Consider the following 144179-nt stretch of genomic DNA (forward strand, 5'->3'; position numbering starts at 1 on the left):
TGTCTGTTCGCAGGTGGTTATTTCAAATTTTTCATATTATATCTGTGCATGGAAGTTTAAAAGTAATTATAATGAAATACCTTTCCAGACATTATGCTAATTACACTGTGCTAACAATTCATACCTGTAATTAGGAGACAGGGAACCCAGTGTTTCTGTTGCTTGAAAGGGAGGGTACTAATATTTATTCTCCTTGTGGAAACCACACACACACACACACACACACACACACACACACACACACACACGTTCCAAAAGTTAAAACAGCATGCCAGCCCTGGCCGGTTGGCTCAGTGGTAGAGCGTTTGCCTGGCGTGTGTAAGTCCCGGGTTTGATTCCTGGCCAGGGCACACAGGAGAAGCACCCATCTGCTTCTCCACCCCTCCCCCCTCCTTCCTCTCTGTCTCTCTCTTCCTCTCCCGCAGCCAAGGCTCCACTGGAGCAGAGTTGGCTGGGAAGCTGAGGATGGCTCCATGGCCTCCGCCTCAGGCTCCAGCCGCAGTGGAGTAACGTCCCAGATGGGTAGAGCATCGCCCCCTGGTGAGCAAGCCGGATGGATCCCAGTTGGGCGCATGCAGGAGTCTTGTCTGACTGCCTCCCTGCTACTAACTTCAGAAAATATGCATGCACACATGTGCACGCGTGCGTGCGCGCGCACACACACACACACACACACACCCCATGCCAACAGGCTCTGGCCCCCTCAGTGAAGGAGGGTGAGAAGAGAAGTCTTTCCTGCCATTCTCTTACGTTCTCTGGCTGGGACCCCGTAAATTGGACTGACAAAATTCAGATTAACAAGAGAAAAGCATACAAACTTATTTAATTAATGTAAATTTTATGTGACACGGGAGCCATCATAAGGAAGTGCAGACCCCAAGAAAGGGGAAACCTAAGGGGTTTTATATGAAGTTTGATAAAGAGTGAGAAGTGCAGAGAACCCTGATGAGACGAAAGGGAGTAAGCTGATTGTAGTGAACCTGGGGAACGGAGCAGGGCCTGTTCATCCATGCTCTTTCCGTGGCCCCTCAGTCTGCGGATCTAAGCATTCAGAGCTCCTTTTTTTCTGGGTGTAGGGAGGGCCCCTCTCACATGAGGACCCTATGATCTGCTTGAGGGGAGATGGAGGAGGTAAGAGAGACCTTTCTGCATATGCCATTCCTCAAATTCTGTCAGCTAAAAATGGTCAATATACCAAGTGGCCATATTTGGGGCTGTGTGTTCTAAACCCCCCACAAGCAAACAATGAAACTTTAAAGCTGTTGGCATGTTACAGCTAAGATATTCAGCACAACATGGGTCTCAAATTTCCTAGATAACTTATTTCGTATATCTTTTGTCTTTTCAAAGAAATGAATATACTCATTTGGTTCCAATATTTTTAAATATTTGAAAACCTCTACATAAATTAGTGCCTTAATATCTGCCCTTAACCTTGGCCATGGAAACCTGAGGGAATACTTTGGAGCACTTGCCAAAGATCCACTCTGAACTTCCCTCTGGAAATTTCTAATTCATAGCTGAACTCAGTGGGTGTTTGCATTCTTTCTACATACTGTCTTCAGCAAAGATAACCACTGCACATGAAGAATGATAACAGAACGTGTCCACTTTCCAAGCTTCCTCTCCCAGACCTGGGATTGTGAATGCTCTGAAACTTGGCCGGGGACAGGCTAGAGGCAAGACCTGGCTTCTCTCTTAGAGTGATTTACAGAAAATAAGGCTTTGGACCTGGTTCCCAGCCAGATGCCATGCTCCGTTCCCTGCCTCACACAGGCTTTCGGGACTGTACCAATGATGTGATGGTGACCCTTCAACTAAGCCTGAAAGGAATCAGATTAAGAGATTTGCCTAGGACTTCCTCATTTCTTCATTTCTTTCTGTGGGATGTCATATTTGTGGGTGTGGTCACTGACCGTGGCTGGTGTAGCTGTGTCAGACACGGGAATCCTGGTTCTCACAGCAATCATTTTGTAACTAACATGTATGAGAGAGAGCATTAGGGTTATTCTGTAAATGTTTTAAACTCACCACCAATGTTTATGTAGCTAGCAAACATGATTCTGGGTTTTGCTGTTGCTAAATTTTGTGCTATTCCTTAAAGCCAGCCAGGATGGGTTCCATATCATTACTCCTGCGTGGGGCTCTGAAGCCCATTTCAGATCATTCTTAGCTGACTTTTTATTTTTATTGTCTTATTAGCAAGGGAAAAAAACAACAGCATAAAGGAAATTTCATCATATTCGACAGTTAATTTTTCCCTGTCATCCTAATCCTCAAAGGAGTAAATAATTGCATACAAAAGATACAAGTCATGTTTTCTGTTCTGTAGTAGTCGAAGGAGCCAGCCTAGTTGTCTCTCTTTCTGTCTCACTCTCCTATTTATATGAATAAAATGAGATTAAATTTTTTTTCTGGAAGGCTAAATTAATGAAATCACACAGCCAGAAAATTGTGTATACAAGGTAATGACTATCAATGATTCAGCAAATAAATGACTTGATAATTCAGACATGAGCACATTCATCTGAGTTTTTTACAGTTATTCTAAAAGTAAAGACTATGGAATCAAAAGAAAAGAGTCACTAACTCAGATTTTTCAAAGCTAGGAACCTATAAATAAACTAATTGGACTATCACTTGATTTGTATGTCAGATATGTAAGTACTTAAAGAGAACATTGTTTGTTTCAGCTGTTCTCATCACTATGATTAATGACTACTTAAAAGTGTTTGATTCCATTTGTATGCCAGCTGTTCTTATGTAAAACAAATGAGGACTTTCTCAAGATAATCAGAGCCGGACTGTGGGCAGGATTGGGGGCTGATACCTATGAGCTGCAAGAGGATATTGATGGCTCATAGCTTACTGGTCTGAGATCAGAACATTTTTCAGGTGACTGAAAGATAGTTGACTTGGGACAACCTGGGTATGAACTGCATGGGTTCATTTTTACATGAATGTTTTTCAATAAGTACTGTAAATGTATTTTCTATTCCTTATTATTTTCTTAACATTTTCTTTTCTCCAGCTAACTTTATTATAAGAATACTATATAGAATATATATAACATATAAAATATTCATTATTGACTGTGCAAGTTATCAGTAAGGCTCGTCAAGAGTAGGCTATTAGTACTTAAGTTCTGGAGGAGTCAAAAGTTGTACACAGATTTTCAACTGCACAGGAGGTCAGCACCCCTAACTTCCGTGCTGTTCAAGGGTCAGCTATAGACCCACAGTAATTGCTGATCACTGGGACATTTAAAAACAACAACCTGCTCTTTTGCAGGTTTTGGTTGGTGCAAAGATCTTAGCCAATGTGGAGTCTTATGCATTGTTAGCAAGTTACAAGAACCTAGGTAGTTTTAAGCACACATACACTAATAGTGCTTTAGAAGGTAAATAGGCAAGATGAGTCATTTGGATCACAGACAAGTTGGGCCAAGCATCAGTACAAAATCATCACACCATGGAAGTAATGCTCTGTCCTGTCATGACAGAGCAGGTACCATGTTACATCCCACAGGAGGGCAAGGTGTTGGTGATGGGGAGCTGAACACATGCACATGTGGGATGATTTCAGACATAAGCCCCAAGACAGTGCGTGTTTCTGCAGTTTCACTGCCTCTTGCACAAGTTTGGAAGTAGTTTCGCAATGGATGGGAGTGATTTTCTTTACTGCAAGACTACTTTCAAAAGAATCCAAATAAAAAATAATACAAATCTTGTTGTTGTCGTTATGGTCAGTTAATTTAAGGCATAAAGCCAGCCAGCAAATACGGCTCAAGTTACCCTGCACAGGTCACTCGGCCAGTGAGGTATGTACCAGCCCTGAGACAGCTTTCTGGTCTTGTTGAATTTTCTTTCCTACCCTTATGTCTGTTTTTCATTTATTTTTATTTTGTTACCTCTTTTATATCTTTGTAACCCACTTTAAATGCTTCTGGATCAAAACAGACTTGGAAGTGCTTAGATGAGTTTATATCTTCTAATCTTGCTCTAGTTTCTGATATTGCATGATAAATATAATTACCACACTATTTGATATTCAGAACTTTATTTTGAAATAAAATATTATACATTCTTTGAAATTACAGATTTGTCCATACAGAATAATCTTGGCTTTACTTTCTAAAATCAAACTCACTTTTAAAACCCTTCTAGTAAAATGATTACATAGGTAAACTTTAGTTTTTGGTGTTTTTTTTCTTTTAGAGAGAGAGGGAGGCAGGAAGAGAGAGACAGGATCATCGAGCTGCTCCTGTATGTGCCCTGACTGGGGAATCGGACCAGCAACTTCCGTGCTCCAGGACAATGCTCCAACCAACTGAGCTATCCAGCCAGGGCTGATAATTATTATTTTTTAACTTTATTAATTTTTAGAGAGACAGAGGGAGGAAGAGAGAAAAAGGGGTGGGTAAGGGAAGCATTCGTTTGTTGTTTCACTCAGTCGTGCATTCATTGTTTGTGTCCCGTTTGTGCCCTGACTGGGGATTGAACTCACAACCTTGTCATTTTGGAACAATGCTCTTAACCAACTGAGTGAACCAGCCAGGGCAACTTTAAAAGCCTGACTAGGAAATAAATACTTCACAAGGCCAATTTTATTTTTCTCTTTTACCATTTAAAATGTGTTTGCTCCTTTTGTGCTTAATACTGAAAACACAATTCGTCATAAAAGATTGATTCTACTTTTATATTTCAAAGTTTTCCCAGAAAAGAAGAATTTTTAAGTTTTATACATTTAAAATAATATTTTTGTCTCCCAGAATTAAAATGTGTAAAAAGCAAGACAGAATTGTTTTTCACTGAAGGTGTATTTCCAAGTCAATATAGATAGGACAAACACAACTTATGAAACACTTTTCAGAAATATTTATAGTTTAGTGATGTATATTAAACAGTGTTCTTAACAAGTTTTAAAAATGTGAACAAAAAATTTTAGAAAGAAATTTGTAATACTAGAATAAATCTATAAATTATCAAACTATAAACAATCTTGCTCTATGCAAGTGAAGAAGATGACTGAAGACATTGAAAACCATTGAATTTATTTAACCAAGTGCTCCTGACAGGTGCAGGGCATGAAGAATGACAGTGATAAAGCCACACGATTGCCCAGGATCAGCAGCTGTGTTTCAGGTGGTCCTTAGGAAACAGTGGGTGGATCAATTGTGACAATACTAAGCTTTTCTGAGGGACAGTAAGTGTAAATGATCTAATCAGACAAAATGTAGGCCAGAAGCACGGTCATGTCAATCCGTGTTTCCTCATTTCAGCAGAGAGAGAAGCTTTCTAATACTTTTATTTAAAGAAATACAATTAATGGTGAACTTCATAGAAAGTGTATAGAATACATGTCTTGTTTGAAACTCTTTTGTGTGTCTTTGACAGTTTAGAGAAATCTGTAAAGATCTGCTTCTTTACTTTTCAGCTTCATCAGTCCACCTGGATGGCACATGAGGTCAACAATGTATACTTCAGGAGGAGAGAGACCCCAAATCCCTCCCTTTTGAGATTCATTCATCAGCTTAACTTCATTCCAAGCTCTGCCATACTCCCCTCGAACCAGAGAGCAGCCGATACCAATTTTATCAGCCAGAGCCTGTGAGAGAAAACACAAGATCAACCAAGAGTGAGGAGGGAGAAGGGTGGAGGAAAATCCTTAGTCGTAAGACACACCTTGGTTGAAGGTGAAATATTCAACTCTTTGCAAAGAAATGCTTAGAAAGGAGGCTGGAAAAAAAATGGGATATTGTGCTAGGAGCCAATGAAACATGTTTAAGTCCCCTTGTTCCTCAAGATCCTGTAGATTTAAAGTCTCTGTGTAGGTCCTGCTAGGAAGTGACATTTTTCAGGCACTTACAGTGCATTGTATCAGCACGAGATTGATAATGTCATTGGAGGAAAACTATTCCACGGGCTTTCAGCGCTAGTGCATCTATCAATCTTTCCATGCTCCCAGGAAAGCTGCTCTGGGTGTGATACACCATGGGACTGAATGCAGGGACCCGATGGGTAGGGACCTGTTTCAAGCCAATTGATTCTGTATGATGTAGGTAGACAGATGCTGTGGGAGGAGAGTGCTGAGTGGTGGGCCCTGCTGCCACCTCCTCAGGGCTTGCTTATGTTTTGAGGGAGTTTTCTCTTCAATCTGTCTTGATGTTGAGGTTATTTAAAAATTACACTTCAAATACTCTGGAAACTTCTTAGCCACAATATAGTGGATAAGAGAGCTGGTTCAGACCTTCTGGGTTTGAATTGCAGCTCAAGTTGTTGTCACCTCGATCAAGCAAGGGCCTAGGCCTCTGTGCACTTCAATTTCTTCATCTGTGAAATGAGAACAGTCCAAACACCCTCCTCACAGGGTGGTTATAGAGACGAAGAGAATGAATACATTCCCAGCACTTAGAGCTGTGAATGCAGTCACAAAAGTGAGTACTCCATAAATGTTCCCAGTGCTGGAAGGCAAGACTTGTTGTTTTAGTAATCTCTATGTTCATTTATTAATGTGGTTGACCTGAATGTGCAGCACTCTGTGAAACTGGGATTTCTTTTTTTTTTTTTTTTTTGTATTTTTCTGAAGCTGGAAACGGGGAGAGACAGTCAGACAGACTCCTGCATGCGCCCGACCGGGATCCACCCGGCACGCCCACCAGGGGCGATGCTCTGCCCACCAGGGGGCGATGCTCTGCCCCTCCGGGGGGGGGGGGGGTCGCTCTGCTGCGACCAGAGCCACTGTAGCGCCTGGGGCAGAGGCCAAGGAGCCATCCCCAGCGCCCGGGCCATCTTTGCTCCAATGGAGCCTTGACTGCGGGAGGGGAAGAGAGAGACAGAGAGGAAGGGGGGGGGGTGGAGAAGCAAATGGGTGCTTCTCCTATGTGCCCTGGCCGGGAATCGAACCGGGGTCCCCCACACGCCAGGCCGACGCTCTACCGCTGAGCCAACCGGCCAGGGCGAAACTGGGATTTCTAATAAAAAATATATTTTGGTCTTCATCTGGGTTTCTGCCACAGAGCTCCTAAAACCCTTGGAATTTCCTAAGTGCTAAAAGCCATCAGGGTGTCTTTGTTAGGATAATAAGGTGACTTCTGGCGCCTGAGGATGGGCAGGACTGGCTGCCCAGAGAGTCAGCCACTTGATCCGAGGTTTGGAGCTTGTGGTCCTACTCCCTCCCCTGCCTCTGAGGAGAGAAGCGGGGCTGGCAGTTGAATCAGTTGTTGGCCAATGATTTAATCAACCATGCCTATGTAACGAAGCCTCCCAAACCCCAAAAGGACAGGGCTCCAGAGGCCTCTGGGTTGGTGAGCAGGTAGAGACTTGAGTGGCCTTCCGGAGGAGGGCATGCGAGTTCCACACCCTTCCCCCATATCTTACCCTGTGCTATGCTCTTTTATAACAAACTGGTGATCCAGTAAGTCAAATGTTTTCTGAGTTTTGTGAGCAGCTCTTGCAAGTTAACTGAACCCAAGGATGGGGTTGTTGGAACCTCCAATCTCTAGCTGGTCAGTCAGAAACACTGGTGATAACCTAGCCTTGTGACTGGCATCTGAGTCGGGTAGGGAGCAGTCCTGTAAGCTGAGCATTTATCCTGAGGGGTCTGATGCTGTCTCCAGGTGGACAGTGTCAGCATGGAGTTGACCTGTGGCACACGGAGCTGTTGTTGGAGAGTTGCTTCCATGTGCAGAACACCTCCCTCCCATATTGGAATTGGTACTAGAATCACTTTACACTCATAGTCTAGTGGTAAAGAGACAAAAATAAACATGTCATTATCTTAACTGTTCCAAAATAACTTTTCCTGATCTCTTACTCCATGTCAAGGCACTTTAAAGCATTAAAACAACCGTATGATACTGGTATTGAATTTGCCATTTTATAGGAGTAAAACTGAGGTCAGATAATTTTCCCAAGGTCACAGTGGATTGTGACCTAATGTGACAGCCAAGGAATCTGTCTCAAGAGTCTTAGTTCTTATCCTTAGAATAATACTGCTTACAGCTGAGATGAATTTAAAACTATTTTCTTTGTGAATGAGAACCAAGGTCATGTGCTATGAGGAAGAGGTAGAAATGAAAAGGCTTAGAAGGAAGGTCAGGTGTGGAGCACAGCTGCTAAGGAAAATAGGAGGAACTATGACCAGGAGCTGGAAAAGGGTGGCCGGGCTACTGGCATGTCCACACACACTGAACACTCCGAATTGGCTGTGACGCCCCCGCTGTCATTTTCTTAAGCCTGAGTGCTATTAGTGGAAGGACAGGCAATCAGATTGGTGGGCTCAGGCAAAGGCGTGAAAGGATGGTGGGGGGGGGGTAAAAAATGAGGGAAATTAGTGAGCAAATTATGAGGTCTGTGAACAGTTCATCTAGGCTCTTGAGGGGACAAGAAAAACCAAAAAAGAGCCAGAAAACTGGAAGAAAATGGAAGTTACAGAGAATATACGTAGGAAGAATAAAAGATTTAGGAGGGGTAGAAGGATAAGAGACTTTACCAGTGAGTTCAATTGGTGTTCAGGATTTTAGCCATGGTCAAGGCCTGGGTAATTAATTATATGACTTAGCTGAGGTGTGAGGGTAAAATATTCAGTGTGATATAATGTTAGAGACTGAATATTTGTGTTCCCCCACCAAATGCAAATGTTAAAGTCTCAACCCCCAGTGTGATGGTATTTGAAAATAGGGCCTTTTGGAGGTAATTAGGTTAGGATGAGATCATGAGGGTAAAGCTCCTATAATGGGATTGGTGCCTTTATAAGAAGAGAAAGAGACCAACATATTCTCTCTCTCTCTCTCTCTCTCTCTCTGACTCTGCCAAATGATTATACAATAAGAGAACAGCTCAAGCAAACAGGAAGTGGGCTCTTCCCAGACATCGAATCTCCAGACACCTTGATCTTGGATTTCTCAGCCTACAGAACTATGAGAAATGAATGTTTATTGAAGGCACCCCGTCTATGGTATTCTGTTATAGAAGCCCAAGCAGACTAATACAGTGCCTACGAGACACTTAAGTGCATCAAGCTAGAGTGTAAAAAGATACACAGATCTGGAATCAGGAGAAGTTTGTGGGACAAGGAAAGGGTCTGGAAACTTTAGGCATGTAGGTGGTATTTAAGGCCACGGGAGAGGGTGACCTCACCCTGTGAAGTAAATAAAGAGAGAAAAGAAAAGAGCTGGCATCAGAACCTTGCAGATCCCCAACATTTAAGGGAAGGGTGGAGGAAAACAGGTCTCCAGAGGAGATTGAGATGAAGTGGTAAGAGAGGACAAGTTACTGAAGAGAATGGTGTCAAAGAAAGAATAATTGATGACAAATTCTTTTGATATATTAAGTAAGCAGACAATAGACCACTGTAATAACCCTTACTGAGAGGGAGCAAAAGCCAGACTGCAGGGAGTTGAGAAGAAAATCAGAGGTATGCCAAGGAGGGACAAGGAGTTGAGAACACTCAGAATTTTGACCAAGAATGAGAATTGTCTATGGAGAGAAGTATTAGGATAGGCTTTGATTCAGACGGGCAAGGGTTCAAATTCCAGCTGTACCTCTAGTTGACCTTACATAAATTTCTTCTCTAAATACTGTTTTCTTATCTCTAAAACAAGGAGTCACTCCACCTTTGGCATTTTTGAGACTCTTCACAACTATGTTTGTCAAGTACCTGGCACATAGCTCAGAATGATGGCGGTACCATAATAGGAGCTGTCATGGTGGTTGTGGATATGAGAAAATAAAATATATTTATTTAAATATTACAGAGTTAATTTTAGGTTTTAATGGAGAAACACCTAAGAGAGAAAGAGCTTAAAGACAGGAGAGAAGAACTGATAGAGCAAGAAGCCAAAGAATTAGGAAAGACTGCTGTCTGGATTATAAACAGAATTAGCTAAAAACTAGAGGCAAGGTCCATGTGGATGCAGTGGGTTTACAGGTATTTAGGAGAGGATACGAATTCTTTACATTCAGTCTATAGTTTAGAAACCAAACTAAACTAAACTCTTAGTATACGACAGACACTGGATACAATGGAGAAAAACAAAGATCACTCCCTCTCTTAAACCTGACCTATCTCTATTACCCCCTACTGTAATGAATAATGCCACCGTTACCAGCTGCCTGGACTAGAACCTAGAAATTATTTTGTTCTTCTGTGATCTCTCACACCACACCTAGGTAGTCACCAACTCCTTTCGATCTTCTCTCTAATCCCCCTCTAAATGTGCCTCCTCTTTCACATCTTCAACTATGGCTTCAGTATAGGTCACTCATTCTTCTTGCTCCAGAAAGCTTCCAACTGGTTCCCTATCTCTAGCCTTGCCCCTGCTCTAATCCATTCCCTGTTCTGTTACCTGAATGGTCTTTGAAAATCATGTTACCCATTCATTCATTTCTCCTTAACAGCTTTCAGTGGTTACTCACATGGTGCTTTATAATCTGGCCCTTTAGCCTCATCCAACCCTTTCACTTTCTTTATCCAGAAAAACTGTTCTATATTACCCAAATGGCTCAGTGACTCAAACCTGTTATTTTGTATAAAACATTTCTTTGTTTAGAATACTCTTATCTTCCTTCCTTACCTGTTGAAATTCTATGTCCCTCTAATATGTCATTTTCTCTCCTGAAACTTTCCCTGACATCACCTTAGAACCCACAAGTCTGGCTTAAGTGCTTTGTATACAGGGACTGTCACTTTATATCTCTATTATTATTCCAAGACCCTAGAAGAGGCGCGCAGTTGCTGTATGGTAAATGTTGAGTGAATAGGCTTTTACGAGTCTGTGAATAGAATATATATGTATTGTTGTGTATGTGCGTATGCAGGCATATATAGCTCAAATATGCTGCTCACAAAAATTAGGGGATATTTCAAAATGAAAATGTGATAAAGAAGCATTTGATTTTTTTATTAAACAGAAACATCAGAAAAGCAAATGACAAGTCAAATAAAGTTGTTTGATTATGCAAATGAGATGCAAAACCAACTTTTATTTCATTGGTGAAAATACACTATACAAAAGTCTGAAAGCACCAGAGTAGCTGCACGTTCCCTGATCTTGAAAGTGCACATCCTGCCATTTCTCAGCCCTTGCAATGCCCCTGCAACACGATTTGCCTGAATGCAAAGCCTGGAGAGTCATAGGACGTCTTGAAGCTGATTAAACACAGACAGTGGCAACAGCCCTTGGAACATTCCAAAGTGTGATTAGCAGACTGTGGAATCGCTTTGAAGAGACTGGCACAGTACGAAGAAGACAAGGGCAGGGTCACCCATCTGCCACAACAGCAAGAGATGACTGAGACTTGACCTTATTGGCAAGAAGGAACAAGTGCAGCAATGCAACAGAACTGTGGGGACAGTTTCTTGCTGCCACTAGATGACGGATATGCACCCAGACCATATGAAATCAGCTCCATTGTGTTGGACTGCAGGTCCGGTGACCAGTGGTAGACATTCTGTTATCTGCTGAACACCGTAGAACCCACAGAGGGTGGGCTGATGAGCATTGTCGTTGGACCTGTGATGAGTGGTCAACTGTCCTCTTCTCTGATGAGTCACAGTTCAGTCTGCAGCCTGACAATCATTGGGTCCTGACCTGGTGCAAATAAGGAACAGGGGAGAATCCATGTTTCATGAGACAAAGGAACTCCTTTGGTGGTGGTGAAATCATGGTGTGGGCTGGCATCAGCACTGATGGTCGTAACGACCACATCAGAAACAGGACCTCAGATATCGAGATGAGGTCCTGCACCCTATAGTGGTACCCTGTGCTGGAGCCGTTGGAAGCAACTTTCTTTTCATGGACAATAATGCAAGACCCCACCGTGTGCATCTCATCAACAACATGCTTCAGGAGGCAGGAATCAAACTCATGGACTGGCCTTCACGTTCTCCAGACCTGAATCCCATTGAACGTGCTTGGGAGGCACTGGGAAGACGTCTGGCAAACCACCCAATGCCTCCCACAACACTTCTTGAGCTGAAAGTTGCGCTGGAGCAAGAGTGGCAGAGGATCCCACAGGAACTGCTGGACAGTCTGACCCTGTCCTGCCCCATGGCTGTCAGTGTGTTTTGGCAGTCTTGGGTGACCACACACCCTACTGAACAGTCAATATGTGGCACTCTGGTCCAGTTTGACATGCTTCTGTTCACCCCACTGATATGTCACTTGCTACTTAATCACGATAATTGAGTTTGCATCTTATTTGCATAATCGCACAACATTCTTTGACTTGTCGTTTGCTTTTCTGATGTTCTTGTTTAATAGAAAAAAATCAAGTACTTTTTTTTAATTGCTTCATACTCATTTTGAAATACCCTTAATTTTTGTGAGCAGTGGCAAATATAAATGATAGGGTTAATATTATGTAGTTAAATAAATATTAGCAGCTGGCTCCATTATGATAAAGAGAAAACATTTTAACCTAATGGCAAATGAGGCAAACATCTTAAATACCTTGAAAAGCAAAGCTCGATGGTAGAAGGTTCCTTTTTTGATCTGTCCAATTGGTATAACATTGGACTTAAGTTGAAATTTTAGTTCACTTATATGAAGCTCCCAGCTGAAATCCTGCAATTTCTCTTTTGAAATTTTACCGCCCATTTTTTCTGCCACATACCTGTGTCAATTACATCGAGACCAAATCAATTAACTTTAATATCTCCCTTTGGACAATTTGAGTGCAGCTATCTGTGTAATTCTATGTATAGAAACTGTATTCCTTCTGATGTTATTATTTGCTTTATTTTTAAAAATGTACTTACCATAACTAGGTTAACGTTATGCTTACAGTATTCACAGTACGTATCATATATATACTGAAATTCCAACAATTTTATTCAACACATGGAAAGAAATGAATGCTAATTTTTTCAATATTTACAGCAAGATACAAACCAGTACCACTAAATTTCTATCAATACAGTTTTAAAATTTTATACTACTCTTGAAGAGTATTTGTAAATGTTTCAATATGAAATCCAGGGCATTGTACTAACATTTGTTTCTTCTTTCAAGAAATTTAAAGTGAGAAACAAGACAAACACACAGAAATTTCCCATTAGAACCCCAAGATATTTTCAAGTTTTATAGTGTTTTTCTTTTAAAGTTTGGTTTTTATAATTTAGAGAAAAACATGACATTTACATAACACTGAAGTTAGAGAGGAAGAGGCAGAAGGAACCAAGTAACGGGGAGGGGCCGGGTGGGTGGGGAGGGGTGTCCTGCCTGGGGGGTCTGTTACTATCAAGCTCCTGCTGAAGAAGTCAGTAAATGCACCTGCAGAAATCCTCCATAGACTTAGGCTATATCTTGGAGTGAAGGCAGAACTGCATATTTTAAAGAAAGACCTTCCCCTTACTTATGAAGCACTGAGCAAAGAGCATGGTGAAGAACAAGAGAAAAACTGGAGAGAAAGCTAGTAACCCGACGTGTGTCCCCTGGCCAGGTGTACTGTGATGCAAGCTAGCTCTGGCTTGCAGTGGATGCAGATAAAAGAAATCAATTATTTAGAATGATAAAAAGTATTTCTGATAAGGAATAAAGCATGAAGAAATGTGACAAATGTTGAAATGAGCTAAATTCGAGTTCTGCTTGAGTCATCACTTCTCAAGGACATCAGGAAAACCTTCAGTAGCCAAACACACTCTTTTCTAGTTCTGGCTGATGAGACGTCAATGATCGGCAGCTGTGCTTCTTGCAGTTGTCACACCCGGGTTGGATGGCTGCAGCTCACTTCTATTCGGAGTAGATATGAGCTCCCCTGGAGACCACAGCTGTTGCTCCCCTACTGGCTGGTGTCAATCAGCAAGGCTATCCTCCATCTCTCCTGGTTCCTAATCCCTTACAGCCACCAAGGGAAGTTCTCAGCTTCTCCGAGTGAAACCCGACTCAACTCTGAGAAGGTAACTTCACTGGCACATACAGAGCGCTGAGCCCACCCAGACATTTCAGAATGCTCGCGCTCCTGCTTTAGAGCAGTGTAAAACATGTAACATAAAACAGGGGATAGTCATTTGGGTTAGAAAATGACTTGAGAGTTTACAAATAATTCACAATAGAATTTCTTTAAATTGTGAGCTCCCCAGATACCCAAGAAATGGTTTTTGAAACTTTTGATTCATTTATAACTTCTTCAGGATCACACTGAAAGAGCTTTTCATAGTTTAACTGGAGAAAATGACATGTATTTTTTGCTTGTTCTTATTTTATATATATATTTAGTAAAGCATAGTTGGCATCTACACAAGCATCTTTCTTTACGCAATTTCCAGCTCCTCATTCTGATTTATGGCAGAAATCTGACCTAAAATAGAAACTGAGAATTTGTTTTCAATTCATTGTTTCTGCTTCAGTTTTGTTACAGTGTAGTTGTCTGAAAATTGGCTAAAATTGCAAACCACTAAAATTAAATTTTTTTTCCAGAAATTAAAAATGTACATGTGTCTATTGACAACTTACTTTGCAAGAGCCTCAATTTGTTCTTTTATACTGGTTATGGGAAGTACTGACTTGGTCACTTCATACACATAGACGCAGAAGTCGGGATCAGGGGGAGGGTACCATTCTTTATCGAGGTTTCCTTCTCCAGCCCACTTTGGTGCTGCTGTAACCTCCTCCTCCTCCTTCAGTTTTTCCTCTTCTTTTTTCCCTCTGCTTTTCCTTTAAGAGTAAAGAGCAGCAATCAAAATCACAGAATGAATAGGCACAAATTGTGCTCTGAGGTCCTCTGAAGAATATCCCAGAAATACACTGTTTATAACTTCAATGACCAGACCATACCATCGTCAAATTTTCAATGACAATGCAGAATTTTGGCGCTTCTATGTTTTGCAGCAGAGATTAATTTTCAAGAGAACAAACACTACATGATTGACATATATTATGAATATCATCTATTGGACTTACGCATATTTGTGTAGCAAGATGTCTGGCCTATCATAAGTATGTAATAAATATTTATTGAATTGGAAAAAAATAGGTCACCTTCTCAGGGAGTCTACACTGCTTTCATATCATCTCTTGCTTCTATTGACACCTCTGAAGGAAGAATCTGGATCACAATTTTTAAGAAAAATTATCCAAAACATACAAAAAAAGCAAAATATAACAAGGATGTCATGCAGGGGCAAAGACTCACTGAATGTTTATTTGGGAAACCAGACTTAGGGTTTTCTTAAATTAAACTTATTGAGGTAACATTGGTTAATAAAACCATACAGGTTTCAAGCATGCAGCTCAATGAAACAGCACCTGCGCACCGCAGTGGGCGCCATCGCCCGGCAGTCACCTCCTGCCCTGTCGCCCCTCTGCCCACTTTCGCCTCCCTCCACCCCCTTGAGATGTACTTAGTTCTGTGCTTAGGAAAAATGGAATGCACTTAGTAAACAGTAAAGATAGTGTTTAATAAAAAATTACTATTAATTAAAAGTTCCAGACTTAGAATAGCCTCAATAAGTAATGTTGTCCACCAATTTTCTTGATATATAGATAGATAAAATTACAGATACATGCTTAAAAAAATAAAAAATAGATGTTCTAGACTCAGAGAAGTTGCTAGTTATCATATACATTCTTGTTTAGTAAAGATACAAATTATTTCTGTCCAGTGGGAAAGATACTTCCAAAGGCTACAGTTTATTGTTCTACAGGATGGTTAATATCATACAGGATGGTTTTTTTTTTGCAACATGGCAATCTCTTTCTAATATTCCTTAACTAACTAGGTTCTCAAATGTTCTTGGAACCAGTATCGACATCTTACTGATTCTAACTAAGGAACTGAACAGAAGCCACGGCACGGGTCCTTTTTCCAGGCAGCACTAAGTGAGCATACTTGACCCCGTCTCCCACTGAGTAAGACATCAGACCTGGAGAGGATCCTTGCAATCGCTGTCTGAAGACTCTAAAAAGTAACTAGTAGCAGAAAGATCAGAGAACAGACTGAATCGTGACTGAGCTGTGGTGAGTTTAGCATTTATTTTTGTCCACTCTTCCACAAGCTGAACTAAACACAGCCTCACACCTGGAAGCGGCCATCAGCACAGACAGTGAGAGCTCACAGGAAGCCTATGTGAGAAATAGGAGAGAGTGGGGACAGTCCTGGGTTTTCTTATTTTTCTCCATTTTGTTGTGCTCCAGCCCCTAAGGAATCCTGTGACAGTGGTGCCAATTGTGTCATCGGGGTCCCTAAGAGCCTAAAACTGCTTTATACTCACTCAGTCCTCCTGCTGTTTGGCTGCAGATATGGATGTAGTCCTGGCAAGAGTATATCAGGGAAGAGTAAGTAAAGTTTTTGGTTGAGGACCAAAAGGGAAGCCCTATGAACCAGAAAAGACAAAGGAGATCATGGAGAGGAAGGAAACCCAAGAAAGCAGCCATATAAATTTGTTTATGGATTGCTAGGTGTACTCCCAAGCTATCTGTGCTTGGTTCTGACCCCAGGATGGAACTATGGAATAGACCACCACCCAATTCCTTACTGGACACTAGTTGGCACATACAGGACTGATCCAAACAGCATTGCAAAACCTCTGAAAACAGGACTGACAGCAAAACAACTCACAGAGCACTGGTTGGAACTTGAAGACTAAAAGCACTGGTCAATTACCTGCGAAAACACACACACACATACACACACAAAAGAATATTCTCCTTAGAATGTACATAAGACCCATAAATAAGAACTGTAGGACTCATAGCATGATATTAAAATCTAATTACTCAGCATACAAAGAACCAGGAAAACCTCAACTCATGAGGAAAGACAATCAATAGACATCAATGCCAAGATGACACAGAGGGAAAATGCTGCAATTAGTAACCAACACTCTGAAATGAATGGAGAGTTAAAGTCTTAGGATGAAATACAAGATATAAAAACAAAATTTTGGAGTTGAAAATACAATACTGAAACTTAGAAAAATAAAACTTTCTGAATGGGTTTAATAGATAACAGAATAAAGAATCTATAAACTTGAACCTAGATCAACAAAAACTATCCAATCTGAATAACACAAAGAACAAAACATTGAAAAAACAATTGACAGACTCTTAGGGACCTGTGCAATAAAAAAATAATGATATTGATGTTATCAAATATTGTTACCAAATACCAGAAGAAGAGGAGAAAGATGAAGTACAGAAAAGAATGAATAATTAGGACTGAGATGGCTTCCTCAACTTGGTTAAAGACATAAATTTATATAGTTAAGAATTTTAGTAAGTGTCACTCCCAGACACATCAAAAGCAAACTGTCAAAAACTGAAGACAAAGCAGATGACACAATTAGATTAGTCTGTGTAGAAAATCCTAAGAGATCTACAGAAAGAACACCCCAAACTCCTAGAAGTAATAAATGAGTTTATCAAGGTTTCAAGCTATAAAATCAACATACAAAAATCAATTGTGAGCCCTGGCTGGTTGGCTCAGCAGTAGAGCGTCGGCCCTGCATGTGGAAGTTCCAGGTTCAATTCCCAGCCAGAGCACACAGGAGAAGCGCCCATCTGCTTCTCCATCCATCCCCCTCTCCTTTCTCTCTCTCTCTCTCTCTTCCCTTCCCACGCCAAGGCTCCATTGGAGCAAAGTGGGCCTATCAAAATCTAAGCAGAGTGGTTTTTTTTTTGTAGACATAAAAAAAATCTTATTCTAAAATTTATATAGGAAGGCACAGGTCCTAGCTAACTCCATCCTGACAAAGAAGAATGAAATGGGAAGAATACTCTTACTTGTTATCAAAGCTTACTCTACAGCCACAGTAATCCCGACAGAGCGACACTGGCAGAGAAACAGACACACAGATTAGAGCAACGGAACAGAGGACCTAGAAATAGAGCCACTAACATGCTCAACTGATTTTTGACAAAGGTACAAAAGCAATTCAATGGAAGAAGTATAGCCTTTTCAACAAATGGTGCTAAAGCAATTAGACATCAAAGATCGTTATGATGACAGAACTGTTCATTATCTTAATTGTAGTCTTAGACACATGGATTTACAGATGTGATTAAATTGTATAGAACTAACCACACATACACACACGCTGGAAGTAAAACTGGGGGAACCTGAATAAAATCATTGGGTCGTGTGATTTTAGGCAAAACTTAATATTTCCCAGCTGTATCATTTTAACCCTCCCCTTTTCTGTAAAACAGATAAATATATTCATATGCATAGTAAGATTTTTTTAAATTAGGAAGCAACACTAGGTAGGTCAATTAGAATGGTAGAAAGCATAGATAGGGTTAACCGCTTTCTAAAATTACGGGATAAGTTTATAAGATTGGAGAGCGGGACCCTGTGATTTCACAGGGCTGCCTGTAAAACAAAGAGATCTATTTCCCACTGAGTGTGCTGCCGGAAGTAAGAAGATTTGGCATGGAGAAGGTGCTCCCCAGTACACTGAGCCAAGCACACCAGGGAGAGATGTCTTATTCAGTGATTAGGAATAGTTAATTTACCGGAACGCCTGAACGGTACTTTCCTGCTGCTACAAATATAAGTATTTCATGTGGACTTCTTTCCCACGAAGTCTGCCAAGTTGTGTTAACAAGGACTTCAATACCTACATGAACTTCATTTCTAAATAAATAGAAAAGCAAGTGCTTGGAAATTACAAAATTAACTCCTATAAAATTAATCCTCAGAAAACTAACACCAATTTCTGATGAAATATAACAGAACTTTTACCTTTCCTGCAGAACTTTAGCAAAACTACCTCATAAGGCAGAGATCCACTGTATGGATCTAAACAAGAAGGGCATTTTCTCTTGTCACGGGAGAATGAGTAGGGAGGTTTGTGAGTAGAGAGAGTTGTCTGGCCTAAAACTGTGTGCTGACATTTTCAAAGTTTAATCACTTGCTTCTTTTTGATATCATCAGCTAGGCGAATACATATGCTATAGGACAAGTCTGGAGGGAGAAATATGAGTCATGAATCCAACCCACTTGGGTTTTTATTTTAGGTAGGAAGATTTTGGTATGTGAAAAATAATCACAATACCAGGTATATTCAATGAAGTCCATTTGAGTGATAAAAATAAGAAATTCAAGGAGTTCAATGTCAAAAGAAATCTGTTCCATCAGGTGTTGTATGTCCACCCAGTCTATTCCAATAGGATGATAAGGGAGGATTGTACCAGGTGAAGACATGATTTATGCTGGGCTTAGGGGGATACGTAGACTGTGCGGTTTATTTTGTTTGTTGTCTGTCTCTCTGCTAGCCAAGTTCTATGGGGGAAGAAATTCTTGTTCACTGCTATGTTTCCCACACTGGAACAATTCCTGGAACCTAGCAAGATGATTACTAGTATTGACCTTTACCATTTTACTGATGAGGGAACTCAGGCAAGAAAAAGGTAAGCTACTTGCTCAAGAGGGATCATTTATAAGTGTGGACCTTGTCAAAAGTAAACATTTCCTGCCAAAGCTCAGATTTCTATCTTGAACAAGTGTGCCAACTAAGCACAGTGCTAAATATTGGAAATGAAATGAGAATTACTCAAATCTGAGCATGTTCTTGTCCTCCACGGCTCTCGGCCCAGCAGAGGGGAAGCAGAGGCCACGTGAGGGGGAATGTGGGGGGATGGTTGACGTTGTCAGGGCTAGAACAATAGCAGCAGCTTAGAAGCAGAGAGCAGAATGATGAGCAACAGAGGCCAACAATGGAAAATAAAGTCAGAAACAGAAAATAAACAGCTCTGAGCTCTTGAGGATAAGAACCTACCACAGCTCTCACCTTAGGGACCTTAGGAGACAGTCTCAGTTTAGAAAGTAGATGGTCCATATAAGTGCCAAATAGACTTCAATATTGCAGTGGTTCTGAAGGGCTTACGTCAATAGTAATTAAAGGGTTATGGAGTGGGCAGGATGGTATTCTAAAGAGTCCAGGAGAGTGCTCACAAGAGAAATAATATATCTAATAATATGTAAACAGGTAGAAAGTACATTAAAATATGCCAGGCCTATAAATATGCACGAACCACATTAGACATGATTCAACCAAATAAGGAGTTGGTCCTGCTTCCCTTGTCTCCCTCTTGCAGCTGCCTGAAAGGTCAGAGATTCCAGTGAGTGAGGTGGGTGGGGCACGGATGAATGAAGCAGGGAAGAGGCAGCCTGCAGGACGACATCAAAGTTCATTTTATGTTGATTACTACACAGGGTTGGATTTTAAAATAATGAACTAGAGACTGTTTCCATTGTCATTTTTTAATTAAAGTGACTGTAGAGCTTAATAATGATCAAAGTGGCCTAAGTTCTCACCCAGAGGCAGAAGAAATTCCTCTGGGTAAGTTTTAGAGACAAGAGACAAAAATAAAGTTAACTTGCCTGGCCTGTGGTGGCACAGTGGACAGTGTCAACCTGGAACACTGAGGTCACTGGTTCAAAACCCTGGGCTTGCCCGGTCAAGGCACATATGACAAGCAACCAATGAATAGCTACAGTAAGGTAACGATGAATTGATACTTCTTGTTACTGCCACTCCATTCATAAAATCAATCAATAAAAAAGTAAATTTTAATTACATTTCATGAATCCTGCTTAGTTCAACATACTGATTTTGTAGGAAAAGCTTCCTATTAAAAATCCACTCCTCCCTTTCACCAATTTTGCTGGGTAATCAAAACTTGGCCTGATTACAATGAGGAGAAGAATAAACATCACATTTCTTACCTTGCTCCTTTTTCTTTAATGGTGCTTTTGCTAAGAGCAGTACTTCGTCCAGAAGCAGGTTCTGATTTATCTTCTGTGGGAGATCCAAATCCAGCACTAAAATAATAACTATTTTTTCTTGTCATTTGAAAAAAACCACAACTAATTTCAATCATATGGAAAATAATGATACATTACATTTGTAAGGCAGTTAATAATGTATAAGGCATTTTCCCTTCCTTTACATACTTTGATTCCATTCACCATTACAAAGCAGGGCACCAGGCATCACTCCACGTACAGATAAGGAGGCTAAGCTTGCTCACAGACACTGCGTCATGTGCTCACAATCTCACTGTGGGTTTACAGCAGACTGAATGTCTAACTGGGCTTCCCGGCTCTTTTCCCAGAGATTTTTGCACAGCAATTTAGAAAACCAATTATGAAATTATACTACCATAAGAAGAGTCTAAGAATGGTTGCAAAAATATAACATCTAAAAATTATTTTTTATTCCCAAATTAAAAGGAGAATGAATTGAGTTTAGGTAAAAAATTACTTTTTTACCTTGTCTTTTCTTTACTTGCTCTTCTTAAAGATGATGAAGAAGAAATACTTCGCCCATAACCAGTGTCAGAGCATTTGTCTTCCGTAGATGGAGGTGGAGAACTAAAATTTTATGTATTTGAAATTATGGACAAATTAAAATAATTTACTCATTAACATTGGCTTTGTCCTACAAAATGAACTTTTCTTCCAGAAAATCATATTTGGAGCTGACTTTTAACAGTGACATATTAATTTAAAAGTGTGAAGGAGAGGTTAAGACAAGAAGTATTACAAAGCTTTCCATGAGCTAGAATAAATATTTTTATAAAATGTGTCATGTATAATGTATTATTATATAGATGTATGTGACCATTTAAAGAGGAATGTTGAAACTTTAGTTTTCAGCTCTCCTATTTACCTCTTATTATATACATAATAAAACACTGTGCAGTAGTTGGACACCTGTATACAGTTTTGGAGAGTTGTAAACATAATTCATTTTGATTTGCTCATATCTATTTATACTTCCTTCAATTACTTCATGTTACTGGAAGAGTAAGAAGTCCTGACTGCTGAAATACACATGGAATTGATTGGTGACATCAAGTCAAAGGAAAAACCATGGTGGTGGTCATCCCATGGACTTCACTATGTCAGGCTCTGAGCTTATGGATCAGTATTTATTTTGATGGCGGTGCTGGATACACAGGGAAAAGGAAAGACACCACACTGGAATATTTACATATTCACATGATGATGGACAAACAAAAAAAGTATCTGTTTCTCTGCCTCCCTCCTTCCTCCAAAGACTCACACATCAGAAGGTTTACTGTTAACTAAGAGTACAGCACGCCGATCATTTGGTTCTTGTAAGCAGAGATCCTTCAAAGGCCAAAGTTTAGTGCCAGGATTTATCTGTAGATAATTTAAAGATTGAAAAGTACATAATATCAGCATAGGTTATATTTTTTAATATGAGTGCTGACAGAATATGTTCTCAACTGTTTGAGGTGTCTAATTTCACACACACACAATTATAAATAGGAAGTTTGTGGACCTCGTGCCTATGGGCAGGATGTATCTCTCCAGTTCCCCACAATTTCTATTGCTTTATTCTCAGCTGTTTCATGCCATAATTATCAGTTTGGCCCCTGCAAGCATGTGAGTTTACAAATCCATCTATACACATAAGGGAGAACTATTGTCTGTAAAAGTAACTAATTACTAAACAGATTAGGAAATATATTGTGAGGCTATCTGAAAATAGGTTAGACCAGTGGTAGTCAACCTGGTCCTTACCACTCACTAGTGGGTGTTCCAGCTTTCATGGTGGGCGGTAGTGGAGCAACCAAAGTATAAATAAAAAGATAGATTTAACTAGAGCAAGTTGTTTTATAAAGATTTATTCTGCCAAACTTAGCAAAAATCTGACATAAAGTACTTGGTAAGTAATTATTATTATATGCTTTAATTTGCTGTAACTCTGCTTTATAAATTTTATAAAGTAAAGTTACTTCCCTACTTTATAAATCACCATTACTGTGGAACCGGTGGGTGGTTAGAAAATTTTACTACTAACAGAGAAACAAAAGTGGGAGGTAGATATAAAAAGGTTGACTACCCCTGGGCTAGACAAAGCTCTACACTACCAATCATAATCAGCCTGGTGAAGGGCATTGGACCAGAACACCTCAAATCTTTTTCCAGCCATATAGTTAGATTCTGCTCTCATCCAAGATACTGTTCACGACCCCTTTAAAATAGGACGGACCATCCTTCTGTCCAGAACTTGCCAAAATTTCCTGCTTTGTTCAGGGTCAAGGCCAAATCCTCTGATGGTCTACAAGACTTACATGATCTGGGCTCTCTTTACCTTTCTGCCCCTGGGTTCACCCAGCTCTATCTACACTGCCTTTGCTGTTTCCTAAATATGCCAAGTGTGTTTAAACCCCATGGCTCTGAACCAGTTTCCTCTGCCTAGAAAGCTCTTCCCCCAGGTATGTTCATGGCTAGGGCCTGCACCTTCTTCAAATTTCTGCTCAGGTATTACCTGTTAGTGAGGCCTCCCTCACCACAATTTTGAAAATTATAACCATCAACCCCAGCACTCCTAAGCCCCTTATCCTGCCTCTGCTCTGCTTACCTCTCCCCCATAGCACTTATTTCAACCATATGACATAATTTATTTAGTTGTGATGTTCATTGTTTATTGTCGGCCTTTTCCCACTCGTACCATGGGAGTAGACGTCCGTGTCTCTAGTTTACTGACATAGTAAAAGCCTACAATACTAGAAACTTCATATTTACTAAATGAATGAATCAGAGAATTCTCCCTTATAAAGAATATTATCTGCCCTGGCCGGCTGGCTCAGTGGTAGAGTGTCGGCCTGGCGTGCAGAAGTCCTGGGTTCGATTCCCGGCCAGGGCACACAGGAGAAGCGCCCATCTGCTTCTCCACCCTTCCCCCTCTCCTTCCTCTCTGTCTCTCTCTTCCCGTCCTGCAGCCGAGGCTCCACTGGAGCAAAGATGGCCCGGGCGCTGGGGATGGCTCCTCGGCCTCTGCCCCAGGCGCTAGAGTGGCTCTGGTCGCAACAGAGTGATGCCCTGGAGGGGCAGAGAATCGCCCCCTGGTGGGCATGCCGGGCGGATCCCGGTCGGGCGCATGCGGGAGTCTGTCTGACTGTCTCTCCCCGTTTCTGGCTTCAGAAAAATACAAGAAAAAAAAAAAAAAAAAGAATATTATCTCCTTAACTTTTTACAAAACTTATGAACAAATACATTTTGTAACTATTTTCTGATGCAAGGCAACATTATTCTGATATGTTCTTTGTTGGTTTTCCTGCTCTTTGCCCTCGTTTTTTCTTACAGCCTCTTTGTATTAATGTTGTGCCAAATTAAAAAAAAAAAATTCATCAAAGAGATGGGCTTTCTTGGAGTGGTGATTTTTCAGTGGTTTGTATGTGTTTATAGGGGTTTGTGCCTGTATTATGGTAGTAATGGTGGCCAGGGGGACAGAAGAAAGAGCTAGAATCAAGTTTTAGGCTAGCTATTTTTCACTATTCAAAGTAGCTCTAATTCTGTTAGCATGATAGAGTGTTTTCTGCAACTATGGTTTAGCTCTGTGATTCTTTTTAAGGACCTGTCTCTTCTGCTTCTTTGAGCCAGATTTTCCCAAGAGGGCCTCCATTGCCAGCCTTGCTCACCCAGCTCCTGAGGTTCTATGCCTGCCTGGGACAGTTCGCATCTGGACTTCTGAGTTCTCCTATCACCTCAGGAAGGGTTTATTGTTGATGGTGTCTTCTGAGATCTCCACCACTGCTACCCTCGTGCTCCCCACCCTCCCCTTCCATTCTTCCTTTTGAACAGCTTCTGCCTGACCTCAGGGACCTGAAGTCTGTGGATCATATCTGTTTCCCAATGTTGCTGAAAAAGAAGTTTGTGGGTTTTTAAGTTTTCCCCATTCTTCTCATCACTTTCGGTTTTCAGAAGACATGAAAATGCTGGTTTAAACAGGGGTGTCACAAAGTCCTCAAGACTCTAGTTTTTGCTCCCCATTTCTCTCAACATTAACATTGAATTGCACCATATATTGTTTAAAAAATCATAATCAGAAATACAGTCAAGTAAAACAATATTCTTCTATATTACCTTTTTAAATCCACTATTATAATTTGATTAATTTCAACTAGATTATAATTAATAAGATAAAAACCTAATACTTCTGTCCTAATCACTAACGCTGGGCCCTGGAAGTAACAGACCCCAAACCGAAAGGGCTGCTATCACATCTTCTCTGACAGTTGGACTAGCACACAAGTTCATCTAGTTAAAACTATACACAAATGCAAAATCTTATAGCCAAAGTTAGGGATAAAGTTCTGATCCCCTAGTTTCTGTCTATAAAATTACAAATTATGTTAGGTGGTTATAAAAATTGCAATGAAATGTATCATGATTAAGGAAGAAACCATTAGTATACAAACTAAAATACAAATGAGCTCTCACACTTACCCGACCACAGTCATAGAATCCATCACTAATTATGTTACTTGATGACAAGTAGCCAGTCTGGCTGTATTTCAGCGACAGGTGGTTGTTGAGCAATTTGTTATAAGCTAACTCACTGAATTTATTTTTTCGACTTACTGATAGGCTAATTTCTTCAAGGATCTCTAAAGCCCTGTCAATAAAAGCAAAAGGCATTATTTGCTCTGTGTAAGCAACCCAACATGAAGTTCTCACTTATGTACCTAGCTAAGATTCTGCATGAGACAAGCAGGTGAAGCCATCCCACCCCTGTAGATAAAGTGATCCTGAAAGAGTTACAAAGACAAATCAGTCCTTTCTGAAATCATATATGCCGGTAGTAACTCATAGTCAAAGAGTTGAAAAGGACAGCTTCAGAAAAAAAAAAAAAAGTTCTTCATTTAAAGCAAAGTTAGTATTAAACTCCAACTTCTGCAGCTAAGCAGGTGATAGACACAAAGACTAAAAATGTTTATAAATAGGGTAAACCTGTCTGTGAAACCTAAAAACCCTGTTTGCTGATATGCTAAGGGCCACTAACTCCTCTGTCATAGGTGGAGTGGACTTGGTGAGGCTGGAAAATGCGGAACTGGGACCAAAACCTTGGGATCGGGCAGAGGTAAGTGGAGATGGTCGTCAGCACTCACCCACTTGATTTTAGGAAGTTGAGAGACAGGATTGTGTTACAGCAGTTAAGGAAAGTGAAAGAGAAGCAAATCTCAAGATGCACAAGTGAGAAAGGACACGTTGATGTTGGTTGTAAAGGTGGGAGGGAGAGCGTGAGGGGGAGCACGAGGGAAGACCTGGCATGCGCGGGCAGGCCCTGCAGACATGAGGCCCTGGCAGGCCGGCAGGCGGCCTGCAGGCTCTGCTTGACCTTCCTTGGGCCTGAAAAGGGTACCTTTTCACCTTCCAGTCCACACCTGAGCCGAGAACGTGGGTGCCTCCACTCACCCGAGCCGGCACAGCTCCATGGCCACCAGCTCGTCGCCTGCGCAGACCTGCACGGCCCAGCTGGCATGCCTTCTGACTTCATCGTTCTTCGAGCGCAGGAGCTCTACGAGGGGCTCCAGCCCACCAGAATTTCTTAACTGAAGGGAGAAACCAACATTTTGCACATTAGGAGTCCAGAATATAAGCATTAGGCATTCCAAAAAAAGTCTCATTATTTGATTGTTGAAAGGTTGTAACTACTATCTTTCTTTCTTTCTTCCTTCCTTCCTTCCTTCCTTCCTTCCTTCCTTCCTTCCTTCCTTCCTTCCTTCCTTCCTTCCTTCCTTCCTTCCTTCCTTCCTTCCTTCCTTCCTTCTTTCTTTCTTTCTTTCTTTCTTTCTTTCTTTCTTTCTTTCTTTCTTTCTTTCTTTCTTTCTTTCTTTCTTTCTATTTTTCTGAAGCTGGAAACAGGGAGAGACAGTCAGACAGACTCCCGCATGCGCCCGACCGGGATCCACCCGGCACGCCCACCATGGGGCGGCGCTCTGCCCACCAGGGGGCGATGCTCTGCCCATCCTGGGCGTCGCCATATTGCGACCAGAGCCACTCTAGCGCCTGGGGCAGAGGCCGAGGAGCCATCCCCAGCGCCCGGGCCATCTTTGCTCCAATGGAGCCTTGGCTGCGGGAGGGGAAGAGAGAGACAGAGAGGAAAGCGCGGCGGAGGGGTGGAGAAGCAAATGGGCGCTTCTCCTGTGTGCCCTGGCCGGGAATCGAACCCGGGTCCTCCGCACGCTAAGCCGACGCTCTACCGCTGAGCCAACCGGCCAGGGCCTCTAGTTCTAATTTATATGTATGTATGCATTCTTAAATAACGCATTTCTCAGCTTTGCTTATTTCTGAATGGTATATAAATGGATCATAAGATAAATACTTGGCAACTAGCTTTTGCTTAGCATTAAACATGGTGAGATTCATCTCTGCTGATGTCTGTAGCAATGGTTCATTCATTTTTACTGATATGAGATTCCATTTTATGAATATACCATAATTTATTTATCCACTCTTTACAATTGGACAATTGGTTTGTTCCCAGTTGTTTAGCTATTGTAAACAATGCTTCCTGGAACATATGGTCAAAAGGTTGTTTTAGGAATATATGCTTAAAAACAGAATTGCTGGCTTACATGGTATGCTCACCTTCTTTGCGAGATAATGTCCGTTTGTCCTTCCAAAGCATTGCAGCAGTTTTTAAGACTTAAATGATAGATCAGTTAAACATTTGAAAATGTTTCAAATTAATCGATCCATAAGTACGGACCAGGAAAACGAGAGCAGAGGTTATTACAACTCTTACCTCTGTGCGGGCTTCCATGTCACAGGCAATGGCCGCAATGGCGAGCGCAGCTTTGCTCTGCACGACGACATTGGCGTTGCGCAGCGGGCCGAGGAGCGCGGCCATCATGCCGTGGCTCTGCATGCTCCCGCGCAGGCCCTCCTGCATGGCCATGTTCGTCAGCACTGTGGCAGCGTTGGCAATGGCTCCGTCTCGTTTACTGGACAGGATGTTTATCAGTGGATCAATACCATCAGCTTCTGCAGCAGCACTGGGTGAGCGAAGGTGAAAGGAGTGTCATCCATACAAAGCGAAGAAATTATTTTTGGAGTATACAACTGGGCTTATAACACGAATGAGTATGTAAATACAGTTTAAAAACAAATTAATTTACAATGTACTGAAGCCTGGAATTGTGGCTCTAGTGATTTAAGTAAAATCTGGAGAAATGTTAGGTATGAACAAATTTAAATTAATCCTTTTCTGATAGCTACAGTTTTGGTTTATAGAAAAATGCATGACTATTTCTTAGAAACCCTTCTATAGCTCTTCATTTTTTAAATCAGTGATACTTATGAGACCAGGCAGTTCTATTCAAAGAAAATCTATTAAAATATTCCTAACAAAGCTTTAAATAGGAGGAGTGAGTGAGCATGGGAACTCCGGATTCAGTTCAAGTTCTTTAGTCCATCTTTTTCAGATTAGGTTGCTAATTAGAGTCAGAGGTTAACACATTTGAAGGCAGCAAACCATTTTGCATGCAAATATTGTTTTTTACAAATTAAACATCAAAAATCAAAGTCATGACATTGACATAAATAGATAATTTCTGTAATGTGAGCATATTCAGTTGTTAAAGTTCTAATTTCTAGTATAAAAAGACTACAATTATCCATTGATATATTAACATTTTCTCACAATTAGAAAGACAAAATCTCTTTTTAAGAACACCCTACTTTATATAGTCCTTGCTTCGTAAATTCTTTAAAAGCTCATAAAATAGTAAAAATAAAAAATAGATCATTTTAATGAGAGGAGGACAATTTAATTATGTACTATAATGTTTGGAATGGCTTCAAATCAGAGATGTTCCAAGCAATAAGATATAAAGAGCATCCTGGTTTTCAAGGAAGACCCAAAATTGTGTGTTAAGAATCCATTTAAAGTATCACGGGAATAGAGGTAATCAAGACAATAAAAGCAATAACATCAACATCTCTTTTAAGTTCATATTGACACATTTTTTTCACTTAGGGTTATATTAATAACCATAACTTTTTAAAGTGATGCTATACGATTTAGCCCATCACCTTGTATTCTGATGAACTGGATTTAATTTGCACTGTCACTTTAATTTGCCAACAATAAAGAAGAATTAACAACCTTACGAAAAGAGGTTATCACAATTGTCCAAAAAGCAAATTCTCAATAAGGAGACTGGTAACTCTATGTGAAAGGATTCTATGATTGTGGCACAAACTAGCTCTGAAAGAACCTGAACAGCAAGAAGTGGGGACAGAAATGATAAGAGGTGGCAGTTCTGAAAAATAAAGGCCTAGGTTGGTATTAACGTTGAAGGTACCTCCCACCATTGGTTTACTTAAATCCATCCAGAAAACACACCATCCTGATACCAAGGCAAAGGCGGTGCCTAGTTCCATTTCTCCCACAATTGGTGTACATTTGACCAATAGTGCCATCTCTGGGAAGGTGTCCCTTAAAACCAAAATTTGCTTACATGACATTTAACCCAAATTTATTTATATAAAAATATTTGGAGAAAGGCTCTGCATCTCACTATGATAACTTGAGGGCTAGCATTTAATTCCTTGCTTAGGGAATAAAACACTTTTAAAATAATTTCACTTTTAATTTTCTCTTATTATTAATTGACATGGTCAGCTTTTTTTTTTTTTTTTTTACAGAGACAGAGAGAGAGTCAGAGAGAGGGATAGACAAGGACAGACAGGAACGGAGAGAGATGAGAAGCATCAATCTTCAGTTTTTCGTTGCAACACCTTAGTTGTTCATTGATTGCTTTCTCATATGTGCCTTGACCGTGGGCCTACAGCAGACCGAGTAACCCCTTGCTCAAGCCAGCGACCTTGGGTCCAAGCTGGTGAGCCTTGCTCAAACCAGATGAGCCCGCGCTCAAGCTGGCGACCTCAGGGTCTCGAACCTGGGTCCTCTGCATCCCAGTCCGATGCTCCATCCACTGTGCCACCACCTGGTCAGGCTGACATGGTCATCTGATTTTACAAATAAGGAAAAATTGGGGGGCCTCTCATATGTTTATCAGAGACTTCTCAATTTAAAACATTGAATTAAAAAAAACTTTCAGTAAGAATATTAAATAATAAATATATTCTAATTAATTAATATATACTTTAGTCTTTTCAAAACAAGTCTTTTTTTTTTCCTTTGACTTATTTTTCAGGTACTTAATGCAATCAGTTCCTTGAACCAAATACTTTTTAGTTTTTAATCATGATAAACATACCTTGGCTAAAATGCACAAGTCCTTTGTCACTTGATGGTTTTTCATTTGACAATATTCAATTTTTAAAACATCTTGGAGAGTAAGGACACAGCAGTGGTACTTAAGTGGCATCCATGACAGAAGCCAGAAGTATATCAGGTAAACGCATTCCAATAAATTCTCAAAGGCTTTGTCTTTTGTGTGTATCAGGGGGTTTGGGAAATTTTCAGTGAGTCCATAGGGTCATGCTGTGTCATCATAATCTCTCTTGTTTATAAATAAATGGGGTCATGAAGACACGGGAACTTTCACAGGTGAGCCTCTGCTCACAGCCTCTGCTCGGGTTTTGTCTTGCCTTTCCCCTGGACAGTCATGTTTGGCTTTGTCTTATTTATAATCCACCTTCTGCTCTTTTCTTTGCTCTTTATGGGGGAAGTTAAGGGAAGTCCATAAAAACCTAGCTGTTAAAAAAACCAGAGATTCTAGTACACAGTGGAATACAGCTTTTACTAAATCGAACATAACCGCTAGCACAGGAAGACGAATCACGCGTGCCCAGAGGAACCTGCACCACGTGTCCATACCGCCGGGGACTGATGTGCAGTTCTGCTGATGTGTGAAAGGCATCACTGTGATTAAACTACTGTGGTGAAAATCAAGCTAGTATTCTTACCTAAGAAACTATTTTCAGTTGTAAAGAATGCAGAATTTGTACTTTTAAAAAAAAGAATTGCATTAATTTTATCTTTCAAACCTAAGACATTCTGTTTTATTTTTCCCCCTCTTATATCTATACAAGCTCAAGCCTGTCATATTTTAAAACACATTTCAGTTTCCTGGATAATACAGTATTATGCAAATGAATGGGACAGAAGTCAAACTGCTTTGTTACAAAATCCAGAATTATAAGGCCATATGTCATCGCAATAGTCTGAAACTATTTTCTGATATTTACCATCATTAGTCTCCATCCAGTTGGAGTTTAACCAAGTAAGAGTTTAAAATGTTAACTGAAAAAAGAACCAAGCTAAAATAAAAAAAAAAGGAATGTACAAAACATCTGTGTGTCATTTGATATATGTAAAAAGAAGTCAAATTTGACATGTCATGTGTATTCAATCTACTACCAAGTCCTGTTTTCTACCTTCCTATTTCTCAGATCTCTCCCTTTTCTCCATCTCCATCTCTCCCACTGAGCCCGATTCACTACGCTCTCTTGTGAATTAGTGTAAACCCTGTCCCGACAGGTCCCTCTTCTTCCTCTCTAATCCTTTCTCCATCTTACAGCTAAAGTGATCTTTTAAAATAACAAATATAATCATATTGTTCCCCTGCTTAGAACTCCCATGGCTTCCCATTGCTCAGATGTAGCTACAGATCACTCCCGTGGCCTCCGGCCCTGCCTGAGCCGCGCCTGCCTCCGGCACCCACCCACGCTCCCTGCCCCACCTCTGGCTGGCTGTGCCGGGCCTGCCTCCCGCACCCACCCACGCTCCCTGCCACACCTCCGGGCCCGGCCTGCGCCGCGCCTGCCTCCCGCACCCGCCCAGCTCCCTGCCACACCTCTGGCTGGCTGTGCCCGGCCTGCCTCCCGCACCGCCCACGCTCCCTGCCACACCTCTGGCTGGCTGTGCCCGGCCGCCGGGACTGCCCAGGCTCTCTCTCACCTCAGGGAATTCCCATAGGCTGCTCCCACTTTCTGACACTCTTCCCTCTTGATACTCCCATTTATCTTTCTTTCTCTCTTTTTAATTTTCTAAATTGATTTTTAGAGAGAGAGATGAAGAGAGAAGGAAGGGAGAGAAACACACACACACACAGACAAATACCAATTTGTTGCTCCACTTATTCATGCCATCATTGGTTGATTCTTGTATGTGCCCTGACCAGGGATCAACTGCAACCTGGCGTGTCGGGATGACGCTCAAACCCACTGAGTCAGTCAGCCATGCCTCCCACTAACCATTCATGTTTCTGTAGAAATGTCTCAAGGAAGCATTTCTTGACCTCAAAACTAGGTTAGGGCTTTTCTTTTACATGAGCTCGGAGCATTTATTTGCTCAACATATATATACTTAATTTTGTTTAAAAATGAGGTTTGGCACAAATGCTCACAGAGAATAGCAGCTATCTTGAAATATTATTTTATAGCACTTGTCATGGAAAGGAATTCAGCACCAAGTTTTTCAAGAAGCACCCAAGCCCCACAATGTAAAAAGCACTTCCAGTGTGAGCACTAAGAACATTATTATGAAAAAATCCAGTTACACAAACAGTCTATTTACAGCTCACTTAAAATACTGTGACTTTACGTCTGTGTGCCTTTGCACTCATGTTCCCTTTGCCCCAAACCCCTTTCCCTCCCGCTCCCGCCCCTCTGCCCGAGGAACCCTGGTCAGCCTTCAGGTCCTCAGTCACCCCTCCTCTGTGAAGCTATCTGTGACCAGCACTACCTCTCCTTGTTAGTCACTCCCTCCTCCGTGCTGTCTGCACCTGGTACCTACTTCTGAGAAGCAGTGTTTGAGTCTTATTTCTATCCCCAGTGCTGACAAGTCAATCCAAGTGCTGACTTGGATCAACTCAAATGGAGTAATGAAGAAAACCTCTGTGGGTGTTGAGAAGGGGTGAGGAAAAAGTAGTCAACTCAACTTTAAGTCTGCAAGAATCAAGAGGAGAGGACCCAACCAAATTGGGCTCCATACCTGTATCATTGACAGTTGTTGTTGGGATCAGGCGATTTCCTCCCCACCCCCAATACCTCTGTCATTGTATCATGAAGTAACTTTCATATGTAATTTAATAAATGAAATCTTGAACTTTGGACAACTTTTTAAGGATGTGTTCATTTCATATATCGAGGGATTTCTATATTTTGTCTTTGCAGACATTCTTGACCCTATTGTGGTTGTATCATCACATGACATTATTTGGTGCCTCTCAGAATTTAATCCTGGCTGCAATTTTGAGGTTCTTGTCTAACACATGACTAAAGGGTGACCTTGGGTAATACAGAAATCTGTTTAACAGAGCCCGCATACGGGGTGTTATGTGGAACCTGGTGGAGCAGATGGTGATTTTGGCAATCAGAACCTTGTTTGTTAACAGTGATCGCAACCATTCCCACCAGTATGACTTTTCCCGTGTCTCTGTGAGCCCAGTCACACCAAGGAAGACTTACTGGCCGCAGACACACTGCAAGCAGTCAGGAGAGGTGCGTTTGCAGCAGTCCCGCAGGACTGGTGTGCTCAACCTTGCGGGTTCCGTGTGTCTGTGCAGGTGCGCAGGCCGGGACACTGGCCATTATGAGAAGCAGGTCTCCTGGTTATCACCAACAGACTTGGACTGCTGTGAACAGGATTCCTGACTCCTGTTTCAGCCAGTTTTTCAGCAAAGGTAATGATCCAAGATGTCTAACATGTTCCTTAAGTTGATCAATTTCAGAGTCGAAAACAACGCTGACCCACTGCAGCCTCCAGCTGCAGGGGACTGGGACTACAGTGGAACTCCAGGGTTGACAAAAGGTAGCCAGGAGAGTTTTCTCCCTTTTAAGAAATATTATTTAAAGAAGCTTATCAGTGGTAAGGAAGAGAAGCACAATTAGTTGCAGGCAAATGCTGGAAACAAAGCGTTTTAAAGTCATAATTATCATAATTATTATTATTAAAGTAAAACCCAGCCATAGAAACAAGTGCATGAAGTTTTCCATCCTAGATCAAAATAATAAAAATGCAAAAATTATTTACGAGTATGTGGGACCAGTCTTTCTATCATACTGATTCACTTGGCAGGCATGATTTTGCAGAATGTGTTTTTCTGCTATAGTTGTTGTGACATCATGGTTTCTCAAGAGAAATGCTAGTTGCAGAGCGACCAGCACGTGCTAACTTCCACAAACAGCACACAGATTTTTCTCTAGGGAAATCAAATGTAATTTTCTTACAAGTGACATGGAATCCTTATTGACCTATCTGTTCAATCACACTACTTCACTTCTATACACGCCACCTTCTGTTTCAAAAGCTAGAATGCCTGCTAATAATTAACCAGCTGCCATCAGGAAGGAACAACTGTCTTCATTTTACATGGCTGACTTATCTCCTGATAGAATAGGGATAATGGTCAAGGTGTTATAATATTCATAATAAATGGCTTTTGCGGTTACCAAATGTTTCTGTTTAGCCTGGAAATCAGTCTATTTACATATCTGTAGATGACAAGAGACACAGTCCCAAAGTAATTAGAGGTACCATATTGTTGATTTTCTTAACTAAATAAGAAGGATGCTGAATGCTCTAGTGTGACAGCAAATACCAAACCCCTGGCACTTGCCAAGACTGGCTTATTCTCATCAGCTCTAACGTTACTTCTGAGAGGCCTTCTTTGATGAGCTCTGGGCCATTGCCTGTGACTCCTTTCACAGCCGCGGGGTCCTGTGTGCCCTTTCTATGACATTGTGCTGCTTTATTTACTCTATACTATTTTTACTTCTGAAATAACCTTTACAAAAAATAGTTTCATGGGCCCTTTGTCGTGTTCCCAACTATATATTATCCCCACGGCCTAGCTTGGTGTCTGGCACGTAAAGAACACCCAAGCAATGGTGAAGTAATTACAAAGAAGCCCAAGTGCAGAGGCAAGACACTCCACAGCTCTAGGGTTGAGATGGTAATAGTAGTAGTACAGTGTGATCCCATCCAGTTCCTAGAAAAAGTTGTGTGCCAGGCTCCTTCTGATACTGGGTGGAGGGTAATTACTCAGAGGCACAAAATGTAATAGATAATCTAGATTCACTTTTTATTGTTTGTTTTATAGTTTAAAAAGGTAAATTTTAGATAGTCTAAAAACCTGTTCATGAAGCAATTCAATCAACAGACACAGGATCAAAACCCTGGTGTTCTCATCCACTGACAAGACACTTGGGCTGTTTCCAGATCTTCACTGTTGTGAACAATGCTGCCATAAACATGGGGGTGCATTTCTCCTTTTGAAACAGTTCTATGGTGTTCTTGGGGTATATTCCTAACAGTGGGATAGCTGGGTCAAAAGGCAGTTCGATTTTCAATTTTTGAGGAATCTCCATACTGTTTTCCACAGTTGTCATTTGAGGAATCCAATGAACAATGTGAACTGAGGAAAGGAATTGAGACAGAGGAGGGATCAAAGGGACCAGAGGAAAAGAGAAGAGAGGGAAAGGGGATGATAGAATGGGATAAACCTGAAGGGAAGGGGGGAGGGCGAGATGGGGAGGGGGGGCAAGGGAGATGTTGAGGGGAATATGGGGGAGGGGAGGTGCATTTGGGGCAACACTAGAATCTATGTAAACACAATAAATTAAAATCAATTAAAAAGAAAAAAAAGAGAGAAAGAGAGAGGAGCATAAAAAAATAAAAATAAAAAAGTAAAAAAAACCCTGGTGTTCTGACTATTAGTGCATTACCTTTTCTTTCTTTTTTTTAAGATTATCATTTCTCTTAAGTGTTAAAAAGTAGAGTATTTTCTATGGAAAGAAAAAGGATAGAATCTACTTGGCTCACTCCATCATTCCTCAGGGAATGAGAAACGAGGCAGACCACTTTGATTTAGAGCATAATGAAAAAATTTTACCATTCATTGAATATATTTTTATTTTTGCCTTTTTAAAACTCTTTATAAGAGGAGGAAGAGAAAGAAGAGGGGGAGAGGAGAGATTGGGGAAGGGGAATGAGGGAGGAGGGTGGAAGGAGGGTAGGAAGGAAAGGAGAGGAAGAAAACTCACTCCTTCAAAGGTTCTTATTGAAATTCAAGGAGCCCTGGCCCTCCCAGTCAGGAAGGATTCTAGGAGGTCAGAAAGGCAAAGGGAAACATTTGGTTTGAAAGATTTGGAGAAGTTGAGTCCAAGAGGCACTGAGCAGAAGACACAGAGAGAAGCTGCAAGAAGGGGTAAACTAGGAGCTTCAACTCCTGCAAGCTCCCTTTGCATGTAGCAGGCAGGCTACCTCAGTGTGAGTATCCAGCCCACCTCAGTGACCTTGAGCCAAGACGTGCCTCTGTTTCTTTGTCGGCAAAATGGACATGAAGTAATATTCCCTACTTCATAGGACTGTTTTCAGGACGTAATGATATATTCCATTTCGAGCACTTAGCTCAGTGCCTGCTACACATGTGTCAGCAATTGTCCTCATCATTTTTTGACACTGTGAGCTACAAGGGAGGGATTCCCCTATATCCTGTCATAATTTATTGGATAATGAAAAAATATGATCATGTGGCCAAATTTGCATGTGTGTGTGAAATTTTCATTTTCTGACAACTTCTGAGCTAGAAAGCCAAATCTCCAACACCTGCAGGCTAGAGCTGGGGCGGTTTCCTCAGGAATCCCTCCCAAGTCTTTCCATTTATCTGTAATTACTGAGCCATAATGGCCGTTTCCACAGGGAAGGCAAATCTTGGGGAAAGGCTAATATAAAAGGCCAGGGATGAGTAAAAATGGAATTTATGTAGGTTTTTAAAGTACTGCCTAAAACTGCAAGTGAGAGAGGACTCACAAAATATAAAGACATTTCCTCTGAAAATCAGTAATGCTAGAAATGAAACCCTAAAGAGGTACCAGTAACTTTAAAATACCATTATACAAATGTCACCCTCTACTCTCTAGGTATTAAAAGCACACAGATAATCTTCTAATTGAACATTTCATGGGATTTAGCTAGCCTCACAAAACTGGTTGCTAACAGAGTTCATGTTGTGAAGGTCAAGTGGGCATCAGCTGACACAAAATAGGGATACGGAGTTAACTGGTCTTATTGCAAAATCCAGCTTTTCATGCTCTATATTTCTTCAAATTCAGAATGATGTTCTCAGTTCAGGATAGCTTATGTCACAACAGCATTTCATCAGGCAGAGGAGGAGAAGCATCCATTCAGTAAACTTGGATAGAAATAACACAGAAATAATTCTTAAGTTTACCATATTGATTGTGCCCGTTTATTTTACTTATTCATTTCAGACGCCTTTTAAAGTAGTAAATAACACTTTATAAGTTTTGTGGGGTTTTTTTGTATTTTTCTGAAGCTGGAAACGGGGAAGCAGTCAGACAGACTCCTGCATGCGCCCGACCAGGATCCACCCGGCATGCCCACCAGGGGGCGATGCTCTGCCCATCCGGGGCGTCCAGAGCCACTCTAGCGCCTGAGGCAGAGGCCATGGAGCCATCCCCAGCGCCCGGGCCATCTTTGCTCCAATGGAGCCTTGGCTGCGGGAGGGGAAGAGAGAGACAGAGAGGAAGGAGAGGGGGAGGGGTGGAGAAGCAGATGGGCGCTTCTCCTGTGTGCCCTGGCCAGGAATCAAACCCGGGACTCCTGCATGCCAGGCCGATGCTCTACCACTGAGCCAACCGGCCAGGGCCAACACTTTATAAGTTTTTAAAAGAATCATCTGTAATACAAAAGCTTGAAGCATCCTTAATATGAATCTGAACTTGAAATATTTAAAACTAGCTCGTTATCTTGCAGGATATTCATGTTGTGAGCATTCTAATTCAAAGAATGAAGCATCTTTCAACAAAGCTATATAAATAAGAATTTTAAAACAAAATGATCTTTCCTATTATACAAAGTCAAGAGCAAAAAATCAACAGTAGAATAACTACAATAACAATGAGATTAATCTCTGTTTTTTAGCCTATTTATACTTTATGGTTATAGAGTACAGCAGATATTCAGCCACCAGAACAATGAATGTGGCAATACATTCTGAAGTGACTGCACCTTAAAGAAAGAACAATGACAAACCTAAACATCTCTTAACACACATTTAGCAGTAGAACATTATTTCTTTGAAAGCATTCCAACTGAATGTTTTCCAGATCACTATCTTCTAATAATGTTTAAAAATAAAAATGTCTAAAAGACACACTGAGAGTGTTTCAAATTAAATGAGTGTGCAGAGCAATTCTTCCATTACCTTTTTTGCCCCTCCCCCAACTTCCTCCCAAACTGCCACTAGGGGTCAGTGTGAAGACACAGTTCCTCTCACTGTTGGAAGAGAATGGAACTGAGAATTCTTCCGTGAAAAACCTTACACAACAAAGACAGTAACTACACGACAGGTGCATTGTTAAATCCAACTGACACATCAAGTCTATAACATGAGTTTTCACTTTTCATAAGACTGTATTTTAATTTTGTAAATCACCATAGAATAGTTCTGTGGTCAATGTTTCTTTAATTAAAAAAAAGCATTCTAAGTAACAAGATTACATACTCCAAGTAAATCTGTGCATATTGGCCAAGACGTATGATCTGGAACAGATATTAAAATTTATTTTTGAAGGATGATAGTACACCTCTCTAGCCATTGTAACAGTAAATGTCCCATCTCTTCCTCTAAGGGAATGGAGAAAGGAAAGCAAATGTGGTATTTTGCCAACTTTAAGAGAGTTGGGGATATTTTCCCTTCAAAATGACAATCAATTCCCTGCACTACAGCTTTATGTGCACAATAAAATATAGACAATTCCAAGGTATAGTATTAATCTATACTTAAACCCACAGAATGAAAGAAGTGAAAAGAAACAGTAAAAATAAAAATATATATATGACCTCCCCCAACTCCATTTACTAAGATAGGAATGAAAAAGAAACAGACACAGAAGCCCTGAAAAATGCTTTCTGTACACACTAGAGAGATTTAACATTTCAAGAAGTCTAAGTTCAGGCCCTTCATAACAATCCTGAAGTGTCCTGGAGGGTTCGCATCACTGGGAATAAATCAAGTATTGCCTTTTCCCGACGTTCTTACAGTAGGAAGTTCCATAGGTTGCATACCTTTTAAATATTTTCTCTACAAATTGCATGGCTTTTGTACTCGATGAATAATGTTAGTAGGCATTACAATGATTCAGCAAATGCTTTATTTTTATAATGAGAACATTCAAAAGTTTCTAAAGCTCTCAAATGTACCTCCATATAGTTGCAGAGCATTTTGTCTCTTTCTTGGGTCATTGTGGGGTATACTGCTGTCTCCTCTTTTCCTTTGTTGTGGTCCTGACCCTGTGTCATACAGTAGCAAGACAGCCTCACAGAGAAGGTCTTTGTCTTTTCTATCGTAGAGGCCAGCAGTGGCCCAGCAATGAATCAAAAAAAATTTTAAACGACGACTATATATGCTACTGTTATGGAAAATTAATAAGAGATATATCATAAGAATTAAAAATTAACAAACAAGAAAACTGAGGTAAAAGGAGTCTCTAAGATTTGGGGACATCATCCAGTTTTTTTGTAGTGACAGCATGGAACAGGATGAAGAATTGGGGTTAGCGTGGTCTATGTGGAAAAATAGAGTTGATTGGATATTTTCTATAGGAAAACTGCAGTTTTCATTTATCTATAGGTATTAAAATAATTAAGAGTTCTTGCTTTTTATTTTATTCATTGTGCTTTCTTTCCTAAAATAATTGTATCTTTTGAAAAGATCTAGTCAATAATCATAATATATATTTTGTAATCTTTCATAGTCTACCAGTAGTCAAAATGTAGATGGTGTTGGCAAAGGGGAATAAAAACATCGACCCCTTTCCATTCTTGGGATAACTTAAAACTCGAACTCTATCAAATCCAACAGATGGCAGTAATGTTATACTTTAATAGTTTTAAATATTCTTATAATATGTAGGATCTGCCCCTCAGAAAAATGTCAACCAACAATAATCCTCTCAGTACTTGCATAAATATTGTAAAACTCTGATATGACAAACTGGATAGAAGAGTACAGGTAAAAATAACAAAATTTAGCTGACAATAGCATTTTCTCTTTTAAAAATGAACTTTCTCTTTCCAGAAAGTATGACAAATTGAGAACTGTCAAAAAGATTAGCAGTGAATCAAGATAGAATGGATAATGTTGTCCAAGTGAACTAAATGGATTACATTTTTATATACAACTCATTGCTCTTGGCTTCTATTTTTCTTTTCTTTTTTTATTTTTCCATTGATTTGAGAGAGAGAGAGGAAGAGGAGGATAGAGATGGAGAGAGAGAGAAAGAAGCATCAACTTATTGCTCCACTTAGTTGTCCTATTTAGTTGCTCACTCATTGGTTGCTTCTTGTTTGTGCCCTGATCAGGGATTGAACATATGACCACTGTGTACTGAGATGATGATCTATCCACTGACTCACCTGGCCAGGGTCTCCATTTTTATTTTTTTATTTTTTTTTATTTTTATTTTTACAGAGATAGAGATTGAGTCAGAGAGAAGGATAGATAGGGACAGATAGGAATGGAAAGAAATGAAAAGCATCAATCATCAGTTTTTTGTTGCAACACTTTAGTTGCTCATTGATTGCTTTCTCATATGTGCCTTGACCAGGTGGCTACAGCAGACCAAGTAACCCCTTGCTCAAGCCAGTGACCTTGGGTTCAAGCTGGTGAGCTTTGCTCAAACCAGATGAGCCTGTGCTTAAGCTGGCAATCTCGGGGTCTCGAACCTGGGTCCTCTGCATCCCAGTCCGACGCTCTATCCACTGTGCCACCGCCTGGTCAGGCTATCTATTTCTTTGTGTGGGGATTGTTTCACTCACTTGGAAATAATTTAACTTTTCTTTCTCCTTCTATCACTTTAAATAAATGAATCTGGCTATTCTCATCATGTTTTCTTATGTCTTCAAATAGTTATTTTTATTCCTATTCATTGCTTTTTCACATTTTTAACTATATTAAGTGACCTTTATTCTGCAGATAATAAATAAAGAGAAATATGAATAGAAGATTCCCGAGACTCTCAGGCTTTTGGACTTGCACTGAATTATACCATCTTTCTGGTTCTCCAGAATGCAGAGAGCAGATTGTGGGACTTCTCAGCCTTCATAATTGAATGAGCCAATGCCAATATATAAGACCTTTATCTATCTATCTACCTATTATCTATTTATCTATCTGTCTACCTATCTATCTATCTATATCTATGAATTTCTCCTATGGGTTCTATTTCTCTAGAGTACCCTAATACAAGTACCAATTGAGATCTAGAAAGAATAATTATTTTATTTATTTTTATAAGTTGCCTCCAAGAAATTCTTGCTGTTTTATTAGGCAATCTTACCTTCTGTAGAGAAAAGAACACAGACTTTGGAGTCCAACAGACATGGATTTAATTTCCAGCTCAGCTATTTTAATAAATATTTGTACACAGGAAAATTAGGTAACCTTGCAGAGCTTGATTTGCCTCATTAGTTGATGAATTATATTAATAATTAAAATTTTCAATGAATATAAGTCACATACGATTTATATTGTGCTTGGAATATAGAAGGCACTCCTTTCCAACCTTTCTTTATCGTATTTACCTGTAATGTGTTGCTTTAAATTGAATTTTTAAATGATTCTAGAGTTATTTAATGTTTCTGTTCATTTAAAATATATCTTTCAAGTTTTTTCTAGATTTAGCAAATGTTATATGTTATCTTTAAGATTTCCATCATTATCCAGTTTTATTTGAACTGGAACCTTTCACAGGAGTTAACCTGTTACCTGAATCAAACGACCTGCATATTTTCCAAACAAGCCCACAAATAGTCAAGATTTTATAATAGTCATATGTCACTTAACCCTTTGAGTAGTGAGTTTTTTTCATGCTTGCTGATCCCTGGGGGTGAGTTTTTTTTTTTCTTCAAAAAATGAAATTAGTTCCACTTCCAGTTTTATTAACTTAAAATCATGTTTGTTTGATAACCAATTTATGGAAACAAGAAGAACATACATTTGCCTTTTTTAATATTGCCTTACACATTTTTAAATAAAAATTTTAAAAATGGATGGTTAGGAGGCACGAGGATGTACATGAATGTTCATACTACTCAAAGGGTTAATAATGGTATACGTTCTGAGGAATGTGTTGTTAAGCAACTTTGTCATTGTGCAAACATAATAGAATGCACTTACACACACCTAGATGCTATGGCCTACTACACAGCAGCTCCTAGGCTACAAACCTGTGCAGCATGTTACTGTACTGAATACTGTACAAATACAAATTGTATTTGTGTATTTTAATGGTATGTGTGGACCTAAACATAGAAAAGGCACAGTAAAAATATGATATACAGTACTTTTCTATGACTGGCATCACCACATATGTGTTGCTCTATGACTTTACAATAGCTATGAAGTCATTAGGGGACAGGAATTTTAAGCTTCATTATAATCTTTGGGGACCACCATTATATATGTTGTCAGTTATTGTCCAAAATGTCCCTATGTGGCACATGATTGTATCTTTGGAAAACAGCTTGATGGCTAATTTTCATAAGGGTTCCTGAGGATTTCATAAGGAATTTATTCCAAGATACACTATCTGAAAAAAATATGTAAACTTCCATGAAAGCCAAAATGTTAGAATGAGCACATTTTGCACCGTTAGACATCCCATCCCACACAAGGCAGTGCTGAATGAGTCTTTTCGTACTTACTTCGCATTAGCAGGGTTGCAGGTGGTCAGATTAGCCAGGGCCAGGGCTGCTGCCTCCCTTACCTCTTCATTGTCACTTTTTAGCAACTGAACTAACTGTGGAATCCCTATGGGGAAAAAAAGATAAGTGTGACTTTACCAACATCCACATCAACTAGAATATGGTAACCTAAAACTGTACAAAGTCGTTTTCTCGAGTTCGCTCACCCTGATGGTTGAAATACTCTTTGCTGCTCGAGTTCTCGCACATCGCTGAGATAGCCTGGGAGGCAGCAATTTTTGTTCCGTCGTTTTCAGACCCCAAAAGGTCTACAAGGCATTTTTCAACCTCTTGTTCATGAAAAAGTTTTCTGTTTTCAGCTTTCATGAGCCAAAAGAAAAAAAAAATCAGAATTTTGCTGCAAAAACTGTCCAAAATATGATAGAAATTCAAAGTATTTGCTAGCTTCAGTCAGAGAGAGTATAAGCTACCACACACAAAAAATAGACCTATTTAACCCTTAGAACACACTGGCTATGCAAAATAAATCATGGATATTGCTCTTTTTTCTATTCCCTTATATGATACCAACTATGGCAAAGAAAGTTATATCATAAGAGAGAGGCAAGTTTTAGATTTAACAAGAACTTGTTTAACACCAGTCATTTTCCCAGCACTGTACTGTGTTCAGACATGCTGTCTTTTCACTAAGGACAAACACTTGTTTATGTGATGTTTATTTTAAAGACAAGTCCAACATTTGAAGAATAACTAAGATGTACAAATTGGTGAGCTAGAGAAAATAAAAATGAGTAATAAACTATGATTCCAACTCTTAAGGAATTTATAAGCTTATATAAAAATAATTGTAATCATTTTTTACCTTAAGTTACAATACATGGTAGCATAGCAAATATAAAAATAATTATTTAATTGCTAAATTATCATAAATATAATCTAAACATATACATATAGGCTGGTGTTCTTTATTTAAAAACAAGTAAAATTATGAATTTAAGTACATACCATAATTCACCCCTTTATAAAATACTAAATTAAAAACCAAAGTATTTTAAATGTTCTTCTCATTTCCTAATGTTTTTCTTTTGATTTCATTTGATTTTGTAAAATAAATGTCAATGAATGAAATACTGCATTCAATTAATATTCTAATTTAGTTGAATACAATATTTGCTTTAGTATAGCAAATTTTAAATAAAATAAAATTAGAATCTAAATTTTTGTTTTGTGTTCTATAGTTAATTCTAAATAAGTTACTATTTATTAAAAAGTATTTATTAGAAAACATATATTAAACCAAATTCAGTTTCTTTTGTTTGTTTGTTTTGTGACAGAGACAGAGACAGAGCGAAGGACAGACAGGCAGGAAGGGAGATGAGAAGCATCAATTCTTTGTTGCGGCTCCTTAGTTGTTCATTGATTGCTTTCTCATATGTGCCTTGACCGGAGGGCTACAGCAGAGCAAGTGACACCTTACTCAAGCCAGTGACCTTGGGCTTCAAGCCAGTGACCTTTAGGCTCAAGCCAGCGACCACAGGGTCATGTCTATGATCCCCATGCTCAAGCTGGTGAGCCTGCACTCAAGCTGGTGACCTCGAGATTTCGAACCTGGGTCCTCCGTGTCCCAGTCTGACACTCTATCCACTGTGCCAACACCTGGCCAGGCACCAAATTCAGTTTAAATGCCATATGAAGTAACAAAGGCTACTTTGAAAAGAAACAGTTTACCAGTAATTCTTTACTAATTTATGCAGAGTTCCTTCATTAAACTTTGTTGTAGCCCTGGCCGGTTGGCTCAGCAGTAGAGCGTCAGCCTAGCATGCGGAGGACCCGGGTTCGATTCCCGGCCAGGGCACATAGGAGAAGCGCCCATTTGCTTCTCCACCCCTCCGCCGCGCCTTCCTCTCTGTCTCTCTCTTCCCCTCCCGCAGCCAAGGCTCCATTGGCGCAAAGATGGCCCAGGCGCTGGGGATGGCTCTGTGGCCTCTGCCCCAGGCGCTAGAGTGGCTCTGGTCGCAACATGGCGACGCCCAGGATGGGCAGAGCATCGCCCCCTGGTGGGCAGAGCGTCGCCCCTGGTGGGCGTGCCTGGTGGATCCCGGTCGGGCGCATGCGGGAGTCTGTCTGACTGTCTCTCCCTGTTTCCAGCTTCAGAAAAATGCAAAAAAAAAAACAACAAAAAAAAACTTTGTTGTAGGTTTGAGTCTCCACTAATTAACGTTTATAAAGTCAATTTACATGATTAAAATAGAAGAATGTGTGAGGTATGATATTAGGATGCTAGGATGCTGATATATAATGGAAAAATATTCTGTTAAAATAAAAATCTCTGCAAAAATGCTGATACTAATAAAATTATAACACCTACATGTGGAACTAATTCATTGCTTACACATATTTTAATTAATTGTGTTTTGCAGAAAAATTTTCAGAAATGATTGCAACTAGGTTTTCATTTTAAAGTTAATACATGACTTGTCTCCCTTCAACAATAACTTTTCCATTGCCCCCTTTCGCAGAGGCAGGGCATCTTTTGGTGTCAGCATATTTGCAAACACTTACAGCTTTCATTCCCTGGGTACACGACGTAGGCTGAGCGATCAGGCCATAACAGGCGCAAGCTAAATCACTAATGCTTCTGTTCATTCGTCTTAAACCAATCACGCACCATGTCCTGTAATCCTATCATTTTAATCCCTTGCTCCTTTCATTTAAAATTAGAATTCAGGCAGGCCATAACGATTTCATTAAAAAGCTTGATTAATACTTAAATCTCAAGAATGTGGCTTCTAATGTTTTTTAAATATATGTAGTCCTTATTAGTTTTTCTGAATAAACAAGATCTGACATTTTTCCAGAGTCTCTGACCTAAAGTGTTTAGATTTATAATTAAGACTTCCTTGATGGCTCTAAGTCAATTTTACTAAACAGAACACCTGAGTGTGGATTCTATCTAGAAAACAGGCCAAAAGAATTAATTTGAAGAGACTAGGTTTGGAGTATGCAATTGTTGCATTAAACAAACAAACAAAAACAGTAAATATGCCATTACTGGAAAGATTTTTAAAAATAATTTAAATACTGTAGGCAATTAGTCTCTCAACTCTGCTGAGAGATCTAGTGTCTCAAGATCCAGCTGTGTTCACCAAACCTCAAAAGTGTTTACTGCAGAGTGGCTATAATAGATTTAAAACAAGAATTAAATAGTAACCAAGTACCTTCATTGAATCGCTACACCAAGAAGTGAAGTATTTATATTTTAATTATGCAGACAATAAGGATGCCAACGTAATTATGCTATTAACAGAGGAATGTCCTTTAAAAATTACATTTCTTTAGTATCACTAAAGTAAAAAGCCTGAAGTTTTGTAACTGAAAATAAGTCTATGTGTAATGATGCTTTCCTTCACCTCTTCGCAGAAGTCACTATGATGCTGCCTCTCCTCCTGCTGAGATGTTAATGCCAGTTCATAAACCTCGTGGCAACGTGATAATTAACACCTTCCTCCTCCTGATGCCAGGTCAAAGGCATACTGATTTGGGCTTTCCATGGTCAAAATACATGTTAAAACTTGACTCAATAAACAAAGCTTAAAGAAAGTTGAGTTATGTGTTTGTTTCAACTGTGTTTTTAACATGTAATGCCAATGTATTACCCAGCCTACAAAATCTTTTTTGATGCTAATGAAAAGTAAAAAAAAAAAGTTATAATGAACACTGATGGGTACATTATCCTTAACAAAAGTATAAGGAACATAGTTTTCTAACTGTGGAAAATTATTTTAAAATTCCTTCATGATCATTTATTTCAATACAGAAATATAATTAGGAGGTAACTTTGTTAATCCTTATAAGCTTATAGAGTTTATCATTGTTAGTAATAGTAAACAAGGCATGTTTAAAATAAAGCAAGGCATGCTGAACTTGACTGGGTCTAGCAAGAGAGGTCAAGGCGGGCAAGAGTTGATATAAAAAGGAGTAGACAGAAATACAGGTAGGGCTTGAAAACAAGGCACAGTCTAGCGTGGAGGCAGAAAGAAGAGGTGGCTATTGTGGATCTGGCCAGTAAACAGCGTTAAGAGGTAAGAAAATCAACAAAAATAGAAAAGAATAATCAGGTAAATGAGGACGATGCCAGTCTGTCCCCTAGTACTGGCCCTGGGGAAGAGGACTGGTTCTGTGCCGGTCTTTTGTTCTCAACAGAGTGGGCAGCTCTGCCCCATATGTTATGGCTAAGGCAGTGTGAACTCCTTAGAGCAGTGGTTCTCAAAGTGTGTGCCCTAGAAGATTTCCAGGTGTGCCCTATGGTATTCCAGAGTAATATGGGCCTGTTGGGGACCAAAAACCCAACAGGGCTTTTGGAGTTTAGATTTTGGGGGTACAGAGGTGTGGGGAATTGGCTGTAAGCTGACAGTCTGCCCAATCCCCCACCTCACTTGCCTGATTAGGTTGCAAAAGGCTGTTAAGCTGTGGTGCTGGATTGTTTACACTACCTCCCATGTTCCCTGGAAAGACTGGAGGCAAGTTTATTCTATCCTTTGTTTGGTGTAAAGTTAAGATGATATGTATGGTGGGGTTTTGGATTGATGATTAAACATAAGGAATTGTCTCTTGAAGCCTTTTGGATTTCTATAAAAGAAGAATATGTGGCAATATCTAAAAAAGCTTTGAACATTTTACTACAATTTTCAACATCCTATTTATGTGAATTAGGATTTTCTATCCTCAACACAATTAAGAGTAAAAAGAGAGGAATTCTTCAATGTATTGATGAGGAAATGAGAGTTTGCCTTTCAAATATATGTCCAAACATTGAAGAAACCACTAGGACACATCAGGTTCATGTTTCTCATAAACACAAGAATGAAAAAACTTAACACATTCATGCAGGACCTGCTGAATTTACTAAATCTTACTAAGAATGTATATATATATATATATATATATATATATATATATATATATTACTTTTTTTTATTTTTTTTTATTTTTTAACCCCTCTTTTTTATGAATTCTAAAAAGTATAACTCAAAAAATGTAACATAAAAATGTTTTTTAATGTCATAATGTAATTTTGTCATATTTATTTTGTTTAATTATCATGAAAGCATGCTTGGACTTGATATATTTTTCTTTAATATTTTACTTAATTATTATAACATATTTCTCAGAAATCTGTATATAGTGCGCCTACAATTATTTGTAGGATTTTAAATTTGCCCTGACTTCAAAAAGTTTGAAAACTACTGAAGTAAGGGGAATTCTGCTCCTGCAAAAGCTTGGAATGGAGAGAGGTTGTCAATCAGGAGAGGGCCCACTCGTTGGGATACAGGGATAGAATGAAAGCTTGAACCTTTGTGCAATCACTGATCTTTCTAGAGGCTCCAAGAATCAAGCTGCCAGACCAGACTATAAGAAAATTAAACTTTCTGTGCACCCATTGGATTAGCTTATCATTCAGCTCACTTTTCCAGTGTTTGTACAGTCACCAAAGGTGGAAACAATTTAAGAAGGAAGGACACTATGCCATTAAGGGTAGAGAAAGGTTTCCAATTGCATGAATTGAATTCCACAAAGTGAACTTTTACAGTGACAGATGAAACCTTCAAGATAAAGGTGAAAGATCTGTACTGTAACAGCTGTCAGCAGTTGGTATAGTTATGTTAGGGTAGCTGTAAATCTCATTCTATAATACATGAAAAATAGGGGTTCTGCTAAGCAACAGAAGTTAGTTAACTTTTGTCTTGCACTTGGTTAGTATTCCAAAGTATCAGGTCAAACTACTTGAGCTCACCCACAGGGTATTATTGTGCACAAACAACATGTACTGTATGTCCTCTGTAGTAAAGATAGATGGGAACCATGGTATATTTAAAGCAGAGTGGGCTACACTAGGTTAAAGCATGATAAAGGACACCATAAAGCTTCTTAAGGGGAGATAAAATAGCCAGTTATTTTACTGAAAGGGCCGCAAAAGCAATGGAATTAGTAAATGTGATGATCCCTCTAAGCTTAGCCATTTGAAGTACATGGATATCAATAGGTGAAAACATAATTTCCAAAATTGGAATCCAGACTAAGGACCTAAACCAGAGCAAATGTGTGCAAAAATTATGGTGTAGCATAAATAACATGCTCCAGAGCACAATGGAGAGTATCTGAGATGGAGAGTATCTGAGCTAGAAGAACTTGTTAACTAATGGCCATATCATAGTATAAGATGGAAGAATCTCTGATTTCAAGTGGATCTATTTATTCTAGTACAAAAGTATTAACTTGGAGTATATGAATCCAAAAGGTTAGAGATGGGCTTCTGGCAGTCCATGAACTCCCTGAAGTTATAGGCAGAATGTTAAGCATTTGTACATTTAGGAAAAGAGCATCTTTCATCAGATTTTCAAAGAAATTAAAGACCTCTCACACCTGCTGACGTGTATTATAGCTGAGTTTAGGTATTGTAGTTGGATGTGCTTGGAAGTTATCAGAAATATCGGTAGGAATTCGGAAGAGAGGTCATAATAATTTGGGATTCAGAAGCAAATATTAGAAGTCAGCTGAAATATTAGTCTCAAGTGAGATTACTCAGAGAGATTTGAAAGACAAGACAGATATTGGGAAGGCAAGGCTAATATGGAAATGATAGGCAGATGTGAGGAAGCTGGAAAAGGCAAAGGGGTGGTCTAGTGATTAGGGTCATCATTAAGGAGGAGAGGTCTTATGGAAATCAAGGGATAAAGACTCTTCTAGTGGAGGGGCAGTCAGCAGTATGGAATGCCACAAAGTGATCAATTAAAAAAAAATAAACCTGAAAATATATCTGTAGAATTTAGGAGTTGGGAGGTCAATGTCAAATTCTACAAGGACCATTTCTGCAGGTTCATGGAAGCAGAAGACACATGCAGGAGGCAGGAGGTTAAGGGATGGAAGACGTAGAGGTTTAAGCCATTTGAATTGGCTAGTCTTTGGATTGAGAGGTTCACTGAGAATAAAAGGAGAGAAAGAGGGCTCTGAAGCAGGGGTGAGAGAAGAAGAAACAAATTTCCATAAACCACCCCCAGTCAATGAGTACTTATGGGTCCTGCAGAATGTTCCAAATTTCTATCAGCTTCCTCTTATATAACCATGGGACCAGGAAAAGAATAGCACACAAGTGTTGCAATGCCACATTAGAGAGAAGCCTCATCATGATCCCAAACTGGGCAAATGTATTCTACTGGCATCTCAACTGATGGGGACATAGGCAAGGGCCCCCTGTAAGCCTTTTCTGTTCATTAAAACCAGGCCTAGGCAGAGCCCCCTCATTCCTCCATGGTGAATCAAACTTTGAAAACCAAAATTATGAAAGAGTATATGCCATAGGTATGGAAGAGAGAGAACTGAGGCGATCTAAAGGTAATAAATATTCCTGGGGGAAAACATTAAATAAAATAAAACAATAATCAAAAGTATACTGGAAAAAAATTAGTTTCCTACATTAGGAAAAATTAACAAAATGGGATTTTGGAGATCAAATGGGTTTGCTGTGTTATTGGCAAAGAGAGAGAGAGTCTCAGACACATTTTGGCAAAATTTTTTAACTCATAGGAAAAAGGATTCTACCCAAATACAAAAAGAAAGAATCTTATATACAAAAGAAGGGAAGTCAGGTTGTCCTTTAGACTCAGACTCTACCAAAGCAAGATTCATAGAAATTTGAGGAGAAAATGTTAATGGTGAAGGAATTTCCAACCCAGTTAAACTGCTTAGACTATGTTTAAAGGCAATCAACATTCACAAGGAAGGTCTCAAAATATATACTAGTCTTGACTATTCTTGGAAAAAAAAATTTTTTTAATGGAAAAAATATACTCTGATTAATTGGGAGATAAATAAAAAATAAAATCTTAAGAATGGCTATGTTTTAATTATGAGAAATTCACACTGTACACTTAAAGAGACCCTGATATGTACAGAACTCTAAATGGTAAATGATGATGAAAGTGACTTAGTAGCAAAGTGATTATCAAAAAAAAAAAAAAAAAATTGCAGAATTTTTAGAGAATCTATAAGCCCCTGTGAAATTTACAAATATCAGGAAGAAAAAGAGTTACAAAGCAAGAAAAAAAAAGTTTAATATCTCAATTATAATAACTTTATATTTAAAATAATTATTAAAATTTTTTAAATTTATGTAACAAAAAGAAGATAGAAAGAAAACAAAAGAGACAGTTTAGAAACATAAAAAAAACAGCATAAAATGTGATGTCAGAAATAAGGCTAGATACAATAGTTATAAAAATAAAATAACAATGTTTTATTGTTTATTGCCTTTGGATCTAGTGGTAATGAAGGTTTCTCAATAGTGCTAACTCCTGGGAACTTCAGCATCCCTTGTTTGGTACCTTAACCTTATCTATACTTCTAAAAGTAGTCTCTTCATTATCTCTTTATTTACATGGTCCGGAGCTTACAGAACTGTTTTCTGCCAAAACCATGACAATACATGGCAATTGTTTTTCTTTTTTAAGATTTTATTTATTGATTTTAGAAAGAGGAGAGAGAGAGAAAGGCAGGGAGGGAGTGGGGTGAGGAGCAGGGAGCATCAACTTTGTTGCTTCTCATATGTGCCTTGAGGGAGGAAGCCTGGGGTTTTGAACCCATGATCTCAGCATTCCAGGCCAACACTTTATCTACTGTGTGGAGCCACCACAGGTCAGGCATACATGGCAATCTTAATATCAAATTAGAATTTAAAGTTAAAAAGCAGTAAGTGAAGTAAAAACAAAAACAAAAAACTGGGGCCTGGCCTGTGGTGGCGCAGTGAATAAAGCGTCAACTTGGAATGCTGAGGTCGCCAGTTCAAAACCCTGGACTTGCCTGGTCAAGGCACATATGGGAGTTAATGTTTCCTGCTCCTCCCCTCTTTTTCTCTCCTTTCTCTCTCTCTCTCCTCTCTTAAAATGAATAAATAAAATGCCTGACCAGGCGGTGGTACAATGGATAGAACATCGGACTGGGATGTAAAGAACCCAGGTTCGAGACCCCGAGGTCGCCAGCTTGAGCACGGGCTCCTCTGGTTTGAGCAAAAGCTCACCAGCTTGGACCCAAGGTCGCTGGCTCAAGCAAGGGGTTACTCGGTCTGCTGTGGCCCCCCAGTCAAGGCCCATATGAGAAAGCAATCAATGAACAACTAAGGTGTTGCAACGAAAAACTAATGATTGATGCTTCTCATCTCTCTCCTTTCTGTCTGTCTGTTCCTATCTATCCCTCTCTCTGACTCTCTCTCTGTCTCTGTAAAAAAAAAAAAAAAAAAAAAAAAAAAAAGGTAGTGGATACAAAGTAATATTAAATAAAGCAAAGTTTAAATAAACTTATAAGAGAAAATCAACAGAAACAACATACTGGGAAACTTCTAACATATCACCCTTCATTGTTGATAGATTAAAGTAAATAAAAAAGTAAAGACAAAAAGAACTGTACAATTTAATTTATAAAGTAGAGCTAAAAGATAAATAGCAAACCCTACATTCTACAGGAAATATACCTTTTAGTCTATTCAACAAGTATTTATTCACTATCTCATTCATTGTTGTCCTTACCTTCTAGAATAGTGCGTTGCATATAGCACTCATACAATAAATATTTGTTAAGAAGTAGGCAAAGAGAATACCTTTCCAGGACTATATAAATACTTAGACACATTCATAATATACTAGGCCTCAATGAAAATGTAAAGCCTAATTTGCATTTTTTTTCAAAACTTAAAATCAAAAATCTTAAAATGAAAAACTTTGAGTGCTGCTTCCTATTGAGAAATGGGATCTGGGATCACTGTAGGTCTTTCCCTCAAAGGGTTGGCCCAATGTGCTCACATGGTCAAATGTCTGACTAAAATACCTGCTTTGTAAGACTAAAATTGAAAACAAATCATAAAACAACCCATCTTTATATTACATAAATTATAGTATATGTTTTTAAAATCTTAGCCATAATACTTATCACTGTACTTCTTGGAGGGTATCATGAACACAATAAAGCCGAGAAGAGGTAAGAAAACGAGTACAGGACAACTGGGGAACATGATTACGGGGAGAGACTAAACAAGACAAGGATTTTTCAGTCTGCAAAAGAGATAGTTGAAAGGAATTTGAAAAAAATTCACAAGTGGCATAGATAAAAAAATACAAATTTAGTCATTAGATCCTAATGTAATCAGGAGACACAATTTGGAACTGGAATACAGCAGATTCATAAACATTAAGTGCCAGATGGGATTTAAAAACTATCTGGTCAAATTTTTTTGTGTTAAAGATAAAGAATGGATTTCAAAAAATGGTGGTGCATACACTGGCTATTCTCTTGCAAAAGAATGAAGTTGAATATTTACCTCACACCATATACAAAAGCAACTCAAAATATTGTAGATCGAAGACCTAAATATAAGAGCTAAACCTATAAAACTATTGAAAAAAAGCATAAGGGGAAAACTTCATGACATTGGATTTAATGTCATTAATGATTTCTTGGGGTGTCACACAGGCAAAAAAGAAAAAAAAAGACAAATTGGACCATGTCAAAATAAAAAACTGTGCATCAAAGGACACCATCGACAGAGTAAAAAGGCAATGCACAGAATGGGAGAAAATATTTGCAAATCATGTACCTGATAACAAGTTACTATCCAGAATATATAAAGAAGTCCTACAACTCAACAAAAAATAAATCACCTGGGTAAAAATTTTGGCAAAGGATTTGAATAGATATTTCTCCAGAGAAGACATATAAATAAGCACAGAGAGAAGATGCTCAACACACTAGTCATTAGGAAAATGCAAATCAGAACACAGTGAAATACCATTTCATGTGCATTAGGAAGGTTACTGTCAAAAAATGGTGGGGGAGCCTGACCTGTGGTGGCGCAGTGGATAAAACATCGACCTGGAAATGCTGAGGTCGCCGGTTCGAAACCCTGGGCTTGCCTGGTCAAGGCATATATGGGAGTTGATGCTTCCAGCTCCTCCCCCCTTCTCTCTCTCTCTGTCTCTCTCTCCTCTTTCTCCCTCTCTGTCTCCCTCTCTCTCTCTTCTCTAAAAATGAATAAATAAAATAAAATAATTTAAAAAAAATGGTGGGGGAGGGAGGAAAGTGGAAAGGGAGGAAAATGGTGATGGAAGGAGGCTCGACTTGGGGTGGTGAGCATATAATACAACATACAGATCATGTGTTATAATATTGTACACCTGAAACCTATATAATTTTATAAATAAATGTTACCCCAATAAATTCAATGAAAAAGAAAAGAAAAACAGAAAATAGTGTTGGTAAGAAGTGGAGAAACTGGAGCCCATGTGCACTGCAGACAGGAATTTAAAATAGTGTGGCCACTATGGAAAACAGTATAGCAATTCCTCAAAAGATTAAACAATGAATTACCATATGATCTAGTAATTCCACTTCTGGGTATATACCCAAAAAAATTGACTTGAAGGGACTTGAAGAGATATTTGTACATCCATGTTTATAATAGCATTATTTACAATAGCCAGAAGGTGGAAACCACGCAGATGTCTATCATCAAAGGATGAATGGATCAACAAAACATGGTCTATGCATACAGTGGAATATTTTTCAGCCTTAAAAAGGAAGGCAATTCTAACACATACTAAACATAGTTAGACCGTGAGGACATCATGCTAAGTAAAATAAGCCAGTCACAAAAAGACAATTATTGTATAATTCCACTTATATAAATACTTAGATTAGTCAAAATTATAAAGATAAAAAAATGGTAGTTGCCAGAGACTTCATGGAGGGGGATGTGGGAAGTCATTGTTTAATAGGTCTGGAGTGTCAGTATTGCAAAATGAAGAGAGTTCTGTGGATGAATGGTGGCGATGATAGAATAACAATGTGAATTTTGTTAATGCTTAAGTGAATTTACTTATTGGTTACTTAAAAAATTAAGATGGTAAATTTTATATTATGTTTATTTCACCACCATTAAAATAATAACAGAGCTTATTTCCTTTCCTTCAGTCAAACCCTGCTTATCTTCTTGACTTCCTATTTTTGTTACTGGCCATGTTCTACCGGTAGCTGTCCAAGGCAGAAACCTGGCTTTGCCCTAGACATCACCTACTCTCTCACCCAGCACATGTTGTCATTCAACAAACAATTAGAGACATTGCAGTGTGCCAAGCACTGTGCTGGGGAGTCTCCCTGCCTCTGAGTCCGTCCTGAGCACCACATCTATTTCAGGACACCTAGGTCACCCCAGCAATCCACTTCCGGGTCTTTTTTGGCTGGTCCTGTACACTTCCAATCTCTTCTCTGCTTTGCAACAAGAATGCTCCTTCTTTAAAAAGTGAAAATCTGGGCCTGACCTGTGGCTGTGCAGTAGATAAAGTGTCGACCTGGAATACTGAGGTCATGGTTCAAAACCCTGGGCTTGCCCAGTCAAGGCACATACAAGAAGCAACTACTACAAGTTGATGCTTCCTGCTTCTTCCCTTTTTCTCTCTCTTTCCCTCTTCTCTCTAAAATCAATAAATAAAATTTTTAAAAAGTGAAAATCTGTCATGTTCTCTTCTACGTCAATTCAAGGCTCTTTGTTGCTATCAATATAAAGTTTAAAGTCCTTAATTTGGCTTATAACGCCCATTAGCATCTGGCTCCTCATTATTTCTACAACCTTAACTGTCAGCTTTCTGCTACACTCTGTTCCTGACCATTCTGAAAACTTTCAGGCCTGGAACTTCCCATGCTCTGTTCCTCCCTGGCCTTTACACACACTGTCCTTTCGCCTCCCCCATTCCACATGGAGCGCCTTTGTTCAGCAGCCAATTTCTATTATTCACTCACATAGGTCCTTGCTGTTTCAGGAAGACTTAGCTGGTGCAAGTCTACCCTGGGTGGCCCTTCTGGGTGACCTTATTCTTCCATCATCAAACACTTCTAACATTGCACTGTGATTGCCTGTGTACTTGCCTCTTCTGGATTTACTGACACCAAAGAGGGGCTCAATAAATCATTAATAAATAAATTAGTAAATAGGTCTAGAGAGGCCATAGTTCACTCATGCCATAGACTGAGGTCAGTGCAGCGCTCGGGGCTGGTAGTGAACTAAAACACCAGGTACTCTGCCTGTGGTGCTCTCTCCACTGCTGTGTCACATGATGGGCAATAAGCTCATGAAACACTCTCCCAAGAGGGGCTGAAACAGTCTCTGAGGGGTCCAGCTATACTGATCCGAAGAGAAGTTGAGATATGCAGAAACTTTAGTGTGATATTGTCGCTGTCTTCCCACTGCCGTCTCTTTGGATCTCAAATGGCTAACACCTGTGAAAGAAAACAGACCTGACCAAATATGATAAGGTCTAGTTCTATGGGACAGAATACTAAATCAACCAACTTTTGTCAATATTAAAAAATCTCAAGTGCATAGCCTCTTTCTAGACATGGCACATGTAGTGTAACTCACAGGGCCACTCTACCAACTACACACTGGACAGTGAAATCTGGTTTACAGCATCAACACTTTGCCTTGAAAAAATCCAGTATGGGTTGAAAAGGAAATGTTCCCATAATATATATGTAGTCATACATACAGATATGAGTATATGTGTTTAGAATATAAATCACTGAAACTAGTCAAAGTTGTTATCGTCTCTGTGAGAAGTGATGTGGCAGGGGGAAATAAAGTCCCATCTTGTACTAAATCATACACTCCAAATATACAAAAATTAAAACTATAATTTTACCTTTAGTGCTTGTGATAGAACTAATCTCTCCTATTTTACAGATTTATGTCAGCATAGCTTGCCACCGAAATGAAACTGTATTATGTATATAGTATGAGCACATTATATTTCACAGCTCTATAGCACCGCACTGACTCCCGCTGAAACTTGTCATTACTATATAGATATCATTCCAAATGTGGACTTATTGAAACAATGTCTTCAGGATCACAGGCAATGCACACATTCTGCATAATTCCAAAACTAAGAGAAATAAAGGCTTAAAACTTAATTTAAGATTAAATCATTTTTAAAAGATAGAATGATAATTAAATTATATTCTGTTTATTATATCCTTGACAAAGCAATCTCTACTTTCATTCAGTGGCGTTGAGATGAATTTTGCCTTAAACAGTAAGTATAGTACAATTCTCAAACAGTCATTTAAAAGCAGACAAGTACTTGAATGTTTGTTAGTACAAATCAAAATCAAGAATACAGAGGGAATATGTATGCTTAGTTTATACAAAATGAGACATACGATCATAAGCTGCTTTGGTAATGGCTTTTGCTGCATTCTTCTGAATATCAGGAATTGTAGAGTTTTCTGCAAATGCTAAGAACTTCTTTAGTCCCCCTGTCTGTTGAATCAGCACCATAGTATCCATATCTTCAAGGCAATTCGCTATCACTGAAAGTGCTTCTATATGAAGGTCATTCAATTCCTAATAATAAAAGCAAACATAACTTTAGAAATTTGTACTTAAAGAAATTAATACTTTGCAAATTTTACACAGGAGGGAATATGGTTGGTCAGAACATAATGTATTTAATTTTGTTTGGATAGAGGCCCAAGGAAACAGTTCCGCTGATTAACATAACATCACTTTCCCTAACCATTTGTCCCATCTTTTCTCATTTTCCCTACTCCATGGTGTTTTATGGATAAAAATAATTACTGGAAACTTCTGGTAATAGTATCCAAGTGAAGGTGCTCATACAACCTCCACTGACAAAAATTTTAAGTCTGAAGAAAACATTTTTTGAGAAAACAGACAATAGCTGAAGGCAAGTAAACTCCTTAACATCTGCAACTGGTGGAGGGAAGTACGGGGAGCATGTGGCCTTCTCACTTGCGGACTGTCCCAAGCCCCACAGAGGTGGGAACCTGCAGCCTCATCTGAGCTGGAAATACAGGTGGGAACCTCAAAGAGAGAGTGAGACAGAGGAGGCGCAGTCATGGTATTCCTTCCAGGCAAGGAGCTAGCTCACAGCCAAAGGAGTGCGGCAGCAGGCCCAAACTAACGGATTTCACTGTTACCCTGACCCCCACCGTCTTAAAACAGCTGGCTTGACAGACTTGCCTTTTAAGATTCAGTACCAGGGCCAGCTAGATGGCTCAACCCCGCGGGGCTGCAGGTCTCCAGGAGGCTGTGTAGGTTCAGCATCTACTGTGTGGTGCTGTTTCTCCCATCACCAGGGCTCATGAGCCGGGAGTTGGGGGTGGATATGGGAGTGGCACACTCATTATTGCCTCTAGTGACCCACTAGCAAAATTTTTACTTCCTGTCTCCTTAATCCTACGCTCTGCTGATCTAGAGGTCTAAATTCTGAAGAGAGGAATGCTTCCATCAGGAGACTAGGAAAGAAAAGACTGCCACCTGTAGCCACTTTGGGCTCCTTATGCCTTTATCTCGACAGGTAAGGAGAGTCACTGTGCTGGCCGGGGTGACGGATCCCTACCACCGAGGGGCAACTGAACCACCACTCCACAACAGAGATAAGAAAGAATGTATCTGGAATATCAAAGAACCCTGAGGGTGTCTCTTAGTGTTACCGTGCCTTGTGATTAAAGTAGATGGAAAGCTACACTAATCCCAGTCCCGATGGACTACTAACAGCCCAGACCCTTCAGGAATGACATTTGGGTCACTCCATCAAGCAAACGACTAAGATGAGCTGAGGTACTTGCTGAGGGCAAAGGGGATATGGGGCAGGTATTAGAATAAGGTAGGTATAAATATACCAATCATGACCATGTGACCAGTTACACAAAAGAAGATGTACTTGTCATGAATATCTCCTTCTTATTTTGTTATGTATATGTGTATATATGCAATATCTTTAATTTCTTCCCTCTTATTCATATACCCTAAGATGTATGACTTTATGAACTAGTATTCAAGTATTGTTAATTTTACATGATAGCACTTAAGTTATGGGCTATCAAGGAGAAAAGTAAACATCATCCAAAGACTTCACACCTCTTCTGGGAAAGGTTCAGTGCATTTTTGGCTGTATGCAGGATATTTACATCATGTTAGGCAGGAGGAGGACCTTGTTATTGTCTTATTTGGAAATTAAGTATGATTTAAGAAGATGTGTACAGGTGCCAAATTGACAAGAGTGGACCTGTGATGGTTAATTTTTATGTTTTAACTTGGCTAGACCACAGTATCCAGATATTTGGTCATTTTTCTGTATCTAAAAAAGTTAATAATTAGATAAAATTAGTATTTAAACCAGAAGACAGAGTAAAGCACTACCCTTCATAATGTGGGGTAAATTACTCTTCTTGCTCTACCCTAGAGAAAATTATGACAAAGGTTAAAACACTAATTCTAGCCATTTCAGGAAAATCACGAAGATCATAAACAGTAATTTAAAACTTTACATTTTCTACATCATAAAATTTTAATTAAGGTACAATTGAGATATAATATTATATTAGTTTCAGGTGTACAACATAATGATTCAATATTTGTATATATTACAAATATCATCAACTAAGTCTAGTTAACATTCATTACTTGACATAGTTCCAAATTATTTTTCTTGTGATAACTTTTAAGATCTCTTAGCCATTTTCAAATATGTAATACAATATTATTAACTATGGTCACCATGTTGTACATTATATTCCCACAACTTATTTATTTTATAACAGGAACATTGTATCTTTAACTCCTTCACTCATTTTGCCCAACCCCCACCTCTGGCAACCACCATTCTGTTTTCTGTATGAACTTGGGTTTCTTGTCTTTTTTTTTTTTTAATTGAGTCCTCATCTAAGTGAGATCATATAGTATTTGTTTTTATCTATCTGACTTATTTCACTCAGCATAATACACTCTAGATCCATCCATGTTGTTGCAACTGGTAAGATTTAATTGTTTTTCATGGCTGAATAATATTCCATAACATATGTATAGATAACTATATAACTATAGATAGATAGATAGATAATTTCTTATTCTACTTAGACTTTTTCCATCTCCTGGCTATAGCAAATAGTGCTGCAATGAACATAGGGGATGCCTAGATCTTTTTGAGGTAGTGTTTTCATTTTTTTAGATAAATACCCAGAAGTGGAATTGCTGAATCATATGGTAGTCCTATTTTTAATTTTTTTGAGAAATCTCCTAGAAGATTTTAAAAATTATTTTATAATGGCCTTTATCATTAGTCTGATTTAATCATGCTGATAAACTATGTAACAGTAAGCAAATTAGTCCACTATACTTAATATCATGCTTAAATGTAATTAAATTTCATTTCTAAAAATATTCTACAATTCATGTTTCATAACATTTGGGAGAGATGCATTTCCTCATAGACACTTTAAATAAATGTTACAAATACCTTCGCTTCTAGGATCTTAATGAGGTAGTCCATTCCTTGACTGTCTCTCAGCATTGCTCGTGACTCCTTCTCATATGTAATAACACCTAAGGTTTTGAGAGCCAACAACTGAATGACTGGATATTCTGACTTCAATAGCTCTAATATAGAAGGGATTGCATTTAGTTCTTGAAGTGTAGCTCGACACTGAAAATCCTGTCATGAAATACAAATGACAAAATGAATAAGTTTTAAAACAAAATATAACCTCAGGAATGGAGAACTTCTCTTTTCTAGCAGAATATCCCATTATAATTTTCAAATCTTTCATTCCAGATTCCCTTTCAAATAACTCACAAACAGAAGTAAGCAAACCCTCGATTGACAACACCAAAAATATTTATTTAAACTATGAAGAGGCTGTCAATAACAAGATATAGACACAATCTATGACTTCTGCAGTATGTATTGTTTCTTTATGATGCAGTAAATTCCTATGACTACAAACACTATAACAACAGAAGTTATGCATAATGAATTCTTTTCATACTCTTCCTGTTTAAAATAGCATTTGATAAAATGAAACAATGGAATTAGTTCCTTATTATCCTCAATCAAATGGATTGTTTATGAAAGGCTTCTATGCACACAGTGCCATTTGCAGGCCCTGTGCATGCAAATTCACATCAGGTTTAGTTCAGACACATGACCTTTATTTAAGACATTTACATATCAAGGGGTCATCAGAGTTTAGACAAATTGCTCTGCATTGTGTGTCTGTAATTTCATGTGTGTGATTTGGGGGTAAAAGGGGTTGGCTGGAGTGAGCAATGGAGAAAACAAGACAAAATATAATAAAAAGCTCTCAAACTCTGACATTTTAAATCAAAATGTGGCAAATGTAAAACAGTATTAAAAGTGGGAAAGGCTCCACTGACAGCTTAGCTTCCCTCTACACATCCTTCAGTTGCTACTATTCAGCTTCATTCACACATAACAATTTCAAGTTTCTGTTTGTTTTTTGTTGAATTGTATCCCCTAAAATATAGGGGAAGTCCTAACTCTCTGGCCCTCAAAATGTGCCCTTATTTGGACACAGGGTCATTACAAACATAATTAAGTTAAAGTCACAGTGGAGTAGGGTGGTACTTAATGGTGTCCTTATAAGATTGGTATCTTTATAAAGGGAAAAATGACAGAGGGAGAGCTTGCAGGGCTGCAACTATGAACCAAGCTGGACCACGGATTAACAGCCACACCGGAGGCCAGGGCGGATTCTGCCCAGAGTCTCAGAGGGAGCACTGCCTTGCAGACACCTTGATTTCAGACTTCCAGTTTCCAGACTGTTAGGGAATAAATCCCTGTTGTTTGAAGCCACCTAGTTTGTGGTACTTTGTTACTGCAGCCCTAGGAAATTATTATGCTTTTTTAAAATTATGTTTTCTTAAATTGATTTGAGAGAGGAAGAAAGAAATTGTGTGCGTGCGTGTGTGTGTGTGTGTGTGTGAGTGTGTGTGTGAGAGAGAGAGAGAGAGAGAGAGAAAGAGAGAGGGGTGAAACATTGGTTTGTTGTTTTTTTGTCCCACTTATTTATGCAATCATTGGTTGATTCTTGTATATGCCCTGACCAGAGAAGGAAGCTGCAACCTTGGTCTAACCAACTGAGCTATCTGGCCATTGCAATACACTGTTATTAACTAGTACTTCTGTTATGAAGAATAGTGGAAGTCTTTTCATTTCTTTTTGATAAAAAAAAATGTATAGGGAAATAGAGCTGTAAGGAATCTTGGGATGTAAAACACAAACATGCTTGGTGGATTATTTTGGCCTATTGGATAAGGTGAAGCCTTAAGTAACCAGAAAAGGGAAGCAAAGCTAAGCTTCTTCTTCAAGGTGTCTTTTTCAGGGAGCAGTATGGGTAAAAACCAGTCAGTGCACAGCCAAGTGGCAAGGCCTGCTAAGGCCAGGAGTGGATGCTTTTGCTGCCTTTGGCATGAGCCTATTGGTCTCTCTTTTTTCATTAGATTTGTCTAGACAGTGTGCCTCCCAATTAACCCTCCCTAATCTTTGCTTTGCCATCTCATCCTTTTTGTACTTTCAGTTGATCAAGTGTGCATGGGAACTGTTCAGGAACCTGAGCAGGGAAAGAAGCAGGGAGGCTAACTGCAGCGTCATAGAGCTGGGCTGCTGTAAGTATGAGGGTGTGAATGCTGGGTGTGGCGCTGGGGGCAGTGGTGGGGGACAGAGGAGAAGACAAAGTGGGGGGGTCAGCTTCCATTACAAAAGAAAGCAGCACAGTGAGCTCACAACTTGGAATCATGGACAATGAGTTCTGCTCAGCCTACTCAATTCACTAGCCTTTCGCTAATAAATAAGCCTGTTGCAAAATCTTGGTACACTGATTGGAGCATACATCATATCCAATGTGCTTAGATCACCAAGTTTACATCCACAGGTGAATCCTAGTTCAACATGCATATCAGATTTCCCGTTCCAGAAGAAATATATTTTTATCTAGAATAATCCTGCCTTAATTTATAAACCATTCTATTCTTTTAAAATTTAAATACATTTCTAAAATGCCCTTTCATGAGAGAAAAATACTTATAAGATGTGAAAATTGAAAGGAATCAACATTAAACTTCCTTTATTTTATCTCTAAATGATTACTAGTAAATAATACCAAGATTAATCAAAACTGGCGAGTTTTAAGGTTTTCTTTTTCTTTTTTCTTTTTTTTTTTTTTAATGGGAAAGCAAATTCTATAATCAGCTTTGGTCAAAACATATTTTCAGGCACTAATCTTACCTGGACCAAGTTATAAATGCACTCAATCGAATTCTTCTTCACATCAGGGTCTGAGCTGCTCAGCAGTCGGACGAGCGGCTCTAGCCCCCCGTACTCGAGTATCTGCACTTTGCTGCTGTACTCTACGGACATGTTCGCCAGGCAAAGGCTGGCAAACTCATGGATAATGACTTCTTCTGCATATCAAAAATAAATAACAGAAATATGCTAACTACCCATTAACTCTTACTTTAAAGCCCATTTGAAAACCAAGGTTCCACAAAGCTTACCTTGGTTGGAGCCCATCTTGGTTTGAGATATTTTAATGACAATTAAAAATTGGTATATCATATACTATTTTCAATAAAATAGTGTCATCAAATATGAAAAACACAGCAGTCCCATTTTTAAAAATACAAATAGTATGCCAATTTACCTTCTGGAACAAGCCGAGCAATAACAGAATTCATGACATCTAACTCTCTTAACAATTTTTTAACATCATCTACAAAAGAAGAAACAAAATATTAATGTTTAATAATAATAATGGCCATGCCTATTTAATAGTCCCTTATGAGATAGGTTCCATTATTATTTAATATTAAAGATAAGGAATTTGAGGCTCAAAACCACACTGCAAGTAAGGGGCGAGGCCAGGCTTCACGCCCAGGTCTGCCTGGCCTCTGGCCCTTGAGCCCTGAGCTAATCCCAATAATGGTTGGTTGGTTGGTTGGTTTTTCTGCCCAGTTCACAGAATCAAAGAAGGCTCTTAAAAAGTTAATTCAGCATCCCTCAGACACAAACGTTCAGTGGAGACCTTGAAGACAGCAAAGCTCTTTCCGTTGTCAGGCTTGGCAGTTACAGACTGCCCTGGGCCTGGCCCTAGTCACAGCCCAGCGGGCAGAGTATGGTTGGCAGGTCTAAGAGGGTTATCTCACTTCATACCCAAATGTAACAATAATTCTAAATATTTTGGGGCCACAGACTCCCTTAGAAACTCATGTAATTCAATTTATAAATCTGCTCAGAAAAATTTAGAAGGCAACCAGTTCAGAGGGCTTCACAGTTGATAGACTCTTCATATATTAGAATATGAGAATACAAAATAAAACAATAGAAATTAAGAACAAAGCAATAAAAAAAGTCATAGAGACCTAGACATTAAATGAGAAAATATAAGTATAAATAGGAAAATTATAATTTCCTTTCCAAACGAGACGCATTCTCCCCCATGTCGTTCAGAAGGAGAACCCGACGTGCATGCACAGCAATGGCAAGGGTCAGAGAAGACTTGGTGAATAGAAAGTCCACCAAACCATGACTCAGAGAATAAAGTTCCAATTAACCGTAGTTCTGCTGATAGCCACGTGTATGACTTTGGGCAAGGAACCTAATGCTTTAGGGATAATTCCTGTTCTTAAACTGAGGATTTGAGGGTTTAGGGGGATAAATCGTGATAGAAGGAGACTGGATTTGGAGTAGTGAACACACAGTACAATATAGAAAATGTGTTATAGAACTGTGTACCTAAAACCTATATAATTTTATAACCGATGCACCCAATAAATTCAATAAAAAAGAAAAAAATTTAGGTAAAATTTTTTTTAAATGAGGAGTTACGTGAGAAGCAAAGCACACTGTGTGTTCTTTGTAACAAATTCTGTGGTGTGTAAACAAAATGAAACATAAGAAAAATTTTAATTTCCCCTTTTTGGCTATAAATACATTCAATACAGCACATTCAATATGGCAGAATTAACATACAGGCAACCCCTGATATCAATTTATGGAGGCACCACAATATTTAACATCTCTGTGCCTCAGCTACCTCATATGTAAAGGAAATAATAGTAGCAACAACCTCATTAAGTGATTTAATATATAAATAGCATGTAGAACAATGCCTGGCACATAGTAAATACTAAGTGATGACTGATGCTATCATTAGCCAGCTGGTGGAACACCCACTCCCCCTATAACTGTCCTCATCCTGCTGTCATCCCCAAAAAAAACCCCGATCCCCAATACAGCCACCATTTCAAACTCCTTCAGTTGCTGCCAGAACCCCTTTGGCTAAAATCCTCCATGGAATCCACCCCCTACTCAACCAACACACCGGCTGCAGGTGCCCCATAATCTCTGCAGCTGAGGTGGTGAAGGCACTAGTGCCAGACAAGCTCTCTTTCCCTTTCCCTCCGCAGCCTCCACTCATAGCTGTCTCTGAGAACACTAATGCCACAGCCCTGCTGGACATCACAGAATACGGGAAGCCCACTGCCTCACACACGGTGCAGGGAAAGCAGGTGAAGGAGGGCAGAACGTTGGGGAAAACAACGTCAAGGGAGGAAGTCTGGTGGGTTTAGTTAAGTACCACAATAAAGACATGTTTATGCCTAGACTGACTTTCATGTTAGAATTCAGTCTCCACCATTATCATTTTTTCATTATAAATTACAAAGTTTTTGTTAGCTAACTCAGAAACCTACTCTTATAGCATGAAAATGACTTACAAATGGAAAATATCCTGTTCATTGTTCATTGGTCAGGCACTGCCTTTATTTGCATGTTTTTGGTCAAACTGATATTCTAATAGACACAACAGCATATTTTAACTAATATATTACTATACCTTATTAAATATATGAAAATATTCAAGCAAATAATAGGTTTAATTTAAGCAGTATATATATTTCTAAGTTTATTTTTGGCAAACTATAGTTTGGGGCTTTAAAAAACTAAATGTATCAAAACTGTTTACCCAGGGCTTCCTTTACTATGAAGTACATATGAAGTGTAACTTACAACAAGGCAGACAAATTACATCATATTAACAAGAAAAAACCTATTCCAGTTTTAAAAGACCTAACTTGTAAGACTGGAACATACTACAGCACCAACTTAGAGAGTATTTGCACATATTTTTATATTTTAAAAGTATCCCTTAAGATATAAAATCATACATTTGTTACGCCATACTTAACTTTTTCTTTAACAGTAAAGTCAGTTTAAATAAAATTATATTCCTTAACATCAAATTTAAAAGAAAGGTAAGGCATCACATGTAATTATTTATTTTATTTATTTTTAAAAGCTACTACTTACTGTTGGAAGCCAAGATTCCAAATATCATAGTGGCATTTCTTCTTACAATTTTGTCTTCGTAACTGAGCAGTTTAGTTAAAGGTTCCACGGCTCCAAGTTCAAAGAGAGTCACTTTATTTTCCTCACCTGACATTACATGTAAAATAAAATCATGCATGGATGCCATCAATTTTACCAAAACGTTGTTGTGCTATCCAAATTTTTTTTCTTTTCTTTTCTTTTTTTTTGTGACCGAGACAGAGGGAGAGATAGATAGGGACAGACAGACGGAAGAGAGAGAGATGAGAAACATCAATTCTTTGTTGCGGCACCTTAGTTTCACATTGATTGATTTCTCATATGTGCCTTGACAGGGGGTCTACAGCAGACCAAGTAACCCCTTGCTGGAGCCAGAGATCTTGGGCTCAAGCTGGTGAGCCTTGCTCAAACCAGATGAGCCCACACTCAAGCTGGCGACCTCGGGGTCTTGAACCTGGGTCCTCTGTGTTCCAGTCCGACGCTCCACTCATTGCACCACTGCCTGGTCAGGCCATCCCAATTTCTTATTTGCCATCTGCTTTTCACACTCTTCTGCTTCCACATGTCTTTCTCTTAGAATCAGCTTCCGAGCACAGGTATCCTGGATGTTTGCTGCTCCCCGTCCCCCTGATGTTTACTCCCTTGCCCCGGATGCTTACAAAGCTGGCTTCCTCTTGCCATTCAGTTCTTAGCTCACGCTGCACCTCCACAGAGGTCTCCTCTGACCACCCTATCTAATGTTATTACCACATTCAAGCCTTCCTTATCTCACTTTATCATGTGTTTCTTTTACCACTTAATGACCTCCATGCATTGTTTACCTCTCCACTATAACTTAACTGTCCATGAGGACAGATACCCTTTCTGTTCTATTCTTGCACACCCTCAGTGCCTAGCACTGTGCCAGTCATGTGATGACATAATTACACAACTAATAACATGCATAGAAGTGTGTTATTTACTTCCTATTTACTGATGGTCTTGAGTTCTTTGCAATACTGATTTTCAATTCTATTGTGATATGACATATTTTCTATAATTGGAATTCTTCTAAATTTATTAAGGTTTGTTTTATGGCCCAGAATATGTTCTATTTTTTAAAATGTTCTCTATGCACTTAGGTCCTTAAGAATTTATTATTTATTTGTTTTTTCATTTATTGATAGGGAGGGAGTATCAAAACCCCAGCTACAATTGTGGATATCAATTTCTCATTGAATTTCTAGCTTCATATATTTTGAAGGTCTGGCTTTAACAGCATAACTGTTTAGGATTTTCATAGCTTCTTAATTAGTTGATCCCTTTGTTATTACAAAATGACCTTCTTTACTTCTGGTATATTTCTTCTGTCTACTTTTATGATACAGTATTAATAAAGTAACTCCATCTTTTTTTTGGTTGGTGCTATCATAGGATTTTTTTTCCACCCTTTTACTTTCAAATAATTTGTGTCATTACATTCTAAGTTCATTACTTGGTGGCAGTATATAGTTTGGTCTTGCTTTTTATCCACTATAACACTGTCTTTCTATTAAGTGAAATACAATTTACATTTAATTTGATTTTTAATATGATTAAGTTTAAATCAGCCACCTTGTCATTTGTTTTTATATGTGCCATTATTGCTGTTTACTTTTTCTTTATTTTTCCCTTCTTTGTATAAACTGAATATTTCTTATGATTCCATTTCACTTCTTTCATTGGCTTATTTTATATTATTCTTTGTTCTGTTATTTTACTGGTTCTTTTTTTTTTTTTTTTTTTTTTTTTCATTTTTCTGAAACTGGAAACAGGGAGAGACAGTCAGACAGACCCCTGCATGCACCAGACCGGGATCCACCCGGCACGCCCACCATGGGGCGACGCTCTGCCCACCAGGGGGCAATGCTCTGCCCATCCTGGGCATCGCCATGTTGCAACCAGAGCCACTCTAGCGCCTGAGGCAGAGGCCACAGAGCCATCCCCAGCGCCCGGGCCATCTCTGCTCCAATGGAGCCTTGGCTGCGGGAGGGGAAGAGAGAGACAGAGAAGAAAGCGCGGCGGAGGGGTGGAGAAGCAAATGGGCGCTTCTCCTGTGTGCCCTGGCCGGGAATTGAACCTGGGTCCTCCGCACGCTAGGCCGACGCTCTACTGCTGAGCCAACCGGCCAGGGCATTTTACTGGTTCTTTACAGTCTGTAGTATATCTCCTATGACAGTACTTTTAAGTGGTAGTAAAAGAACCTTACAATAGTATATTTTAATTTTTCCCTTTCTACCTTGGTCTGTTATTGTCATATATCTTTTTTTTTTTTTTTTTTAGCAAATGAGAGAGAGAAAGAGAAATAAACAGACAGGGAAAGACATTGAGGAAGGGAGAGAGATGAGAAGCATCAACTCATAGTTGCACCACCTTAGTTGTTCATTGACTGCTTCCTCATATGTGTATTGACGAGGGGGCTCCAACTGAGCTCCAACCCCTTGCTCAAGCCAGCGACCTTGGGCTCAAGCCAGTGACCTTGAGCTTTAAGTCAGTGACCTTTGGGCTCAAGCCAGTGACCATGGGGCCATGTCTATGATCCCACGCTCTAGCCAAGACCCCACGCTCAAGCTGGTAAGCACATGCTCAAGTTGGGGACCTCAGGGTTTTGAACCTGGGTCCTTAGCATCTCAGGTCAGTGCTCTATCCACTGCACCACCACCTGGTCGGGCTGTCATAATATCTCATACATATGTTTCAGATTGCAAATATATGATTATTATTTTTGTTTAAAATAACCACTTTGTTTTTTAATTGATCTAAATAATAAGAAAATTATCATAAATTATTACTGCTAGTACTATATCTTTATTCTTTGTGTGGACCCATATTCCCAGCTGACACCATTTAGCTTTTCCTTGAACTACCTACTGCACCATAATCAACAGCATGATTCTGCCCTCAGGGAACTGCCCCAGCTTCTGAATGTCTGGAAAGGACTTTATTTCACCTTCCTGAAAAATATTTTTGTGAAATTTCTGTGTTTTAGGTTGAAAGATTTTATTTTTCTTTTAGTACTTTAAAGATGCTAGTTGCCCCATCGACTCCTTGACTTCGATAGTGGTGCTAAACCCGCAGTCAGCCTTATCTCTGTTACTCTGAATGGAACGTCTGTTCTCTGGCTGCTCTAAGATTTTCTCTTTATTACTAGATTTAATCTTCTCTTTATCTCTAGATTTAACTTGGTTGTGATGTGAGTTGGTGTAGTTTTCTTTATATTCACTATGCTTGAGTTTTGAAGAATTTCTTGAAACTGTGGGCTTGCAGTTTTCATCAAATTGGGGAGTATTTCTGGCCATAATTTCTTCAAATATTTTTTCTGTCCTATGCCTTTTTCAGAGATTCTAGGCACACATAAATTGGGTCACTTTTGATTTACTTATTGATTTATATCCTCATTATGGGTTATATTTTCCTGCTTCTTTTTCATGCCCGGACATTTTTTTATTGGATGCCGGACATCGTGTATTTTACCCACTTGGGTAAAATGAATATTTTTGAATTCTAGAAATTTTTTTCTGGGACAGTTACCTGGAAACAATTTGATCCTTTCTGATCTTTCAGAACAGTGCTCAGTCCAGCGCTAATTATTTCTGGCTACTGAGGCAAGACCCATGTGTATTTGGCACAATGGTCCATGCATCTTGAGGCTTTTTGATCTGGCTATGAGAACAAGCACTAATTCTGGCCCTGTGTGGGTACCAGGCACTGTTGCCACTCGTCCTGTAGGGTTCTTTGTCTGACTTCAAGTATTTCACCCACGTGGACATGTTGATCAGTACTCAGCAAATACTTGAGTGGGCAGAGGTAGATTTAACAGTGGGCACACTGGGCATGCACCCTGGGCCCTGACTTCTGAAGGGCCTCACAAAACCCCAACTTTACATTTTTTTCTAATATAAGGGGCTCAATATTTCCTTCTGTGCCTGGGGCCTCAACCGACCTTACTCCACCTCTGTGAGTGGGACCCTTCACAAAGAAGGGTCACTTCCCAGTGCAGTCTTTCCTGTTACCCTGTCCTGAAAGGTCCTGCTGCCTCCGCCCCCGGACTCTCAGGCCTGTCTTCTCAAGTCAGAGGCCCGAGGCGCTCTGCACAGGCTGCTCCTGTGCTGCGGCCTGGAAACTCTAAAATCAGTCATTTGGGGCAGTCACAGGATTTATTTCCTTTGTTTCCTGCCAGTAGTCACTGTCTTTCATTGCCTAATAGAGTTTTGCCAACTGCTACTTCATATATTTTTTCTATTTTATTGGTTGTTGAAGTTAGGGGATAAATCTGGCCTTTTACTCCATCTTGGCCAGAAAGCAAAATCTTATCATTTATCTAAAAAAAAAAAATGCTATTTCAGAGATACTGCTAGTATGAAACACCAGACTAACAATAACTACTGTATTGATTAAACATAAAATACATCCTACCTATTTATTTATCTCATGCCATATAAAATATGATATATAATTGGGTACATATGACAGTTATATGACTTCTGATGACTCAATAAGGCCAAATAAGACTTATGCTACCACAGATACATGATCCCATGTTTCCCTGAAACTGACCCAGAATTCTATGTAACCTGCTTATAAACTCTACCTTCCAGAACCACTCTAGGCTTTGTCTGTATTCCCATGATGACAGTGACATGGTGAGATGAGTATTTTACCATTTGCTAACTGAATAATTTGTTGTTCTCTCACACAAGTCCCCAACCAATGTTTAATGATCATTTCTTTAAGATCAAACTGCTCCTTAGTTTAAAAGGTCTTGTTTAAAAATACCAAGTTACACTAAACTCTTCAAATAGTACTAATTAAAATGTTATACAGTATAATAAAAATCTGATTTTACCATCATTTGGAATAAACTAAAATATAACCATCTTTTATGTTTGTAAATCTTGTATAAATAAATCTCTCATGCCCTGGCCGGTTGGCTCAGCGGTAGAGCGTCAGCCTAGCGTGCGGAGGATCCGGGTTCGATTCCCGGCCAGGGCACACAGGAGAAGCGCCCATTTGCTTCTCCACCCCTCTGCCGCGCTTTCCTCTCTGTCTCTCTCTTCCCCTCCCGCAGCCAAGGCTCCATTGGAGCAAAGATGGCCCGGGCGCTGGGGATGGCTCTGTGGCCTCTGCCTCAGGCGCTAGCTAGAGTGGCTCTGGTCGCAACATGGCGACACCCAGGATGGGCAGAGCATCGCCCCCTGGTGGGCAGAGCGTTGCCCCTGGTGGGCGTGCCGGGTGGATCCCGGTTGGGCGCATGCGGGAGTCTGTCTAACTGTCTCTCCCTGTTTCCAGCTTCAGAAAAATGAAAAAAATAAAAATAAAAATAAATAAATAAATAAATAAATAAATAAATAAATAAATAAATCTCTCATAAACTCTAATTTGTAGCATTTCCAATGTTTTAATAATATTTATTTTTTACAACAGTTTTAGTTTTGCAGAAAAATTACAAAGATAGTGCAGGGAGCTCCCACATATCGCACACCAAGTTTCTCATTATTAAATTTTATATTAGTAGGCACATTTGTTATAATAAATAAGCGACTGCTGATACATGATTATTAATTAAAATCAACAGTTTATTCAGAACTCCCTAGTTTGAGCCCTATGTTCTTTCTCTGTTCCAGGGTCTTAGCTTGGATCCCCCAGGACCGTTTGTTATCATGTATTCTTAGCTCCTCTTAGCTGGCGAGTTTCCCAGACTTTCCTTATTTTGATCGCTGTGACAGGGTTGGAGTACTGGCTAGGTATTTGTACAATGTCCCTGAAGAGACACTGTAGAACTTGAATTTTCTCTTTTTGAGAGGGAGAGAGAGAAAGAGAGAAGATAAAGGAAAGGAGAGGAGAGGGAAGGGGAGGGGAGAGGAGGAGAGAAGAGGGGAGGGGAGGGGAGGGGAGGGGAGGGGAGGGGAGGGAGGGGAGGGGAGAGGAGGGGAGGGAGGGAAGGGGAGGGGAGGGAGGGGAGGGGAGGGGAGGGGTGGAGAGGAGAGGAGAGGAGAGGAGAGTGGTGGAGAGGAGAGGAGAGGAGAGTGGTGGAGAGAAGAGGAGAGGAGAGGAGAGGAGAGGAGAGGAGAGGAGAGGAGAGGAGAGGAGAGGAGAGGAGAGGAGAGGAGAGGAGAGGAAGAAAAGAGATGAGAAACATCAACTCGTAATTGTGTCACTTTAGTTGTTCATTGATTGCTTTCTCATACGTGCCTTGGCCAGGGGCTCCAGCCAAGCTAGTGACCCCTTGCTCAAGCCAACAATCTTGGGCTTAAGCCAGAAACCTTGGTATCATGTTGATGATCCTGCATTCAAGCCAACAAGCCAATGCTCAAGCCTACCAGACTGCACTGAAGTTGGCAACCTCGGGGTTTCTAATCTGGGACCTTGGCATCCTGGGTCCACATTCTATCCACTGTGCCACAACCAGTCAAGAGGAACTTGATTTTCTTTTTAAACCACAGACTAGGGTTATAGGTTTTGAGAGAAAATAACACAGAAGTGCTACTTTCATTATATTGTGTCAAGGACACAATAAGACATGATTACAAGTTTATCAATAACATAACTTATCACTGTAGATGCTGATATTGATCATCTGGCTAAATTAGTTTGTCAGACTTCTCCACTACAGGCTTACTCTTTCCCCCGTTTCCATACTGTCCTCTGGAAAGAAGGCACTATGCACAACCTACACCCAAAGAAGTTCTATTTTGTTTCTTTGAGGGCAGAGTATCTACATAAGTTATTCAGAATTCTTCTGCATGGGATATTTGTCTTTTCTTTTTCATTTATTCATTGAAGTATAGGCTTATGAATATTTATTTTCTACTTTGGGTTATAACCCAATACTACTATACTTTGTTAATCAAATTGTTCTGACTTTGACCACTGGGGAACTCTTTTCAGCTCCTGTCACATTTATAATTTTTTAAACTACAATAAAACATTCAAAATGACTCTTCTACCCAGTGACAAAATGACTCCTTAAGATTAAGTTAGGTCCTTAGGGAGATACATCACTTTCAGGTCGTGCATTAAACGATATTCCAGTTGTCTGAAAGAATTCATCTGACAGAAGGGAGTTAAAGACGGGGAGAAAAGTACCCCTTCTGGAGTAAATATTTTAAGCAACTAATAAAAAGATAAATTGAAAAATCCAAACCTTTTAAAGCAAATTTATAAATGGCTTCACATGCTTTGGCCAATATTTCTTCTTCTGGAGAATTAAGCAATAACACCACAGTTGCTACTTCTTTGCTTTCGATTGTTAATGGATCAAACTGAAATGCAGAGAGAAAAATGTCAGGTTCACATTTGAGCTTTAAAAAGCACATAAAAAATGAATGGTTTCCTGAGACTTAAAAAGAACACAGCCTTACAAAAAGGATGTGTTCACTGCCCAGTAAGTGCATTGTAAAGTTTACGTTTAAAAAAACATCACTAATACAGGAACAGCTATCAACATTGACAGCTTTGGAACACCTGGCGTATGGCGGAAAGAGCAGTGTTTTGGAATCCGGCAGACTTAGTCTCTCAATCTGGCCATGTGGCATCAAACAAATTACTTAAGCTGCTAGAATTTTTAGTTTCCTTTTCTGTGTAATGGGTATAATAATATAGAATTAGAGATCACATATGTAAAGCACTGAACACATTGTCTGGTACATAATAGATGCTCGTTAAATAATATACATTAGTAGAATTCTTAATCAATTCACAAGAATCCTTGAGCACCTGTGTATACTGGATGCCCTGACAGCCTCAGTAATCAGTACCTGCTTTCTGACTGCTCCACTCTTTCTGGAAAGACAGCAATTACACAGGTAAAACCATTTAAAAGCAATAGAAAAACAACATATAATAAAATGTAAAATTGGACAAAATCTGAAACAGAAGAAATGGTAATATAAGGAAAAAAACAGGAATCTAAGAAGACCTGAATCCCACTGTGAGATCTTGAGAATTCATGTGCAGCTGAACAGACTCATGACATCTGTAGATTTCCTTTGCCAGGAGAAAATAAATTAGTTCACTATTTTTCTTCCATTTCCAGAGACTGGTAGAGGAGAGTGTTCTGCTTATGTTAAAGAAAATAAATAAATTTCAAAGCTTTATCAGGTTCTTTGTGTTGGCTCTTCCTAAATTGATAACTTACAGTGTTTTGGGTTGTAACAAACATTGATGTTTAGTTATAGGTAGGGGATCGAGAGATAGATCACTCTGAATAAGGAAACATACTTGTGTGAGGTTGAAGCAGTGAAGCAGACAGCATGAGAAATGACCTGAAAGGACATGGCTGTAATAAAAGTCCCCCTTAGAGGGGAAACAGCTGTTGGATGTTAGGGCAGCATTATCTAACACCCAAATGAACGTCATTTGTGTATGTCTCACTCTATACTAGAAGCTGTAAAAGGTACAAAAGTCATGTTGTTCGTTATCAAGCCTCTTAGACTCTTGTAAGACAGACAAATTTGCAGTAAAAGTATACCATATACACCAGGCTTATGGCACTTGTAGGTTTCCAGTGACGTGACCAGTGGAAAAAAAAAATGGCCCCTCGCAGAGCCCAGAACGCCGGCTAGGATGCTGGCTGCAACACTGACCAGGAAAACATGAGGACCTTCCTTTAGGGAAGACTTCAAAAATAGGTGGGAATTAGACATGAGAACTATATTAGTTAGGTATTAAAAGGTAGCCCAGAAAGCCAGAAGGCTTGGGGTTATCTGGGTTAAAAATGTGGCTTACTGATCACCTCTTTTTCGATCTGAAAAATTAGGGAGTTGGATTATATCTCTTAGATCTGTTCCAGATATAAAAGTCTTGGATTCTAGGAAGTAAAGAAACATATGACAGCAACAATAAATGTTGTGATAAGGAAGGGGAAATTACCATGAATTGGAGTAAATGGAGAAAGGTCCACAGAGGTGGTAGAATTTTAGATACACCTGGAAGAATAGATAAAATGGAGTAAGCAGGTTGAGATAAGGAGGAAGGCTATTAACAGGGGGAAAACAATACCTAAAAGGTTTAAAAGAGGAATGAATGTTATATTTATGATGATAAAAACAGGAGCTTGACTAAATAGAAAATATATAATAGAAAGCAGAAATAATATTGAATAATAAGGAAAGATGAAATCTCAGCAAATGACTTAGCCCCTCCCTTCTCCCAACTTTCTATTGAAGATAATCAACAATGTTCAAAGGGAAAAGGATTATGACACTAGAAATTTGTATCTGACTAATTGACCACTCATACACGGAAAAGACATATTCAGGCATTCACAGACTCAACACATATATCAACTATACACTCAAATTACTTGGCAAATACTCCAGCCAGAACTGGGAAAGACAAAATATAAAAACAATTGTGGGCCCTGGCCGGTTGGCTCAGCGGTAGAGCGTCGGCCTGGTGTATGGGGGACCCGGGTTCGATTCCCAGCCAGGGCACATAGGAGAAGCGCCCATTTGCTTCTCCACACCCCCCCTTCCTCTCTGTCTCTCTCTTCCCCTCCCGCAGCCAAGGCTCCATTGGAGCAAAGATGGCCCGGGCACTGGGGATGGCTCCTTGGCCTCTGCCCCAGGCGCTAGAGTGGCTCTGGTCGCAGCAGAGCGATGCCCTGGAGGGGCAGAGCATTGCCCCCTGGTGGGCAGAGCATCGCCCCTGGTGGGCGTGCCGGGTGGATCCCGGTCGGGCGCATGTGGGAGTCTGTCTGACTGTCTCTCCCCGTTTCCAGCTTCAGAAAAAAAACAAAACAAAACAAAACAAAAACAATTGTGGTGGGTTGATACAGTAAAATGCATAGTTAAATTGAAAGATAATGATGTTGTGAATCATAATATAAGTCTTAAAAAAGGATTCCTGAAGTAATGCTGACACATTATAAGAAAAAAAAAAAAAAGCTAGATTATAAGAAAAAAAAAAAGCTAGATTCTAGGTTCTTCTCAATAAAACACAGGTAAAGGTAATTTTTGGTAAAGAGGTTGTTGCCTGGTTATTAGTTATTTTTTACACTGATAGTAAATTACAGGTTTAGATATCTGTATTTAAAGGCTACAGATGAGTAGTAGAGTCCTAAGTTATCCAAAAGGAAGGTGAACAAAGTCAAGTTCCTCAGTTCAGAAACAAAGAAAATATCTAAAAATATAGCATGAAATTACAGCAAAGAAAAACCAAAAATTTAATGTAAAATGATAGAAATAAAATAAAATATATCCATGTGCAAAATAATTAATAGGGTAAATAAATCTCATTAAGATTGTCAGATTGGGTTACAAAGTAAAATCTACTCTGTTTTTTGTATATTGACAGATATTTCTTCCACTTGATCTTTCATAATACAACACCTCTCTGACCAGAATATAGAACACTTTTATCATCCCTGAATATTTCCTCACACTCCTTCCCCAAAACCTTCTCAGAAAGATAACCATTATTCCAACTTTAAAATCATCACTTAGTTTTTCCAGTCCTTAAACTCCATGTAAATTAAATTACACAGCATGAATTCCTTCACGTCTGCCTTCTTAAGCTCAGCACAGTATCTCTGAGATTCGGTCTCATTTTTGTATCATTAAGCCATACATTTTATGGCTATATGGTATTCCAATGTATGTATATGCCAGTTTGCTTCTTTTATTTCAGTTTGAGACTATCATGAATAAAGCTGTAATGAAGAGTCTTGCTTATGTCTTTTTGTGGACATTAGCCTTCATTTCGTTGGGGTATATAGAGGAATAAAGCTGATGAGTCATAGGGTAGACATATATTTACCTTTCACAGTTACTGGTGAACTGTTTTCTAAAGTGGTTTTATCAATTTACACTCCCACAACTATGAATACGAGTTCTGCATCCTCACTAACATTTGATACTACCACCCTTTTTAAAAAAAAAAAAAATTGATTTTATAGAGAGAGGAAGGGAGAGAAAGAGAGACATGGATCTGTTGTTCCTCTTACGTATGCATTCATTGATTGATTCCTGCATGTGCCCTGACTGGGGGTCATACCCGCAACCTTGGCATATCAGGACGATGCTCTAACTGAGCTACCCGGCATTTGGTAGTCTCAGTCTTTTTAATTTGTCTTTCCACAACTCTTTCTATTTTAACCTTTGAAGTAAAATGAACATTCTGTATGTCCTCGTGCCTCCTGACCATCCAGAGTACAAAATTTTTATTTTAAAAATGTGTAAGTCAACACTTAAAAAAGGCAACTGTATGTTCTTCTTGTTTCCATAAATTGGTTATCAAACAAACATGATTTTAAGTTAATAAAACCGTAACTGGAACTAATTTCATTTTTAAAAAAAATCACTCCCAGATGTCAGCGAGCATGAAAAAAATCCACTACTCAAAGGGTTAAAATCCATTTGCTTGTTATAGTTGTTACAGTGGGAGAAATGCCCTCCTCATCCCACTGCTACTACATCCTATCCACAAGCAGGAATGTTCTCATTGCTTTTAAAACTTCTCTTTGGCCTCTTCTATTTAATTCTGACTCAGTAGCATCCACCTATAATTCACCTTTGTCTTCTGCTATTGTGCTTGATATGCCACCAGTTTTTATTTACCTGTTCACTTTTCCCTCTTAGCACCTACAATGTTCAGACTTAAAGGGTTTTTCAGTAGCCAATAAGCACATGATGAAAGATACAGCTTCATTATTCTGCTACTACCACTACAGGTATCCTTCCGTTTCTTTTTCTTCTTCTTCTTTTTTTTAAGTGAGAGGAAGAGAGATAGGGAGACAGACTCCCACATGCATCCTGACCAGTATCCACCTGGCAACTCCCTCCCCCCCCCAAACCCCGCCATGGGACCACAGCCTGAATCAACTGAGTTATCCTCAGCACCTGAGGCAGATGCTCAGACCAACTGAGCCACTGGCTGCGGGAAAGGAAGAGGGAGAAAAGGGGAAAAGGGAGGGAAGAGAAGCAGATGGTCGCTTCTCATGTGTGCCCTGACCAGGGATCAAACCCCGGATGTCCACATGCCAGGCCAATGCTCTATCCACTGAGCCAGCCAGCCAGGATCCTTCAGTTTTATTGGGATCTCCAACTATTTCTTTCCTCTACTTTCACTTCATCAGCTTCTCATTTCTTCAATTCTTGTACTGCTTAGATTTATGATCTATTATTTTAATAATAATCCTGTCAAACCTTAAATCATCTTGTCCCTCTGTCTTTCCATCAAATCAATTTTAGAAAACCCAAACCATGAATGAACAGTACTATGTGCTTTCTTTGTATTTGCACCCTATCATCCGTCACAGTCAAAAATTTTATGAACTACTTTGTTTTCTTCATTTTCTCACTCCACCGTCCTTGTAAACATCTCCTATCTGACTCTTCACCTTCATCAACTCACCAAAATAGTTTCCACTAAGGCCATCATCAATGACCACCATGTCACCTACCACTTATTGATAGTTTTATTTCATTTCTAGAGAATTAAAATAGTAAACTAAAACTTGGGATAATAAAACAATACTTGAAATATAGAAACTTATGGCTTAATTAATAGGTCTCCATCTTCCTGGATACATTTTCTATTGTTTCATTCATGGCAGTCTGGGTGTTCAACACCCTTGGGCTTTCCTTTCTTTCCCACAGCTATATTCCTCTGAATTTCTATATGATAGCATTTAACATACCACACTGTTCATTTTACATGTCTACTTCAGTATGTTTTACCGTAATTTACTCAGGTATGTAGTCCAAGAACCTTGAAACATCTCAACTCCTCTCCTTCTCACACCCCACATCCAACCCATCAGCAAATTCAGTCAAATCTACCATCAGCATGTGTCTTCACTCTGGCCATTTCTCACTCTTTCCACAGTGACCACCCAGTCCTACTGGCCCTGCTATATTAACCTTCAAATTGGTATTGCAGTTTTCACTTTTTTTTGCATTGTATTGCAAAAAATGATCTTATTTTTTGTTTGTTTCAAACATAGCTTAGTTGTTGCTTGTTCTCTATTTGTAACCTTCCAATGGGTTCCTTTTTTTGAACATTAGGGGAAAAATCTAACCTCCTTACCTTAGCCCAAAAGACCCTGTACGATCAGTACCATCCCACCAGCCTTGGGACTCACCCCCAGACTCCTTGCTTACTAATCTCCAGGCATACCAACTTTCTTGGCATTCCTCAAACATACTGAGTCAGGCCTTAGTTATTATTGCTCGGCTAGGGTACTTTCACCCAGGTATTTGCATAGCAGATTCCTTCACTTTATTTAAGTCTTACTCAGATGTGACCCCACCAGGAAGGCTTGCCCCGACTCAGATACTGTTTAAAGTGATGTCGATCCCATCACTCTCCATCCCGCATCTTACTTTCTCTTTATGGATCTCATCACTAGCTGAATTATGTTATTATTTATTAACTGACTGTTTCCCCCACTGGGATGAAAGCTGCCCTTGAGGTCTGAACTTTGGTTTTTTTCTCATGAATGTGCCCAAAATGTAAAACAATATTTGTTCAATAAATGAATGAATTTCTTCAGGCAAATGACTATGTTATTTCTCCATCTCCATTCCGTAGAATAAATGTGGGGTATGGAAACTCAGTAAATATAAAGTGCCTCTGGAGCTTCCTTTTTTCGGGTTCTGGCCTTAAGTACCTTAACTGTGTATTGTCTGTTGATGTGAGGAGAGCAGGCTCTACATCAGAGATTCGTGAAATCATCAGTGTGCTGCTCTAGGGATACCTTCTCCCACTGAAATTATATGTAACACTTCTGGTGTGCATTTTTGTGAGGAGAGCCCACAGTTACCATCTTGCTCTCATGAGGTCGCTGACTCCCTACCCAACCTTGAGAATCATACACTTGGATCAGTGTTACAGCTGCAAACAGTCCCCTGATGTTCTGGAGTTACCTTCTCCATCAACCCCCACTCAGAACAAATTCCCCTTCCATTTTAGGACATTCACTTCAGAGCCTTCTGACATTTCATTATTTTTAAAGCTGATTTTATAAAGATGTGAATAAATGTACTATGTTGAAACATGGATATGTCATGATTTTCAGAATGACTACAATTCTCAAAGGAGTAGAGCACATAAAAATATATTTATCTTTTTAAATTATTATTATTATTGAGAGGTAGGGAGGCAGAGACAGACACCCACATGCACCCCAACTGGTATCCACTGGCAAGCCCCTGCCAGGTGATGCTGTGCCCGGCTGAGCTGTAGCTCGGTTGCTCCGCAAGCTATTTTAGCGTGTAAAGCGGAGGCAGTGCCCAGGGCCAACGTTGCTCGACCATTTGAGCCATTGCTGCCAAAGGGGAAAAGAGAGAGAGAGAGATAAAGAAGGGGGAGGGGGGAGGGGGGAGAAAGAGATGGTCGCTTATCCTGAGTGCCCTGACGAGGAATCAAACCCAGGACTTCCACACACCGGGCCAACACTCTACCACTGAACCAACCAGCCAGGGCCTGAAAATACATTTAAACAACAACAATAATAAGTATCTTTCATTCCTCTTCAAGGGTTTAGAAAACACTTCAGTATTTTGCCACATCTTCTGCTCACTATTAAGGAAAGGGTAGGATGGCATCTGAAAAGCTTCAAGTGACTGAGATTGTCAGAGCTCCAAACGAAAGAGCTGTCAAAGGAGGAGAAATACCCATTCTTGGCAGAGAGTGGAGAAACTTGGCAGACACTTGTTTCTCCTACAGAGCTACAGCATTATAGTAATTTTTATGAAAAAAGATGCTGAGAATAAAACGATAGCTCTAACAGAATGCCGCACTACTAAATAAATAATACTGTGCTGTGATTACATGTTCCATCTGCTTTCCTGTGAGAGACTCACAATCAGTCACCAACAAGCTGCTTGTGAAATTATAATTTCATGCTCTGCACAAAGTAAATAATGACCAAAAATTATTTACAAAAAAAGAATGAAAGAAAGGGGAAGCATTTCAACTAAGCTTTGAATTTTAAGCTCAGTCAATCAGAGAAGCCATAGGTTTATGGAGAAACTTTTATACGTCTGTGAAGAAAGTAAGACACTGTCTAGGACAGTTTGTCCAGTAGAACTTTGATGTGGACATGCTGATTCCGCACTTTCCAATGTGGCAGCCACAGCCACATGTGACACTTAAGTACATGAAGTGTAACTAATATGACTGAGAAACTGAATTTTTACTTTTTATTTTATTTATTTATTTATTTATTTATTTATTTATTTATTAGAGAGGAGAGAGAGAGGGAGAGAGAGAAACAGAGAGAGAGAAGGGTGGAGGAGCTGGAAGCATCAACTCCCATATGTGCCTTGACCAGGCAAGCCCAGGGTTTCGAACCGGCGACCTCAGCATTTCCAGGTCGACACTTTATCCACTCCGCCACCACAGGTCAGGCCTATTTTTACTTTTTTATTGTAAATTTTAATTAACATAATTTTTATAATTTTAAATTTAAATAATCTCATGTGACTAGTGGTTACTGGATTAGCACAAGTCTAAAAGGTCACAAAATTACAAAGTGAAAAGTAGATATATCGTGACAGGTAAATGATTTTTCTGGTGCTGGTAAGTGCAAATACAAGGATTCTTTGATCTCTACTGGAAGGTGTTGACCACATCACTGGTTTCAGGTCACAGGAACCAATTATGCAGAGAAAGAAAAACACATATGGAAGGAGCAGACAGTGCCGTTCTAGTAGAAACTTTTAGTTAGAAACTACAGCCCTGGCCGGTTGGCTCAGCGGTAGAGCGTCGGCCTAGCGTGCGGAGGACCCGGGTTCGATTCCCGGCCAGGGCACATAGGAGAAGCGCCCATTTGCTTCTCCACCCCTCCGCCGCGCTTTCCTCTCTGTCTCTCTCTTCCCCTCCTGCAGCCAAGGCTCCATTGGAGCAAAGATGGCCCGGGCGCTGGGGATGGCTCCTCGGCCTCTGCCCCAGGCGCTAGAGTGGCTCTGGTCGCAATATGGCGACGCCCAGGATGGGCAGAGCATCGCCCCCTGGTGGGCAGAGCATCGCCCCTGGTGGGCGTGCCGGGTGGATCCCGGTCGGGCGCATGCGGGAGTCTGTCTGACTGTCTCTCCCTGTTTCCAGCTTCAGAAAAATGAAAAAAATAAAAAAAATAAAAAAAAAAAAAAAAAAAAAAAAAGAAACTACAGAGATACCAGTTTAAATCTGCTAAAATGTGTTAAGGTTACTATGAGAACAATTAGTTTGGCCTCTGGTTTGCTTTGCAACATGATTCAAAGTAACAAACATTGAGAGCAAGGTGAGCAAGCTAATTATTACTTATGCAGCTTCATATATGTGTATTATTTATGAATTTATACTCTATGTCTTATTCCTGCTGGCTGGTTTATCTGTGATGAAGAAGAAAGATGGGATAATAAGTCACCATGATGCTTCATTTCTACGAAAATATCTGTGACAGTTTTGACAGTCTCTGACAAAGTTTTAAAGGTTGAGTTCTGAGGCTGATGAAGAAGGTTCAGAAGTAACAAGCCCAGGAGACATCTCAGTATTTCAAAGAACTGGGTTTGGTTGCCCAGGTGAAGGAGCAGGTTCTACTATTGTGTGTTGCTCTGATTCAATACTCACCAAGCCTAGCTTCCCCTAAGCACTTAACTAGGGAGAGAAGGTGGTGACCCATTAACATAAATGTTTAGTTGATATTAATCATTGATATTCCAGAGCCAGGTCATAGCCTCTGAGAGTTTAGATACTGCGATTCATCCACTGAAGCTCAGTGGCCTCTGAAATATTAAGAGAATAAAATTGCCATGCTCGTAAACTTGAAGACCTGACCGTGAATCATGATGATCACACACTAGGCCTAAGAGAACTTGAGTGGCCAGCTGGTCTTCCACATCTGATCACCTGTCTCCTTTCAAAGTTCAAACTCCTACAGTTATGTAGAATGACAAACAGTACCCTCAACTATATCATTAATAATAACAGCATTTACTAAGTTCTTAACTAGTGCCAGGCACTGTCTCAGCATCTTCATTGATCTAACCTTGCCACACTTCTCTGAGTAGATATTAAGTGAATGTCCTGTGAAGTGGATATCATTGCATCCTCACTTGGGTATACTGAGGGATTTTTGCACCAGATCATGGATGGTGGAAGACAGAGTAAGGATTCCGACTCTGGCACTTTAACTCCAGAGCCTTACTCTTCATTGCTGAATATCTTGCTTTATACTAAATATTGTCTACTAAGGTCATTTCTGTTAGTAATTCTTTTATGTAATAATTCCACAGGATGTTTTCCTTTTACTATCGCATCACAAACAGCCTTTCAGCCAGACATGGAAATGATCTGGGAAGGCAGAATACAGCTGGATTGGTGGTTTAAGCCATATCTTCCCACTTCTAGGCCTCGTCTTAGCTAGTGTTCCCTTTTATGAGAAGAAATAAAGACCAATATGCACAGATGTTTTGACAAGAAAAATATTAAGAAAAGCAAAGGGAGCTTTTGTTTTAACCGTATCACCAAACACTCTTCTCTCTGTCCCTGGTACCCATTTTAACCAGTAGATGAAAGACTAATGAAAACAAAAATCTTTGACATGTACTATTTGACTAGAATGTTCATGGCTGCATAATTTATAATACCCAAAATGAGAAACCACTCAAAATGCCTATCAATGCTAATATTGATAGGTAAGATGAGGTATATTATATTCACAGATGTTATACAGGAATAAGAAAAAAATCACAATTATATACAACACTATGGATAAATCTCAAAAATGTACTATTGAACAGAAGTCAGATAAGAGAGAATATACTTTATGGTTTCATTTATATAGTTCAAATACAGGCCACGCTAAGTGATGATGTTAGAGTCCTTGGGGAGATGGAGGAGAATGGAGGGATTTCTGTGAGACTGGTTATGTTCTGTTTTTGATCTGGGTGCTGGTTATATAGTTGTGTTCATTGTGTAAAATGTAATTAAGCTCTATTTTTTGTGTACTTTTCTGTATATGTATTAGGCTTCAATAAAAAGTTTAAAATTGGAGAAAAAATAAAATAAAATATTTGGAAACAATGTTTCTAGGAAATATATAAAAATTAAAACTACCATTAGTTAACACACAAAAGTTTGTTTTCTCAGTTATGTATCCTTCTTTTAAATATGGTTTACATTTATAATTTGTACATCAAATCTTGACTAAACTATGAAGTAGTATACCTTGTAACAAATTCCAAGTCAGATACCTTAAATTGTAGTATACTGTTTCAAAGTGTTAGAAGTTACAAGATAGAAAGGTGATTAGATATTTTAATATTACTGTATCAACTTTTTAGCATGAAGTCAGAGTAGGAGAAAGATAGAAAGACCCTGGGGAAAAGGGGTAATCAGAGACCACTGGTGATTGTTATGCATGCTCTTGGCTGCCTGCAAGGCTGTTGTAAACTGAGGAAGCAAGAGCTAGATTTTTGTCAAAGCTAGGATTTGAATGATGTCTCAAGACTGGATTGTGTCCCTCCAAGGACTAGGGCAGAGGACAATACCAGCAAGACAATCATAAAATTACAGAAAGTGTCTTAGACAAATATAGCCATCAGTTAATAGTCCCTTAATTCTAATCAAAAAGTATTTGTTATAAAGTACTGTGTTCATGAGTTCACTTTCTAGTAGTAAGATGTCAATAATGGTCTTCTGCAGCAAAATGAGAGGTAATGCAAACCTAGAATGCAATGAATAAATAAGAGAATTTGTAATGTTTTCAGAGTATGTCTAAAGGAGAAAAGCCGGACTGAACAAAATACATCAGAATACCATAATAAGCATCTGTGCAAAGCTTTCTTATACCTGGCTGATAAGTGCTTCCACAGCCTCTGAGCCTCTGTTCCCAGTTGTATTGAAGGATCATATATAAGAAGTTACACAGTGGTGTGTGTGTGTGTGTGTGTGTGTGTGTGTGTGTGTGTGTGTGTAACAACCTTATATACATACCTAATAGCTATAGCATATAACTTCCAGTTCATTTTGAAAATTCGCTTGGATAATTAACATTAATACAGACCGGCAAATGTAAAGTATTTAAAAGAACAAACCAAAACTATTTATTCATTAACTTGGCTTATAAACATGCTATCCACATACTGGAAAAGCTAATAATCACTCTCTAATTGCGCTAATTATATAATGACAATGTTGTAAATGTTTGTTTATATAAATATTAGATTTCTTTGACTAATCTTATCATTAGTCAGACTTTGGATTTTCGCCACCATGTACTCATGTATATGCTGGTACGTGCCAAACTGTTTGAACAATTTATTTTTAAAACTGCTTGTTAATGTGCGACTAGTATTCAAATCAGAGACTTACCACGTCCTTAGGAGGGGGTTCTGCTTCCTTCTTTACCTTTTTACCCATTCTGAGAAAAGAAGCAACAAATGGTTAAAGTATCATTTATATATTATGTATATATGTACAAATTTCTCAGTTACCTATGTCCTTACAAGATTCATTTCCTTTAAATTTTACCTAAAAAGAGACATATAGAAATTATTGCTCATGTACAAATATGTTAATTACATCCCTATCCAAACAATAAGTTTAAAGGAACTTATTAATAAGAGTGTTGGGCATTCCAGTGTTCTGGCTTCCAGTGGAAAGGAAGTGGATATATTAGTGACATAGCTTTTACTTTTTAACTTACTGTGCTGATAGCTCACTGATGTGGGTTTGGGAAACAAAGTGCAAGTTACTTTTGAGATCTGCAAGAATGTTTTGCCACAAAAGGTAAGATTTTTGTCTGCTTTCTTAAATTGACCTATCCAAGCACCCAGGACAGTGTCTGGTACTTAATAAACATTCATAATTTATCAAAATAATTAACTCTGCTTTTCCTGGGAGTAATGATTTTGTGAATTATATCAAAGATCTACCAACCCCAGATGAACATTTGTGTCATTTTCCCAGATAACAAAGTTTTTCTGATATAATCCATAGCTCCAAAAGTCATTGAGAATCTAAAGAAACGTCGTTTTGGGAAACTGGATTACTCCTTGCAAGAGTACTCCTTTTCCACCTGCCCTCATGTTTACAGGCCTTTGTGGAAAAAAGTCCAAAGAATAGTTGCCATAGTTGATGCACCACCGAGAAATAACTCCACCTAAGTACAGAAAGCTTTCTAAGATGTTCGTGACTGTGAGACTAACTCTAGAAATCTTTAAAATGTTCTCCAATAAGAGTTTGTGGGATTATATTTGTCATTAGGCAATCTCCAATGATATATTCTAGCTTCAAGAGAAATCCTTGGAAACTCTACAATGTCACGGTTAGTTCAGATGGCTTTACAAGGGAGATAAGCAGCTCCTAGCATTAAACACTGACAAGAATTTATCACATATGTTAAAAAGGCACGTGTTCGTAGGAGCTCATAGGAACTTCCAGAAAATATCTACTTCAGGTCCCTAACATCATGTCACATAAATTTCAAGATCTTTGATAGCTGGGGTAAGCGTACTCTGTGATGCACTACCTCACACTATATCCAATACATTAAAATGTTAAAATGCTCCCACATTGCCCATTATATATAATTTTCATCATAAACTGTTTTAAAATTTTGCAGTTGAAATCATTCAGCAATCAGTTTGTATACCAGAAATTCTTGCAAAAATGAGACAGTTATTTTTAAAAGTAATGAAATTTTAATATTAATTAAAATATTTGGGTGATGGGAATGCAGCATAAGCAAATGGCAAAATAACCTAGAGCTGTTTTCTCTGAACATATGTACCCTGATTTATCAATGTCACCCTATTAAAATTAATCAAAAAATATTAATGAAAATATTTAACCTTAATTTTCCCCTTATCTTCGTATGTTGGAGCCAACATATAATATTTATTTTAATCTCAAACATCTTTTATAGATACTTTAAAAATACACAGGCTCTAGACTTTGTGCCTATACTGTTTCATGCAGACAGAAACTATTCTGGACAAATGAAAATCTATTCTATGATTAACATCTAATAATAATAAAAAAAAGATTTCATAGCTCTTTATAATGAATTTCAAACTATAGCAGTCTTAAATATAACAAAAAAATTTCTTATAAATATTTGGAAGCAAATAAATTATACTTGCACAAAGTTGCTTTAAGTCATCTGATTTTCATTCAGGAACTTATTTTTCCTATTTCAATATAGTCGTTTTGAGAAATTGCATATTAAAAAGCATAGAGCCTGGAAGAGCCTAAACATACAGGACTACAGTGATGAAGCTGGTCCTGGAACAACTGTGAACTGGGAAGTGTTTACCTTGTGTTTTTATTACCATGCTGGTTGTAATTGTTAGTGGGGAAGACAGCATACAGCGGACACAGGCCAGGGACACGAAGCCTCAGGGATGACCCTAAGGTTTTTTGGGGTTTTTTCTTTTAATTCTATAAACTTATTTTACTCAAAATCAACATGATACAATTAAATTATATTATTTTATTCTTTGAAGATCTGTTTTCCTTTAAAGCTACAAAGATGTCGAATTACAAAAATTAATCCCTTTGACTTTTTAAAACAAACTAAACCTCTTTCCCTTGACTGTTTTATCACCTGCTTATTGATTTCTTTTTTTTTTTTTTTTTTTTGTATTTTTCTGAAGTTGGAAATGGGGAGGCAGTCACACAAACTCCTGCATGCGCCCTACCAGGATCCACCCAGCACGCCCACCAGGGGGCGATGCTCTGCCATCTGGGGCGTCACTCTGTTGCAACCAGAGCCATTCTAGCACCTGAGGCAGAGGCCACAGAGCCATCCCCAGCGCCCGGGCCAACTTTGCTCCAGTGGAGCCTTGGCTGCGGGAGGGGAAGAGAGAGACAGAGAGGAAGGAGAAGGGGAGGGGTGGAGAAGCAGATGGGCGCCTCTCCTGTGTGCCCTGGCCGGGAATCAAACCCGGGACTCCTGCACGCCAGGCCGACACTCTACCACTGAGCCAATTATTGATTTCTTTTATTGTGCTAAATGTACATAAATTTTACCACTTTAACCATTTTTAAGTGTGCCACTTCACTATAGAGAATTTGTAAAAGTAAGAATGACATGTGGAATAAAATAAAAATCACTTAGAAATAAACTTTGGGAGATAACATTATTTTGATATACAGTGTGTCCGTAAAGTCATGGTGCACTTTTGACTGGTCACAGGAAAGCAACAAAAGACAATAGAAATGTGAAATCTGCACCAAATAAAAGGAAACTCTTCTAGTTTCATACCTATTCAGTGCAATTCGATGGGGGCTCACGCACAGATTTTTTAGGGCTCCTTAGGTAGCTATTCCGTATAGCCTCTACAGACTCATCACTGACTGATGGCCTACCAGAACGGGGTTTCTCCACCAAACTGCTGGTTTCCTTCAACTGCTTATCCCATGGAGTAATGTTATTCCTATGTGGTGGCACTTCGTTATAAACGCGCCGATATTCACGTTGCACTTTGGTCACGGATTCAAATTTAGCGAGCCACAGAACACATTGAACTTTCCTCTGTACCGTCCACATCCCGACTGGCATGGCTGTGGGCTGCTCCACCATATACACGGTGTTACGTCATCATCTGCGCATGCGCACATGCTGCCACGTCATCCTACAGAAACTGGGAGGGTTTTCCTTTTATTTGGTGCAGATTTCACATTTCTATCGTCTTTTGTTGCTTTCCTGTGACTGGTCAAAAGTGCACCATGACTTTACGGACACACTGTAGTTACTTTCTTGTGTGTTTTATACCGTGATTTCACCATCCTACGTGGATTTCTATTCCCCATTTTCAACCTCCCTTTCTGGGACCATTTTTCTACTAAATTCTTAAATTAATGAACAGGTTTTGAAATCTCAGTTTCCATTTATTGCTTCAATCATCTCCAATGGATCAGCAGCATATTGTCATTTAAAATAATATTTAAAATCTGCTATGTATCTAGCCAGTCTCCTATTGTTGAACATTTGTTTGCAATGTTATGGAATTATGGACAAGGCAAGCATGAACTTTAAACATAAATGAATGAATCTTTAGACATAAAATCTTCATCCACATCTTCAACTGTTTCTTTAGGGTAAATCCCTAGCTGCAGAATAACTAGAAGAAAAAGTATGAAACTCGTTGCATTGGGTATGAAAACAAGCCAGCTTTAAATTTGTAGCTTCTTGATTATTGAAGAGCAGCCACATTTTTTCATGAGTGTATTGTTCATTCATACTTGTCCTTATGACCTTTCAGCCTAGGCGATCTTAAATATTTTCTAATTGGGAGATTTATTTTGAGAAGACTTAAAGGGGAGAAGTTGAGACCCACTTCCTGAGTCAAGGAACAAACCCTCAGACCTCTCCTAGGGGCCTCAGTTTTGTTGCCTGTTCAATGGGAGGTGACCAGGCTGCTTATGAAACCCACCCCCTCCCCAGTCTAACACTGCAAGTGTAGGACAGGGACCGACAACCCCTCACAAAGTTGCCCCGAAGTCCCCACCCGCGCGGCACCTTCTCCGTCCGAAAGTTTTGCTGCACCTCTGCTCTGGGCCTCTCCAAACCAAGGGGTAGCGGTGCAGCCGTCCACTCGCCTTAACCTGCGGTGAGATCCCGCGGAGCAACGGCTGCGCAGACCTAGCGGACAGCACCGCGCTGCCTGCTCAGGACTCCTCGTCCAATGTTGTCCCAGGCTGCTAGGCGACCCCGTGCCGCGCCTGCGCACGCCGTGGGAATGCGCGCCTCCGTCCGGGAAGCGCGCGCTCGGCTGTTCAGTGCGCCAATCGGCCCGCAAGGATAGCGGCTGCTGCTCCAGAAGCCAAATTAGCCCTCAGTTCCCAGCCCGCGTCCTCCCCCAGGACGGGCTCACAGTCTGGAGCTCGGTGTAGGCAGCTTCCCCCTCGCCACTCCCTGCTAGGGCTCGGGGAAGCTGCACCAGCCATCTTTGCACTGGACAGCCCAGTCTTTCCCCAGACTTGTCCCGTTTTTCCTCTCCCTGCCATTCCTCCCAAACGCCTTAGAACCTCACTTTCCCTTCCTCCTCCACCTCCAACTCCAATCAGCAGTTGCGTCAATCAGCCATCTCTATTTTGTTCCCTCTGATACACACTGTCACCCCAGTCCAGGGCCTCCTAACTAAGGACCACGGTTTGTCTCTCCTTCCAGTTCTCTCTGCATACCACAGACAGATCAACCTTCCAGAAATCATTGCTCCAGTCATCGCACTCCCCTACTCAAACTCTACTGGCTTCTTAAAATAGTCTAAACTCGCAGCCTGGCATTCAAAGCTGACTGCACGTCCTTTTTTCTACTTCTACTTTCATGACTATTGTTTAGGTCTTTTTGTTTTGTTTTGTTTTGTTTAAATGTTGATCTTTTCCAGTGTAAGGCATTTTCTGCGGAGGAAGAAAGAAAGGTGTAGCCACCAAGTGTGGGCTAGCAAAAGCTTTATTCAGAGCCCATCTGGGGCAAAGTTCACTGGATGAACTTCGCAGAGACCGGTGGGTCGCACAGTTTCTCCCACCCCCACATGCAGAGGGAGTGGTGGTGGTAATTTATAGCATTGGTAAGGTGGTGGCTGGTTGATATGACAAGGCAAGATTTCATTGGCTGACAGATTTTTCAAAATGCTCCTGTGTCATTTCTTTTGGTGGTCATGGGTGTTTCCACCAAAGTCCCCAGACCTGGTTCCTCATGTGACCTTCCCCCATTGCCAACTGACCTCACTTTCGGACCTTTTTTATTAGATAGGGGAACCTCTAGTAGTCTGGCTACTTCCTGCTGGTTAGGGGCGTTGTTGGGAAGGGAGGTCAGAGGTGGTGGCTCTGAGGGGAGTCCCATAGATGGGTGTAGGAGCATCTGATTGACCATGACTCGAGAAATCTCGCGGATGCGGCCCTGTAAGAATCTGAAAAAAAGAGGAGCAAACGTGAGTAATGTGCTAATAATTAGAACAGTACCTAGGATAGGAACAACCCAAGTGAGGATGAGTGACTGCCACCGGGAGTTAAGCAGGTTGTAGGAAGAGAGATCCTTGCGCAGTTTCTCTTGCAGAGGGTTGAGGACATTGATGTTTTCTTCCCTCAGGCCAGTCTCATTGATATAGTAACAGCATTACTCCCTGCTTTAATTCACTCTGGGAGCAGGTTCCCGGTGGGAGGGACAGGAGTAACAGGAGGATCTGCAGGCCCAACCTTTTGGTGAGCCGAAGATGGGTGGGGCCCAGTGGTTCCTACTGCCAGCTGGGCAGTCCCATCCACCTGGGCTGTAGGGAGTTGGGCTGGAGCTCCCTTAGAAGAATCCTGTCTCCTGGATGGAAGGGGACTGCTGGACGAGCTTCATCTGGACCCCCTATGGGAGGAAGGGTCCGGCATGTGTTCCCTGAGAAGATGGTGGCGTAAAGACAGAAAGGGGAGGTATATGGCAAGAAGAGGGGGGTTGACAGGTAAATTGTGATTGATTAGGAGTGGTCTACCATAATTCAGCTCAAAGGGGCTGAGTCCAGTGGGGTTTCGCAGGGTTGCTCTGATTCTGGTGAGTGCCATGGGGAGGAGGTTTGGCTAGGAGAGTCTGGTCTTGATAGAAAGTTTGGTTAGCTGACCCTTCAGGATGCCATGGGCCCTTTCCACCTTACCAAATGATTGAGGGTAATAGGCTATGTGGAGTCTTCATGTAATGTTTAGAGAGGTGGCAACCTGCTGGACTATTTGGGCAGTGAAGGTCGGGCCATTATCTGACTGGATGGTAGTCGGCAGTTCAAACCGCAGGATGATGTTTTCAGTGAGAATGGAGGCAACGGTGTCTGTCATTTTTCCAGAGGTGGGAAAGGCTTCTATCCACCCTGAAAAGGTATCAATAAAAGTTAAGAGATAACAGAGTTTTTTTTTTGTGAGGGAGCACGTGAGTGAAGTCGATTTGCCAATCTTGGCCTGGTACATGCCCCCTCAGTTGGTGAGAGGGGAAGCGGGGGTGGAGTCCCCCTGTTTTGGTGCCCTGGACAGTGGATGAAGGCCACTATTTCAGGGAAGCAGGTTCCTGCATTGTTGGCGTGAGGATTTGAGCCTCACCTTTGTTAGTTCTTAAACCTTCTCTTTATGGCCCCTCTTCAACTGTGCCTGTCTTAGGTCGTCCCTGCTTTCAGGAATCTTACCTGTCTTTGACTAACCAGCCATCTTAGGGGCAATACAGAGTTATGTGATTGAGGGGGGAGCAATGTCCCTTCCAAAATGCTTAGTTTTATTCATTTATCATTCTTGCAGCTGATGATGCTATCTTACAATACATTTCCTTTCTAATTTTTAGAGCTGATTGTTATGTAAAGGCTAAGTTGACTGCCTCAGTATCTTCCTTGATTCCGGCTAACAGAAATTGATGGAAAGTATTCAAAATTTCCTTACTTGTTTGGGTGCTAGAATTTCACTTAAGCTAGGTAACCAGAAACATTTACTCGTGGTAGTCTCTCAATTGTCTTAACTGGGCGGCGTATGTATAGTACAAATTCTAACAGTCCTGTTAGGGCTTGAGGCTTCCCTGATAAAGGGAATTCTGAGATTTCTAATTCTATAGGTTCTTGGGAAAAAGGATTTAAATTATTTCCTAAACCAAGATTTCAACATCACAGGGCTATGAAATAGCAAATAAAAAGGAGAATTAACAAAAGGCTTTTGAAATAACAAATACATTTCTAACATAGAAAATGCTTTTTACACAACAAGGGATCCTTGGTACAAAAAGGAAGTCTTTAGATTTGGCAAACTATACAATTCTATATGCCTTATCATTAGTACAATTTTAGTACAATTTACAATAAGAGGATTGTAAACTACCATCCTCAATGAACCACTGATTTACTGAGAAAAATGGGAATGGTAAAAATGCACTCCCTATTTCGTAACTACCCAGCTGGCAAAAAAGATGCTAACCCTCTTCTTGGCCCACAGTGCTTTACACTATTAAGTCAATATAAGGGAAATGGTCAGGGTGCCTGGGATTTCAGGTGCCAGAGGGGGAGCAGGTGCTCGGAGCTGTGAGAGGAGCCTGCCCCTTTTATTTATTTTTTCTCCCCCCCTGCTGCTTTTTTGTACAGCCATTAGCAAAACAATAGCCCCTCCCAAGCAGGAACGCAATCCTTATCTGCCACCTGCAACCAACTGCCCTGCTCCAAGCAGCTGCCTAGTGCCATTTCCCACAACAAAAGCAGCAAACCAAAAAAATACAAATTTCACAAATTCATCTTCCCAACAGGGGGCTACTCTAGCCCACATGAGGTTTTCAATTTCCTCAGGGACACAGCAACCCTCAAATCCTCTGAGAACCTTCTCTTACAATTTTCTACCATTATGGCTAAAGCAGTGGGTCTCCCCTGTGAACCCCATGCCTCCCACATCAGACAACAACCATGCCACACGAAAGAACTGGAGGTAGGGGAAACTTGGAGGGGACCCAACACCTGCCTCGGCCCTATCAGTCTTCAAGGCTCAGAACCTTAAAACTTCCCTTGACTTTTGCCCTCTGGTTTTAAGCCAGAAATTTCCAATTTTTTGCATGCAAGAACTTAATTCAGGCCTTAAAAACAGATACATTTAGACATTAAACAAAGACTTCACATACAATAACACAAATCAAGAAATTTAAATGAGCATGCTTTACTTATTCCTATTGAAATTATACCAGAGATTTTCCTGACAAACAAAGAGAACTTACAAAACAGACCATCTACTATTTACATCTACACTTGACTTTTAGGCACACAGTTCAACAGACAAAGGAAGCGGTTCCCCATCAGGGGCCTCTCAGGTGCTCACAGGCCACGGCCACATTCCTGGAACTTAGGCTCAGGACCAGAGATCCTCACTCACACACCAACCACTCAGGGGTTTTAGACAGAAACATTAAAAACAAAGAATGAAATCTCAGACAGCACAAAGGTGCCCTGGAAGTCCAAGACAGGATTGATTAACTCAGTCCCTACTCAGGTTTCTTCCTGAGAGCACCACCAAATGTCCACACTCAATAGTTTTAAACTGACTAGTCCCAAACAGAATTTAGCAAAGTAAGAGATCTGCCTCACCTCTGGAGGTCAGAATTTACACTCCTCAATCTTTCTGCTGAATTGTCGAATTTGGGGACTGGAGGTGTCTGCTGAAGAGTTTTCCGAACCCCACAGGAAAATGGGAACCCTGGAATGTCTCAGGTGGCGCCTTTTCTCGAGATTCCAGTGGGGTCAGGCAACTCTCCAGAGAGACCAGCCAATTGGAGTGTCTCTATCCAGTGACGCGGAACACCGGCATTCCGAACGAGTTCCCAAATGTTGTAAAGTAGCATTCCGTGGGTTTACATGGAGACACCAAAGCAGGATACAGAAGAAGTTTTAGGAAGAGATTTGGATGGGATGAGATTTGGATGGGATGTGCAGTAATGGTACCGTGCAAGGGGAAGGAAAAGAAGAGAGTTCCTTAGGGGGGTCAGCAAAGGAGGAAAGATCAGGAGCAGAGGGTTTAGCTGAGGTTTCTCTAGTTAAAAGGACTTGTGCTGTAGAGCAGGCAGCACAGAGATTAGGACAGAAGCACATATACTAGAGGCCCTGAATGTAAGGGATATCCGTCCATTTTACAGTTTTTTGGCAAAAGTTCTGTAAATCAGTAATGGTGTTAAAATCGAAAGTCCCTTCAGGAGGCCACCTGGTTCAATTTCCAGTGGTATTGTGGCCTGGCCACCGTGGAGAAGATCAGTTTCTTCTTTAGGGAGGGATTAGTGTTTGAGAGATTCCGGATAAGGCACCCCAAGGGTGTTTTTGAGCCAGGTTTAGATTCCTGTGCCCTGTGGTTGCCCTCAGCCTCAGAGTGATCAGAGATGAGAATTGGCATCCTGCAACTCAATCTCTGGCCACTGGATGGTCAGGTAGAGTGGGAGTGTCCGGGACGTCTCCATGGGCACACACGCACTTGGAACAAATAGGAGGTCCCTGATGCAGCTGCAATTACAGACAGGGAGTCTCAGAGGAGGAAAGAACTGAGGGGAGGCTGGAGACAGGGGACTTACCGCACTGTGTCCTGAAGTGGGTGGGAGGTCGGAGGTCCTGTTCTTCCTCAGAATGGAAGAGGAGAGGAGCGGCCCCCGAAGGCTTCAAGCTCCTCCTGGGTTTCAGCACCAAATGTAAGATATTTCCCACTGTGGAAGAAAGAAGGACATAGCCACCAAGTGTGGACTAGCAAAAACTTTATTCAGAGCACATCCGGTGAAGTTCACTGGTCCACGAGACAGGAGCCAGAGAAGTTGCACAGTTTCTCCTGCAAGGGGGTAATTTATAGCATCAGTAAGGTGGTGGCAGGTTGATATGATGTGGCGAGATTTCATTGGCTGACAGATTTTTCAAAATGCTCCTGTGCCATTTGTTTTGGCGGTCATGGATGTGGGCGGTTTTAGCAAAAGTCCCTGGACCTGGTTCCTCATGTGACCTTCCCCCATTGCCAACTGACCTCCCATCCAGGATCTGTCTGTCCCTAGCATTCTTCTGCTTTCCAGGGTGATCTTATATTTATGACTTCACTAACATATATATATATAGCTCCAAATCGGGCTCCAATACTGAGCTCTAGTCTTTTATATCCATCTTCTTACTGGACACCTTTACTTGGATGTTCACAGGCACCTCAAGTATCAATACCACCCACCTAAACTCATCATTTCCCCAATATAAACACGTGTTTCTATTTACCCGGGGGTACTACCTAGACTCCTAAATATGAACTTGACACTCATCCTAGAGTCATTCTTCTTCATATACAGTTATTGCATTCCCCCAAAGTCTTTTGAATTTATTCTGACCTTTCCATTCCCATAACCCAAGTACAGTATGTCACCATCCTTTACCTGGATTCATCTAACAAGCCTTCTGATAGGTCTCCTAGCTTCTTCTGAGCTTCAATCCATCTCCTCCAGGGTGATCAGTTATCTTTATAATATGTCCCTTTCTTTGTTGGCTCCCAATTTCTCTATCACATATGTGATGAGATGCTGTTGAGGACCAAAATATAAACAGGGTAATTTTGCAATTTGGATATATATTGGGGACACAAGTGCTGGGCCAAACCCCTCACCTCACCTGCCTAGTTAACAAAGAGCTACACCTGATTCTCACTTGTCCCACCCATGTTCTCCAGAAGAGGCTGGAAGCTAGTTTCTTATTAGTGTAAAGTTAGGTTTGAATGTTATGGGAGGGGGTGTGTCTTTGAGTTGTTTTGGAAACAATTGAATTGCTAATGGACCACATTTTTTTCCCCCTGAATAAAGACAGATGCGCTTCTGGGGGCTGCCATTGCATCACCTCAGGAACAGTAGAGACTGTTCGCTGTGCAGTCCTCCCAGACCATCTGTGTGTGTGTGTGTGTGTGTGTGTGTGTGTGTGTGTGTGTGTGTGTGTGTGTCTCTTTAAGTCTCTGTCTATTATTTATTCAAGTTTATACCTTTTCCTGTTCGAGACCCCGGATTAGACTTGTTGTGGCTGGACCGCAACAAGATGCAACAAGATTCTTTTTCTTTTTTTAAGAGAGAGAGAGAGGCAGGGAAAGAGAGACAGGAACATCAAGTGGCTCTGGTATGTGCCCTGACTGAGGAATCAAACCAGCAACCTCCGGCTCGGGGATGATGCTCTAACCAATTGAGCTATCTGGAGCTATCTGGCCAGGGCTTAATTTTTTTTCGATTGATTGACTTTTAGAGAGACAGAGAGAGAAAAGCAGAGAGAGAGGGCTGGGGGAAGGGAAGCATTCACTTTTTTTGTTCCACTCAGTCATGCAGTCATTGGCTGCTTCCCATGTGTGCCCTGACCAGGACTGAACCCACAACCTTGTCGTTTGGGACAGTGCTCTTAACCGACTGAGCTATCTGACCAGGGCCACAAGATTCTTAAATTGGCATTCCACACTACTGCAATAACTTTTCTAATAGCTAAATAATTAGCAAATTGCTCATAATTCTTCAAGTACATCATGACATTTTATGCCCTAACTCTCCTAATCAGCCTGAAAACCATCTATTGGTCTTTCAAATGTTATTTTAATCACAATTTCCTGCAAAAGTCTTCATTGACTTCTCTAGACATAGTGAAACATTTCTCGTTTTATGCCATCACAATATCTTAAACTTGCTCAATTTCTGCTGTTTTCACATGTTATTGTAATTTATTTGTTTATGTGTGTCTTCCCATTTAAGCTGTTTCTAAATGTTCTTCAAATAACTAACATTTATTGAATTCTCCTTATGAGCCAGGAAATTATGAAGTGGTTAGAGTGCATCAATAAATCCTCACAATAACCTTCTGAAGGATGAGAGAAATAATTGGCATAAGGTCAGCCTACTAATAACTGACAGAGCCAGGACTTGAACCGAGGTCACCTTGACTCTTATAGCCATGTTCTGAACCAATACACTGTGCAAGCCTATCCTGAAAATGTAGTATTATAACAAACTGTAAAGGGCTTTCATGAAATCATTAAAACTTCTGTTTTGGTTTTTTTCACAGACTTAGTCTTTCCTGCAAATGTCTATTTTTTTGTCTTATTTATTTTACCATACACAGTTGGATGACTGTTGACAAATGTTTTCAGTTGTGTAATCACTACCACAAAAAAAAGATATATAGAACGTTTCCATCATCCCAAATGTCTTTCATGCCACTTTGAAGTTAAACAGCTCCCTCCACCCCCTTCCCTAAGAACAATTGATCTGGGGGTTTTTTTCCCTTATATTTTTGCCTTTTCTAGAATATCTTATACATGGAACCACATGTGCTGCCCTTTGTTTCTACTTCTTTAATTTAGCCTAATACTTGTGAGATTTGTCCATGGTGTTCCTTGTCTCTTGATTGCGAGTAGTATTACACTAGTACGTAGAAGTACAACATCCATTCACTAGTTGATGGACATTTGGGTTCTTTCTAATTTTGGACTGTTACAAATAAATCTGCTTTAAACATTTATGCATGAGTTTTTGTATGAACATGTTTTTCCCTCCTCAGGAAAATACCCAAAAGTGGAATTTCTGTGTCTTATGCCATGTGTATATTTAATGTTATGAGAACTTGCCAAACTGTTTTCCAAAGGAACTACATTATATTTGCATTCCCACCAGCAATAAACAGAATATCCAATTGCTTCATATGCTCTACAACTCTTAATCTTGTCAGTTCTTTTAATGTTAGCCGTTCTGGTGGCTGTATAGTGGTGTTCCCACCAGTTTTCCTTTGCTTTTCCTTCATGACTAGTGATGGGCTTGTTCCCTGTACTTGTTCAGTTTTTCTATATCTTCTTTTTGTGTAGTGTCTGTTCAAACATCTTTTTTACTTTTAACTGAATTGTTGTCTTACTACTGTTGAGTTGTAAGAGTTCTCTAAATATTCTGGGTACAGATCACTTGTCATACATATGTAATTTGGAAATATTTTCTGCAGTGTATGCTTTATTTTTATTTCTTAAAATTCTCTTCAAAGACCAGAAGCTTTCATTTTGATAAAGTACAATTTATTCATCTTTTAAATTATTGATTTGAAAAGAGTGAGAAAGAGAGACAGGAACATCGATCTGGTCTTCCTTATACCCTGACCAGAGATTTAACCAGCAAACTCTGCTCTTCAGGCCAATGTTCTAACCAACCAAGCTATATTGCCAAGGCTATTTTTTTAAATAAGTTTTTATTTTGGTTTTGCCTTAAGAGATCTCTGCCTAACCTGCCACCTCAAAATGAAAATAAAGAGCTTCTCTTACATTTTGTTTTAGAGGTCTTATTCTTTTAACTCTTACATTTAGGTCTATGATCTATTTCAAGTCAATTTTCATAAATGGTATGAGATAGAGGTCAAAGGTAAAATTTTTGCATATGGATGTACAAATGTTTCAGTATCATTTGAAGAAAACACTGCTTTATGTCTTTGGAATTACTATAGCATCTTTGTGAAAAATAAATTTATCCTTTATATCCAAATCTGTGTCTGTACTCTATTCTGTTCCCTTGATTAATATGTCTGTCCTTATACTAATACTACAATCTCTTGATTATTGTAACTTTACAGTAAGTCTTGAAGTCAGGTAACATGAGTCCTCTAAATTTTTTCTTCTTAAAAATTGTATTTAGCATTCTAACTGCTTTGCATTTTCCCACAGCTTTAAAAATTAGCTTGTCAATTTCTACTAAAAATCAGTTGAAATTTTGATTGGGATATTACTGAATCTATAGATAAATTTGGGGAGAATTGACAGCTTACTAATAGTGAGTCTTCCCCTTCATGAGTATATCTATCTCCATTTATTTGGATATTTTAAATTTTCTTGCTTTATTTATAGTTCTTGCATTGTGTTTTAAATTTTTTTGCATCTAAGTATTTTGTGGATTTTGATGTTATTGTAAAAAAAGTCCTTTTAAATTTCAATTTCAAAATCACCACTTCTAATATAAATAAATAGATGTGATTTTTACATATTGATCTTGTCTCCTGTGACTTTGTTAAGCTCATTTATTATTTCAAAAGGTTTTTTTATAGATTCATTCATACTTTTGAAATAGATGTTCATGCCATCTATAAATAAAGCATTTTGCTTCATTCTTTCCAGTTTGAATATCTTTCTTTTTATTTATTCTTCCCCCATTGCACTATGTAAAATCTCCCATACAATGCCAAATAGAAGTGATATAAGCAGATATTTTTGCCTTGTGCCAAATCTTAGGGAGAAAGCATTTAGTCTTTACCATGAACTAAAAGGTGTTTTTCTTTTTTTGTTGTTTTTTTGTAAGTGCCCTTTACCAGGTTGAAAAAGTTTCTTTTTTATTTCTAATTTGCTGATGGTTTTTCTTATGAATAAAGTTTGAATAATGAATCAAGTTTTTTTCAAATTATTTAGATGATCATATGGTTTTTCTTTTTTAGTCTATTAATATGGCGGCATTATATGAAATTATTTTCTTTGTTTTTATTTTATTTTGCTTGTTTTGACAGTGAACATTATTGACAGTACATGACAGGATAGGGTTCCCTGAGCCCCTCCTGGGAAACTGTGGAGGTCAGGAGATACTCAGTGTATTTGGGGAATCAATTTGGGGCAAGTACCCCTCAGCAGCTGAGAGCTTCTGTCCTCTCACTGGGGCAGCTGGTACAGGGGCTCTTACTCTTTGGAGTCCATGTGGACCATGAAGCTTACCACCCTGTTGCTATTGCCAAATTCATTATCATACCAGGAAATGAGCTTGATAAAGTGATCATTGAGGGTAATGCCAACTTCAGCATTGAAAGAAGAGGAGTGAGTGTCACTGTTAAAGTTTCAGGAGACAACCTGGTTCCCAGTGTGGCCTAGGATGCCCTTGAAGGTGTCTATGATGCCTGCTTCACTACTTTCTTGACGTCATCACATTTGACAGCTTTCTCCATGCATCAAATCAGATCCACAACTGACACATGAGGGGTAAGGACATGGAAGGCCATGCCAGTGATCTTCCCATTCAGCTCAGGCATGACCATGCCCACATTCTTGGTAGCACCAGTAGAAGCAGGGATGATGTTTGGGGCAGCCCTTTAACCATCACCTCTCAGCTTCTCAGAAGGCTCATCTGCAGTCTTCTGGATGAAAATGATGGCATGGATTGTGGTCCTGAGCCCCTCCGTGATGCCAAAGTTGTCATGGATGACCTTGGCCAGGGAAGACGAAGCAAGCAGTTGGTGGTACAGAAGGCATTGCTGACAACCTTGAGGGAGTTGCCATACCTGTCATGGTTCACACCTATCACAAACATGAGGGCACTCTTAGAGGAGGCAGAAATGATGACCTTCTTGGCTCCTCCCTTCAAGTGAGCCACAGCCTTCTCCAAGGTAATGAAGATACCAGTGGATTCCACAACATATTTGGCACCAGCATCACTCCACTTGATGTTAGTGAGATCTCACTCTTGGTAGACAGAGATGGACTTTTGATTGATGACAAACTTCCCATTCTCAGCCTTGACTGTGCTTTTGAACTTGATAGGAGTAAAATAATACTGAAGCATGTAGACCATGTAGTTGAGGTCAGCAAAGAGGTAATTGATGGTGACAATATCCACTTTGCCAGGGTAAAAAACAACCTTGGTGACCAGGTGCCTAATACAGCCAAATCCGTTCACTGATTTTGACCATTATGTCTCAGGGTTCCAGCTGGCACTGCCCAGGATATGCTGTCTGTTGAACAGGAGAAACCGAGAGCCAGTAGGAAATTATTTTTAAATGTTGAACCAACCTTGCATTCCTGGTATACACTGTAATTTGGTCACTATATATATTTTATTTTAAATAAAACAATTTAATTTAGTAATATTCTTTTAAGGATTTTGCATCTATATTTGTGAGGGATACTGGTCTATAGTTTTCTTTTATTGTAATGTCTTTGTTTGGTCTTGGTAAATAGATAATGCTGGCTTTATAAAATAAATTGAGAACTATTTCTTCTTTTTCAATTTTCTGGTAATGTTTATGTAAAATTGGTAAGATTACTCCTTAGAATTTATCACTGAAACTATCTAAGCCAGGAATGTTTTCTGTAAAAAGGTTTTAATTATTAACTTTTTCTTTAATAGGTACACAGCTATTCAGGTTATCCATTTCTTTTGAGTGACCTTTGGTAGTATTTGTAAGTAAAGAAATTTTTTTACCGGACCAGGTGGTGGCATAGTGGATACAGCATCGGACTGGGATGTGGAGGACCCAGGTTTGAAACCCCAAGGTTTCTGGCTTGAGTGTGGGCTCATCTGGTTTGAGCAAGGCTCACCAGCTTGGGCCCAAGGTTGATGGCTTGAGCAAGGGATCACTTGGTCTGCTGTAGCCCACTAGGTCAAGGTACATATGAAAAAGCAATCAATGAACAACTAAGATGCCACAACAAAGAATTGATGCTTCTCATCTCTCTCCCTTTCTGTCTGTTCCTATTGTCCTTCTTTCTGTCTCTGTCACAAAAAAAATTTTTTTTCACTATAGATAACTTCTCAAACTTACTAATATAAATTTTTTCATAGTATTTTCTTATTGTTTTAATATCTGTAGTATCTATCTATACTGATGTTTCCTCTCTCATTCCTGATGTTGCTTTGAAAATTAATTTAAAATGATATGGTTATACAAAAACCTTTACATGAAAATTTATAGCAGTTTTATTTGTAGTCTTGGAAACAACCAGAAAGTCTTTCAATAGGTTATTTAATAAAAAAATATAAAATATTTTTACAAAAGAATATAATTTAAAGATAAAAAGAATTAGCTATTAATTCAAACACACAAAAAATTGATGAGTCTTAAATTTATTTTGATAAATAAAAGAAGACAAACCAAAAATGTTAAAAAGTATGATCCCATTCATTATAAATTCTGGAAAAGGCAAAAGTATAAGGATAAAAACATATTAATGGCTGCCAGAGCTTTTTGGAGGGCAGAGTATTTGACTAAGGAAAGCACAGAGAATTTTTAGAGTAATGGAACTAATTTGTCAAAACTCATTAGACTTTACAGCACAAAGAATGAACTTTAATGTATGCAAATTAAATAAAATTAATCAGGAGGTTGGAAGATCCTAGGATTTAATGCATACTATGATAAAATAATTTAACTGTATTAAAAATGTATGGCTTAACCTCAATGAAAGGAGTGAGAGAAAAATGGAGCTGACCTAAATAACTTTGGAAAATGGTGTTTTGACTGAAAACAAAACAAAACAAAAAACTATACATAAGAGTGTATTCTAAAGTTGTTTCTCATAGAGATTTACAAAGTTTAACAATTCTGAAATAACAGTAGCTTTATTTGGGGGTTAAGCAAATAAACATGAAAGACAACCACACTAGTAGTAAGTTTTTTAAAAAAATCAAAGATCAAATTAATCTGATAAAGAGCAAAAAAGCAAATTTCATGTATTGAAGAAAAAGCAATAATCTTCTATTTGCCACCTCTATTATATAAACAAAATTTTTGACTAAGGTGACTATGAAGAATATGAAAGATTTTGATAAGAAATTATATGTGACAGTTCCAAGCTGCAAGTCAGATGTGTATGTGTGTGTATACACGTGCATGTGTGTGTAAAATATTTTCATTTAAAAATGTGAGACTATTTTGTTTGTAAATTTTTACGAACTCAGTATTTAATATATCTCTACTAATTTTTCTTTTTTCTTTATCATAAATATATACTATAAAGAAAATGTAATAATTTTTTCATCTAGTTCTATTATGACACCCTCAAATTTTCTCCAGTTCATCTCTGTGTGATTTACAGAAATTATCATTTTATGAATGTGCTGTGTGTGAACAATTTGGAAACCACTCATGTAATGTCTTGTTGACCAATAGAAGTTCTGTGTTGGCTCTACAGAATTTTATATCCCAGAGTCCTCATCTAGTAATTTGACATTGTCTATACATGGAAAGATCATCAAATGTTTATTAAACAATTTATAAGAGTTATTTTCACTTCCTCTAAATCAGTGTACTTCCTTTCCTGGTATTAAGGTACATGAGCAGCAAATTAGCTATCTGACATTGTTGGTGAATGTAAACTAGGACTAAGAGAGTGAGAACTCAGGTGGATTTTTTACCTCACCATGGACAGCACTCCTTTTGCATTGGATTATTGTTGACCCTCAGACTCAGCAATTCTCCCCTAGACTCTGTTCTAGTCCACAGAGATATTTCCATAGCTAGGAGGCATTTTGTCATCTCCTATTATGCATGTTTCAAAATCAGTGTCCCTAGGTACAGTCATCTTCATGCACCACCCACAAGTACTGAGATTTTGGAAGCTAATTAGACCTCATAACACTACAACTCTCCCATGTTAACAACTTGAGAGTTTTTAGCATAACAAACTTCATTTGGTTCACTAGATATAGCCCAGAATATATGTTTTTGAAAAGAATTTTTGAAATCTAATTATACTTTTAAAGCATTTAGAGAAATCTGAGGACAAATCATTTTATATAGAAACGAAAATAGCCCTTCAGTAGAAGAAAGCAATGATGTATTATTTATCTATTTTATAAATCTAAATTTGCTTAAAATGAGGGTGTACATCTGTAGGCAATTTATCATAATATGTTCTTTCATTATATCCTTTGAAATCATTTTTATTCAATTTGAATTAGTCATGTGGTTATCATAAATCAATTGAAATTGGTTGAAGATAAATACCAAAAATGTGAGACTTCTGTTTATAACATTTAATAGTCTTAGCAATGTATGAAAATCCATAAATAATCTGGTAAACTTTCACCTTTTCTGGAGCATAAGCATACATGGCTTGCCAAAACATACTGTAAATAGCTGCTCTTTTTCTCAACAGTGGACTGCCTGCCACAAGGCAGTTTCCTCCACCACATTGTGTTATTTAAGTTATCTGCTTTTTTGGCTGCTGTTCAAGAGAGTTCTTTGGCTGTAAATCCTCTTTATCTCATGCTACAGTTGAAGCAAAATCTTGGCACAATTTCAGTGCATTTTTCTTGTAACAAGGGAGAAAAAAATTAAGGGTCCCAGAGACTGACATTGTTCTGCAAATGGTCAAGAAACAGTAGGGAGTTCTGTAGACTATGTAGACTATTCAAAAGGGTAATAATGCAAAACACCCACTGTGAAAAATAGGATCCCCTCACATAAAAGGCAGCTACACTATTTAAAAGATCATTTACAAGCCTGAAAGACAGTTTCAAAGTAAACGATGCTCATTGTGTACTTAACTTCAGGCCTTTAAAATCAGCTTAACTTGGTGGACTGGGTCCATAAGTAGCCATCACTTAGTTCTTAGTCTAGTTTTTACATTTCCGTGACTCTGAACTTAGCTTCTGTAATTGCACTGTGGAGATATCCACTAGTTTGCTAGAGGTTATGAGGTTTAAGAAAAATCAGGGTGCCATCCCACTTAAAGAAAAAGAGTGGTAACAGATGTCTGAAAGAACATACGCCTTCTCCCAAATGAGAGGAGGTCTACTTAAGACCAGTGGAAGATGAGATGTCCATGCATCTTAGAACAACAAAGGTCCAGGCTCTGCTCCCTGTCAGTGTCATAGGAAGCTACAAGAACCAGAGAGGAGTCACTTAATTGTTTATGTAAAGAAAAGGCTATAGGCTCCAACCTTCCAATCTTGCTGATATCAAAACAGAATTAGATGTGCAAGAGATTTATTGAGGAAATACTTGTGAGTGATAAAGTGGAAAGGAAGCAAGAATAGGTAGACTGCCATGCAGGACTGAACTTGTAAAGGAAGAAAGGGATGGAAAGAAGTGGGTAGGGAGAGATCTTCAGACTGCAATATAGCTTTGACAAAGTCTCTGGCAGGCTGATGAGGACCGCAAAGCAACACTGTCTATTAGAAGAGACCCATAGTGGGCAGTGATGGCCTGGCTCAGTATCTCCACCATGTTTCTATCAAAAGCCAAAAGGGGCCAAGGAGATCATGGAATCAGCAGTCCCTTCGTTCTCACTGCAGGTTTTCTTGAAAGAAAACCTGAGCAGTACGCCTCTGCAGCTGCCACACTGGTTCTAAATTTTTAATTATGGCAAAATATAGAAGCAATAGCCAGGAGAATTTTGAAAAGAATAGTGAAGGGGGATTAACCTTCATAGATATTTTCTTTATTACCTATTTATTAAAATACAAATTATATACAGTAAAGTATAGGAAAGTGTAATTTGATGAACTTTTCCATGTATGTGCCTATGCAACAACCACCCAAATCAAGACATAGAACATTTCTAGCACTGAAGAAGGTTCCCTTGTACCCCTCCCAGTCAATATATATCAAAGGTAACTCTTATTTGAACCTATATCAACATGAACAATTTTGCCTGTTTTTGAACTTCATATAAATGGCATCATACACCATATGTTGCTTTCTATATAACTTATTCACTCAACATTATGTCTGGGAGATTCATCCATGATGTTGCTTATAGCAATAGTTCAATCTGCTTCATTGATACAACTATTCCATTTTATGTATTCCTTCTATTGTTGATAAATATTTTGGTAGTTTCTAATATGAGTCCATTATAAATAAACATTTGTGATATATGCATTAAAATCACACTACTTTAACTGTATTCTACAAGTTTTGATACATCACTCAAAATAATTTTCCAATATTTTCTGTGATTTCTTCTTTAAACTATGATTACTTAAAAGCATCTTAATAACTTTCAAACATTTCAACCATTTTTAGGTATATTATTGTTGATTTCTAGTTTATTTTCACTTTGATCAAAAACATATTCTTTATCATTTTAAACTTTTGAAATCTTATAGGATTTGCTTTATGACCTAGATTATGTTCTATTTTAATAAAGTTCATGGACATGTAAAATGGATGTGTATCCCATAGTTGCTGGATATCTATATATATGAAAAATAGAAAAAAATTATTAATTGCATTATTCACATCTTTTATCCTTACTGATATTTTGCCTACTTCCCTTTCAGTGACTGAGAAAGGTCTATGAAATCTCTATGATGGTGATTTGTTCACTTCACTTTCTCTATTTCTACTTACAAATTTTGTTTTATATATTTTCAAACTATATTAGATACTTACAGGATTTTTATGATTTCCTGTCAAATTGATCCTTTGATCATTATGAAATATTTCTCCTCAAATTTATTTCTTTTATTGATATCCAATTTAGTCTTTTTTGATGATGGCATAGTATATCTTACTTCAACTATTTATTTATTTATTTATTTATTTATTTATTTATTTAACTTTTAGTGGCCTTTCCCCTGTGTGCTTGTGTTTCTGTCTTCACATGGCCCTTTCTTCTCTGTATCTTCGTGTCCAATTTTCCTCCTTTTTATGAGGACAGCAGCCCTCGGAACCTGACAGTGGAATTAGGTTTCACATTTAGTCAGTACAACCTCATCTTAACTTAATTACCTCTTCAAAAACTCTATTTCCAAATCAAATCACATTCACAGGTATCAAAAGTGAGGACCACTACATATCTTTTTGAGGGACACACTTCAATTCATAACAAACGGTAATGCCCCTATTTGCTCCTATGCAGTTTTTCCTTAGAAGACTATTAGCTTCTTGTGAGCAGGAACTTGAACTTTGTACTCTTAGACTCTAGCATAGTGTCTGAACTATATTTAAGTACTCAAGAAATGTACATAGAAGGTAACAGAACTGAATTAGAACAGTGTTTGCATTGCTAAAGATCAACTTGGGGAAATGTAGAAGAAAAAAATAGAATACTATATAAATATTTCAGTTTGGGGCTATGAATCCAACTCTGTATATAGTATATCATATAAAATACAAATTTTGGCTATAGGCAGCAGAAATTCCAACTTATATTGTCTTTTTAAAAATTGATTTTGGAGAGAGAGGCAGGGAGATGGAGAAAGAGAGAGAGAGACATTGATTTTTTGTTCTCCTTATTTATGTATTCATTGGTTGATTCCCATATGTGCCCTGACCCAGGGACTTAACCCTCAACCTTGGCATATAGGGACAACGCTCTAGCCAATCAAGCAACCTGGCCACGGCCCAACTCATACTGTCTTAAAATAAAAAAGGGAGGGATTGCTTTATATACCTAAAAGCCCAGCAGTCTAAGTTATTTTTCATGTGACTCATAGGCTTAATGATGCAACCAAGAGAAAATGTAGAGTTCTTCTAGTCATGACAGGACAACTGGTACAGAACTAGCCTTAAACAAACAAAAAACTGAACAAAAACATCTGAAACAAGTTTTTAGATATTGTAAATAGTCAAGACGGTAATACTTTAGAGAAGTGAAACAAACAAGGTGAAACTAATAATCAATCGCTTCTGGCTTCTGCTTACAGACACTTTCAGATTGTAGCACAGAGTGGGGACCAAGCAGACCACTGAGCTAAACAGACAGGGATTGAGTTTGGGAATGCTGAGATGAGTGGAATTTGCATGGCAGAATGTTGAGGGAAAGAAAGCTGTGCAGAACTAGAACTCCAGAAATCTGCAAATCTGCACAAGGGTCTGTTGAATTTCGAGCTGAAGACTAAGCCGCACACGTGCAGTGCAAAACTTCACGAGGCCTTGCAAAGGAGCTGTAAGCTGAAAATTTTCCAACTAGCTAGAATGGAGAGATAATATTGGGGAAAAAAATGGAGCATTGGATAAAGACCACAGAAGGGTTGCAATTTAGTAACTGTGCTACAGTAGCCTAGTAAATGCTACTGTAGATTCTCCTTAACAAAGCTTACAAATAAACAAGCTAATCCACAACTAACTTGCCTGCTAGTCATAACAAAATTCAGCACTCTTTAAAAGAAGTTTTAAAAAAAATAAAACACTCAACAACATAATAAACATAACATCCACGACGCAAGAAAAAAGTACTAGATATGCAAAAATAAATACTGTGACTCATATCTAATCATTTATCAAAGGACTCTGGTTGTTTCCATATCTTTCCCTGAATCACAGCAGAATCTTAGCAATATTTTGCTTCTTCCTTTTCCACTACTCCTACCTGTCTGCTGCCTGCTGTTTCATATAATGACTTCTTCTAAAATATTATTTCTAAGTCTTATCGCTTTAAAATTTTTAAATAACCAACATATTTATTAATAATTTTAAATTATTAACAAGTTGTTTCACTGATTTCTTTATTTGTATCTTGTATTCTACTTCTTCCTCTCACATATATATTTTTTTCTTTCTGGATCTGATGCTTTATAATATGCCAACTTGACTGAACTAAACTACATTTCCCAGAATTCCTTTTCTTGTATGTTTCTAGTTAGGATACCCACGCACACAAGTTGTTGCTGAACTGCTGATGCATCCTATTTGCATGAAACAATTATTCTACCTTCCTGTGGATCATCCTTCCACTTCTCTGACCGCTGAACCAGATGGCATGTTTAGCTCTGTGACATAAGCCCAACATCTACAGGATACCCTTGCCACCAGTGTCAGAAGTAACAAGAATGGGCACAGGTTTTAGTCTCTGCTCATGGGGTTCCAGTTGGTGTTTGTGGATGACTGCCTGCCCTGTGAACTTCAAATGCAAAAAATCAGCTTTATAGAGACTACTTAACTAGCTCCCACAATTGTGCACATGGATAAGCCAATTCCTTGTAACAAATATGATGTATATATTTACTTCCATCTCCTACCAGTCTGCTCTGCTTTCCTATTTAATACACTGGAATATATCTATTAATTCATAAAAGGTCTTCTATTGCAGTTCTTCTTACATTTCCCGCTATGGTTTTAAAAAACTTGAACATGTCTGCTTTCTATATTTTAGAAGTACCTCCTAGATTTTGGTCTTCAACTGCTCCCCTTGTTTCTTTAGAATAGGTATAGGTTTTATAGTTTATTTTATTTATTTTCTCTTATTTCTAGGGTTTGGAAGGTGTAGGGCTTCAATGTGAGCTCAGCCTGCTATTATGACCTGGATTCTTTAAGTTAGTTTAAAAAAATAAATAAAGTATCTGAAACCATTTTCTAAAAGGCTAAGAAAGGTATCATCATTATAGCTAACCTTCCTTAGCTTGATGAGTATGAATTTGTAAAAAGTTTAAATATAAAAATTTTAAAGGAACAAAGGGTGAGGGCATAACTTTCTGCATCTGAAAATTCCTGATACATAGGTTGAAATAGTGTTAGAAGTAAGAAATTTTCACACATTCTCAAAAAGGGACATGAAGGAAAAGGGGACATGAAAAAAGGGAGTAAATAGTCTACTTAAATGACAGATGTAAGGTATTTTTCCCCGCCGAGAAGGAAGGAACAGGTCTCGGAGCCACCAAGTGTGGTAAGTTCAAAAGGCTTTATTCAGTACAAAGCGTTCCCCGGACGAGACTCAGTGGCGTGCAAGATGGAGGGCAGGAATAAAATCGCACATGGACAGACCGCGCGGGTATATTTAAAAAGGGGTCCCTCTAGGGCAGTCGGGCTAATATGACGTAGAGAAATCTTACTGGCTGATAGTCAATCGCTTTTGTTTCCAAGGAGTCCTAGGAAGTTTCTTTTTGGCGCCGCTTGGTTGTGGGCGGTCCTAGCCAAAGTTCCCGGGCCTAGGTTCCCCACGTGACCAGCCCTCTATCCACCGACCTTACATTCCGATCTTTTTGTGTTAATAAGGGGCGCCGCTTATTCGTCTGGCTACTTCCTGCTGAATAGGGGTGTCGTGGGGAGGGGGAGATCGGAAGGTGGTGGTTTTGAGGGGTGTCCGGAGGAACATCTGTTTGGCCATGAGTTGAGAAACTTTGTTGGTGCAGTTCTGTAAGAATTTTTAAAAAAAGAAAGGCAAATATGAGTTATACGCTGATAATTAGAAGATTTAGGTAGGATAGGGGCAGCCCAGGTAAGAATAGGTGGCTGCTATTAGAAGTTAAGCAGGTTGTAAGAGGAGAGATTTTTGCTTAATTTTTCTTGCAGACAGTTCAGATTGAAGCCTCTTTTATCAGGCCAGTCTTACTGAACAGCATTGCTCCCTGCTTCAGCTCACTCTGGTGGCAGGTTCCTGGTGGGAGGGACAGGAGCAACAGGAGGGTCTGCATGGCCCAATTTTTTTGTGAGCCACAGACGAGTAAGGCCCAGTGATTCTGACTTCCAGCAATCCTGTATGGGAGCAAGTTTGAGGCGAGAGACATGATACCAAGGTGTTTGCCCTAGGAGCTTGGCTGCAGTAGGAGTAGTCAGTATTACCGTATGGGGTCCCATCCGCCTGGGCTGTAGGGAGCCAGGCTGGAGCTCCCTTAGAAGAACGCTGTCTCCTGGTTGGAGGGGGACCGCTGGCTGTGTTTCATCTGGACCCCCTATGGGAGGAAGGGTCCGGTCTGCGTGTTCCCTGAGAAGATGGCGAAGTAAAGACAAAAAGGGGAGGTACGTGGCAAGAGGAGGGGGATGACAGGTAAGCTGTGATTGATTAGGAATGGCCTACCATAAACCAGCTCAAAGGGGCTAAGTCCAGTGGGGTTTTGTGGGGTTGCCCTGATTCTGGTGAGTGCCAGGGGAAGGAGGTTTGGCCAGGAGAGCCTGGTCTCAATGGAAAGTTTGGTTAGCTGACCCTTCAGGATGCCATGGGCCCTTTCCACCTTACCTGATGATTGAGGGTGATAGGGTATGTGGAGTCTCCAGGTGATGTTGAGAGAGGTGGCGACCTGCTGGACTATTTGGGCAGTGAAGGCCGGGGCGTTGTCTGACTGGATGGTAGTCGGCAGTCCAAACCGCGGGATGATATTTTCAGTGAGAATGGAGGCAACAGTATCTGCTGTTTCTCAAGAAGCTGGAAAGGCTTCTATCCATCCTGAAAAGGTGTCAACAAAAGTTAAGAGATAACGGAGTTTTTTGTGAGGGGGCATATGAGTGAAGTCAATTTGCCAATCCTGGCCTGGCACGTGACCCCTCAGCTGATGAGTGGGGAAGCGGGGGAAGAGTCCCCCTTGTGTAGAGGTTTTGGAACAGACAGCACATGCTGCGTGCACCTTTTCGATAGTCTGCTGGAGGCCTGGGAAGAAAAAGAGTGGTTGTAAGAACCGATAGAGAGCTTTTGGCCCTATGTGTAAGGAACAGTGGATATCAGAAAGGAGAGTTTCAGCCTGTTCTTTTGGTAAGGCAATTCTATTTCCGAGAAATATCCATCCCTGGTTGCACACGTCTCCACCCTTTCTGAGGAGGGTCTGTTCTTCCTTAGGAGCGTAGGAAGGTTTCAAGAAGGTGGAGAGAGGGTGAGGTTTCGAGCCGCTGCGTTGGCCCGAGCATTTCCCAAGGCCACCGGGTCCTGAGAGATTTGATGGCCCTTACAATGTACCACAGCCACCTCAGCGGGAAGCTGTAATGCCTGCAAACGTTTAGAAATGAGGGTAGCATTGATTATGGGGGAGCCCCTGGTAGTGAGGAAGCCCCTTTCCTTCCAGAGGGCAGAGTGGCTGTGGGTGATAAAAAAAAAGCATATTTAGAGTCAGTATATATGGTAACACATTTTCCCTGGGCCAGAGTGAGTGCCCGCGTGAGAGCAATCAGCTCTGCTTTCTGGGAGGTGGTGCCCTCTGGCAGCTGTTGGGCTTCTAGGGTGGAGGAGGAGGTGGTGACCACCGTGTAGGCTGCCCGTTGTCGTCCGTTGGGTCCCTGTACAGAGCTCCCATCTACAAAGAGTATTAGATCTGGATCTTTTAAAGGAGAATCTGATAATCCATCTCGAGGCCTGTTGAGGAAATCTATTAGTTCTGTACAAGAGTGGGTGGGTTCCGGAAGTGTCATTGGAACTGGCAGTAGAGTGGCTGGGTTGAGTCTGGGAGAGGGTAAGAGAGTGATTGAAGGGTTTTCCAATGAACAGGAGGTGAAATTCTTGTAGGCGGGAAGGACTTAACAGAGAAAGAGATTTGTGTGAAAGGAGGTCAGTGAGCCTGTGGGAGGAGAATACAGTGATGGGTTGAGAAAGGGTGAGTTTAGTAGCCTCCTGGGTGAGTTCAGCTGCTGCACCCAGTGCCCGGAGGCAGGGCTGCCAGCCTTTGACGGTGGTGTCCAGTTGTTTAGAGAGATATGCCACAGGGCGGTATGTAGGCCCCACAGGTTGAATTAACATGCCAACAACATTACCGTGCTTTTCATCAGTGAAAAGGTGGAAGGGGCGTCTGGAGTTGGGTAAAGCGAGAGGGAGAGAGGAGATGAGGGCATCTTGAAGGGTACAGAAAGCCCTTTTGATGGTGTTGGAGGATGTGAGAGGTCCCGTAGGAGTCTCCTTTGCAGCCTCGTAGAGGGGTTCAGCTAAGAGAGCGAAATTGGGAATCCAGTGTCTAAAAAAGCCTATTAGACCAAGGAAAGAAAGAATCTGATCAGCAGTGGTAGGTGGTTGGAGACTGTGGATGGTCTGAGTTCGATCTAGGGTGAGACCTCGGGTGGTGGGAGTCAAGGCGATGCCCAGATAGACTACAGACTGAGAGTGAAGTTGAGCCTTAGTAGGGGAGACACAATATCCCTTCATGGCAAGAAAGTTAAGAAGGGTAGCTGTGTGTCTTCTTGAGGCAGACAGGGAGGGACTGCAGAGAAGTAGGTCATCTACATATTGTAAGAGAGTACTAGTCTCGAGATCGCATGCAGCTAAATCCCGAGCCAGCGCCTGTCCAAACAGGTGTGGGCTGTCTCTGAACCCCTGGGGCAGGACAGTCCACGTAAGCTGCTGGGCTGCATTAGTGTCCGGATCAGTCCACGTAAAGGCAAACAGAAAGTAAGAGTCAGGGTGTAGAGGAATGGTAAAGAAGGCATCCTTGAGGTCTAGGACCATGAAGTGAGTAGTGTCTGAGGGGATGTGTGACAGCAATGTGTAAGGATTAGGGACTACTGGATGGAGGGGAACTACCGCCTCGTTGATTAGGCGTAAGTCTTGTACGAAGTGATAAGCTCCTGAAGGTTTTCAGACAGGAAGGATGGGGGTATTGCAGGGAGAGTCCGTGGGGATGAGTAAGCCTTGGTTTAAGAGGCGGGTAATTATGGGTTTAAGGCCTTGGTGGTGACTTGCTGAAATAGGGAATTGGGGCCTAGATGAAAATTGGGAGGGATTCTTTAAGCGGATGTGTACAGGTGGGTGGTGGGTTGCTACCACAGGGGTAGAAGTGTCCCAGACCTGAGGGTTGACAACATCCGGTGGAATAGGAAGTGTGACCAGGTTAGGATGATCTGTGGTAGTGGGAGAGTCTTCAGTCAGGAGTGGTAGGAGTAGGTGGGAAGATGCTGTCAGCTGGATAGTGGCTCCGAGACTGTGTAGAATGTCCCGACCCAGAAGGGGTACGGGGCACGATGGCATGACTAAGAATGAGTGTGAAAAGGGAATTCCATCCAAACTGCATGTCAGAGGTGGTATGCGAAGAGGAGAAGAAAGGGTCCCGCCCACTCCCATAACCGAGACCTGTGAGGGAATTAGAAGTCCAGAGAAGGTAGCCCCCGTGTCCACAAGAAATGATATGGACTTACCCGCTACCTGTAGCATCACCCGTGACTCAGAGAGAGCAATGAGGGTCTCCGAGTCCGGGCCGCATCAGTCGTCTGCAAGGCCTAGGAATTCAAATGATGGCCCCGCCTGGCTGGCTTGGTCTCCCATCTGAGTGGCCTGTCCTCCACGTAGAGATGTCGAGGATGAGCCTGCTGCCAAAAGGGGACAATCGCTCCGCCAGTGACCGGGCTGCTTGCAGTTAGGGCAGGGCTTAATGGGCGGCCTCAGGCAGGGGCACTGCCGGGACCAATGACCCTCCTTGCCACACTTAAAGCAAGCTCCTGGTGGGGATCCTCTTGGCGGCCCGGACCTAGGTCGAGCACCCTCTGTGCCTTGCCCTTGTTGCTCTGGCCTTAGGGCTGCCACAAGAGCCTGGGTTTGGAGTGATACCTTCTGCTGCATGCGGGCCCGGCGTTCAGCCTCGGCCTGTTCCTCTCAACTGTTAAAAACCTTAAATGCCATGTTCATCAGGTCTCGGATAGGGGTCTGGGGGCCCTCTTCTGCCTTTTTAAGTTTCCTCCGAATGTCCGGGGCAGATTGGGAAATAAAGTGAGTAGCTAATACAGTGGCCCCGGCATTGGAGGTAGGGTCTAAACGAGTGTGGAGGACCATAGTGTCAGTGAGGCAATTTAAGAAGAGAGCCAGATTTTCCTCAGGTCCCTGAGTAATTTCCCTTAATTTGTCATAGTTAACTACCTTTTGTGCTGCATCCTGCATGCCAGCCACAAGACATTCAATCATTTGGTCTCGTCATCTCCTACCTGTTTGTTCTGCCTGGTAATTCCAGTTGGGGTCCGTGTCAGGGACCGCCTCTGGGCCCACCGGCATTTGAGGGTTTGAGGCGTGGACCTTGTCTGCATGAGCTCATGCCGCCATCCGGATTCGGTCCCATTCAACGGGGGTAAGGGTAGAAGACATAATAATATAGAGATCATGCCAAGTGAGGTCATGTGCCTGAGTGAGATATTGGAATTCCTTGGTATAGTTGGTAGGATTAGAAGATTAAGACCCTAAACGCTTTTCAATTGCAGACAGATCAGAGAGGGAGAAAGGCCCATGAACCCGAACAACTCCTTCTGCTCCGGCCACCTCGCGGAGAGGGCATAGGAGGTTGGCTTCCTCTTGTGGCCTGGAGTGAGATCGGGTGTGAGCGCTGACTGGAGAGGAGAGAGAGAGAGCAGCATTTGCAGGTGGGGAAGCAGGATCTAGCGAAGAGGGGGGAGGAGTCCGATGGGACCGAGGGAGCGAGGGAGTCTTGCAGGAGGGGAAGAGAGTTCCTCGGGGGAGTCGGAAAAGGAGGAGGAATCTGGAGCGGAGGGTTTAGCTGAGGTTTCTCTGGCCAAGAAGACGTGCATTGTAGAGCAACCGGCACAGAGTTTAGGACGAGAACGCAGATGCCAAAACCCCTGAATATAAGGAATTTCTGACCACTTCCCAGCCTCCTGGCAATAGTTCCATAAATCAGTAAGGATGTTAAAATCGAAAGTCCCTTCCTGAGGCCACCTGGTCTGGTTATCCAGCGGGTATTGTGGCCAGGCTATGCTACAGAAGAATATTAGTTTCTTCTTTTTCAGGGAACGATCAATGTTTGAGAGATTCCGGATTAGGCACCCCAGGGGTGTTTTAGAGTCAGATTTGGATCCCTTTGCCCCCATAGTCACCCTCAGTTCTCGGAGTGGTCAGACTTGAGTACTAGCATCCTAAAAATCTCACGGTCTGGCCACGGACGGAAAAGGTAAAGTGGAAATGCTCCGGACGTCTCTAAAGCAAATGCACTTGGTCGGAAGAGAAGTCCCTGACGCAGCTGCGGTTTCGGACAGGGATTCTCGGAGGAGAGAACTGAGGCGGGGGGAGGCTGGAGGTGGGGAACTTACCACACTGTGCGCTGAAGTGGGTGAAAAATCGGAGGTCTTGGTTCTTTCTTGGAGGGAAGGGGAGAGGAGCGGTCCTTGCAGACTTCTGACTCCTCCCGGGTTTCGGCACCAAAATGTAAGGTATTTTTCCCCACCAAGAAGGAAGGAACAGGTCTCAGAGCCACCAAGTGTGGTAAGTTCAAAAGGCTTTATTCAGTACAAAGCGTTCCCCGGACGAGACTCACTGGCGTGCAAGATGGAGGTCAGGAAAAAAATCGCACGTGGAGAGACTGCACAGGTATATTTAAAAAGGGGTCCCTCTAGGGAAGTCAAGCTAATATTACGTAGAAAAATCTTACTGGCTGACAGTCAGTCGCTTTTGTTTCCAAGGAGTCCTAGGAAGTTTCTTTTTGGCGCGCTTGACTGTGGGCGGTCCTAGCCAAAGTTCCCGGGCCTAGGTTCCCCACGTGACCATGCCTCTAGCCACAGACCTTACAACAGATAGCTTCCTTCCAAGAAGAAAAGGTTTTTTTATATGCTTTACCTTAACTTTTTCATGTCACACTAACTTAGGTTTGATTTTTTTTAGAGAAAAAAAATTACTGTCTATCAAATTTTTAAGTTTCAGGAGTTACTCAGTTTTCTTGGGTCTCTCTCATGGATATAGGAGGTATATGTGTTATTAAACTTTAATTTGTTTTCATCCTGATAAAAAAATTTTTCAAACTTAGAGATTAACAAACTATCTTGAACTATATTAACAAAAGATTGCCACATAACAGAGTTCCTAGATAAATCTAAATTAGTATATTAATTGTCACAAATGATGCTTCTGCTGTGCTAAAAAATGAATATGAATTCTAGTACAATTTAATTCTTGAATGAAAAAATTGAGTCATCCTTTTGCTATGTTGTCACTCAATTTTTGAATTATTTATTTTACTTTTTTTTACATTATGACTAACAGTTCAAGGGTTAAGGTATATGAAGCACTTTATAAACTAGAAGTCACCTGAAGAAGGTAAGGTGAATTGTTGTAACCTTTGGTTTAACTAAGTGCTATTACAGTGCTCGTTATTTAGGGGTGTCATCTCTAACTTCTGTCTGTAATATAAAATCTTCTCTGTCTGTTAAACCTAATCCAGAGGGACTTGAAACATTGAAGACACAAACAAAATTCGTCGATTCCACACTGAAGCTTTACTGTCTAGCTTGGCCAAGCGGCGGCAACTCCGACAGAAATCTGAGGGAGAGCGCGCTGGCCCTTTGTTCTACTTAGTTTTTATAGTTTTGCAAGCGGGAAGTATAGAAGCAAAAATTGCAATTAGGTGCCCTTTACCACTATTGGTTATAGTCATATGTCCTTTAACATGATAGGACCATGTTCAATTTGCAAGCCATACATCCTTTTGGAGAAAACAAAATTTACAAGTCAACACAATGATAGAAAGATGTCTCTTTACATATTAAGAGACATTCCTATATTTTCTAATGTTTATCCACTATCTCTCTGTCCAGAGTCACACACATTAACTATATGCATTCATATGGGAGTCGTAGTTTCTGTGGGGACAAATGCCCACAAATGGCTCATTACTATAAGAAAAGGTTTATTTTGGCTTTTCTCTCCCTGCACCTGGCTAGCCATTCACTCCTTTCCCCACAGGTGTGGTGGAATGTCAGGGAATCCATGTTTTCCTTCCCTTTGCATTTACAATACAATGCCAAGGGCCATCCTGGTTATGCCAGTCACACAGTACAGAGATTATTCACAAAATTTCTCTGCACACCTTAACCCAAATTAATAAAATGTTCTTTAAGCCTCTTAAAATATTAATATTGATTCTGTAGCTTTTGGTACTTTACACCACCTGCGGGTGAGGTGGCGCAGTGGCTCCTCAGGGCTCCTCACTGTCCATAGCATGAAGTTTAAGTAACTAAAGAAAAAATAAATTGTGTTGATGGCATTTAAAGACTAAAATCTTCCTGATAATCAATTTGTTTTCTCTTGGTTTTTGGCTTTATATATACACATAGGGAAATATATGCAGTCTGTTTGTCCTGGACACCAATCCACCAGTTCTAAGACACTGTGTAACGACAAATTCACCTTGCTCAAGGAGAGGTCTGGCCTTTGTCCCTGCTCCTGGGAGTTAACCTTTATACCGTGGAATGTCCCAAGTCATAAGACTGTGTTGTTATTCATGGTGGACCCCTCAAACCACACCTAATAATTTATGTTAATGAATTGACTCCTGATGGGCACCTGATAGCTTATGCTAAGAGATGGCTCAGTGTGGGGTCCTGCCTGTACCAAAAACCTCAAAGCAAAGACTGGCCTAATCAGAAAGATCAATCATGTGATTAGAGGGTTGGGATTTTGAGTCATATGATAACAGTCTGATCTCCAAGGATGGAAGAAAGCTGGAAATCAAATGTAACTACAAGTCAACACAATGATAGAAAGATGTCTCTTTACATATTAAGAGACACTCCTATATTTTCTAATGTTTATCCGCTATCTCTTTGTCCAGAGTCACACACATTAACTATATGCATTCATGTGGGAGACGTAGTTTCTGTGGGGACAAATGCCCACAAATGGCTCATTACTATAAGAAAAGGTTTATTTTGGCTTTTCTCTTCCTGCACCTGGCTAGCCATTCACCCCTTTCCCCGCAGGTGTGGTGGAATGTCAGGAAATCCATGTTTTCCTTCCCTTAACTCAATCAACCATGCCTACTTAATGAAGTCTCAATAAAATTTCTGCATAACAGAGCTCCAGTGAGTTTCTTAGGTTGGTGACACCCCATGTATGTACTCCCACACACAGACACCTCCAGTCCCTGATTCTGACCTATGCATCTCTTCTCTCGGCTGGTTCTGATTTGTGTCCTTTGTTATAATAAAATTGTGATCATATATGTAATACTTTCTTGAGTTCTATAAGTCATTCTCCCAAATTAGTAAACCTGAGGGAGTCCCTGGGGACCCCCAAATTTGTAGCTAGCTAGTCTGAAGTGGGGATGGCTCTGGGAACCCCCAAATTTGTGGATGTTGTCAGAGTCTTTAGAAGAATTGATAGTCTGAAAGACTGTGCCCTTCACCTTCAGCTTAAATAAATGAATTTGATATGCAAGAGCTAGAATCAACAGGACTTAGTGATCAACTGGAATTTAGAGTAGCAATGTGGGAGGTGTCATGGATGATTCTTAGGTGACATTCTTTGGCAACCAGGAACATGGTGGCACCATCCACTGAGGCAAAGAACACTGGCAGAGGACAGGTTTATCAGGGAAACATCCCAAGCTCAGTTGGATTTGCTGAATTTGACACACCTACAGGTTCCAACCATGTGTTCGGAGATGTCTACTATGCAGATCTAGTTGCAGGTTTGGAGCTCAGAAGAGAGAGGTCTGTGCCATACATGTAGATCTAGAAATTGCTGGAATATGGTTGGCATCTGAATTCATGAGAGTGATAAGCTTACCTAGAGAAAATATGCACTATGAGAAGCTCTAGTACAACTTTAGCTGTGCATTCTACTCAAACATATTGGTCATTCAGAACTTTATCAGGAAGTAATGGCTAGGCGGGGGCACAAGGTAGGAAGAGGAGCCAGAAAAAGGAGAACTTAATTGTTTTTTTATTGGTACCATCTTTCTCATTTTCCTCCTTCCTCCTCAAGCAAGAGTTAGGAAGGGTTGTAATGAACATGTGTAGGTCTGGGGGATATCCAACTCCTGCTGCTATTGGAAAGTGACTTCACAGAGCTAGATCTTTACTCCTTTTACCAAATAAGAGCAGTAGCTCTGTAGCTAGCACTGACTTTTCTGTGAGGTGATGGAGTCACACTACATGGGGAAATCTTTTCACAGGTACACATAGCTAGTCACCAAGAAGTTCACTTTAAATACCTTCAATTTTATATGTCAATTATACTTCAATAAAGCTGAAGGTCTTTTTTAAAGTAAATTCAGAGCTCCCATTGTTTTTCTTTGTGAGGACATATGGATCTATTCTGTACATTAATATTAATATTAACTTCTTTTATTCTTGAATGTTTTAATTTCATTATTCAACCTAGCAGAGAGTTGCCCAGAGGCACTCTATCAAGCAACAACCTTCCCAAAAGTCTTGTGGGGAATCAGAAAAGTTTAATTTCCCAGCTCACCTAGTGTTGCCAGATTATTTTCTGAACAAGCCCTGTGACCCCATGGTGATAACGGCTTTTCATCACGTTCAGATATATCAGGGGTTAAGTCATATTCTTTGAGGTAAAGCAAATGATATAACCTAGAACACTTGGCCTCATTCCCTCAACACCAATGTTATAAAATTATTTCACTCTCTTCAGAATAGGTTATGTCAAAGTAATCACTAAGCTGTGGAAAAAGTGGGTTTTCACCAGTATCATTTTCTATTTTTAACCATTTAAACAGCTATGTGGCCAGCTCTCATTATGTCAACTTCATTTGTCAGGTACTTGGAAATAGCATGGACACTTTTTTTCCCCAAAGAAAATACCCTACTGGGAAGGATGAACCAGAAAAAAAGAGAGAGCCCTCAGGCTCACAGCAGGAACAAGGTGCTCTCTTTCCTGGGAGAGCCATTCTGATTTGTGCTGCCAATGGGACTGCTCTCTGCAGGGGTGGGCCTTTAAGGAGAGCGACTCTCCTGTCCCAGGCAGAAGCTCCTAAAGGAGAGGGTCAGGACATGTATCTTAATGTCTAGCTTGGCCGTGTTTGCTTTCCTGCATTCCTGCTTCCCTTCACTCTGATGCTTTCTGTGCCCTGCATACCCATCTTGGTTCTGTAAAAAGACTGTACGCCTATAAATCTCAGACATAGGCTTCCACAATTTTCTTTTCAGAAAAATACATAAAATGTTTCGCCGCTTGCTCTGCCTCTTGTGCTCCTAGTTATGCACAATATTTCAAGTGTATATGTTGTAAGCCCAGTTCTCCTTCTCCCAAGAGAAAGCTCTGCCCAATCAAAAATGTTTGTCATCTTCACAATACCCCATGGAAGTTGATATAGCTGATAATTAGTTTCTGAACATTAGTACTCTCATATTTAATGATCATGTGAAGAAAGAAAGCAGGTTAAGAAGTTATTTGAATCTAATTCACCTTATATTTCAAACTAAATGAGAACCAAGAAAATACAGAAACAACCAATTTTTTAAGTAGTCAGTGATATCCTTTTCCAAACCTCCATTCCTAGGATGGGCCCACGAGGATTTCTTCATATTGGGGGGGGGAAGCTCATAATCCAGGCTCATGGCCACAGGTGCAAATGCTCTGTGGATCACCAAAGGACTGGGTGAGCATTAGCTTCTCCCTGGTTATATAACTAGACCAACTTCAGGCAGGGAGGATAAGGACTTACGCTGTAGGTATAATACACCCACTCGATCGTAAAAACATAGTATAAAAATGTAAAATATAGGATTAATAATTTATATTAATTACATGTTGAAACCACATATTTTAAATATCTTGGGCTAAATAAAATATACTCTTAAAATTAATCTCATCTATTTCTTTGTGCCCTTTTATATGGCTACTAGAAAATTAAAAATTATTTCTGTGGCCTTCCCTCTACTTTTTTGGACTATATATTTCTGGGTTCAGTCAGATATTTTTCAGGAATGACAGGCTGTGCAAAGCGTTCCACCTTCAGCAGAATGTGGCACAACAGCAGGCTCTTCAGACAGCCAGGCTGGCATTTTTAAAATTCACTCTGGATTTATTAACTGGTTTACAGCTGAGAAGCTAGACAAGCTGACCTTCTTTTCTATGGATTTCAAAAATGCTCAGAGGGAAGCATTTCCTTAAGAATTATATTGTATAGGCCCTGTAACCAGTAGATGATCAAAATATATGATCTTTTGATTATTGTAGTGATCTAAAAATTGCTAATTATATAATATCATGCTAACTACAAATGTAATTCTAGATAATATATTATTATTATTATTATTATTTTTTCCTGAAGCTGGAAACGGGGAGAGACAGTCAAACAGACTCCCGCATGCGCCCGACCGGGATCCACCCGGCACGCCCAACAGGGGCAACACTCTGACCACCAGGGGGCGATGCTCTGCCCCTCCGGGGTGTCGCGCTGCCGCGACCAGAGCCACTCTAGCGCCTGGGGCAGAGGCCAAGGAGCCATCCCCAGCGCCCGGGCCATCTTTGCTCCAATGGAGCCTTGGCTGCAGGAGGGGAAGAGAGAGACAGAGAGGAAGGAGGGGGGGAGGTGTGGAGAAGCAAATGGGCGCTTCTCCTATGTGCCCTGGCCGGGAATCGAACCCAGGTTCCCCGCACGCCAGGCCGACGCTCTACCGCTGAGCCAACTGGCCAGGGCTAGATAATATATTATTTGATGTGTATTCATGCATTGGATGTTACTGGCAAATTCTGAAACTTGTTACATGTTATTCCTAGAAAAATCAAAATCTGTCCCCTAGACTGAGTCAAGGCCAGAAGTGCTAAAGTAAGCGTAGGAAATTACAATTTTCTTCCATGATAGTCACTAGAGCAACATATGTTAATGGAAACTTGAGAATATTGCATACAGTAAGCAAGAGTGCTTCTGGTTCTAACCCCCACTTTTAAACCAATTATTCCTTCATGAAGAGCTCACAGAACAGTGGTTCTTTCTATATGTGACACTAACCATTTTTCGTTTACTAGCCATTGGAAAAATAAAAAATTCAGCATCTAAAAGACAAACGTACTATATTTTGAAAGCAGCAACACTATCAAACAAATTTTATTTGATATTGTACCTAACTCAAAGATTGCTCCACCTGTGTTATTATAAACAAGATTTTCAGAACAAGAGTGGGAGAAATGAGAGAGGGAGGAAACAGAAGAGGAAAGAGATGGGCAGGTGGGTAGGGAGAGGAAAGAGAATGGGAAGGGTGCATCTGCTTCTGGAAGTCATAAAAATCATCAGTGTGAGTTTATCTCATATTTGATCTAAATGGTATTAATGTAAGCCCATCCAATTCCTTGGAAACATCTCTGATTGGAAAGAGCAAGTAGCCTAATGAAATAGCTATGTTTAAGTAATGCTAAGTTACTAGTGTTCAGAGGCTGTTAGATGCAGAATTTAAAGTTGGTTGTCCTCACAGCAGTCTGGAAGCCATCTCTCCCAGTCATTTGTTACCTGGCTCCCTAGTATCTGATCCTTCTTGCCACCATTCTAACAAGACCTCAACTTCCCCAATAGCAGGGGTTAGATGTGACTAACCCCAGCCCGGGGCCAGGGTGAGCCTCCCTTGGCTTTAGTCAATCAAGATATCCTACTTTCCAGGACAGAGCTTTGATTCAGCAGTGGGCATGTGAGCCAATCAGAACTATTAGACACAGAAAGAGAAGTCTGGGGTTCTCTGTGAATGAGGAGTTATGAGAGCTTTCCCTGAGGCACTTGCTCTGTTCCAAGGTAGACATGATGCAGCCGGCAGTCCCAGTTGTGTTGGCAGACACCTTGAGACAACTTTAATTATTTTATTTTCTTTTTTTAAGATTTTATGTATTGATTTTAGAAAGATGATAGAGAGAGAAAGGGGGGGGAGGGAGAGGAATGGGAAGCATCAACTCACAGTAGTTGCTTCTCGTATGTGCCTTGATCAGGCAAGCCCGGGGTTTTGAACTGGCAACCTCACTGTTCAGGTCAACACTATGCCACCACAGGTCAAGCTAGACACCTCGTATGGCCCCTTTTGTGCCTTTGAATTTTTCCTGCATCTTCCAAGCCTTGATCCTTTTTTGGGTCAGAAGTCAGAGATTACTTTTTTCTCCCTCCTGTGTGTAATATGTCTTCCCACCCTTCTCTCCATAGTGCTTTTAGGATTCCATATTTATCACTGTTTCTCAACAATCTGGTTATAAATGTTTTCCACTTGATTTGGAAACTTTGTGGCTATTAATTCTTCAAATATCTTTTTCTTTCAGTAACTTGCATTTTCTCCTCTCTCTTCTTCTGCACTCCAATTATATGTACCTGGACCATTGAATTATTGTGCCATGGTGTGCCAAGGCTCTGTTTGTTTTTTCATCCCTTTCATTCCTCTCTTAGCTTCAGTTTGGCTGGTGTCTTTTGCAATATTTTTAAGATCACTGATCTTTTTTCCCGTGTGACTAATCAGCTAATCCCATTAAGTGACAGTTTTATTTCAGATATTGTATTTTTCACCTCTGGAGAAAGTTCCATTTTGTTCTTTTTTATGTATTATTTTTTCCTCCTCATTATGTTCTTGTTTTCCATTAACAACTTGAACATATTTATAATAGCTGAAAAGGCTTATTCTGCAGATTCCATCATTGCTATCATTTCTGGGTCTTCTTGTATTTTTTTTAATGTTGACTTTTTCATTGGATGCTGGACATTGTGAATATAATGTTTTGAGTATCCAAAATTTCTTTTTCCTGCAAAAGGTGTTGAGTTTTGTTTTGGTTTACGGGCAATTAAGTTACTTGCAAGTCAATTTGACCCCTTTGAACTTAGTTTACGAGCTATTTCCAGATATGTCCGGAGGGGTCATTTTAATCAAGGGATAATTTTATCCTACTACTAAGATGTGACCCTATGGGGATCTCTGTTGACTGCCCTGAGTATTTAACAAGTTCTCTGTGCTCTTGCCAGTAACAACTTGTCTATCTTTCAGTCTTGTATGATCCTTGGAATTTGCTCAGTTTATGATGTACAAATTTCCACATTTCTGGAATGATCGCTGCTGGTTTCCTGCTTGATGTTACCCTAACTGCAGCATGGTCTGAAAGAACCTGATAGCCCCAGAATATGCCACTTCTTCTTCACTGGGCAACCGGCACCACAGTTACCCATTTCTGAACCACGCTGTCTTTACTGTCCTCCTACGGAGGGGTCTCACTCCTCACTTCAGTCAGTTCCAGATTAAGTCTCGTGTTGTTGGAGCCTAAATCACACCATGGAGCCTTGCTTGAAGAGAGTCTGGTTTTGAGTTTTCTGGCCTGTAAAATCAGAGAGGCACACCGGGAGGAGATTGAATGCTCAAGCCAATACATTTTTACTGTATAAAATATTTCAAACCACCAGAAACACACAGAGTGGGATTCACTTTAGTATCCATGAGCAAACCATCCAGATGAATGAATGTTCAAGTTTGTCATACTTGTGTCAGAATATTTTTAAAGACATAAAATTTAACAGATATATTTAAAATTTCATTTGGGTGGTGGGCACACAATGCAATATACAGGTGCTGTATCATAAACTTGTACACTTGAAACCTATATATACCAATATCACCCAATACATTTAATTTAAAAATAATATTAAATAAAACCTCTGTTTGGAGATTGTTGTCTAAATTATTATTTTCACCAAACTCTTTAATGAATCAATTTGTTTGTATTAAATTGTTTTACTCAAATATTTCAGCTAAATTACCTAGAGCCCAAGACAATTACATCCAAGTAGGTACTCTACTCTCTTCTGTTTATCTGAACAATACTTATGGCCTTCTCATGTTGTGTTTTTTGTGTGCTTCCTGTTCCCTTCTATCTGAACCCCAAAACATAGGGGACTCTTTGAAAGAATTAATCTTAAAATTTCTGATGCATAACTTAAGGTGGGTGTTCAAGAAATGTTTAATTGAATTGCACACACACACAAAACCTATTTAGACTTCTTCACAGCTTTCCTTACCTTTCCAAAATAATCCCTATTTAGAATGTTCATTTATTTTATTTAACATATCAGGAAAACACATGTATTAAGAATATAAAACATACAAGTGTGACTATAATCACCAATGCAGAATTTTTCATTATTTACTACCAAAAACATATTTATACATGTGTGTAACCCCTGTGGTGGACACTTGCTTTTGGTCTCATGGTGCAAACCCATAGCTGTCCTCTGAGGGGAGGATATTTGGGGGAAAGATCTCTTGATTTCTCCATCTGTGTCATTTCTCCCAGGCACGTGGTCGTCTCTGCCCACAGACCGCATGGCATTTGCCGTCTCTGTCCATGACAGACTGAGGTGAATGGATAGGTCCCGCCTTCACAGTCCCAGTATCGCCTCGTTGGGTCTCCTCTAAAGTGAGTACATACAGGGTTCCATGAAGGTTGGATCAGTTCTTGACTGGCAGGTTTGAAGGCTACAAAGTTGGGTTACACTGGGACAACTGTCTGAGTGGGTGCCTTTCACTCTGAGTCAGGTTTTCTGCCAGAATGCCAAACATGAAACAGTTCTCACCACCCAAGAATATCCGTTTCTTTCTGAACCTGTCCTCTCCATAAAAATTCATATCTTTTCATACACATCATTTTGACTTTATTTCTACAAATGTATATTCTGCCTTTGTTATGTGCAGAGAGTACCCACAACTTCCCTGACCAGAGTTACCTTACAATAGAGAACCTTTGGTCATGATATTTTTCCAATTCTGAGAGAAAGAGCAAGATGGGTCAGTGATAAGGAAAGAAAAACTTCAGTGCACAAACAATTTAGAAAAAACATCAACAACCTAGGCAAGGGTATCAGACAAGATTATACTCAAGATTTTCCAGTGTGGGAATCACAAGATCCCTTTCTTTTCCAATACAATTCTGTAAAACCTATCGTGTCAACTGACAACCCCTAGCAGTAGATGATAGCACATTTCTGTCACTAGGAAACTGTTATAATATGGTTATTGCTGTATAAAAATGGAGCTATGATTCTAATCACCCCATTTTTCTTCTACTTTCTTTAATTTGGGGACCTACTGATCTCTTCAGATCTGGTTTCTCTGTGGGAGAAACTGAGATTGTTCCCTAGAGTGATTTTTCTCTGTTTCTTTCCATCTTTATCTTTGTAAGAGGTGATAGTGGTCTGCAAAAATGTGTTGCCCCACTATTAGATTTCAGAAACCAAGACCTACTATCTAATATGCAACATGTCTTCAGGGCTGTAGGCAAAAAAAAAAAAAAAAAAAAAAAAAGAAGAAGAAGAAGAAGAAGAAGAGATAGCTGTCTTAGGCTCCTGGCTAGCATGCAAAACCTTGGATGATTTTTCTTTTCTTAATTTAAAAGATAGCAAAATGGTTTTTCTTTTTGTAATTTAAAGGAAGGTGATTTATCCAAGCCAAGAATTTTCAACAAGTAAATGATCACAGACCATGTACAATCAGCTTGCCTGAGAGTCAGGATAATGGCACTAGAACAGCAAGCCAGCTGTGCAGGGAGAAAGCATTCGGGGTTGAATCTTGCCTCCTAAACTGAATAGATGTGTAATTTCGACACAGCATTTTACCTCGCTGATCCTGTTCCTTTATCTGTAAAAACATAATAATGTGGGATGCACCTGGCCCGGGCTATTCGTTCATTCTGTATTACAGTTTATTATTTACTTTTCTCAAAACAAAAATGATTTTGAAGAAGAGTTTTATATGAATGCTTACAATGATTGTTATGGTTTGAGAAAATGAAGTTGATAAAAAAATTTGCAACAGAAATATTTGACATAGAATTTCTAATTAATTTCACCATTAGCATTAATATAGATATATATGTTGAGAAATAGACATTTACAAAATATTCAAAACTAGAATAAACCCCTGAAGAGTTATTTTAAATGTTTTACTACAAATTTTTGCTGCTTATAACATGACCACTAACATGAAAAGAAAAGTCTTATTTATTTATAAACATTTGCCCAGGAACTCTCAACATTTAAACCAGCAACAGACAACTCCACCAGATTTTGGGGAAATACTTTTTTCCATTGACTTTAATTATAATTTCAAGGGGGAAAAATATTAGTGTCAGCTCTTAAATTTTGTTTGACATATTCTATTTCAATTCATGCCACCTTGTGTTTAAGACTGACTGAGCCCAAATAACCACTGAAGGGGAACAGTTTCATTCACACACGCATGCCAGAAGTTGCAAAGGGCCTTTATGTGCTAATATGGGAAAGACTGCCCTAGTGTTAAGTGAAAAAGTTAGTGTAAAACAGTGCAGAGAAGGCCCTGGCTAGATGGCTCAGTGGTAGAGTGTGTCAACCTGGCATGTGGATGTCCTGGGTTCGATTTTTGGTCAGGGCACATGGGAGAAGCGCCCATCTGCTTCTCCAGCCTCCCCCTTTCTCTCTCTTCTTCTCCTGAAGCCATGGTTCGATTGGTCCAGTGAGTTGGCTTTCAGTGCTGAGGATGCCTTCATGGCCTCTGCCTCAGGCGCTACAAAAAATGGTTTCATTGCTCAGCAATGGAGCAATGGCCCCAGATGGGCAGAGCATCACCACCTAGTGGGCATGCCAAGTGGATCCCGGTCAGGGCACATGTGGGAGTCTGTCTCTCTGCCTCCCCTCCTCTCACTAAAACAAACAAACAAACAAGAAACAGTGTAGAGTATATAACTTTTCTGTAAAGGACGAGGGGAGTAATAAGAATATACATCTGTGTTTGCTGTGTGTACAGAAAGCATTCCTGGAAGGACACATGAGAACTCCCCCATTTCTACCCTGGAGCAAAAAAGGGGGAGCAGGCACAAAAATAGGAGCAAGATTTTTAAATATATATATTTTATAGTAGTTTTATTTTTTAGAACATGTGATGGAGTGCCTATGAAATATAGTTTTTAAGGCAATGTAAAATATATAAAAATACTAGCTGGTAAAATAGCAGATTATAAGATAGCAGATAGAACTTAATGACATTTAAAAAAATTTTAAGAACCTGTATATGTATTCATGTGCATATAGACATGTATAGTGCAATTCACACTAAAATGATATACATGGTAAGATTTCAGGCCACTTTGGCTTCTGGTTTATAGTTTTCAAAATAGCTTGAACAGCCTTGTTTTAAAAACAATTGAATTATTAATAAAGATTAACAAAAATCAAAAGAACATAGGCAAAATAAAAGCATAGGAAAAAGAAAATAGGATAAAAGAGATGAGGAGGAAGTGTGGCTATAAAAATTTCACTCTTCAACTTCTTCAAACCTTGGCTCACATTTTACCTTCTCTGATCTCATCACTCAGTGCAATTTGGCCTTTGCCTCACCCATCAGCTCTCCTTTATTCAGCTTAAATTTTTTTCCATTTATTGATTTTTAGAGAGAGAGAGAGAAAGGGAGAGAAAAAGAAACATTGATTTGTTGTTCCACTTATTTATGCATTCTTTGGTTGACTCTTGTATGTGCCCTGACTGGGGATCGAACCTGCAACCTTGGCATATCAGGACAATGCTCTAGCCAACTGAGCTACCCATCCAGGGCTTTATTCAGCTCTTCATTTTATTTTTCCACAGAATGTATAACCTACCATCACATGATATTTATTAAATCTATATGTTTAAGTATATAGAAGAGAACCTGGTATTTAGTGGGTGCTAATAAATATTTATGGGAGGAATAAATGAGGTGGTTGTTGTCTCTGCTGAAAGTCACTGCTCCATATAACCAAACAGTTTCATTGAGTGATAATTCTGCTGCAGAAGACTGAGGAATTTTCTTACTTTGAATTTGCAGTTCCATACACAAAAACACTTTGTGACATCTTTGTGGAATAGTTCAACAATAGGAAGGTTTGTAAATACATTTTGTTTATTAACAGATGTCACTAAGGAAAATGTTGATAAGCTTTCAAATAAAAAAATTGAATCAACTGTTCTCTTCTTTCTCATTCTGTTTCCTTTGTCCTTATCTGTCCCCTATTTTCTCTTTTATCTCAGCATCTGTATTTGGTGTAACTTGCATAAATTTATTCTTGTTATTGTGACCTCAGCATTATGAGATTAGAGGGAAGAAGAATTTATATGGATTCTCGAAAGGTTTGGCACTGGGAATTAACCCTTTTAGAGAAAAAGGGCCTTTATCTAAAGGAATGTAGCAAAAATGAGTTTGATTCAAACAGTATAATAATATCAATAAAAATACAAGAACGAGAACTATTGAGGTATAGCAGCAAAAGTCCAAAAAGAAAGTCATTCTTGAGAAGGGAGCCTAAGAATTGTTCGGAATTACCAGTTTCCAAGATATGTTCTGCAAAACACAAATGTTTTTGATTATTAGTAGATTCATTGTGAACAAAAAGAGTTCTGTATCCAAATCAGTTTGGGAAACACTGAGTTAGATAATGTTTTTTTAATGCAAGACCTCCCTGACCCTTTAAGATGCTACTATATATTGTGAATCTCTAAGTAAAACAATTTGGTTGCAGTCTTTCTCCCCCATCCCTTTTTTGTTGTTGTTTGTTTGTTCCTATAACCCGTTTCTATGCCCATTATCTTGTAATCCAAATCTTCCATTAAGCACATTCTGGGGAAAGATAGAGGGGGCTGGATAGAACTAGGCAGTCCCCAAGTTTTCTTCCCCAAGTTTGAGCTGTTGGTGTTCAAGTCATGGTTTACTCAGTGGTAAAGAACCAAAGTGTGAGCCCAGTCTCCCCCAGAATGGCAGGAAGCAGGGTAGAGGGGCCTGGGCTTGGGAATCAGGCAGATCTAGTTTGGAACACACTGCCACTGCTTTCCAGTTGGGTGATTTAGGGCAGTCATTTAGTTCTTTGCAATCTTTCATTTCTTCTATGAAATGGGGATAATATGCACTTCATAAGGTAGTAGTGAGAAATTAAATGAGATAGTATATAAAAACATTTAGCATAATGCTTAACACAGAGTGACATTTCAATAAACAGTAGTAATTGTACTTAGTATTTGGAGATTTATATTTTGTTAGGGTGGATATTCTTTAGGCTGGTCCAGCTCTTCATGAGGTAGGAGTATTTTGCAACTTAGAGGGCACCTCAGTTTCCAATTTTCTCTTTAATCCTTTTGGGGTCTGTAATTTCAGAAATAATTCCAGATTCCACCAGACAGTGGGGTCGGGCTATTGTTTTTCTCCCGGTCTGGTTGGAGAAGGTCAGAAATGCATCCTGCCGAGAGGCGCTGCAGGGGCTGTGGCTCACAACACCTTCACTTCTCCTTCCTTTAGCCTGCACTTCATATAACTCGTGAAACATCAGCACAGAGGTTGACCTTCAGTTAATATAACAAAACTGCATAAGAATAGGTAGTTGAGTAGATGAATGTTGTTATATGGTGCCATTTTTTTCTTATCAAAATATTGAAGATTTACGTTAGCCAAGAGTTTTTATAAGTTCTAGAGAGAAAATGCCAAGCTATAATAGTCCATGATGCTGCACATCCTTTTGGGCATGGTGCATTTAACTACCTGACACCTAAAAGCTTATTTATTAACACAAATTAATAGTACAAATGATAGTCATTATTGCAAATAATAGCTTTCTTAGCCTGGTCAGGATAATTCTGCATGTGTAGTGACAGTGGAACAAAAGATCAGATTTACATGTTAAACTCAATCTAATATTCTTAAACTGTCTTGTTTATTTTGAACATGTGCTTCATCTAGAAATCCTCACTTACAATATGCTTTTTCTGCTCTTACTCAGACTGTTTGAAGCTAATAGAATCCAGGCATATGGTTGTCACTGGCATGCTGTTCTAGGGAACTCTCGGAGCTGCCTGCTGACACTTCAAACATTCTGTCCAGATTTGAGAGGCCAAGTGAATGCACGGCTTCCTTTTACACTGGCTTGTACAAAACGCTTAGTGCCTTTTAAAGAAAATCCACAAGGGTTTCCCCTTTTCTACAAAAACATCTTTAGTTCTAGATTTCAAACTGATTTTTAAAATTCTTTCTTACTATTTAAATCAATTAAAGTTTCTAATTAGAAAGAAGAAAGAGTTTAATTAAGATTAAATTACTCTGCCACACAAAAAAAATTCCAACTTGGGACTGAATTCTCCTAAATTGTGCATGTCCTTTCATTGTTCACTTGGTCAACGAATATTCTTTGAGCACCAACTGTTAGACATTATGTAAGATACTGTGAGTGAAATAGAGATAAATTAGTCCCATCCCTTTTCTCAGCAGGCCTATAGTTTCCTGGGGGAAACAATATTTCTTTTTTTTTTTTTTTAAGATTCTATTTATTGATTTTAGAGAGAGGAGGGTGAGACAAAGAAATGGGGGCAGGAGGCAGGAAGCATCAATTTGTAGTAGTTGCTTCTTGTATGTGCCTTGACCAGACAAGCCCTGGGGTTCGAACCGGCAACCCCAGAATTCCAGGGTTGACACATTATCCACTGCACCACCACAGGTCAGGGGGAAACAAGATTTTGACTCAAATATTTGTAATAACACTTACACTGGAATAAAAAGGAAGAGAGATAAATTCCATCCATGATAACTCAGAACAGGAGGAGACATGCTCCCTGAGGGGAGCTGTACATGCTGGGTGTGTCCTGCCAGCAGCCTCTCCCTACGTTTGCTCCTCAGCTGTGCATGCTGGATGTGTCCTGCCAGCAGCCTCTCCCTACGTTTGCTCCTCAGCTGTGCATGCTGGATGTGTCCTGCCAGCAGCCTCTCCCTACGTTTGCTCCTCTGCTGCGCATGCTGGGTGTGTCCTGCCAGCAGCCTCTCCCTACGTTTGCTCCTCAGCTGTGCATGCTGGATGTGTCCTGCCAGCAGCCTCTCCCTACATTCGCTCCTCAGCTGTGCATGCTGGGTGTGTCCTGCCAGCAGCCTCTCCCTACATTCGCTCCTCTGCTGCGCATGCTGGGTGTGTCCTGCCAGCAGCCTCTCCCTACATTCGCTCCTTCTCTCCAGCACTGCTTCCTGATGCCTTTGCTCTGTGCGATGGTTGGGTTAGAAATTCAAACTAGACATCTCACAGGCTCATGTTCTCCTGGGGGGGCAAAACAGGCCCTGAGATATACAATACATATAAGAACTTAAAAAGAAAAGTAATCGAGGTGCTGCTTTTGATTCTAAAAAATTAAGTTCTTGTTGTCTGTGTACATTAAATTTTAAAAAGTCCCTTTGACATACTGCATTTCCCATATATAAGACACAGCCTTTTTCAAAAAATTTGGGATCTGAAAACTGGGTGCGTCTTATACAGTGGTTTTAGAAGTGTGGCATTTCAAATACCATAGATGGAACAGAGGATGAGGCAATATATGAAGACAGTGATTTGTCATCAAACACAGATGAGGACTAGCTAATGGATGGGAGTTTTGATAGTCATGAGGAGTTGTATGTATGATGAATAAAACTTAAGTTCAACAACTTTATGCAATACATTTTTCAAATTTTGGGCCCCCAAATTAAGGTGTGTTTTATACATGGGAGTGTCTTATACATAGGGAAATACAGTAAACATCTAAAAAAGTTTGACCTAAGGTTTGAAACACAAGGGATTTAGTTCTCTGAACACTGATAAAGTCCAGAAGGAAGGTGATAAACTCAGGACCTACACAGAAAGTGCCCCCCCCCAAAAAAAAGAACAGGGTGGCAGATATCAACACCAGCCAAAATGTTTGCAAACAGATGCCCCAAATGCGGTGTTGGCCAGAAAGTCTAGGAGTGTATTATAGTCACTTCCTTACTGGCAAAGTGGGAAGGCCAGCATCAGCCTGCTAGTGGAGAGCAACATTTAAAATAAGCTAACTAAATTAGGAAAGTGGGCAGAGTGCTTTTTAAAGTTCACTGAAGATAAATGTGGGTAGAACCTTCAGAAGAGGGAAACGGAGTGTACACAGAGGATGAGACGTGACCGACAGCAGAAAGAAATGTCTAAACAGCAGTCAGCAACAAAAGCAGATAAGCTGGAGTCAGTCGTAACAGCAGCTCTTTAAGAACTGCTGTGTTAGGACTTACAAACATGTGCCTGGAGGAACAGTCAGGTCACCCTCCCTGTATCTTTGGTAGTAGCCCAGCTCTTCCGAGGGACTGGGTCCCCTCCAGAATTTCAGAGTCAGAAGGACACCAAGATCTTGGGAAACATTCTACTCCTAAATTCAATGTGGGTTGAAAAAAATAAGAACTTACGGTAAATGTTTATAGAATTGTTTCAGATGGGGTTTGAACCTTAGTTTAGACAGCTTCTTCTCTAAACTGAAAGTCCCCTTGCTTTGGGGGATCAGAGACCTACTTGGGGGTCCCCACTTTTCTTGGTTTGAATTAGATTAACATTGGTAGTGATTAGTAGCTAACAGTTTCTTTCTCTTATGATTTTTAAGTATGTTTCCTCTTCCTGGTCTACAGTTTGTAATATTTTGTTTCTTATCTGTGTTTGCAACATTGAAGCTCTGTGCTTTCCAGCCCTGATCTGGTACCCTCCCACTCACCTGCTTCTCAGACCGTTCTGCTCTGCCATTAGTCTCCCAACCCCTGTCCCTTCCCAGACCTTCTTCCACTCACCTTCCCACGACTGAAACCCAGCTCTCCCCAAAGACACTTTTCCCATCACCCTCACATTGCTCCCTTGCCCTCCACAAACTTCAGGACCAAGAGGTAGGGCAGGGCTGCTGTCCATCTCACCTCTTACCTCTACTTCCATTCATTACTACTATTTCTTCTGGCCATAATAATAATAATTCATTTTTCTGAGCATCATAGTTTCCAGCTCTACCTCCGCATCTTATCATTGTCTTTTACCAAATTCCTGGTCACTCCCTTCCCTGTTACTTATCCGTCTTAGCATCTGGCCTACAAGCCCTGTCATCATCCCCACTAGTTCAATGCACCTGCAACAATCCATTCAACAAAATGTCTCCTCATTCAAGTTCTCCTGTCCAGTGGATTCCTCTACACCAGGTCATTGAGTCCAGTGTGAATGCATCTGGTCTTGCCATAACCTGCAATTCTTCTGCCCACAGAATCACTGAGCAGCCACCCTCCACACACCACTCCCTCCTGCCTTGCTCAGCTTTTCCCCCAAGACTGTGCCTCAGCCTCATCCAGACTTCCAGTCCGTCCCGTTATGCATTGAACTTCTGCTGTCTTGACTTCCTGTGTTGTCTAGTACAGCCTGCAGTTCAGCAACTTTATAATATTTCCATGGATGCTCTATACTTCCTTCCCCTTTCAGCCTCTTTCCCCTTTCTTGGGCAAAATCTCATTCCCAATGAACCCAACAATCTACATTCCACACCAAGCATCTGAATCCTTCCAAAGAAAGTGACACAATAGGGCAGATTGTTTTTTACCTTAATTGCATAAAAGCTAATCTCAGAGGAATCCTCCTCCATTTCTCTGATTAACTCACTCTCCTTCTTTCCACAAAAACTCTCTCAAAGCTTTTCCCTTTCTTTGCTGACAACTGCTCTAACACCACATACACACATATGCGCCTCCCTCAATCTCAGTGGAAAACTTGCCTGCTACAATATGAAAAAAAATTGAAGCTGTAATGTGAAGACTCTTTCATTGTCTGGATACCAAACATTTATAGCTATCCCTCTACCTGGTCTTTGGAGCCTCCTTATCCCCTCCTCAGGAAACTTACTTGCCCTAGAAACTCTTCACTCTGGAGCAGAATCTCTCTTGACTGAACCCTTTCGTGTAGACAGAAAGACTGCCCACAACTCAGGCTCTCATACCCACTCAGCCACCTGTCTAGCTCTCTCCTCACAAAGCACTTGAGTTTTCTATCTTCACTGTCTTCCTTTCTCCCCACTCCCATTTTCCATATACTCTCCAGTTTCTCATTCTGGCTTCCTCTCAATTCTCCATTAAAGTTGGTCTTAGTAAAGAAACCATGACCTTCATTGTAGCCCCTAGCAACGGGCACTTCACAGCCCTACTGCTCTACTGCTGAGCCAACTGGCCAGGGCCTCAGTTCTTTAAGATTTAAGTTAAGACTTTTTTATTGTGTAAGTCAAGTCTCCTTACTACAAAATATCAAGTGTGGTGTCTGTTTTGCAACTATAGGAATGATTGTTTGACTACTGTCTTTCTCTCCTAGCTGGAGAAAGACCTGTGAGCCCGGACCACTGTTATCCTGAGTGCATGGCACAGCGCCAAGAGCAAGGTAGACAATATTTGTTGAAGGAACAAATGAATGTACACATTAAGTGACCAGTATTATTCCTTGTAAGAAGCTATATAAATATAAATTTACCATATGATTCATAACTTAAATCTTAGGAGAAAAAAATTTTTTTAAATCAGCTCTTATAATATAGATGTAGCATATAAGAAATCCTTTGTTACCCCACATACTTCTCTTTAAAAGTCTAAATATTCTGCTTATTTAGCAGTTTTACTTCAGATTTCCCTAATATTATATAATAATATCCCATATGCCATGGAATTTGAAATTAAAGAAATATTTTGGTCTCCACTTTGAAACTTTCTGCTTCTCTCTCTCTCTCTCTCTTTTCTTTTTACTCACTGATTTGCATTTAAGCTTGTACTTCTCCCTTTTTACCAGATTGGCTTCCAACCTGAGGCCTTCCCACAGAAAAGGCCTGCAATGGGGCTGGAGTTCAGCCACGCTGGTGATGGGCAGTTACAGTGGCTGCATTGTCCTGGGTGGTGCCTGTTACTGTCAGAGCCCAGCATCACAGCTCTAGTTCTGGTACATGCTGTCCTCACTCTCCCTCTGATTATACTTGCTTCTCTTATGCAACACTTGGCTTTGAAGTCTGAGTTATTTTTTTCTTAACCTTACATGTGACATAGAGTCTGTCCATAGCTCCTGACAGGGTTGTCTCCAATGTTTCAAGAAGAGATATATCTCAGTGCCTGTATGTGAGCTAACCGCTTTGCTCTGTCCTCCGGGAAGGGAGGAGGTGTGCCTTGTGGAGGTGACTTGGACCCAGACCTAAGCACACTTGTTTCATGCTGCCCACCATACACATCGGCTTATTCCTCCTCCTCCCCCTCCTCCCCCTCCTCCCCTCTTCCTGCTCCCCCTCCCCCTTCTCCCCCTCCTCCTCCTCCCCCTTCTTCTCCCCCTCCTCCTCCTCCCCCTCCTTCTCCTCCTCCCCCTCCTCCACTCTTCCTGCTCCCCCTCCCCTCCTCCCTTCTTCCTGCTCTCCCTCCCCCTCCTTCTCCCCCTCCCCCTCCTCCCCTCTTCCTTCTTCTCCTCCTGCTCCCCTCCCCCTCTTCCCCCTCCTCCTCCTCCTTCTTCTCCCCCTTTCTCCCTCTCCCCCTCCTCCTCCGCTTCTTCCTCCCCCTCCTCCTGCTCCCCCTCCTTCCCTCCTCCTCCTCCTCTCCCACGCCAGCTCACTCCCACGTGGGACTTCCAGCCCAGAACCAGCAGCATCGCTCCTCCTCTCCTTTCTGTGACCACCGTCCCCTCTGAGCTCTCCCTCTACCTGGTTCTGTGCAGTTCCCTTCACACACTCTTCTTCTTCCCCCACCACTCGAACTACTAGTCCTCGGGCCACCATCTTCACATCGCTTTGCATGTCAGCCAGGCCCTTTGGGAAACCTTTACTCTGATATATGTAGCACCAACTGAAACTTCTATCCTGATGTTTGGATGTATGTATTCAATAGCTGCTGCAGACTTAGCCATTCACCACTGTTTTCATTGAACATAAAGGCCTGTCAGGCAAAACAGAAAGGGTGACAACTCCATAGGCAGCCACTAGGAATGCTACTTTTAGAGGCAGAGAGCCTTGCAGTGACTGACCTTCAAGTCCCATCACGTAGGATCTATTTGACAGTATTAGCAAACCCAGGCCATGCATCTTCTGTACTGTGGGCAGATTGTGATAACTATCCTCCTGTGTGGTGACATCTTTCTGAAGGAACATGTGACATTCTTGTCACACCACCAATGCTGCCCAGGATGTTAGTATGCATGATACATTCATCAGTAGAGTCTCTCTTCAAATGTTCGGAAAGACAGAAGTCTTATAACTCCACAAAAACTTCCTCGCTGAAAAAATGAAATTGGGAAAATTGTCATCTGAAAATCTAATGGTAGAAATATTTAGGCACTAACACAAGTACATTTGATATTGAGTGTTGTATGAATTTACCCTTAATATGAGGTACTATTTATAATTAAATAAACTGCAATGTAATTATTAATTATAAAATGTCTATTTGCTTTACAAATAAAACATGATCCCTGAAAGTCCTTGGTCTTGTATTTAATTCATGAATTTAATGCATGTCCCCTAGATTTGCTCATTTTACACTTTTGCTAAAAGTGCCTAGCTTGTCACAAGGAATTACTTACAAATTGGCTAATTAATTACTTCAATCCTTAAGCAATGAGAGTTACATGGAAATAGAAAAGGGTAGTCTAAGGACAAACAAAAAAGTCTGCATGGCCTCATCAGCTCTAAAGAAATGTCTATTTGTGGACATTCTAGTCAGTGAAAGAACTGCTTGACTAATAAAGCAGATTGACTTCAGGAAAAAAATATAGGAACATTTTTATTACTTTCTAATTAGAGAGTAAAAAATATATGGTCTCAAAAACAAACTTTTAAACATTTAATATAAAATCAACATTCACAGATTTTAACAGTGCCCACATATAACACTTGAAAAAAGAAAAATTAAAGGTGATTTATGAAAGGTTATTTATGTATTTATAGACAAAGGAGTAGGAATCTGAGAAACTTAAACCTTAGTAGGTAGGCTACAAGGATTCAAAAAGTCCTTAGTGCTGACCTGATGTCTCATTTTTTGAACACAGAGTCCCACTGTTGCTTTAAACCATATCTAATTAGCCTGCAATGACACTGCCTAGACCCGCATGGTTGTGCCAGTTTTCCCAAAACCTGATGCATTCCTATATATCAAGATGATTTTACCAAGTTCATTCAAGTTAGTAAAGGAGTCAACTACAGAAAATGGGATGGATGGACAGGTTGATGTGAATGCAATTCTGGCTTCTTGCTGGCTGTAGCCATCACCCCTCCAGATGTGCAAAACTTAACTTGGTTACAGTTTTTAACTAAAAATAGGCTAGGAGTTCAAGTCACCTTCCTGTGAGACGGAGAGGGAGAAAACAGCCTTTCATGGTCTGATGTTTGAAATATTAACGTTGCAGTATGGCTACCAGTGAGAAGATATAGACACTGCGGTTTGCAGCAAATCAGCTGTAATTGTCCTCAGCTCTGGGCTTTGTGTTCACGTTTGTTCATGTCAAGGCAGTTGAGAAAGTTAATATTTAGCCTTTATGAGTTTAAACAGTTCTATCTGTAAAGATTTTGTAATGATTACAAAATAAATACCAATGAGAAAAATAATTCTTAAAGCCAAGATAAACATTGCAGAAACATAACCACATGATGATGTCGATCATATCCTTCCAAAATGCCAGAGTGTACCAACCAAAACTAGGAAGAGAAGAAATGGAACACTGACAAATTTTTTATTTAACCCAGAAGCAAGCCAATTATTATTTTCATTTAAAAATATAATGTAATTTATGTTTTTACTGATTTGACCAATTAATTTAATAAAAATTTTGATTCATTATAATAATATAGCCATAGCCTTGGGTGAATTGAATTTATGGGGAATCAGCTATGTTGTGTGGGTATTTCGAATGTTTTTAGATAATACATTACCACTGAAGTCACTTTATTTAATTACATCCTATACATTTGTTAAACTGAATATTAAATAAAAGTGCTGATCATTTTGGAAAAAATAAAAATATAATGTAATTATTGACAAAAATGAGAGAAAAAAGTCCAGATATTATAAATGTACAAGTAAATGCTAGTAGAAAAATAAGAAGTTACATGTCATAAGCACAGTGGGCACTACCCAGTTCTCTCTTCAGAACGGGGGCATTGGTCCTGCAGCTGCTGCAAAGGCTGCTTGCTGAAGGCCCTCAGTTGGAGAAGCTTCCTCGCCCCTAGGACATGACAACATCACTCCAGGGGCAGCCAGCATCCATGACTGGCCAACGCAGAAATAGAAATGATTATTCTCTTGCCAACCCTCCCCCCCACCCCCACACCTCTATTTAGAATGTTCTAGAAGGGCCATTCCAATCTCAGAGCTCCAGGTAGGCCTGGTTGAGGCCTCCATTGCAAGTGCATCACAGTTCAGCTTCTCCCTCAGCCCGTCCACCTCCATCACACTCTTAGAGTTGCTGTTTCTGAGTGCGCTTTCTAGCAAACTTCCTACAGGCAGATCTTCACTTGTTTCCTGGGGAAACTGACCTGTGACAATATGCTACTTCCAAAACACGAAAGTACAAAGTAAACATAGTACTTACAGCTCGAGCTAAAAAAATAAATACAAATTAAACTAAAAAAAATTTATAAACAGTATTTTTTAATTGAAAGCATGAAATGACCTAACAGATACATATGGATATGTGTTAAAATCTCTATTAGAAGACAAACTCTCCAAGGGATCAAAAAAATAAAATCCAGCTGTGTGCTTATTTACCTCATCGAAGTCTGCTGAGGTCATCTTGATCTTTTAAAATCCAAATAAAATTAGCTTAAATTTTTAGTTCTATGTCCTTAGGGAAGCACAGTGCCCTCTTCTGATACTTCTACAAATTTCAAGGCACTGACATTCTCACCGACACCTCTGTTCACCTCTGAACACCTGATCTCATTCATGACTCATTATTTCTGTCTCTATGTCCCATCCTACACAGCCGCAAACTCAAGCCCTCTCCTTGAGTCTCCCATACACCTCTCACACAAAGCCGTTCATGCTGTTGGTCTGGAATGCAGGAGATTGTTTTAAATCACAGTAACACAAGCAACTTGAAATTGGATTTGATGTCATGTTCAAGTTCTTTGGTGACTAGATGCTGCTAATCATGGCCGCCTACTGCACGAAGGGAATTCCTTCTCTGCAAAGAGCTCTGCAAGTAACCAAGAAAATATTTTCATTCCTTTTTATTAGAAAACATTTGAAGCTATCAAAACGTTCAACAATAGGCAAAGAGTTACTTAAATTGTGGTAGCTCCACATAATGAGAAAATGGAGAGCCATCTTAACATTCCATATTCAAAGAATATTTAATGGCATAGCAAAGAAAATGTTTTTGGCATTTAAGTAAAAATAATTTTTTAATTGTGTATGTATAATTGTGTATAGTTTATGACCCAAAAATATATATAATTTCATGCATATTCATAAAAATATTTGGAAGAAAATGCTCTAATTGTTAACTTAGTTTCTAGGTAGTGAGATTAATGATGGCATCTATTTTATTTTTTATACTTCTTTAAATGTTTTAAATTTTAAAAATGAATGCATACTATCCAAATCAGGCCAAATAAACAATGCTATTTTGAAATTCATTGGAGGATAACAGGGTGGATTAAAAAAACTAATTATTGGGGGGAAGAAAAACTCAATTATATTAATTATACTATCTTCTATATAATCTGTTAATTTTTATTAGGAGAGGAAGTCAAAGCCTACTGAAAAGGATGGCAATATTTCCCATTGTTTTGCTGAGTATTTTTTGAAAAAGAGGAAAGGAGGTGGGAGTAAGAGAGAGAGAGAGAAAGAGAGAGAAATAGAAAAAGAGAGAGAGAAAAGAAGAACAGAGAAAGAAAAAAAGATTTACACCTGAAAAGTAATAAAAATTCGCTCATTCTATGTTCTGAAATTCACAAGTGGTAAGACTTTATATTAAACAAAATAATTTAGCCTGACCTGTGGTGGCGCAGTGGATAAAGCGTCGACCTGGAAATGCTGAGGTTGCCGGTTCAAAACCCTGCACTTGTCTGGTCAAGGCACATATGGGAGTTGATGCTTCCTAATCCTCCCCCCTTCTCTCTCTCCTCTCTAAAATGAATAAATAAATAAATAAAAAATTTTAAAAACCATAATAATTTTATTTATAATACAATTGCATTAAATATCATTTTTGTGTTTAATACAAAGAATATTTTTAGTATCACATGTGCAATTGTCTAATTTTTGTATAAATTCTCTATCAAATATTGGTAAATTATAGTAGTGTGCTCTTTTTCAAACTAAAAAGCCGTGAATGTTGCTGTCCTATGAGAATATGAAATCTGACAGAAACAGGTTTATTTACAGTGTGGCATGGTCTCCCCTATGAAATGCTCATAGTAGTAACTGTTTCACTGATAATTAGCAATGTAAGACCAAGAAAGCACAGGTTCTTTCTTTACGGGAAAGACCAGAGTCTCCCTTCACATCACACATTTCCTTCTTCCTTCCCATCTCCCCCACCCTCAGTCCTCCACGCCTCCATTTCCTGTTAGAGAGGATTCCCTGTAACATCACCCTGCACTGTGGGATGAGATGAACCATCCCACTGTCCCCAGACGTGAAAGCATTGATTGCATCCATTGAGAATAGCACTAGTTTCTAATTAATAAGCCAGTGTTCACTAAAAAACAAAAGCTGAATGATGGACTAAACAGCTCTAATTAGGAAGTCTTGCCTTTCATAAAGCCTGAGGAAATGGAAAGAGAAAAAAAGTGTTTTTACTAATTGGCTTCAGATTCTCCTTTCATCCTCCAATCAAAATCTGTTAGGAAGAATAGGAGGATTTCTTGTTCAGGGATTCTTCTCATTTGGAGCCAACAGTCCCTCTCCGTAGAGGCAGAGCTTGATTGGTTGGGCCCTAAGGGGACCATACTTTGGTGCCACTTCGAGCAGATTTCATTAAAACGCAGCTCCCAGAAATTCTGACTCAACGAATCTAAAGTAAAGCATCCCTGTGCATATGAAAAGTTAAGAACCATGTAGTGATGCTATATGATGGTTTTAACTCTCTCTTGGCAATTTAAAAGTATGAGGGCCTTGTAAATCGTAAATCCTAGGGTCCATGGTTCCCTGGACCCACAGAACATTGTTATCCCTTTAACAAATGATGTCAAAATTTATGACAGAGATCTTAACCTACACAGGAACTGTCTTGGACTTGTGGGAGGAGCTCTCTGTGGGAGGAGAGTCATAGAGGGAGCACTCCATTTATAAACTGGTTGTATGGGCCTAACGGCCCCTCCTCTCAACGTCCTCTCCCCCTGTGTAAGGTTCTTTCTCCATCTTGCTCTGAGCAAAACTTGCCTGTGCTCACCAAGTCTGCACGTTCTGCATGCAACCCTCTTTTTCTCAAATAAATCCTTTTGGTGACAAATATCTCGTTGATTTTTGTTTAGGATTCATACAAAATATCTTGCTTTATGAACTACAGTTCTTAGGAAACTGGTGAGAAAGATGGAGATGTCAAGAAATTGTCTAATCTCTCTCCTTCCAGAAAGACTGAATTGAAATTTGGTGCCATTATAATTGTTATGCTTTTTGTTCCCTTAGTTCAGGATCGCTACTGAAAATGGTAATTATTACCTGAACACATGGTTTAATGTGTATTTTTAAATATCATTTGATGTTACTGTATAAATCAATTATCAGAATTACCCATAATTGACTACATATATGTATGTGTGTATATATGTTTAGGCACTTCAGTCCCCATACCTATTGCAAGACCAGGACCATAGTTTTAAAAATACTTTTTTATGATTATGAACACAATACAGAGTTATACAAAATTCAAACATTACAAACATATTTAAGGTAGAAAATGGAAATTTATCATAATCCACAAAGCAAACAATCTCTTTCTATATATATATAATCTCAATGTGTGTGTATCCAACTTTTTTCTATACATTAGGAACATTATTAACATAAATGAAACTGTATAAAATATAGTGTTATAAAATTTAGCAATACATGTTGGACTTGTTTCCATGATAGAACCTTCTTATTTTTAATAACTGGATAGTAGTCCACTAAATGATTATAGGTAAGGTTTCTTTACTCATTATTGTGAGTAATTTTTTCTACAGTTCTATTTATTACAAACAATGCTGCAGGGAACATTCTTGCTCCAACTTAGTCTTCCTATTTCTGCATTTGTCTCTTCCTCAAGATATCGTCCCTGACCCTTGAATTGGGTGTTCTTTCTAATCCACACTTTCAGAGCACCACAAATCCCTCCACTGTTTCCTGATCCAACTCAAATATTACATGTACTTATGTGATTATTTTATGAAAATCTGTAGCATCTACTAGACTGTGAGTTTTGTGAGTTCAAGTGTGAGTCTGGTTTTGCTTCCCATCATACCCCCAGGGCCCAGCATACTGTCTACAAAGTGGTAGGCTCCCAAGTATTTTTCAGATAAGTTAATAAATCTCTTTGCCCATTCCAAAGAGGTTTGTGTAAAATAAATTCCTATAGAAAACTTACTAGAAAGCCTGAAGCAAAAGGTATGAATACTGTTTTATTTTTACTAGATTTTAGTTGATATTCATAAAAAGAGTATTCATTATAGAGGAAGCTCCACTTAGCTTTTCTAGACAAGGAATATAATATATAAATATAGTAATATATACAATTTTATTTATTTTTATTTAGACAAATTTAACAGGGTGATATTAGTCAGTCAGAATACATAGGTTTAGAGAAAACATCTCCACATCCTTTGAACAGTCGATTATGCTGTATACCCATCAAAGTCAAATCATCTTCTGTCACCCTACATTTTGTTTCTGTTTAAGCCCCTCCCCTTTCTCTCATCCCCCTCCCTCTCCACCCTTCTTTTTCCCTTGGTAGCCACTGCACCCCTGTCTATGTCCATGAGTCTCAATTTTGTGTCCCACCTATGAATGGAATCATATAATTCTTAGTTTTTTCTGATTTACTTATTTCACTCAGTATAATGTTATCAAGGTCCATCCATGTTGTTGTAAATGATCCAATGTCATCATTTCTTATGGCTGAGTAGTATTCCATTGTATGTATATACCACTTCTTCTTTATCCAATCCTCTATTAAAGGGCATTTTTACTGTTTCCATGTCTTGGACACCATAAACAATGCTGCAATGAACATGGGGCTGCATGTGTCTTTACATACCCATGTTTTCAAGTTTTGTGGGTATCT

The 144179-nt window shown here is 39.8% G+C and overlaps 1 protein-coding gene, 1 long non-coding RNA gene and 1 pseudogene across 5 annotated transcripts; all 3 read right to left on the reverse strand.

The window, feature by feature from the left end:
* Nucleotides 1–4125: 4125 nt before the first annotated feature.
* ARMC3 (armadillo repeat containing 3) lies at nucleotides 4126–89263 on the reverse strand. 4 transcript variants are annotated; one of them, XM_066384552.1, is made up of 19 exons: nucleotides 89158–89263; nucleotides 84978–85026; nucleotides 72823–72940; nucleotides 65643–65768; nucleotides 62977–63045; nucleotides 62562–62737; nucleotides 59775–59969; nucleotides 56674–56857; nucleotides 42621–42773; nucleotides 42415–42520; nucleotides 27514–27763; nucleotides 26181–26317; nucleotides 25212–25380; nucleotides 22015–22115; nucleotides 21219–21320; nucleotides 20673–20789; nucleotides 14459–14659; nucleotides 12455–12617; nucleotides 4126–5607 (listed from the first exon to the last, which is right to left on the reverse strand). In XM_066384552.1, exons 2-19 carry the CDS (start codon nucleotides 85023–85025, stop codon nucleotides 5398–5400), a joined length of 2625 nt encoding a protein of 874 aa, XP_066240649.1. In that variant the 5' UTR covers nucleotide 85026; nucleotides 89158–89263; the 3' UTR covers nucleotides 4126–5397. The 4 variants fall into 4 exon arrangements, with proteins under 4 accessions (XP_066240649.1, XP_066240650.1, XP_066240648.1 ...); XM_066384553.1 differs by having other exon boundaries at nucleotides 20673–20768; nucleotides 89131–89263; XM_066384551.1 differs by having other exon boundaries at nucleotides 89131–89263.
* A 692-nt stretch (nucleotides 89264–89955) lies between these two features.
* LOC136405558 (uncharacterized) lies at nucleotides 89956–94879 on the reverse strand. The gene is made up of 3 exons (XR_010751536.1): nucleotides 94657–94879; nucleotides 90810–91456; nucleotides 89956–90523 (listed from the first exon to the last, which is right to left on the reverse strand). It is a non-coding gene; the product is annotated as an uncharacterized lncRNA (long non-coding RNA).
* Nucleotides 94880–99770: 4891 nt separating this feature from the next.
* On the reverse strand, nucleotides 99771–100755 carry LOC136405717 (glyceraldehyde-3-phosphate dehydrogenase-like; annotated as a pseudogene).
* Between the last annotated feature and the right edge of the window lie 43424 nt (nucleotides 100756–144179).

This window comes from Saccopteryx leptura, chromosome 5 (genome assembly GCF_036850995.1).
Source record: "Saccopteryx leptura isolate mSacLep1 chromosome 5, mSacLep1_pri_phased_curated, whole genome shotgun sequence".
Classification (NCBI taxonomy): Eukaryota; Metazoa; Chordata; class Mammalia; order Chiroptera; family Emballonuridae; genus Saccopteryx; species Saccopteryx leptura.

Excerpts from the sequence above, each read along its gene's own strand:
- ARMC3 (XM_066384552.1), bottom strand. The coding sequence starts at position 85,025 with ATGGGTAAAAAGGTAAAGAAGGAAGCAGAACCCCCTCCTAAGGACGTG. Across the intron at positions 65,769-72,822 it reads TTATAAATTTGCTTTAAAAG|GTGAGGAAAATAAAGTGACT; the intron begins GTTTGGATTTTT and ends ATGTAATGTCAG. Across the intron at positions 14,660-20,672 it reads ATTAAAGAAAAAGGAGCAAG|GAAAAGCAGAGGGAAAAAAG; the intron begins GTAAGAAATGTG and ends TTACTCTTAAAG.